This window comes from Melanotaenia boesemani, chromosome 7, assembly GCF_017639745.1.
Source record: "Melanotaenia boesemani isolate fMelBoe1 chromosome 7, fMelBoe1.pri, whole genome shotgun sequence".
Lineage (NCBI taxonomy): Eukaryota > Metazoa > Chordata > Actinopteri > Atheriniformes > Melanotaeniidae > Melanotaenia > Melanotaenia boesemani.
This window is the reverse complement of record NC_055688.1, coordinates 19,781,603-19,903,498: the sequence shown is the minus strand read 5'-3', so window position 1 is coordinate 19,903,498 and position 121,896 is coordinate 19,781,603. Positions and strand designations below refer to the sequence as shown.

The 121,896-nt window shown below is 38.2% G+C and overlaps 1 protein-coding gene and 1 long non-coding RNA gene across 2 annotated transcripts; both read right to left on the bottom strand.

Moving 5' to 3' along the window:
- Positions 1 to 221: 221 nt before the first annotated feature.
- Positions 222 to 70,938, bottom strand: tnmd (tenomodulin). Its single transcript, XM_041990239.1, has 7 exons — positions 70,807 to 70,938; positions 67,666 to 67,800; positions 27,634 to 27,774; positions 18,665 to 18,772; positions 9,360 to 9,513; positions 5,830 to 5,924; positions 222 to 1,783 (listed from the first exon to the last, which is right to left on the bottom strand). Exons 1-7 carry the CDS (start codon positions 70,852 to 70,854, stop codon positions 1,574 to 1,576), a joined length of 891 nt encoding a protein of 296 aa, XP_041846173.1. The 5' UTR covers positions 70,855 to 70,938; the 3' UTR covers positions 222 to 1,573.
- An 11,886-nt stretch (positions 70,939 to 82,824) lies between these two features.
- Positions 82,825 to 84,064, bottom strand: LOC121643274. The gene is made up of 3 exons (XR_006011078.1): positions 84,019 to 84,064; positions 83,032 to 83,103; positions 82,825 to 82,917 (listed from the first exon to the last, which is right to left on the bottom strand). It is a non-coding gene; the product is annotated as an uncharacterized LOC121643274 (long non-coding RNA).
- Positions 84,065 to 121,896: the final 37,832 nt, after the last annotated feature.

The following is a 121,896-nucleotide window of genomic DNA, read 5'->3' as shown; positions in this document are numbered from 1 at the left end:
GAATGACTTGGTGCAGAACTTCAACTCACAAGTTCAAGTTCTTCCTCTGTGGCTGAATGACATGTTAAATTAATTATTGATTTATTTAATTTGGTCATTTTAACATTTCCATTTTATGTCTCTCTGTTTATTTTAACTTCTTAAATGCTTTTGTATGACCAAAACAAGTTTGTCCATTGTGTTAGTGGTAATATTTTAGGCATCATGTGCTGTGTTTGTACATGGAGGCACTAATGGTTGGCATAATTGCTGTCATGCATGCGTTTGTAGGTTTTTTTTTCTGGTTGCTTGTGTTGTCTTGTTTGTGTTTTGATTTTTATTACAAGTCTGGATTTGGAGCATGCTTCTCTTCCAGTTGGTTCTTTCACACAGTTGTGTTTTGTCCTTAGGGGCTATGGGAAGGATTTTTATCTGGTGGTTATGTAAGCAGTAAGAAAAAGGAAGAAGAAAGAAAAAAGACATGACAAAAACAGATAATCTCACAGAGCCCTTTGCTGGGATTACCTGTGCAATCTCATGTAACCCAAATGAACAGCTATGCTGTAAATTCTGTTTACAAGCTTCAATATGTTTTAGTAGAAATTGTGAGACAGGTGATCATTTATATTTACAACTGATGTTGCAACGGGCAGCAGAGGTGTGCAGGACTGATACCATGTTAAAAATGGTCCTAATGTATAAGATTTCATGCATGTTAATGGTTGGGCTAGGAATAACAGCAGCACCTTTCTGAATAATTCAGTCCAATAAATCATCTCCAACAACTGGCATAGGCTTTACAATTTATAGCAGGGCTTTTTTTATTTTATTAGTTTGCACTTGAGCTCCTATAGCACTTCAAGAGTGTCAGTCTCACAAAAAACTGGAATCTTTGTCTACATATCTGTTTTCATTTACCATTCATAAAATAATTTTCAGAATAGAATAGAAATAGAATAGAATAGAAGGAGCAGTGTTGACGTTAAGATGAGGGGTAGTCTCTTTTTTTAGGGTCTTCTTTTCTTCATTTTACCCATCCACTGCTATGGTTGCACTTATGTGGGAGTTCAGATAGCATGGGACTGCTTTATGAACTCATGATTTTTGTCAACTCAGGCTAACATGTTTCTGGCAGCATACACTTAACCCTAGTTTGGCTAAATATATATTGTGATTGCACCACTCAGATAATTACATGGATGTTGCATGCACTGTAAATCTGCATATATTAGAGCATTAAAAAAAACAATTACATAAAACTTGTGAGATAAAAATGCATGCACAACAAAGAAAGGATGGAAACTGGTGAAATATTGTCCTCAAGAAGATTATCTTGCAATGTTTTTTTTTTTTTAACCAAACTGTTCTCACTTCATCATATAGGGGAACAAAAGGAGAAAAATGAAACATTGAAACAAATCAAAATATTTTAAATGCCTGGTTTAGACTGCCTCATATTCCACGGGAGAGCAAACTAAAATATGTGTGCACAGACTGCTTTGGTCTCAAAAGCGGCCTGGAATATTTATGAGAGAAGAGAATTTTCACCAAAAACAACATAAACAATTTAAATCCCAGACAGCACACACCCGTCTCAGATCCTCCCCAGCATACGAGCGATCCACCAGTTGCATGGCATGACAACCTGACAGATGACCCGGCCTCCTTGGTAGTAGTATGGCCAGGGGTTGAAACCACCCAGTGGCTCGAAGTAGCGGCGGCAGAAGCGGTAACCACGACGACAGTGCTGGCAGCAGAAGCCGCGGTCATCCAAACGGTTATCCAGCTCGATTCCAACATCCCTCTGCAGAGGACACAGGAGTGGGCAGGGTTACAATCACACACATGACAAATGCCAGTCCTCCAGAGGCAAGGGCAGGAGAGGAGGAAGAGGGGGTGACGTGGATTGATGATGCTGCCTTGGTTGTTGGCCAGCAGAATACATGTAAAAACTAAACGAGTGAAAAGATTACAACTGTCTGCGAAAAATGCTAAATTGTGTCATGGTTGATGACTGTGAAAAAGAGATCAATATCACTGTGAGAGGGAGCAGGCTTGACTCAAACTTCAGTAGCATAAAATATGATTATACCCTTGAACTTTCTATTATACCCAAGGTAGCATGCTTGGCAGGTGCACAGTAAATCCAGCCTTCTCAACCTCTCTACAAGCATTATCCTCAGTCAAAGGAACTCTAACTTTCTAGTTACCAACATAATTGCATTATTTCTTCATCTCTGACCTTTTAACTCTGCCAAACGAAGCACACATACTACACTAAAACGGCTGTCCCTCCTCCAATAGAGCATTCAAATTAGAGCTCCTCTGTGCCCTCCCCCTGACCTTGACTTTAAGTGCATGGCACATTCCTGAAGCAATTAGCAGAGTAATGATCGCCTAAGAGGGATTCTTTCATTTGCTCTTGCTGGCTGCCTCTGAATTTATAGAGGGGCCAAATGAAACCCAAACGAAAGGTAAATTGGGTAGAATTAATGGCCCTTGGACTTTTTCATTGTGCTGGTTGGTTCATGCCCCCATTGACTCATGAGGACTGAAAGCCATGCCTTTGATCAAGAACAACTCTGAGAAGTACGACTTAACTCGCAGTGCAGGTTGACGTGGAAACTGCCCTCAGTATACATTTGACCACATTTCAATCTCTTTTAGCAAAATGAATCCTCTGAGACAATCTGGCACTGTCTTGTTAAACTGCTCAGATCCAGGATGGCCTGCGCAGAGAAACTAGTGCGGGAATGCGAACAATGACTCAGCTACATGCAGTCATGTAGAACAAAACACAGCCACTGTTGGGAAGAGAAAATGTGTGGGCTGTGTTTAAGAGGAGAAGACCCTCAGGGAAACATGGCTGAGTCCTTTCAGTCCCTACCACCTTAAGTAAGGGAATTAGTTTTTTTTTTTTTTTTGCATCTACTCTACAAGTCACTGAGCAGTCAGCCACAGTGGCTTTACATACTTTGCTTTCCTTTGTAGCAGATACAATTAGTTTACAAGAAGCATGACCAATAAGAAAGCGTGCCACACATTTGATAAAGAGAGTTACCTTACACACTTGTGAGACATATTTAAAACACAAAGAAAGGGTGCAACAGATGCTATCAAGGATAGCTGAATTTGATTTATTACTATGACTGGCACAGGTAGACTTTTAATGATTTATTGTTTCAACCAGGCTTCAGGTCATCAGCTTCCAGGCAACAATCTGTTATAGAAGCACGACAAAAACTGTCAATGGACCAGTGATAATCTTATCTGCTCCCCACAGCCTTAACTGGGATGTTAGGTAGTCTGGAGCTCCAGCTTGGAAAATGAAGGAAATATTTTATTCAAATGATGTTTGTCAAAACAAACAGCCAATCGGCAGCATTGTACCTTAAAGACAATTAATCAGAGCAATCCTTTTAAAATGGAGGGTACGTATTAATCACTCTGGCTTTGAGTTGCCGTCTGTAGTGGGAAACTGTGGTGATAAGAATGGTTCACCTTGGGAAATCTGAGACAGTCACTCACAAACAAGCAACATTAATGAAGAGTAAAAGCCATTACCCCCCTTCCTGCATCTGATTTCATCACACACTCAGGCTCACATGCAAACACATCCTGACACACACACAGGCATCCCTGTGCATAATATGAGTTGCTGGATGCGAATGAGTTGGCAGAGTAGAAAACTGTGTCAGTCATTCAATAAGATGTAACGAATCAAAGCATGACTCCTAATCTCCGCACTTGTTGGTAGTATTTCGCACGGTGATCACTGCTCTTCATGAGTTTGAAGCACATGCCTGGATGTGTTATTAAATCTCATTGCAGAGCTCATGACATTCATTCTGCGATCAAAACAGTAGAGATAACATTTTTGTTTCACAGTCTGCTTTGTATTCAAAAAGGCCTTTTTATGTAGATACATAGGACGATGCAACATAAGAAAATCTCTGCAGTAAATCTTGACCTCAGATTTTTATCTCACTGTGCTCTACAGTCAGGTGGAATGACAATGCAATTCAAAGACAGCAACAATAGCACATAGTCATGTATTTTAGTATAGTGCAGTGATAAGAGGCTTTAGCTTCAGCGTAAAGATTCCTCTGGAGGCACAAATAACTGCTGCATTTATAGATTTGAATTCCAGGTTTCTAAAGCTCTGCTGTACATGAGGATGAATGTGACACCCAGAGGTTGGAAAGGATTTAACAGCTTTAGCAGGCAACATGAAACCTTGGACACAAACAGGAAAGCACCGCAAACAAGTTTATATCTGCATTTGTGTGGTTGATTCTTATTAGAAGCTCATTTTTTGCTATATAGGTCAAGGACAGCAGCACAATCCCTTCAGGCTTGTCAAAGGGTAGTTATTCAGTTTGAAATTTCTAGGGCCACCTCTGAGACTCACTGCACTCTGACATGGCAGCCATGGCAAAGTTCACCAACATATATCTGTCAGCCTCTGTCACAAGGACTCAGATGATTATTCTGCTTCATGAGTATGTGCTGTGGACAGACATGGTGCTGAATTTCAGGCTTATGAAATGCAGATGAACGGAATGCACGTTTTTTATGTGTCTACTTCTGTGACAGGAAAAAAAGGATGTGGAGAAAGTGAAACAGTGTGAGCAGCAGACTGTGTGTGTGTGTGTGTGTGTGTACTGGCTTGGTTATTCTGTGAGTGTGTGCACATTTACATGAGTTCTGGATGAAAAATAATAAATAAAAACGAACAAGGCTTGGCTCACACATGTGGCATCCCACCGGCATGAGCGAGAGTTGAGACGCCCAATTACAGACTGCTGCCTGCCCTCTGCTTGGCCACAAAGGCCTTTGTTATCACCAGACCCACAAACAGCGCTTGGACGTGCTGCTGGAATGGATTGCAATGGTATGCATTACTCAGCTGATAGTGGCAGAACGTTTCAAAAGTAGAGCCGAGTTTTTCATCCCCTGGTATGTTTTAATTGCATAGCACTGCATCTCCTGACACAGACAATGAGGGAGAAGATGGAGAGGCTGAGGGGAAAATGAAGAGTTGAGCAGGAGGTGTTTCTGGGACGGACCTGATAAATGTCAACATTATAGGACATCTCATTTCTCTGCATGTCTCTCACCGTTTCTCCCAGCTCCAAGGAGGAGGCCAAAGCTGACTCATTATCCTTGAAGTAAGCTTTAGTGACAGTTCACCTGTAAGTGCTTAGTATGTGGGTCTGTGTGCATATCCTTGCTCTTGTGTATGCTACTGTTATCTTTAGTGTGCAACAGCAGCTTTCATGTGTGACTTTGAGAACATTGTTCTGGTGTAATACAGTATACGATGCAGTGTAAATTTCCCTCAGTCTTCAATAATTATTCATGCAGTGCTGAGTGCTTTACATGCAGCAAGCCCAAATATGCCACACGGCCTCTCCGTTTATTGTATGTGCTTTGATAATTAAAGCATTATTAATAAGTGCAACTTATCTGAGCAGCAGTGAATGACCTTGAGAGTGCTTCTTTGTACAGTGCTTTCCACTGCCTGAGAAAAAAGGAAGTGGAAAAAAAAGAAAGAAAAAAATGGCACTAACGGGTGCTGTAAGGCACAAGTTGCTGCCTTTGAAAGGCAGGATATTCCTCTCAATTAATGGAGAGACATTAAGGGAGTCTTCAATGAACTGGCCTTACTTAAACAGATATATAGAGCAATTGCTATGCCCTCTGGTGCACAAAGTCAGTTTTAGCATCAATTAGTGAGCGATTTATATGCAGAGAGACTAGGCAGAGCTGGAGCTGATTGAAGTAACTCTACTGTATCTCATGGTGTGGTCCCTGGGTGACGTGGCAGAGTAGGAGGGCTTCACTTACATAGTCATTTACAGGACTGTGGTCCAGGACGTCACGGGTGAAACGTTGACCTGTGACCTCTGCACCGGGTGTGTCCTCATCCTGAGTATCAGCTTCTGAATGCAGAGAGAAAAAGAATGCAAGAAGATGTTATGCACTTGAACCATTTTTTTTTTGTTGTTGTTCTGAGGTAAAATTAGAAAGCTCTTAGATTCTGTTTGGCTTTCACAAAGTTTCCCTGCAGCTTTATGTTTCCTATATTCAAGTAAAATATGGTGGAATCCATCTTACGTTTTCTCTTTTTTCCACCTGTCAAACAATCACATTCTTGTTGTTGTGATAATAACATACATATTCTTCTTTGCAGAACAGCTGCATGTACAAGAGAAAATCCCAGCTAGCCAAATGAAGAGGTCTAAAATAACAGATAATATTTATGCAGCTGCATTTAAGGTATATTGTACTTAACTTGAGAGTGAGTAGAGAGTGAGTAGAGAAATATTAAATGTATCTGAATGCTTTGTGTGTAATTAGGATTAGGTAATTAGGAGAATCTTCATGTTAACATGACATTTTTGTCTATAACTGAGTCATGAAACTACCATCGTCACGAGATGATTTCACCTGACTTAATTAGGTTTCATGAATTTTCAAGCATAAGCTGCAGATTTTCTTCCATTATTCTTTAGGTCTTTGAAGAAGCAATGACTGACACCTGACATCACTTTTTAAGTTAATAAGGCAAACTTGTCAGAAAATGCTTGTTTACGCATCCTGCAGTTTCTGGTGTCCTGGTGAATATTCACTCTTTTAACTTTGTTCTTTTTATAAACAGAAGCCTCCTAGTTGCAAAGGTTTCCACCATGTGCTGCTGCTTGTTGTTAACTGTGTCCATCTGCTGTTTCACGCTGAGCCGGTGGCATGACTTTTTAGATGATTTGAGGGAGATGAGAGAGCAGCAAAACTGACAGCTACACAATGAGCTAAAAAAGATAAAAAAAAGTCCACAAAGCTGAGGGAAGCTGCAGATCTGTGTTCATTGCTACAGAGGTCCTCTTTTACTTTATCATGTTGTTTTGCAGTTGCTTTTTGGCTCATAGTTAAATTAGTAACAGCTGCATTAAATGTGCTATGTTTTTCAATTTTAAACCCATTCTACTTCTGCTTTCACCCTTCAACCTGGCAGACCACTTACAACTCTCTGCTGACTTAATTCCTCTGCACACCCTGTGATTCTCCGACATCTCACATGAAAGACGAACAATGTGAAAGAATCTTTGTGATATGTTTGATTGTGGTAAAAAACGGTGGTTTTCATCATGTAATGGGAGAGGATCAGACTTGAGTGTTAACATTATTACAACCCAGAAAGTCCGGACAAAATATCTTCCTGAACTGTTACTTTCCTATCATGCTAATAAGATCATGATATGGAAGGCTATGTTGATTAAAGCAATGCTGTCACCACTTAGTAAATAAGCCACACTATTTACCTGCAGGCACCCAAAACAAATGGACTACAAGTAGAAACTGGACAGCTTTTGGTTTTCTATAGATCTATGGAAAACACAAACAGTAAAGCCACAAATAGTTCTACAACACAATGCTGTTACCTCACACTGTTAAGCTCATTAATTTACCTGAGGATAACAGGGTTTATTACCACCACCAAATCAGAGGTTATGTTTTCAGTGGTGCACGTTTGACTATCTGTTTGTTAGCAACATAACTCAAAAAAATAAAGGATGGGTTTTGATAAAAAAAAAAAAAAAAAAAAAAAAAATCTGGAAATCTCCAAAATGAAATAAGAAACAACTGAAAAGATTTTGGGGGGTGATCCAAATCCCTGCCTGGATCCAGGAATTTTTTTTAACACTAGAACCACCAGAGGGGGTCATTTTGACACCCTACCGATGCAGCAAAACATGATAAAGGTGGTGTTTACATAGGCTTTTTTTCCCTTTGAATCCTTATTGTCATTTGGAACTAGACAAAGCTTCAAAAAATAAATAATTAACTGATTAGAATGAGGATTTTTTTTTCAAATAAAAAAATGTCAAATACTTACTATTTACAACATTTGCTTATCAGCTAACATATAACAAAATTAAATAATATTTTTAATGTATTAATATTTTTATCAATTATTTGAGGGGGAACAATTAGAAAAAAAACACCATAAAATACTAAAGTAACGAAACAGAGCGTTGGATGTTAGCTGATATTGATTTATTGTATTGTACATCGACAATCACACACATGACAAATGCCAGTCCTCCAGAGGCAAGGGCAGGAGAGGAGGAAGAGGGGGTGACGCATGTATTCAATCCAGCGATGTCCAAAATGTTATAAAACATCACAACATACCATCTTCTAGTCGTAGCTCCAGATAAATTCTGCCTTGGCACCATGTCAAGGTTGTCTACTCCTAACTCGGTCCTATTGTATGAAGAGAAGCTGACTATTTCACCCACATCTGAGTCTTCTTCATCTTTTCCTTCTGCAGGAAACACTGTTGGCTGTAACAACTGCTGCACACATTTAGACCTTGACTTCCTCTATATATGGATCCTCCAGCAATCATAAAACCTTTAGAAACAAACTAGGTATGTTCTCTGGTGATGAGTTGCTGCATCTGATATAAAGAAAACAAATGATGAAGTGAAAGAGATAAATTAACATGATGGATAAATTACAAGACATTGCTTTTTGTTATAGCGTGATTGTGAGGTAATGGATTGAACATAAGCACTTGCAGGTATGCTTGTTTAGCCTTTGATATGCATTTGTAGAGTATGTCTTTCTTTTAATAAGTTTTGTTTTTTTTATCTGCAGCTTTGGAAACTTTCTTGGCAGCTTTCACCACAATCCCAAATGCTTTGGCCTTCTTCATTTTGCTCACTGACTGCTCACCTCTTTAGATTTAGCTGGGCTTCATCACCACTGTGTGAACTCATTTGGCAAGGTATTTTAAAGTATCTGACATTTACATGTAAAAGTCTCACATTTCAACTTGCAGTTCCTCACACTTTATTCTAAAAGTGCTTCCAGCAGGTGAAAATAAATGCTTATTTGCAGAAAAAAAGACTTTTAGAACAAAATATTGATTAATTCACAAGTTTGCAGTACAAAATGAAAAATGATTGCAACATCAGGTTCAGTAGTTAAAATCAGCTCCAGCTAAACCAGCTTAAGGAGGTAATAATAATCTGTTATGTGCTAAAGCACTAATAATGCATGTGTACAAGTCATGTGTTTTACTAAATTGAATCTGCTGACATTCTGTAACTCATAGTAAGACTTTTAATGGCTTTATCTTGTAATATTTTTCTATTATAGACAAGATAGTTTGCAGGAGTAAAGGATCTGAACTCTCCCTCCACCCTTCAGTCTCTAAACTTTCCTGACAAATGGAGAGCAGTCTGGGCCAGCTGCTCATATGGCTGGTAAATCATGCTGTCTCTATGGACCTGCACATGGCCTGTGGGGATGCCCTCCAGCGAGAGTGTTAATAGTCTACATTTAGAGGCAGAGCTGCCCCCTGCTCTCACCGGTCAGGGGGGAGGGATGGATCCAGTGGATGGGCAGCTGCTGGCAAATCTCCCAGATCTTGGAGTCAAGGAGGAAGTCTGGGTTAACGATGGGCTCCTCAGCAGGAATCCACACTTGGGAGTCTTCCACCTTCACATCTACAGTCTCATCCCCCTGTTAGAAGAACAGCACACACACACGTAAATTGCACACATCACATGGCACGTCAGAGCCTGGAAATATGTCTGGGATCCCACACAAAAAGCACTTCTGCATCTGCACTCTTCTCTCCTGAGTCATGCAGCAGTTTTCTTGTAGTTTCATCTATCACCTTTCTGTCTGCTCAAAGGACAGCAACTTTCTGACTCCTGACTCCCACTGCCCCTACTCCCCCCTCTTTCTAAGTCTCACCCTCTTCTCAAGCCTCTGGCATGCTCTTTCTATTATACATCATTGAAATTCACGGACAGTGATGATTTGACTTTTAAATGACTTTAGAAGTGGTCTTCATTACTCCAAGAGGGGCTGCAATATCGTTTAATGTGACAGACACAATAAAGGCTTGCATTCTCCTATTGCCCCCCTCCCCGCCTCCCCCCACACCACCCCCACCACACTGCTTCACTTGGCACCCAGCACTATCAGTGGACTTAATTTGTTGATACTGTAGTTCATGAGCTGTAAAGTAAACTATTATTGCTTAATGATAGAGACTACATGTCAGTTTGTCTAATAGAGACATATGAAGGGGATTTGGTAATGCTCTCCCCTAACAGTGTGGATATTTATTTTCTTCATGTATATGTAAATACACACACAAACAAACCCCTCTTCCCATTCCCTTGTTAATTAGCAGCCCAGAACAGAAAAACAGTTCACTTGACAAATGTTTTTACAAGGTGATTTTCTTCCAGTCTACAGCTTAATTGCACATTAGTTAAGCTTGATGTAGTATCCTGGGGCTATTGTAGGAGCAAGAATCATTTATATTGGGTCATGCCCCCTCCCTCATGCTCACCCTGTCACTCTCACATGTATTAAAATGCTGTTTATTGTTTGTTATCCAGTGACATGGTTGTGACCTGGAGGGATAAAAAAAAACAAACAAAACAACAAAAAACAAACTAACAATCAAACAAAAACAACAACAACAAAAGAATTTGAACTATCACATCAGAGATTGTGTTTGGGTGCGAGAGGCCAAGCTTTGGACACGCTTACTTTTAAGTGTCGGCCAGCAGACTAATGATGACTCGGAGGACTGATGTTGCGGGGTGCTGGTGGTACAGCAGAGGGTGTGCTCTGGTAGTAAGCCAGTGTGTACACCGTTCCCACAGCTACAGAAATTAAAATCAAACTCAAGGAACACAAACAGCACCCTCTAATTGGACATCTTAACCGCTGAAGCCAAGTGAGTCTTCTCTGGAAAGTAAATGGAGGTCATGACACAGGGCTCTCAACATGACTTTGACTTCACAGTTGAGCAACAACTCCAATAACTTGCAGGGGAGAGTGCCTGGAGGGGAAGTGGTAAAGGTCAACATTTTAGCATGGGGCATGGATTTCTAAATGCCAGTTGACAAGCACAAAGACAACATGATTACAGTCTGCCAGTTTATACACACTTTTGAAAGCTTTTCTGTTTTGCTATTGAAAAATGATGTATTATTAGGACACAAGCAACTTTTTATCACGTATTGGGCCATGGGAATGATGGTAATTTGTTTTCTGCTGCCTGCTCCTGGTGTATGTATGCTTTTCGCCTACAGTGCACAACTTAATTATACACTAGTTGTTCTGTAGTTAACGAATTTACCCTTTCCTGCCACTGTGTCCCAAAGGGGAAAAAACTGTCGACGTGACGCATTGTTTAAGAGGTGTTATGTTTGCCAGAGATCAAGAAAGATTTTCACACCATACCCAGGAGCTTTCACATGCTACGTCTAACACAAGGCAGGCTTTTGGTGTAATTGACCAGGTGGTGAATTTTAGTTGACAACCCACTAAGCAGCTGGAAAGTAACGAGACCTAGGCATTAAATGTTGCTCCACATCAGCAGTTAAACTGTGTATTTATTTATCTATTTATTTTTTCACATGGGTGGGGTGGCAAAAAAAATCTTTACCTTGTGTACACTTGGCACCCTCTTAACTGGCTGAGCTAGCCACTGCCCTGTCAAGTTTCATAGTAAAAAGAATTCATCTTACAGATTGAATGTATTTGCTCACTGGATCAACAACTTTCCTCAACTATGATCTTTTTGTTTGCTTTCACAGTACCTTGTGGGATCAGAAAACCTTGAAAGTCTAAAAGATAGCATTGTGTCTCGATCTGTTAGCTGAGTTGATTCCTGCAATCTTTCTGGTGTGCCTTTGGTCAGAGAATGAACAGATGTGAGATAGAAGTAGCTAGTAAAGAAAAGATCAACAAAGTCCCCATGATGTCACAAATTGAGTTGTGAATGGATGTTCTGTTTCAAGGCCTTGAGTTTGGCATGCAGCTATAGTCATGTTTGTATCTTTTTAGCCAGCTGTTACCAAATTTGTACTAGAAAACAAAGCTGATAGAGCTGAACAGCGGTACTTACAAGGTGTTTGTATGTGAATCAGCTATAAGATCATTCTTATGAGAGTCATAATAATATCTCCGATTTCCATTTTTTAATCCCTTCTGGATTTTACTTTGTGTAGAACTAAATATTTAAAGTTTACAGTGGATGTCGGAGTGTGTGCCAGTAAGTTTGTTAAAAAAAGTAGTGATCAGTCTAACAAACAACTAACTTTGCAGTAAAACTGAAGAGTCACTGAAGATAGGTGCCATTAAGCTGTGACTATAGACCTAGAATACTGATTCTGGTCAGATATCAGTCCTGGTCCTGCAGGATCTCAGCACTGCTTTTGATACTGTAGATCACAGAATCCTGTTGCAGAAGCTTGAATTTTGTTTGGGCTTTCTGGAGCGGTTCTTAATTTATTTGGGTTCTTTTTAGAAGGCCAGAGTATTTTTTTATTTTTTAAATTGTTTTTACGATTGGCAGCTATAAATCTGAGCAAATGGCTATGACTTGTGGAATCCCCGACAGGTCAGTTCTGATCCCTCTTCTGTTCAACTTGTATATTACAGAACTTTAACATTAATTATCACAGTTATGCAAACGATAACTTTATGTGTTTATGTCACCAGATGACTGCAGCCTAATAGACTTATTGTGACAGGAGCAAAAAAACACCTGGATGAAAGAGAATTTTATGAGGGCAAGATCTGACTTTAAACAGCCACATCCAAGATGTCACCAAGGCAGCTTTTTAGCTACTCAAAAATCTAATTAAAAGTTTTGTCTCTCAAAAAGAGCAGGGTAAACTCATCCATGTGTTAATCTCCAGTAGACTGGATTACTGTAATGATCTCTCAACTGGACTTCCCAAAAAGAACATTAAACCGTTGCAGCTCATGCAGATTGCTGCTGCTACAATTTTAATTCCGACTAAGAGATCCTAAAACATCACACCAATTTTTAAATCTTTACAATGGTTCCATTCACATCAACTAGTCCAGACCAGAGTCTAGACTTAACATGGAGAAGCAGCATTTAGCTGTTATGCTACAAACAAGGGGAACAAACTGCCAGTGGAGATAAAACTTTCACCAAATGTACACACTTTTAAACCTAGGTTAAAAATTTTTTTTTTTCATTTCTTAATGAAATCTGGCCTGTATTATATGTATTTCTCTTTTTATGTCCTTGCTTTTATGCAAAGCACATTCAATTGCTTTTATGCATGAATAGTGCTATATAATCTTACTTTGTTCTATCACAGTAGTTCAATGTGCATATTCCATAAAACTGGACAAAAAAGTGCTAATATTTGAAATATATGCATTTCTTTACATCAAACACCATGGGGCATAAGCTGTATATATGGACAAAACACATTCACTTGGGAAAAGATAATGACATGGATTTATCCCAAAATTTAATGAGTTGTTTCTTTAACACTGGGCTGCGTGTTGTAGTTTTTTTTTTTTTTTTTTTTGTCAAAACTAGCTAACAAGCAATGTCCTGGTAGAAACAAGACGACTTTGCTTTTTTTCTTTTTGCTACTGCAACTTTGTATACCTTTCCAACTTCAGTAACTCTTTGATAAACCAAATTATAAGAGCATACAGTAAATAATCACAGAGCTCTTGTGTCAGACCAGCATGAACCAGCATGTTTTGGCTGTGTAACATTAATACAAATTAATTTTTTGTCCTGTTTTATGTGTGGCCAGACCTCATTACTGAACTAATCAGGACAGGTAGTGAACTTCATTGTTACAGACTCACTGGCCACCCTGCCATTTACTGAGCTCAGTCATATAAATGAAGCAATTCACACTGTGCACTGCAGGACTTTGGTGTATTCACATCATCTGCAGCAGTGTTGTTTCTTCATTTTGCTGTTTGCAGTTGTTCTCTGAATGGGAGGTTTAGGTTGCTGAGAGCGTTGGTCATCCATATTAAGTGGCTGTTTAATGGAGCAAGCAGCATCCACTGACAATGTTAAAGGGTGTGAGGGAGGTGGATGGCAATTTCTGTCAGGCTGGGGGAACTGGAATGAAGCTCAGGGATTACTCCCTCAGACATTTCATTGAGAAGGCAAATTGAAAAGGGAAGAAAAATCCTGGCAAACAATTCATGTTTGTCACCTGTTTCTCCCTCGCAGGGGTTGCGTTTCCTTATCAGCTGCTTGCAGTTTTTCAGCATTTTATTCTTTGTTTTTCACCTCAGCTCTAAAGCCTGCTGCTGCTGTTCTGAGCCCTTCCTCCTAAAAGCCTGTGGCGGGGTTAAGCTAGGAACCATAAGTGCTTGGCTTTAAACCCTGTGAGCTTCATGTGTTTTACCACTTGGAGGAACTTGTGCTGATCTTTTCTAGGGTCACATGTGGGTGGATGCTCACAGGGACCCCTGTGTTAGTAAGGACAGAATTAGGTCACTTAAATCTAACCTCTACCCCATCTCACATAGCTTTTTTGTTTTGTTTTGTTTCATTTTTAACAAGGAATTGTTCCCTTGCAGTATATTAGTAGCTGTATAAAACACATTTACAAATAATAACAGCAGAAAAAAAGGGCGATAGCAAAAATTGAGACCTAAAAGAAAATGGACATATGATATTTATCAAAATAGCAATATATAAATAAAATAACTTTTTTATTTTTGGCTAAAATAATTAGATAAAAAGATAGCTCTGTCTCTATAATCATTCATGGTTTCTTGATGGAAGTGACATTAGCATTTCAGTTCATCCATATCAAATATGTTTGTATTATTTTTATCTCCACCAAGGCGGAGCTTATGTTTTTGGCAGTGTTGGTTTGTCTGTCTGTGTAACTGTTAGCAACATAACTCAAAAAGACGGACGGAGTTTGATTAAATTTTTTTAAGGAAATTAATAAGGAGCAAATAATTTTATTTTAGGGGTTATCAGGATCACCACCTGGATCCAGGAATTTATTTAAAAGGATTCTTTATAGGTGCAGGGCAGCCACAAACATCCAGGAACATCAGGAACTTTGTCACATCTGGGTCTTTTATCGGGAAGAACAAAAGGTTGCTAGATGTGACACCATTGGATTATTAGCGATGATCCTCAAAGATTTTTCTTTCATTTTTGTAGAGATTCCTTTAAATATGCTGAAAAGTTGTGTTGTGGTTGGCTGTCATAAAAAATTGTTGTTCCACATACAATAAGAGATCAAACTTCTAAAAAGACACAAAAGCCCAGAAAGGTGTGATAAAAGTCGATGCTGATGGTACACCTTGTAATCCTTTGAAATATTTGAAAATTTGTTAAAATCATTTTGTGACTGGTGAGTGAAACAGTTATTATGATTTTACTGTTTAAAAATGATGGTTGTTTTTGTATAGATACCAAAAAAACAAGAAAAAACAAAACAGCAACACATGACTGATTACAGTAAAAATTATAACGGTCTATTGGTGGTTTTTGTGAAGTTCTCAATGTTGCTAGTTAGCAGTTCCTTCACAATGTGATGGTGGAAAGACATGAGGGCATTCGCTTTGCCTCATATTTTTCTAGTCTTGACACTGAGGGTATTGACATAACTGTATGGCATTATGGGTAATTCTCTATTAAAAACAGATGGAGAAAACTTTAAAAATTTGAGAAAAAGTTACATACTTTAACTCGGACGCTGATACGATTCAGGGTTTGGTCTCATAATTTCATATTTCATAATATCTGACCCGTCCAACTTTGTTGGTACCCTTCTGTTGTGGTACCAATCTAACTGACTTGACCCAAAAGGGTGGAATTGACACACTGCAATCTGCTGATTTGTTGCAGAAAAAAATCACTTCTCGTGCAACCTGGCATAAAACAAAGCAGGAACGGTTCCTTATTGAGAGCAATATCTTTTCTTTTGGTTGATTAAATCTCCATTTAAAATAATGTTATGAAGCACTACCAAGAAGAAAGAACACAAACTGTTAGATGACAGCCATTTTTTCCCCTTGTTTCTGTATTGTGTTTTGGTTATGGAAAGCGTTGTGCTGTGATTGCGTCAAGCTATTCCAGCTGAGGCATCTATCGCTATCCGGATGATACTGTGCCTGTCAGGTAAGATTACGGTTGGCTGTGGAAACGCAACCAGATTACAGTTTATAAACCATATCTGCACCCTAACCACCCATCCCGACCCACACCTGTTTCTGGAAACAAGGCCTTAGAGGCCACCACAGAGCCACCTGAGTCATACCTGAAGCTCAGTTTGTGACTTTATAGGTGTGCATCAAAAGTCAGATACTATATGTTCAGATGGGTTCTGTTTACATGATTCTGATTTACTGGTGTTACATCCCACATTTGGTCCCAACACAAAGAGAAAACTGAGATAATTCTTTTGAAAATGGTTGAAAGAAAAGGTAACACATGTTTAAAATCTAAAGCGAGGAATGTAAATAAGCAAACATGTATGGTTTACTGCAGCAGCAATACTGGTGAACTGGCTAAAAGTTTTTTTAGACATGCCTTTACACGGTACCTATAGCCACAATTTCGTAAACAACTGAAACCATGAAAACAGAAATCCATGCAACACTGAGAGGACAAATCGTAGGAAATGATCATAATTTGAAGCAAATAGCAGAAGTTAATATTTGATTATGCTAAATGGAAAAAAAATAAAAATAAAATCATTGTGACATTAGGTTGACTTTATAAGATAAAACAAGCAGTGGATATGAATTTGAGTTTCTCTCAATGTTTCAATGAGGTTGAGCTGTTACTCGAGCTGTTACCAGTTCTCTCTTTGACACAGAGCCATTTGTGTCGAGGAGCAGCTGTGATTGGTTTAACAAAGTTTCACTGCTCAAGGTTCCAAAGTGTCACACAAATGCTAAATAGAGAGGGTAGGAAACCCAAATACAAAACAAATTTAAAAATGCACATGGAAAAAAAAAGTCTTTTTAAATGAATGAAATTGAAAATTATTGATCACCAGATTTATGAATTGTGTTTTTTTTTCTCTCTTTTTGGAAATATCATTTGAAAACACATTTACAAAGCACAGTATTTAATAGTGAATTATGAGTCTTTCAATATGGAATTCCTCTTTAATATTTAAATTAAGAATTTGTTATTACAAAATACTTTGCAATTTGATTAATATTTGTATAAATTAATTGTTTAATTTGAAATTATACTTAGCAATTTATATATATCTTTTATTTCAATTAATTATTGTCATCAAAATGCTGTATAGCTTTCTAACCACCAGGCTAGACTGTCACTGTTTTCCCGATCAAAACCACAGAGTGAAATTTATCTTAATAGGGAAATGCAAGTCTGTCTTGAATTAGTCTGGATTAAATAAGCTGAGCTGCGGAACAACCTAATTAGGAGCTGGGATATGAGTCTAACTTTTTCAGGTAAGTCTTTCTTTCTTAAGCGACTTTCATGGAATACTCCTCTGGATTGTATACATCATGGCCAGGCTTTCAAGATTACTTCTGCGGACTTGTTCACCAGCACAAGTTACCATGGTAACTCAGCTGGGACTCGTTTAAGCCATAATGATGACGTCTGATAAGCTTAATGTACCACAGCTATTTTTTGGTATTAGACCAAGCTGACATCTGCATGGCAAAAATGTACATTTAAATACAAGCAAGGCAGTTATTTTGTTTAAAAAAATTATAGCCAATTAGTTATTAAAGTAATGATGACCCCCTCTAGGCTATTATGCTATGTCTTGGCAGCCTGTTCGTGGATATTTATTAAATATCAAAACAAGTTTGTAAAAGTGAATCCCTTGATGTAAAAACACAACTTCAAAACACCTTTTAAATAATATTTATTAAATACGAAGGCCTCCATCAAAACTAGTATGAGCCCCATTCATATTCTGGCCTTACATGATTCACTTTGGGGCTGCGAATAGAGCCAATTAAGCTTCACAGAGCACAAAAGACAGAGATGGCATGGACATATGGTGCTGCCTAGGCAATTAGAAACTCTAAACGTGGATCAGACATTTTGAAAAATAACAAAATAAACCAAACAGTGTTTGGTTTATTTTTTGGGTGAAACACCTTGTGTTCTTAAAGTTAAAACTCAGGCTGGGCTGACAATTGACAATTGACTTTTTCTGTTTGTAAAATGAGTCAGTAAGTGGGGAGAGTCAGAGAGACAGTCACTTCTTCTCAGCTCCAATGTGAAATGGAAATGAGAGCAGTCTAGCAGTTAAGATGTTTGAGAGAAGGATTTTTCTCTTTGAAACATGAATTGTACTGTGACACTAGAAAAAATGGGAATTTTGATTGAATTTTTTCCATTTCTTGTTCTGAAGTTTAAATTCAACTATAAGAACCAAAAGAAGTAAAATAAATCACCTTAAACTTGCGGAGGGCACCTCGTGAATTTTACAAAGAAAACAACTCTTAAAAATACCATTTTAATGGTTTACCTCTCACTCAGTACGCTCTTGCACCCTTCCCCCTTTAGGCTATTTGGGTAAAGCCTTTGGAAGAGATGATTAAAAATTAATATTGGCTCAAGATTGACAGCAAACCCCATTTGATGTGAGCCACAAAGAGGCTACAGGGCTTGTGGTTAGCTTTCTGGCAGTTTCACAGGCACCACAAACCCTAGTTTATTCCTCAGTGAGAGCGGTGGGGAGATAGGATGAAATGGACAGGCTGAGGATTTGTGTGTTGCTCACAGAGCTCTACTCTGGTTATCTCCTGACAATATGCATGACAGCCTGTGCAGGACTACAGAGAGCCCAACGTACATATAGCAGAGTGTGGAGGCATACTGTACCAGCAATCCTCTGTCCTCAGTTTGCACCTCTGCCAGTGTGGGTAGCTTCTTCGTTTGGGTCCTGATGTAGCACCTCTGATGTTCGGCAAACCGTATCCCAGTGATCCCCTGTTAAAAAAGAAAAAGAAATGAAGGGAAACTCAGAAATTCAGATATATGTATCATTCATTAGATGCCTGTGATGTGGTTATCCCATAAGAACTTGGACGTTCGTTTTAAAACGCTCAGCTTTTTGCTGATAATCAAAGCTGTTAAAAAAGTTAAAACCTAATGAGTGAGAAAGGGTGTGTTTTGATCTTTTTTTTCCCTTTTATCATGCTATAAAATTGATGGCAGCTTGGCCCTTGCAACACTGCTCTTGCTTTAAAGCTGAATGAAGTGAAAAGGTGGGGGTGTTCCACTGTGACTGTATAATGCTTCATGGCAGGGTATATGGCACAGGAGAGCCAAGTGACATTGTCAAGAATGAAGTGTTTTCTACAGAGAGTGCCCCCATTGAATTAGCCAGTCATAGGTCCCTGTCACTCTCTTAATCTGTGCAGTCAAGTGTGGAGATGCTCTCTTCAGCTCCACTGATGATCCTCCAGCATCTGGACTGTATCTCCATTCAGTCTGACACACAGAGCCTCAACAGGCAAGAAAGATCTGTTAATTCTCTTGCTGCTATTCTGTGTTAATCTAAGATATTCAGCCAGAATAAGTTTGAAAGACTTTCACTGGAACAGACTGTATCCAGTTAATTTTCTGCAGAGCTCATTGAGCTACTGTATAAAACAGACGACTGGATCTACATCTGATACTGCTGCTTTAAAAGTGTATCAAGTGAAATTTGTATGAGCCACAGCATGAAAATGGACTTCATTCAATCAATATTTAATTACAGTAACACAGTGATTGTTATGACATCTCCTGTGGATCAGCTAACGTGACCATGTGGGTGTGATTTCCACATTTTCCGTGACACTGTCACTCTAGGAACCAGATACCAGCTGCACAAGATAACGTACAAAGTGATGGCTGTCATAATCTGCCGCATGTAATTTCATCTGTGTGGAAAAAGGATGGGGTAATAATGGTCTCAAGCAAAAAAAGCATGATGTTTATGCCGGGCTTTATTGTGATGAGTCTTTGTTTAATTTGGGTAGGCATGTTGGTGAGCTGCAGCTGAAGAGAAGAGGGCAGTGCTGTGATGAGACACAATGATTACCGGGCTTGGTCAACCAGAAAATGAAGAAAGATGCATTAACATAAGGAAGAGAAATGGAAAAGCAATGTCATTTTAATAGATAATACTAAAATGTGCAAGCTGTGAGCCTCAGAGAGCATGTAACTGAATCTTTCAGTTCATTCAGAGCTACAGTTGTCAGCTGGTATTAAGCTGGTCCCTACCTTGATAGCACTGATAGACTGGTCTGTATTTAGTAGGTGTCACATAACTATTAGCATCATACTTTTTTTCTTTTATTTATATTTTTGCTATATGTTCACAGAAAAAATATCCATCTGCATCTGATTTTACATAGTTGTAACAATTTACATTAAATACAGCAAATGCATTGTATCAGTCATCACTGCATGAGTTTATTACCATCAATAAACTTGTTAATATATTTAAACAATAGTCCTACTTTTGATGTTATTGATAATCCTTCTCACACGATCTGGACATCACAGTCCATCACAGACATCCAAGCAGGGCATGGTGTTACCATGGGCTATTCTCTGCATCATCAGTGGTTTTCCTGCAGTCATGAATTAAAAACATGCTCCAAAGAAATTTTAGATGGATGAACGCTGGAGGCGAGTTTTGATGTTTCAGCTTCATTTGCTGTGGGGCGTGTAGTCAGTAGAGCGCATAGCAGCAGAAAAGAAAGGTTAGATCTTTTTTCTTCACAAATTCCCCTTTGACCAAAATATCCTCACAGCTAAAAGCAATGTTAAAGAAAGACAGGACTATAAACCTACAAACAGCATTTTATATGCTTTTGCATTTACTTTATTTGTAGATGTTCAGGCCATGATTTCCTGGTTTTACTATCTAGCTGATGGTAAACAGTTGTGAAAGTAAGGAAAGAAAATAGTTAAGTTAAGTTATAGTCTATATGTTTTATTTAAAACAAATAGGCCCTGCTCAACAGCTGTTTCTCATAGTATCTTTGTTGATTTATGGATGCTGGCTACTTCAAGCTTCAGGCCAGATGCCATTTGAAGGTAAGAAGCCAAAACTGATTACTGATAACTTCGCCAGAATACACAGTAAAATCTCCCAATACCTGTGCTGAGAAGCCGGAGGCAGCTAAGGGTCTGGGGGCTACCTCTGATCAAAAAGGCCAGGCGGTAAATGAAAGAAAACTTTATCCATTCTTATTTAACGTACCACTGCAGTGGTTATCTTCAAAGAAAGAAAAAAATTAATCCTCTGGTTTTATCTCACAACCCACTGATATACAAGTTAGGCCACCTGCAACTCTATAGCTGGCAGTAGATATAATTGAGTGTGTGAACGTGTTCTCCAGAATGTCTCTGTTATATTAGCCCTGTGACGGACATGTTGAGGCTTTCTGGCCTGGAGGTGAGTTGTGGACCTCCCTAAGGAAATTTATTTTATGTACATAATTTATGGTTTCAAAGTAACTCAAGTTGAAAAGGATCTGAAGTAAAAGTCAAGCCACATGGTCAGTATTACTGTTTAAAGGCATTTTCTAAGTCAGCTACCACTTATTGAACACCTAAATATGGATTGTGAGCTTCCCAGTCCATGTAACAAGCAAAAATAAATACTAATTTGGAAGCACATAAGTTTTACAGGATGCTGCTCCTTTCTGTTTTTTCTTTCCCACTCTAATATTGTATAAAATAACCATAATAAAATAATTCTGTTTTAAACTTTAAAAAAGGATGGTAAATGGCCTGTATTTTACATAGCACTTTTACCCAAAGTGCTTTACAATATACATCACATTCACCCATTCACCCATTCACACACTGATGGCGGAAGCTGCCTTGCAAGGCGCCCAACCACGACCCATCAGGAGCAACTTGGGGTTTGGTGTCTTGCTCAGTGACACCTTGACATGAGCTTGACAGGCCGTGGATTGAACGGGCAATCTTCAAGCTACAAGGCGACCACTCTACCCGTTGAGCCATCTTCAACTTTATGTCTTTTGCAGGTTATTTCATCTTCTGTTCACTATTCACAGTACCACAAATGTTACGCTGGATGCCCAAATGTCATTGCCTTTGTTTAATGTCACCCTGTGTAGTGAAAAAAACTTTTCAACTTCACCATGTAAAAGTATTTTTATGCAATAAGGGGTCAAACTGGGATCAGAGGTCAAACTTATAGTCCAAATTACTAGTAAAAGCACAAGATTGTTGCAGAGACCTGTAGCGAGATCCATGTGACGCATAATAGAATGTGTTGGTTCACAGCATAAGGTCTCCTCACTTAGGAGGATAGGATATTCATTCACAAACACAATGTTTTCAAGTCTTGTCAGTATCCCTAGTGTCTAGTTTTATGGCCTTGTAAGGAAAAGCTGTTTTCAGAAATATATTGTGCATTCCATGCTTGCTGTATCTACAATTCTCTCCACTCACACAATTCCTGCATGTTTCTTTTTTCTCCTTTCATCTCATCTGACACCTTACGTTTGTTCATGTGTCATGGCTTCAAAAATTCAATAACAAGTCTAAGAAAGATACCTACACACCATGTACAAATAAAGCAGTCATCCATGAAAAGTACCAAAAAAGAATTAAAGTTTGTGAAATTGTCAAAAACATTTTTTTTATTGATTAAGCTTCTACAGTGACACAGAATTTGTGTAAAATCACAGGATATTTAGCCAAGAAAAGTCTGTTTTCCACATTTATAAGGCAAAGGGAATTGCTATTTGTAGGTTGCAAGGTTTGGGTGGTTGAGTTGCATTTGATTCAAGCAGGAAACAGAGTTCATCTCCTGTTTGACCCTGTACTTAAAGCAATTTTAGTAAGAAGGATGTTTTATCTTGCTATGTGATTAGTTTTAGACAGTAAATAAATTGGTAGGATTGTTTTCTTGTAGCAAACTTAATTTGTTTTGTTATTCAAGTAATCAATAACTATTAATTGATTCAAATAGTCAATTACTTTTTAAAAATCAGTTAGTGTTGACACTGAAACAGAAACATATCTACACATGCACATGTTACTAAGGCTATGTCCACAGGGCACTGAAGCTGGTTCAGGTGTGAAAACGGTGGCGAAAACTAGGAGAAAGGCTTCAACATCCCCAAGAAACCGCTGTAGTACTGTGGGGGGCGCTATGATGATTAAAGAGTAACACTCCAGAGCTAGAACAAGACATAGTGCATGTGCAGACAATGACATATCTGATGCTCCCGTTGTTGTCTGGTACAGTAGCGCAATACTGCGTTGTAAAAGCAGTACATTTTGGTGCTAAAGCTGTACATAAGCCAGGACTGTCTGGAGCAGCACCACAACACAGTTGGTCATTGATGCCATTATTGTTGTTGTGTTTGGCGTGCGTTCATCACACTGACGTCATATCCTCTAGTGGTGCGGTTACGCTGTCCTCACAATACCACAGACGGTAGAGATCTCAATCCTAACCACCTTGGTACCTGGTTTCAGACATGATCAGTTTCATGGAGGCTAATCCCTGGTTTGGTGGGGATGAAAGGGTGGATTGCTAAAATACTTTTGCGGTTTTACTGCAATTCGGTGTCATGGGGACGATCCCTAAGGCAGCAAGTCCTGCACATCAATACACACACGAAGCTCACCCAGCAACTGAGCTGGCCATTTACAAAACAAAACAAGAACATCACAATAAAATGCATATTGTGCCTTGGTGATTATAAGTATCTATCAGCTGCAAAGAACTCCGCTTCAGATATGAAGCAGCACCTGCAGGCTGAGCACAGCTCTGTAACACAGGTGATGGTAAAGCCTCAACATCTAGCTTTCACCTAAGTTCAAACTGCCACTTTGAGAGAAATTAATAAACATGTTGTTGTATACGATGCTGCAATACGTACTGTACAGTCACCATATTTTCACAAGATCTTCAGTAAAATCCTACTCTCTTAATAGGCTTTATGCGTTGTTTATTAGAAAAGGATAGTCATAGATCTTTGTAAAAAAGATATTTCTTTTATCACTGTTATTGGCCTTCTTAGTTTCAGATTAAAAATGATAAGTTATGCAATGGAGAGTCATATTTACAAGGTTTCGAATGTGCACTAGAAATTGCAGAAAGGTGTTTATATTTGGCAACTCAAAAACACTCTTTAAATAGTTACTCTAAAAAGAATTTAGTTACTACTTTTAATAGTCAACGATCCTGTAACTTAATCCGCTAACATTACTTAAAAATAACATCATTCAAAAGTAGATATCTTACTTTGAAAGTTGTACTAGGTATCATAAAAAATAGTCTCGAGGGGACCATGTTTTAAATCTGCCCCCTCCTGTGGTTCAAAGGGAGGGCCCTTAAGCCCCTCCAGAACCACAGCCAGATCCCATGGGGGTACCAGCGATCTGGACACAGGAAGAAGCCAGCATGCACCCTTCATAAAATGGCAGACCAGCAGGTGCTGGCTCAGAGTTTGCTTTCCAAACCCCAAGGGGTTGGCTGCAATAGCCGGCAAGTATACTTTAACCATTGAAAAGGCTTTATTTTTGTTAATCAGATCCTGCATGAATGACAAAATCACCCCTGCCGGGCACTGAAAAAGAACGTGGCCGTGTCTATGACACCACTTCTCGAACACCCCCCACTTAGAGTCATACAGTGCTCTAGTGGAGGGAGCTCGAGCAGTCTGTATACTGGAAATCACCCGCTGTGGGAGTCCCACAGCTGACAGAATGAGCCACTCAGGGGCCAAGGCCACAGTGCCAGGCATTCTGGGTGTGGGTGGAAGACCGTCCCCCTCCCTTGCAGTAGTAAGTCCCTGCACAGTGGGAGCTGCCAGGGCTGAACGCACAGCAACGATATATTTCTGCCAGCCAGTGCATGGCAGGCCAAAGTGGAGCTATTAATATCAGTGCGTGGCTGTGCTCCCTCACTCTGGCCAGAGTGGGGGATATCAACACCAGGGGAGGAAATGCATAAAGAAGCCTGAGTGGTAAGGTGTGCGCTTGTGCATCTATACAGAGAATAAAACAGAGCACCCTGCATGTTTCCCCAAACAGATCCACCATGGACCGACTGTAATGGGCCCATATCTGTCCTACAATCTCTGGGTGCAGAGTCCATTCCCGGTATACTGGCGCGCCCCTGGACAACAGATCGGTGCCCGTATTCAGGACTCCCGGGATGGGTGTCGCCCTCAAGGAGAGGAGATGACCGCTGCCCCAGAGGATCAACCTGCATGCTAGCATGTGGAACTGACAGGAGCGCAATCCCCCTTGACGGTTGATATATGCCACTGTCGTTGTATTGTCCATCCTCACCAGGACAAGATGGCCCACAAGGGATGGGTGGTAAAGCTTCAGGGAGAGGAACACCACCGAAAGCTCCAGAAAATTTATGAGACCGCTTGAGACCCATACTCCATCAACCCCTCACAGATTGGTCCTCGTAGATCCCACCCCAGCCTGTCAGGTTTGCATCCATAGTGACCACCTTCCTTGACAAGACGGGGCCCAAAGGAAGCTCCTAAGGTCAGGACGCAGTGTCTCACCACATGTAGCAAAGAGCAGCACTCCTTGTGCACCATGACACACGGAGTCTAGCCTGCAAGAGGCCACCTAAAGCTGAAAATCCCTCATGTTGTGTGACGTCCAGGGTAGTGCTAACCAAACTGTGGAGGGATTAGGAAGCACTGTGGTCTGGAATGACCGACGGAACAAAAGAGTCCAAAGCTAGGTAGTGCCTGACGACTGATCCCAAAAGATCGGTCTGTGGACAGTTTAGCTAGCCAGCTGTGGACGCAAGATATGCCCCGAGAGGGAAGAGGTTTTTCAATGAGTTGGTGCTGTTTGCATGAGCTCTTTTAGGTAGATGGCACTACCTGATGCAGATGGACACGTTCACCAGCCAATCAGGATTGGTATAATGAGATTAATGCTTCTGTGGGCTGCAGAGAGGCTTGCATCCCATAGTTAGACATCAAGTGGAATATTATGAAAGAGAACTTGCGTTAATATGTGATAAAATAATTAACAGCATTAATTAATTAACTAACGCATTAATGCTATAACACGTTAACGTGCCCAGCCCTACTATTTATAAAACCTATACTAGCATTATCCACATTACCATTGTAACATGTCCTGCATTGAAAAACAATAAGCAAAGCTCCCAGTATCAGTGTGTGATGAGCCGGGGTGAGGACAGATTCAAAATACTGCAAGACTAATAATGTGCACAAAAAGAAAGGGCAAACATACGAGTGGACCATCATAAGATATATTACTACTCTGAGGGTTTGTAATCCTCACTACAACAAAGAAAACCTTTAGCCAAAATATTTCTAAGCTAACAATTACTTTTAAACATAGGCCTTAAAAACCAAATAAAATGTTTTTTGTTGCTTTATTCTTAATTAGATTCTTTTTGTTGTTGCGGCTTTCATGTAGTTCACACTCATTTTTTTCTTTATCTTTGAAACTTTAAACAGAAGCAAATGTCTTAACAATGTCAAGGTCAAATTTACATTTTTTCCCAGTCTTTCAGATTGACTGACTCAAGATCAAAGTTATAAAAAAAATATGTTTTTTTTCTTCTCAGAATGTCTCCTTTTAAAAGGAGTTCTGTTGTCCACAGACCAGGTGGCTTCATTCTCTTATTTTCTAGTTTCACACAGCCCTCAGGCTCATTGGAGATTGTTTAAAGAGATGCTTTGTTTTTTGTAGTTGCATAAGACATTCCCTAATTATACTAAAAATATTCATTCTAACAGAACACATTTTTACACTTAGTGTAATTTAACACAAATTTTGTCAGAATTTTTGTCACAATGAGTTTTGAATTACTCTGCTCAGTCGGTTGTTACTGCAGTTTTTCACGGTAGAGCACTGAATCAAACAAATCCAGGGATGTGCTTCACCAAAAGTACGTGGAAGACACAACAACAACAACCACATGTGTTCATGCATTTATGTGACACACACACTCACACTCACACATTTACTTGGCTGAGGAATGGAGTCATAGACAGATTTCTGAGGTTAAAGTTTTCCCATCTTGCACTGGTTTTCATCATTGATTCATTTTAGATTCACAACGACCATTGTAGCAAAAACAATGACCGCTCAGTCCAGATTTTTGTTTGGGATAAAGTGTATCCTGTAACATTCAGCCTTGCAACCCAACATTTCACAGTAAATAATGGTGTAAGAGTAAGAGCATTCATTACCCAGTCAAGCAGCACGCTCCCTTCTTCGAGGTGCAGCATGTGTAACCTCCTGCTCTTGAGCAGGATTTAGGAATGAAAGGTAAGTTAATGAGTTCTGCTGGAAACAAAATTGCAACTGAAAAAGGTGCAAGAAACAAATCGAAAAGGGTTCTTAATGGTGTTTGTCTCTGTACTGTGAAGACGTTGCTGTACAGAATTAGTGGAGAAGAGTAATTCTTTTCTATCTTTCTCTCTTCTCTTTTTTAGGAAGACTGATCATTTTCTCTGGGCTTTTGTGTTCACATAAATCTCCACTTGTTCTGCTGTTTTACTAGCACAAAGTTACTTCGTTAAAAATAGCATGATATGTGTGAACCCCTCAGTGAATATGATTCCCAGTACAGTTGAAAGGATTCAAAGGGTTTATCAAACTTTTTTGTGGTTAGAGAAAAGCCATAATGGTGAAATTATGACATCAAGCATGGATAAATTACGTAAATTGGTTCTCTGAAAAGATCAGGATGTGAACATCATAATCCTTTCCCTCCTGAGGACAAGACAGAACCTTTAAATATTTTTTTTTTATCAAAAGGAGAAATAGCCTACACGTCAATGTTTACTTACATTTTTGAAGTCGTGCACTTCAAGAACCTCGTGACTCCCGTTTCCCATTCTAAAGATCTCAACGCGGTTTTCTGGGTCAATCTCCATCACACTGTCTGTCTCCACACCGTCCACCACGGCTTTGTACTGATGACCATACACCTGCAATGACATAAGCAACCACATATGTCATGTACTGCATGGTCATTTTTCTGTAAATGAAAAGGGTATAAATCAATAAACAAATGAAAGAAAAAGACTAATTCCTAATTTTCTCAGCCCAGATCAAAGGCTAATTAAAAAAACTTGACAATTCTACTACTACTTTCAAAATCTCCAATTTTTCCTATCTGTTTAAACAAGTTTGCTTGTGTTAACAACTGTTTTCATCAATGTAAAACAGTTTTCTTCATGAGAGGATAGCATTCCAGATAAAAAATTTCAATGCTATTTCTCTTTGCCAAAGCCAGAAAAATCACTACAAGCATCAAAAACAGCAACAAAGCAATTGTCAGACAAATGGCAACAAGTCAGGGTGAACTAAACTTAACAGGTTGTTGAAACTCAGAGAAATATTTGCATTCTGCTTCTAAATGATTCAGTCAAAATGATCCATTAAAACAAGATTTTATCACAATGTCTGACTAATGACATTGAATGAAATACAAATGGAAAAAAAAACTAAATGTAAAAAGCAATAGTTTAAAATTCCTACTGTAGATGGATCATTTTGAAAAACTGGATTGATTATTATTATTTTTTTTTTTTTACGTGACGTTGCTTATATACACAAGTGTATCCACAAGTTAAGTGCTTATACACACAAGTTTTGTGTCGTAAGGTAAGTGTAGAAAGTTTCTTATAGTAAATGCAGCATGGACTCAGTTCACTTTTTGTCTACGTACATTTAACTTTTCACAATAACAAGGCTTTCTATTCTGCCAACCACTGGCTATTGGTACAGTGTGAACAAGGACTCCAGTCTTCAATTACACAGTTTTGCTTTGCAATTGCATGTGCAGTATGGCAGTGTTTTCAAACTTCTTCAATGATGGAGACTACCGATTTTTTTGGGTATCTTGTCAAATGCTATAGACATGTTTCCACTCTTCCAGAATTTGTCCAAAATAAACTGAGCCAAAACCCAAAGTGAAACATAATTGGGAGCCCCTTTGACCATAACACTTTAGATAAACCATGTCACACAGACATGTGAATTTTACTTTACATGGGTTATTTTAATCTCTATCAATCTGGCCCTATCGTATAACAAATTTTGTGCCCAGGATGTTGTTGTTGACAGCAGATTAAGTTTAGATTTTCCAAGCTGAACATATCTTTGACTCAGTTTCACAAAAGCGGTCACACATGGGACAACATGGAGATTTAGTCTACACAGCTAGCCTGCTAGATCACACTAACAGGATCAGTTATGCTGTACCTGATATGTCTTCTTCTTCTCATCTTAACCACCTAATCCTTACGTTTTATTTAATCTTCTATACTTTGTTTTTTTAATATTGATTATCTTAAATTCCCATATGGTTTTTACATTGCAATTCAACTTTTCAACTGCGGTAATCATTACTGTCATTAAAATAATGATCACAGTTAAATTGAATCATTAAAGTGATTGTTACTGCCCCAGTGACAGCTAACGTAGTTATGAAAACATGACAGCTCATATTTATGTCAAGTATATGCAGATAGGCTTGGCGGGTATCACTGTGGTTGTTGAGATGATTGATATTAGATAATAAACATGCAAAGTTGTTTTCAATGAGGTTAGTGATGAGATCAACATGAAGTCTCCAAACACACTTGTGTTCTCCATTCACAATAGCATGTCTAATAGGTTATGTGATGGATAACTCATACTGAGCAGGAATTTCTGAGGTAATACTGGCTTTTTATGACAGACACCTGTATGCAGGGTACCAGTTTTCAGGACCACTGTATGGAGCAGAGCCTTTATCATCCCATTAATGGTCTGTATTAGACAGATTTTCTTCTTTGGATAGTTGCATGCTCTTGTATAAAGTAGAAGATGCGATGAGTAGATGATGTTTTGAGTGTGCGCTTCATAGGATGACCTACAGCTGGCTTGACTAAGTAACTTCCTCAGCCTGGCAAATGCGCAAACACTTAAAGCCAGGATATTCTGACAAGTCTTGGTCAAGCCCCACTTTATTCTCTTATCCTGGATTACTGAATTTTGTTTTTCTTTGACAACTCTCTGGTGCTTTGCATTGGACACAAGGCGCAGCTTTATCAATCAGTGGTAAAGTCCAATTAAGCAGGAGCATTCCTACATGACTCCCATATTAAGTTTAGTGAACAAAAGGGATTGGCTTGAGTTTAAAGGTCCACTACATGACTTTTGAAAACAGATGTTGCATAAGAGCATCAGAATCTGTCCAAAATAAACTGAGCCAAAACCCAAAGTGAAACATAATTGACCATAACACTTTTTAGATAAACCAAAATGAACATGAGTCTGGGCTCATCCTTTTCTTTGTAAGAGGCTTTTTCACCTGAGGATGTGCTATATTTAACTGAAAAAAAAAAATCTCAAAGTTTCCTTGAACTGTATAGCATAGACTCGCATGCACTAACTGACTGGCTTCCACAGCACAAAACACATGAGGGTTATTACAAAGTTATGAACAAAGGTGAAAAATGATAGAGCAACATAACATTACTGTATCATTATATACAAAGATTTGCTGCAGGATTAACCCTTTAAAACCTAGGTTTGTCTAAAAATAAGAATAGTATTAACATGACACTTTCCTTTTAAATTCTCAGCATGTACAGAAACTAGAAACATCAGGTTAAACCTTCAGCTTTTAATATTAATTAATAACTTTCCTAATATGCTTATCAATATTAAAAACTTGTGTATAAGCACCTCATCATGGCTATGTTGCATTAGGTTTGCTTGGATTGAAATTCAAAGGGTTGTTTTCTGATTTCAAACTACATACTTTGACAATGCTTCCTCAGCATGTTGCAAAGCAACTTTCAAGGCTACACACTGCTTTACATCCAGACCACAGAGGAGCAGCTGTGTGGGATGCGTTTGGGTTGTTTGTCTGCTATGTGGTTGTGTGAAGCAAGAGTAAAATGCAGCCTGCTGAGTCTGGAACCGCAGTTGATTAAAACAATAAGAGTCGACTAAATCAGCAGAAAATGCTGCAAACGGTAAAAGCCAAAACACTACAATGAAGGAGGCGAAACAGAAAAAAAAGCTCAGAGGAAAGCTGGAGTTGATTAATAATCTGTATTTTTGTCTTAAACAGTGGTCCCCTTTACATTCAGCCCAATCATTATTAATCCATGAATATAAATCTGTTTATTTTAGTGGCTTTAAACAACATTTACTCCTCACTAAGTCACATCTTTCATCAGTAAAACAACAGCAGGGGCATACATTTTCAGGAAAAGTAGAAAAACAAGCTGCCCTTAAAAGCAACATCTTACTGGGGAAGTTAAAATGACAGTTTCTTGAATTTCTTTAAACATAAACAAACGGTAATAACAGTCGCTTGCTGAATTAAAATGTTTGTGTTGAGAAATTGAAAGGTCAAACGTGAAATTTTATTGACAGAAATTTGCCTGAGGAAAGCAAAATAAAGACATTTTAAATCTCTTGTACAGTTTGGGCTTCCTCTTCAGTATGTTGCCTTAAAGGGCTGTTGTTTATCACAACTGCTCGCTTATGTACTGTTCTTGGACACGCATGGATAGCTCTTAAAATTCCCTGTCTGAAAAATGATTCATGCCCACCAGCTGAAAATATGCTATTAATATTTATGTGAGGGTTGTGTTATGATGAGAAATATATTGCTGAGTTCATCTTCATCTGTCTCAGTGGCAAATCAGAGCCTCGCCAATGAGACACATGATTAATGAATACACTCAGATAGGAGTCCATCAGGATTTATATCCTCCATCAGAACCAGCCGAATGTCCTCTAACACTCTAACAAAATTAGCTTTCACTTTAAACTCTTTTCATGTTCAGTATTTAACATGTTCTGCATCTGCTTGCTTATTCAAAGACTCATTTTAGACTCACATTTTAAACATGCTGCGGTACATACAGTGATTCCCTTTTTCTTCTTGTGGGGGAGAACTGAGTGATAATAATCAAATGGGATATAATTCTTAATAGAAGATCACTGTTAGAATGGTACTAACCTATAAATCTCCATTAACACGGGTCACTGTAGCCTTGGCTCCGAAGAGAAGTCGAACTTAAAATTGTCAGGAAAAGGCAAATTAAGATGGGCTTAAAATTTAAGTGTCAATTGAGCAGTTATGGATTAAATTGGGGCCATTAAACAGTCTCAAACTCCGTGTGGTGAATTAAAGATCTATTTCAGAATTTCTTTTACATTAACATAAAGGTGGGGATGAGGGAGTAGATTCTTGAGGCTTATTGATTTATACTAAAACAGTGAATTACATTTTCAGCAGGCTATCTCTTTTGATGAAAATCCAGCAGTGAGAACCTCCCCACTGCACTAGGTTGAAATAGACCATAATGTATTACAACAGTTTGACTTAAAATGGTTCAATAGCCAAAGCTGCTGCTGTGCACAATAATTGGCATTCTGGAAATAGATATGAATAGCCTCTTTAAATGCTCAAGTACATTACAAAACTTCCAGTTTGATTTATGCTGCAATAAGAGGAAGATTTTGGAATGCAACAATATTTTACTTTAGTATAACAATGGTGATTAGTTTTTATTCTTATTACTGATTTCTAAAAATATGCAAAGGATATTTTAAAAAGACACTTGCCACTTTCTGTGGAGAAGATAAAAGACTGAAAGTGAATTAGCTTCAAGTATGACAGTGAAGAGGCAGATCAAATGTGGGCAGGTAGGAACAGCTTTAAGTCGTGTTAGATTCCCTGTACAAGGACACTGAGAGGCTACAATACGACTACTTTGGCCACAAACACATTCAACACATTTTAAAGTTTGTCTGTAATACCCCCGTGCAGCCGAAGGGCAAGACTTTAGTTTAAAAACAGTTTAATAAATTCGCAAAGAAAACATATATGCACAGACACCAAGTTGAAAATATGGCACAAAAGCAGGAGGTGCTTCAGCAAACAAGACTTTTTCTGATAGTAACTGCACATTTCTACTTACTATTCAGCTGTGAATGAGATGATGATTATTGTGACCAGCTGATGCAAATCCACTAATACAAACATGACTGCTGTGCTCTGCCCGAATTAACTCTATGCTTCACTCTCCTGTATTCAGCCACATCTTGCAGGCTATAATCTAAACTAACTCCATTTGAAATGCTTGGGAAAACACTTGGATAATCAGTGTATCTTGAGTTAAGAAGTTTTTATTATCCCGATCCTTCTCTTCTATAACAACTAACACTTATCAGAAAATCTGCTGAACATTAGTTTTCTTAGTTTATTTGATCTACCAGGTAACATGTATATATACTACACAAAATAATCAGCCTGTATTATTTTTCTTTCACTCGTTTTGGTTTTGTGGGAAAACACAACACACAAAAAACACAATAATTAGAAATTTCCAATTTCCTGCACACATTTGCTTACTAGAACATCGAGAAGACGATGGGCAACATTAGCTTTATTTATTTATTTATTTATTTATTATTTATTTATTTTTTTTAGATCTCCATCAGCTCCTGAGGGAAATATCTGTCTCTTTAGCCATTCAATGTAACAATACTATACACCTAATTGCCCCTGTGGGGAAATTATCACGGAGTCAGTTGTTTTCTAATTGTTGCTGCCATGATAGAGAGTATAAGCTAAATTGCTAAACCAGCAGAAACCCAGTTACATATTCTGCATATATCAAAAAGTCATTGTAACTGCCATACAGGCCATTTATTCATATTCTTAAAATACTCTGATGGCATCCTTTAAATTACTGCTATCTAAATACTTTCAGCACCCTATGATAATAATTAAAGATGCAAGTTAAAGACCATTCTGGCCCTTGATAAGAAGACTGTTTGCCCAACTTTACTGTGTTTTGCAGAACAGACACAGTAAATTTGGACAGTCTTCTCAGTAAGGGCCACAAACTGCTGGGATAGTAGTTTAGTAATAGCCTAGTAATAGTAATAGTAATAATAGTCTTCCCAGTGAATTAAGAAAAAGCCCCAGCTACTCAATTTTTAAAGCCAAACTTAAGAAATGGATTAAAAATAATCAAACTTGCACTCGTGAATAATAAGTCTACCATATCTTTATCCATACCTTAATAAACTGTTTTAATAGTACCAAGTACTTTGACATTGCATTTATTTTTTCTATTATAAAGTTTGGACATGTTGTTGTGTTGACCTGCAAAGGGCGTACAAATAAAAATGATCTCATTTGCTAACTCTGTCACACTTACATTGTAAATCAAAAGTGAAATGTTGACTAATGCACAATGTTTTTTTTTAATCAAGTGAATCTGAAAATAAATACATAACAAAGACTTTTTCCCACTTCTTTCCAGTAATAACACAAAATTACTTTACTACACACATTTGCTTCTCAACTGGTCAGAAATCAGTTATCTTGGTTAAGGTTAGAAAGCTGTCATGGTTAAAAAATGATCGTCACCCCAGCAAACACCATTTTTATAATGTTGCAAGCAGTTCAAGGCATTACCTGCTTTGCCTGGCATGAACAAGCACCACATGTGGGTACATTTGAATGAGTGATGGTTCTCCATTTGCTCCAAACCCTGTTGTTGCACAGTTGGTTTATTAATGCAAACAACTGACATGCAAGACCACATTAAGCTTAACTGTAAGATGTTAAACTACATGTAGGCCGCTAAGTCTATGTTAATTAATCACTGCAAACATACTGGAAACATGTACAAAATGCTACTGTTATTTGGTTATCCATAAATATGTTTTGTAAGTTTAAATTTTATAAACCAAGCGTTCCATAGTGCACAACCATTTCCATTACAGAATAATTTGTTATAGCCTCAAGAAAAATTATTAGGATGCATAATTAAACTATGAAATATTCAACTGTCATGACGGTAAATGAACAGAGTATTTTAATTTACATTTGACTGTAAGAATGTCTTCCTCAATCTGTGCCATTTAGGACAGTTCTCTGCTGTTTTCAGTTATTAAGCAATAAATGGAGGCTCATAAAGTCTAATGAGATTAAGCCCAAAACAGTTACTGCACAGGCAAAAGATGCATTTCTTCTTCTTAAGGTGTTGTAGGGTTGATTTGGGCAGTTATTGTGATGTCTTAAATACCAGAAATTGGGAGAGGAAATAGGCTGAAGACAATAAGGTCACCTGGAGACAAATCTCTTTAGTGGAAAATTTCTTTTAATGTTGTGTACACAAGGTCTTACAATGTGCATGCTGAAGATGTAATAGAAAGAACAAAGAAGTCAATGGCCTTTTTGTATGGAAGAATACATGCAGAACCACAACGCTGTGTAGCTGGACCCCTGCAAAACATGAAGCCCTCATAAGATTCTGTCAGACTTTCTTAAACTTTCGATAAACACACCTATAGCTTAAGTGAATATTTGTGTTATACAAGCCTATTGTTACACAAAACATTAATAACATTGTTTTCTAAAAATCAGTAGACGTAGGATTTTTCCTACAAAGGTGTATCCTCTGCAAAAGCTTTTTTTTAAAGACAAAAATATCTCTGTTAATGCATCTGACCAGTCTTTGAAACACTGCACAACTTTGAAACGCTCTGATTTCCGGGGATTGACTTTTTCAAAATTTTAAAAGGATTTCCTCAACTTGCAAAGCTTCTACTGCAGCCATAAGCAACGGCCTCAAATCTGACGTTCAGTGTCGACTCCCTGTTGTCTCACCAGCATTCCAACTTCTAAGAGCATGCTGAAGTGCAAAAAGAGTTACAGAGTTGGCTTATAAGAAAGCAAAGTGGAGCCAACAATGCAGTAATATGTTTGGATTATATTTTTCTAAAACTGAGAAGTGTACTTCAACTCTGAAAGGCTGTTCAGCAAGCAACCCATGACACAAGAGTGAAACACACATGGGCAGCAGGAGGGATATAACTCAGAATAAACCTTGTTATTTATTAGAAAACCTGGCTTCCACTATAAATGATGGCCTTCTAATAACAACTGGTCTGTACTCGCATGACAAGATGCCTCAGACTTTTACAAACTACAAGATAAAGAATTCACATCTCCACAGCTAGAAAAACATTCAAGCACAGGAGCAAAAGGCAATCTGTGTGGAAGCCTTAGCAGACAATGCCTTGTTTATTTCCTCAGTTCAAGGTTTGTGTCTGAAGTGGTTGTTAACAACCCCCACCTAGATGGTTTCAAACACACACTCACAGGGAAAAGAGTGAATGAGAAGCGGCAGGCACAGCCAGACCTGCGGGCTGTTTGTGCGAATGGGTTTTGGTGTGGCACCTGAGGACATTAAGCAAAGGTCACATAGATGTTGTTACAGGTGAGTGGGTCGCAGTTGGCTATGTGGGTGTGGGAAGCGAGAGTGTGTGCATATGTGCATCTATGGAGGAGGCAGTCGTGGGAATGAGAGAGATGAGCTGATGACAATATGTCCTCTTAGTTGTCCTTGAGGGTTCGAAGATAGAGGCTCAAGTCAGGCGGAACTGGAAGCCTGTCACTCATGAGGGGTGGTAATGCGGAGGAGGAGGGGGAAGGAGGGTCAGGAGACTGTGTGTGTGTGCGTGTGTGTGTGTGGGGGGGGGTGGGGGGGTGGCGGCAGCAAGGTGGTGAGGAGGCTGCACAGTGCATGGGGCCTCCTGGGAGCCATAGGCAGCCCTGTGATAGATCAAGGTGGGCAGCAACTAAGACAGTTACAGCACTGAACACTGTGTCCTTTTTGGTTTTAGCCCTTTGAAAGTCTGGTTTGGAAACACCAGGTGGTGCTGGATTTTAAACTGTGATCAACACAAGTGAGCCATATTGAACTGCATATCAATAACAAACAGTTGAAAACAGTAAAATTTACATTGGTCACTATGACCACTAATGGATAACAAAATGCAGTAATAGTAGACAAACTACATCTTTCAAGCAATGAACTGTTGCCAAGATCATTATTAATTAATGAAAAAACAAAATAGACTTTTTCTTTTTTTAACATTAATTTTTAATTTTCTTTTCTCTGCATATTTAGAAATTGAAATGTAAAATAACCTAAAAGGAAAAAAATGGATCACAATAGAATCCTCAAGCTGAACACAGTTCATGGTTCAGGGCTAAGAAAAGATCATGTTATTGGTTAAATATTTCTAAGATGTGTTGCTGACCTTTTGACCAGGTTGCCCTTGAAAAAAAGATTTTAAACCTGGTTAAATAAAGATTTTAAAAAGTATGTAAAGTCAGTATTAGCCTTGTTATGATGACTTAGCCTCTGCTGGGGAACTGGCAATGCTTCAAACCTTCAGGTGTTGCAAATAGAATCCAGACTGAAACTTCTGGTACCTGTTTTCTTCTGCATTAATTACAGCATTGTCAGATGTTAGCTGATGGTTTTGGATAGTGCAATCTGTCTTCGCGTTAACTGTTTACCTTGATATAACCAATTCCTTCTCATCCTTTGCCCATAGATTCTGAATGCCCAATGCAAATTTCTGTTTGTAGAGACATCATCTTTGATTTAGTTGTTTAAAATCTAATTATGTAAGTAAAAATCTAAACCTTGAAGGCATTTAACTCTTTACAGAGGTATCTGTTTGCAGTGCTCTCAGCTCCCTCAGACTGACTTTTTTTTCCGAACAGATAGATGAGCAGTCCTTCAAAAACCTAACAACACATCGCCATCTGAGTTGACACTGTACATGTAGTGAATCCTAGCTAAAAGGCTCACGCTCAAAAAGAATCAGCTAGTAACAAACAGTTTTATAACAAAAAGGACAAAATGGCAAAAAGAATAAAGTCACACAGATGAGTAACAGTTGGATTGGATCTTCATTAGATAATGCGTATTTTCACTCCAACACAAAGCAGATCTTTATATTCTACGGCAGAACACAGCTAAAGCACAGATAACAGCACTGACACAATCTAGAACTGTTCCACATATTTCTGATACTGCGGGAGCTTTGAGCTTTGGTGGTGGAGGGAAAGAGAGTTCCTGAGTCTGGATGTCTTGCACTTTAGACTCCTATACCCATCCTGAGGGGAGGAGGGTGAACAGTCTGTGTTGCGGGCAGTGGGGTTCTTGATGATGGAAGCAGCCCACCTGTGGACTCTGCGTCAGTAGATACTCTGCAGAGAGGGCAAGGGAGTCCTGTTCATTATGGACGCAGTCTTCACCACTCTATGCAGGAGTTTGCAGTCCATAAGTGGAGCTGCTGTACCATACAGTGATGCAGCTGTAGAAGTTGTTCAGGATTTTTTGAGACATGCCAAACCTCCTCAGTCTCTGCAGAAATTACAGCCTGTTCATAATATGGATCAAACAAAGGCAGCTCAGTGTTCCATCACTGTTTCCATAGAGCATGCAGATTCCGTTGTGTGACAGCAATTTGGTTGGTGCAACACCTTGTGCAACACAGATGTGCCTCCCAATACAAATTATTGCCAATGTAGTGTAGTGAACACCTCTGCTGTAGACTCATAGGCAAATGATGGCACTTCCATTCTGACTCTCACGTTCCACCTTTATACTCAAATGGGTCAGAAAATGCAAAACACAGGCCTTACAGTTTTGGTTTCAACTGCTACCATTTCATGCCCCAAGGCTGGATTGGTTTACTGGAGTCATTAGCGATGTTTACATGGAGCATTTTTAATCGGATCAAACGTCCAGTCAGAACAAAAATGTGCCATGTAAACATATCAGCTGATCCAATCGGTTTTGACCTGCAAGAATTTTCAATTCGATTGAGAGGGGTGGATTAAACCTTTTCACGATTGGATAAGCAGGAAAAAATAACCATGTATACACTCATGCTGATCGTTTTGCGGTGTATGTTGTTTCTGTGCATGCTTGAACCACGTGGGGGTTACGGAATGTAATGAGTTTCAGGGAAAAATTGGAAAATGGTGGCAGCAAAACAAGCTGTGGCTGATACATTTTTGTTAGAAACTGAAAGAGTAAAGGATTATCAAGCATTTTGATGGTCAGAGGGCTCAAAATTAAAAAACGAAAAATACACTTCTTGTGTACTAGTTGGCACTGCGCATGTCAATACGAATGTATTAAATCTGTCCATCATGTAAATACATCTGACCGAATCACTTTATCTAGCGTTCATGTAAACATGTCCGCTGGAATCTCTGATTAGATTGATTTCAATCGGATAGATTAAATATTTGTCCATGTAAATGCAACCAGTGTTTGCTTGGTTAAATCTACTGCTTTTACTGGTTTGATTTAGGCGTACATATGATTGTTTGCACAGCATTGCATTGGTCAGTTGGCCTTTTTCATGAGACATTTTGACATGTTAAGCAAAACATTAACCCTTCACGTCCTAATGTGTCGGCGGCGATGTAAGATGACAGTCATTATTACAGTACTTAAAGGGTTAATTACTATTAGGAACCATTCATGGCTTGCATTAGATGTTTATTTAGGGCCAATTTTATAAAATACCTTTAAATGATACACAGTATTTTTTAAAATGTTGGTTAAATGAGTGATTTGATAATATTTAGAGGTTGTGCCGTATGAGCACAAATGGTAATTCTTATAACTTCCTTTGGGGGATTAATAAAGTTATTCTTTATTTCACATCTTTTTAAGTTAATTTTATTTTAAAAAATGATTAAGTATGAGATCTTTATGTCATCATAGTTTTGCCCTTGTTCGTTCGTAGTGACAGAAAAAAGGTAATAAGACAGCATATCAGCATGTGCTTTTAAGCCACAAGCATGTATCAGAGTAGCAGCAACATGCTTAATCCTGCTTATACACAGATATAGTGTTTGCAAAGTGCATCATCTTAGAAGGAGCAGTGAACATGTAACAATCCCTCCTCTTCTTACACAGGCAGTACCTGTTTAACAATGACTGTATTTCCCACTTGAGACGGTGAATGGAACACTTAAACATATTCATGCAGAGGAAAGAGGCATTTTTAAAACATACTTGACGAAACTCCTGAACCGTGCTCTCAATGAGCTGCAGATAGGCATGCTGTCTGGGTGCTGAGTCATACAGAATTTGACTTCTCTTGGCCTTTCCTGTTGTAGACAGATTAATTGTTTGTGTAATGTCGAGCTATTGTGAGTTCAGATATTTATTTACTGCAGTTTATGCAGCTATTATTTGTAATCTGTTGTCCAGAATTTCTATCTGAGAAGTAATATTTTTGGCCAATATGTTGACGGAAATTCTGGAAATACTGAAGCACAAGCATCAAGTGTCTTATAAATGATTTAAGGGAGTAAATTCTAGTTGTCTGCCAGGTATGAAGAAACATTCTTAGAGCTTAAACTTAAGAACTAGTAAGTGGAACACCTCAGCCTTCTTGTCAATGCTGCAGAAGAAGCTTTCTTCTTCACTCTTTTTTTGTTTTAACTTCAGGCTCTTTGTCCTCCAGCAACTATATTTTTCAGTCTCCTCACATGGGCGCTCATATGAAAACTACTAATGTTTCCCATGTCCTCTGGTTGGGATTTATTTTCCCTTTATTTTCCCAAGAGTTTCTCATTTTCTCAGAAGTAAAGATGGAACATCTCTGTCAAGATATATTGAAAATTGCTCCTGGAGGAGTGAAATCTTTTACAAAAGAGTAAACAATGGCTGCCAGAAAAATTAATGCTTTTCTAGAAAACTGGCAATGGAAGACACACACACACACACACATACACACCGAAGTTTCACCTGAAACACAAGAAAATTACACATATTAAGGCAGAATTGGAGAATTTGCTGCAACAGACCACATTAAGCTGAGAGAAAAGTAGGAGCAGGTTCCAGTGGAAACATTACTTGAAAATGAGGATCCACAAAGGAGGTAATTACAGCTGGCATAGATCCCCCACCCAGAAACAGCAGTGCAGATGGCCTTCTCACATGTGAACACATGCTTCCAGACATTGTCTACCGTGCATATTTATGGTTGTTTTCTCATGTGAGCTAATTTTCTAAAAACAGAAATAAAAAAATGTATATATAAAATTGAAAAAAGAAGGTGGAACGATTTGATAATGTAGTGTCTTGAGACCAAGGAGATTATGCTTGTGGACACTGATTACCAAGCCTGTCAAGTCTCAAGGTCTGGTGAATTTGGATAAATGAAGTAGGAATGTTTTCAAGCTGCCAAACACATGCACACTGCTGTTTAGGGGTGCGTGCTGAATACAGGCAGCAGGTTCTGGACAGGTGCCAGCACAGAAAATTCAATTTAGAAAATACTGGTCATTCACTAATGCATCATCAACTTAGTCAGTATGGGGTAAAATAAGCCCACTGGCAGAGCATGGCATTAATCTCACTGAAGACAGCCTGACAGTGAGAACAATACAACACGCTGTAACATCTGTCTAACAGTAGAAATACAATATACAGATGTAACGCAAGCATTTCATTGTCCTTTTTGTATATATATTCGCATCTGTAGGTCCTAATAAATGAAAAGTACACAGGTTATTTCATTACATCAAATATTTGCAGTTGAATGAAAACTATGTACGATGCTGATGAGATGTACTCCCATCGTAAAGATAGATTTTCCAGTGATACCACTTTGTGTCACTAGATGGGTCATGATCAAGAGATGAGTTGAAAAAGGTAAAATCAAAATAATTACAGCATTATAACTTGATTATAATGGTTAAAACTAGCTATGTTTTCTTATTATGATTAAGGGGCAACAGAGCTGATAATTTTTCCTCTCTCACTGTCCAGTTCTCTGAGGGGAAAATGAAAAGAAAAATGCAAACCATTAAATAAATAAATAATCTTGAAAAGGAATGGAAACATATTAATTCTGACAAAACCCTGACATCTTGAGGTGATAATTTTTTAAAAAAAACCTATAAACAAACAAAAGAAAGAATAACTAAAGTAGCAGCTTCCTGCAGTCGCCATGTAATACAAACATAATGTTTTTTGTCTTCTTCTAATTAGCATTTTGAAACATTTCTACTAACTAACTAGTTACTATGACAGCTACAATTAAAGTGACAGCCTGTGCAGGTGAACAGATCTGATTAATTTAAGGTATATTCATCACAGGCAGTATTAGTCAGACTACAGTGAAAGGATTTCCTCAGTTTTTCTTAAGCTTTATCAATACATTACACCACAAATTGCAATATAAAACCTGTCATTTAAGCACACAAATATCACTTTTAACATCACTCTTTCAGGATAAAAACATAGTGTATATAGTTAGCTTTTTGCTATGATAAAAGACTTAGTCATCAGGATTGACCTTGCATTGATATCCATATTTTATCTGATGTATGTTTTGCAAACTTCTGCAACATTAATCAGTGGCATCTCCAGCTGAGCTCACACTCCTCTTCACTTTATCCCCAAAAGAGAATTACCAAGTATTCAAACAAAATACACAAAACAAGGTCTACCTAAAAAAATCAATTAGACACCTGCAGCTTAGTCAGAACTCTGCTTCTCGAGTCCTCACTAAGACCAAGAGAGTGGACCACATCAGCCCAGCTCTGAGGTCTTTACACTGGCTGCCTGTTCGTCAGAGAATAGATTTTAAAGTTCTGCTGCTGGTCTATAAAGCTCTGAACGGTTGAGGACCAAAATACATCAGTGACCTCTTGATCCAGTATGACCCTCCCAGAACCCTCAGGTCATCTAATTCTAGTTTCTTATCAGTTCCCAGAGTCAGAACCAGACATGGAGAAGCTGCATTCAGCTTCTATGCTCCACATGTCTGGAACAAACTCCCAGAAAGGCTCAGACCAGCTGAAACACTTAAATCCAGGTTAAAGACCCACCTGTTCTCTGCTGCATTTCAATAGTTTTTATTTAGAAGTTAAAATCTACATCTGGTTCTTTTAAGCTGGAATTATTTTTTAATATTGTCTTTCCCCACACTGGAACTTTATTTCTTGCATTGTATCTATTTTATTTTAGAATCTTCATTCTGTTTTTATTTCATTAATTGCATTTCTTTTAATCTTTGTTTTTTTTTTTTAATAAACTTGTATTGCTTTCTGCAACCTGCTGAAATGTTTTATGTAAACCACTTTGAATTGTGTTGTACATGAAATGTGCTATACAAATAAATTTGCCTTGCCTTGCCACAGGGATGATTTTGGACAGCATGTAGTACATTTCCTAGTTGATGGGAGAGTAAAATTTCAAGTTATTCAGCATAAGAATAAGAGTGCTAGTTACCACACATTAAAAGTCGGAAACATACGGGAATTACTCCACTCAAACTTGAATTGGCTGGGATCTTTGACTGCAGTGTATGATTTGTTGTAAATGTAAGGAGCAGCGACGGAAATAGTCTAAGCTGCTAAAGAAGTAATTTGAGAATTTAAAAAGTCATACAGTTGCCTGGTACTTGTATTCAAGCTTTCTGTGCAGTCATTAAAAAGTTTTGTTGGATTAGTTTTCAAAACCCACTTAAAAAAACTACAAAAAAACAAATAAAAACAAAACAAAACAAAAAACACTAACATATAAATAAAGGTAGAATTCAGTGATTTACAAATCTCACAAATAAAGTTTTTTTTTTATTTTTAATCTAAAGTGGAATATAGAAAACATATTAAATTTTGGAATTGAAACATATTCTTAAAAAGTTGGAACATCATTACATCAACAAAAGGTTGGTGTAAAAAAGATAAACTGCTGCAAAACTATCAATACAGTTTGATAGCAATTAAATGTCCAGCTGACATTTTTAACTAAAAACTTTCTATTTTTCTGCTTTAGTCTTTTTCTATACATTTCTTACAGTCAACTGAATTCCACACATACTATACTGTGTATCCTTGTTTATATGTAGGACTGTAAATGAATGAAATGTGGTTTGTATTTGTCAAGATGTAAGAAAAATTATGAGCTGATTCTTCTGAAACGCTGCATGTGGCTTCAAAATCAGAAGATGCTGATTTTGTACTAAAGCTTTCTTCTGTGTTCTCGGAAAATTTTGGTTTATAATATTTCCATTACTGGTTTATTTCACTATTATGGCAAATGGTATAGACTCTGGATTCAGCATAGCATTTGCTTGTAAAATTTGATAAGTTGTTGATGTGTTGCTTTCAAAGTGCAGTGCTCTACCTCACTTTACCTCACAGCATTATGCATTATCACTGTCTGCTTTTAGGTGTGCAAGATCTCATGTCCCTGTACTATTTTTGGTTACAACTCTTTGGTTTTGACAACTCTTGGTTGTCTGTAAAATACTGTAAAAAGCAGAAAATTAAATAACAAGAAGGTAATTTCAAACACAGTGTACCACATCTTTTCAAGTCACTTTTCTTATTCTCTTGTGTTCTTGTGCATTTGTTAAACTTCAGCAATCGCAGCACTAGCAGTGTGCATTAGACCTTATTTGTCCTTGTTCTGCCCTTATTGACGATTTCTTTTAGATGAAAAAATAACAATTTATATTTCAAATGTGCGCTGAGTGTGTCATTGACATTTTTGTTTTAGATGCAAGGACCAACCTCCCTGGTGAGACATGATGGTGAGCTGTCTCCTGAGATATCAATAGCTGTCATCTTTAAGACAACTTTTCTGATATCAGTCAAAATTGTCATCCAGTTACACTCTGTGTACAGCTTTGATGGAAATTTCTCCTTCAACATCAGATGACTGCAAGAGCCTACGGCATAACAGCATCTACTGTCTTATAGTCTAAGCCGTAACCTCAAGTTCACCTACCCAGAAATGCAAATATATGTTGCAGCCAAGCAGAGTGCAACAGCTCTGATTAACCCAATTGGTATGCTATATTTGCTCATGGCTTTGCTCAGATAATAGCTTTGCTCAGATAATGCCCCTGTGGAACAAGAAAGTAAGATGTAATAGACTGTAATTGTATCAGCATTGTTTATAATGCTAACAGAACAACCAACATTCTGCCTGCAATTATTTTATTTTATTTAGAAATATCTTTCTGTGTAAAGTCTCAATTTAGCAGCCTTACATGCCACCTCCTGATGCCTTCCTTGTTGTCTGTATTGCTGTGACTTTAGCAAAAAGTGATTGCTGTTCACCATGTATTAGCTCCCCACACACTCAATTTTCAACCAGAGTTACTATACAGTACATCCAGTGATGTTCATAGTCGCTATTGTTTGAAGCAGCATTGTTAGAAATACTGCTGGCAGCCAGGGTTTTGGGGATCTGACAGCAGACCAGCACAGACACACTATCACGCAGGCACAAACCAAGCTTCAGTCCAACAAAGCTTCCAATCATGTATTTGGAGGTTATATTTTCACTAATCAATCACAAGAGACCAACATTGAAAAATTGGTATTTCAAGGCAGCACAAATGCATAGCCATGCCAACATATCTTTTTTGTTGCCAGGTTTTAGGACCAAAACAAAGTAAAAACAGTTGAGGAAGCCCCCCATTATGCCCAATTGGGGAAAGAAGAGAGAGTAGCACCCCATGTCCCTCTCCCACCCAATATTCCTCTATTAAATTGCAAATTATTCTTGAAAAACAGCAAACACAGCAGGCTGTGTCTGTCTGTCGCTGCAGAGGCATGGCATGTTTCCACAAATCATCTCAACTTACTGAATTTTCAACTAGTTTTGAAACAGTTTGGTTTTTTAGGGAGTATCTATGATACAGACACCTTAGTTTGATTAAATATGTGATTTTATACCAAAAACCTGCAAGAATTTTCCTCATTCCATATTTTGAGTTTTTGGACTTTTACACAATGACTTATAATAATAGAGATCTGCTGCATTGGGAAAATGACACCTCATTTTTTTTTCATAAGGCATGAGGCAAAGGGGCAAAGAGTCTCAGGGAACTTTTGTTTTCCTGTACAGTATTTTGCTCATGTATTGAGTAGTGTGTTTGTAGTTTTGTGTATGGACAACACTTTAAGTCTGCTCTGAGGCGCACTGTTCAGAGTCAGTTAAGGAGTCAGCTTGAGACTTACGACAACACAAGGAGCATTTTCACATTGAATGATAACAGTACAGCCTGCACTAGTGTTCCCCTGAAGATTTGCTCCTGAGAAATTTTGTCATCAGTTATTTTTTTCCCAGGTGAAATGACAAACAGAAACATACAAATCGTCTAAAATTGATAAAAATACAAGGTAAATAACTTAGAAATTTGTCAGGACACTGTTACAGCTTACGCCAACCTACTCTTCAGTGCCGTTCACAGCATGGTCGGCCATTACACACACACACACACACACACACACACACACACACACACACACACACACACACACACACACACACACACACACACACACACACAAAGAGTTAAACTACACAAATGTGTCATTATTTGTTTCTTTTCGCAACAGATGTGTTTAGTGAAACTAGGTCATAAAAAACTAAAGTTGCACAGGGACTTGTGCACTGGAACAAATGCTTATCTAACATAATTCTTAGTCCGTTTATAGGCTATATTTATTCACTAAATTATGCCTAACATTCAAAACAGTAACCACACTTAGCTTTTTGGAAGCAAATCCAGAAAAAATGCCATCCAATTATAAAAACAAGACAAGTAGTTGGGACTTTTGTCTGGAAGCCGTATGCATGTGCCCAGTCAGTGTGTAATGAAAGGACACAAAATAAGAGTCCTGGTCCAAATATAAACATTTGTAAGGCACTGAAACATTCCTGCATTGTAATTAGCCCAAGCTTATGTGTGGTTTTGTTATATGGTGTTAAATAGCTGGATGTGAGTCATTTACAAACTGTTTCCAAGTTTGCCTTTTTATCCTCAGAAAGTTCAACCAGTAGCACCAACAAACACAACATGAAAGTTTAAACTAGAAGCACTGAAATACTCAGTTGTCTGACAGCTTTTTTTGATCTTGCATGCAACACCATCAGAATGATGGTGTTCAGTTTGAACTCCTATTTTGGATGGCATACAGAAATCTCAATCTGCTTATGTGGCGTATGTAGCATTAAATACAGAGCTAAAACTGGGTTGGCGTGAGGTTAAAGTGCTTTGGGAATACACCCAAGCAATTACTTTAAGCATCAATTATTTATTAAACAGTTTGACAGCTACTAGTGCCAAAGGCCATTTAAGGAAAACGCTGAGGTCATTAGCCTTTCAAAGAATAATCTACATGTCAAGATGCAAAAATTTAATGGCGCTATCCTTCAAAAGCACACTAAGACTGTTACAAACAAACAGCTACTGGCAATGTGCCTCACATGTACCTCCATTCTGAGCCAATTTTGCTGTTTGATAAGTTTTTATTTTTTTTCACTTCAGCAGAAAACTTGCAAACACAGACAGGGTGATGCCACTCTAAGATATTTCCAGCTGCGCTGTTCTGGTTTAATCACAGAAACTTGTTTAATCATCTCAAACATATAGTAAGTCATATAGGACCCAAAAGCTTCTTTCTAGTCTATCATTTTGCATTGATATTTAATAATCACTCAACTCCACTGAAAAGGGAGGAAAGGTGTAAAATCCTTTGCGGACAGAAACACAAATTGACCAGAATGTGAATAATTTAGCCTGTAAACAGCATTTATGGTCTATGAATGTGTACTGTACGTAAGGGTGTAACTCAGCAATACATGAAAAACATTTTTTCTTTCTATGTTTTACATAGTCATTTTACCATACCACTTTTATGCATTTATAATTTTAGATTTGGTACTGACCCACCCATTACCCCTCCCATCACTGTAACTGCTCTGACATTTTTAAAATGTTGTCTGAGAGAGAGAGAGAGAGAGAGAGAAATTGTTTTCTGAGATCACAAAACCTTACTTTTTTGTGGCCCTGCACTGGATAACTCTTAGCTTTACCCCCGTGTTCCTACCTGTTTCTCAGATCTGACTGCAACATTATGTATCCCATGCAGAAAAAAAAAAAAAAAAAAGACTTTGTCAGCATCTTAGTGGGTAGGATTTCAAATTGAAATCACAAATACACCACCAAATGGGTAACACATCTGTGGAGTGAGAAGGATAAGCTGCTGTTTTTGGATATAAATCACTTCTAATAAGGCAATCAAAACTCTAATGTAAACAGTCAAAATATAACATTCCACTGATTGATATTTAGGGCACATTAAGTTCCAGTTTATTATGTTTAGAGCAACTTTTTTGCAGGGTTGCAATCAGTGGAATACTGAGAAACCTCGTAGGAAATCCTGGTAGGAATTTGTAGTGCTACAGTTTGTTTTATACTCTATAGGTTTCCTTTTAATATGTATTTAGAACAACAAAACACTTTGTACAGTATTATAAGGTTTTTTATGTTTCCAACTAAGTAAAAGGATAATTTGGAGACTAGCAACATTCCAGGGTGAAACAACTCTAGTTTCAAGCTGGTTTGAGCTGCACATCAAGAACAGTTTGTAAGAAAGAAATTGATAGTTCACCTTCCAGGTTTTACAGAAAATTTAGTATCATTAATATAAGCAAGGGATGGCAACTTTTTTTCTCAAAGTTCTATGTTGTGGTAAATTAAGTAACTGACCACTGATGAGACCAACTAATGATTGAGCACTGATGAAAGGGAGAATTTCAGTTCTTTGTATGCTGAAGGTGTGCAATAAAAGTGATAATAAACTGAAGTAATGGGCCACACACTGGTCAGTTGAACTGAAACACAGATCTTTTCTCTGGCTGTGTATGTGCCACGTTATGGCTGCACCACGGCCTCGACTGCTATTCGCAGCCCCTTTCGGTTGGTTCCCACAGGGTGCGCCACAACATCATGCACCGTGTCTATTTTTGACGGAGCACGCACCCAGAACACGTCAAAATCAGCTGTTTAAAATGATTTTCTAAATAAAAGCCCCTGTGCGAAATGCTCTCACTGAACCATGTAAACTTTACATCCTTAATCGGTCAGGGTGTCTCAGTGTTTTTTTTTCCATCATGGATGATGAGCTTATCAGATTCTCCATTTCTCCTGTAATTTCATGATCTCGCAGATCCAGCTAGGTGGACTGCATTTGCGTGTGCTCTGCACCTGATGCGCTCCCAGTGTGGATTACTCCTGGTGTTATGTCTGGTAGTTTTTCAAACATTCAGAAAGCGCTGTGCTTTTTTTGTAAACTTATGCAACAGCTTGCATCGTCACGTTTGTTGACAGTTTGTGGATTTTTGAATGCCTTACAAAGGTTTTGAAGAAGAAAGTTTGTTTTAATTTGTTCTTACTTTTCTTCCAATGATAGGTTTGTACCATAGTTAGCATTGCTCATCTAAAACAAACTAAGAAGAAAACATATGTCTCCTGATGTTTTACTCTGAGCATTAAGGGGCATGATAATGTCTTGGCATATAAAGCATTCTGCCATTTGTGAAGAAAAATGTTTATGCCCATTCTTGGTTAAAAACTCCATATACAAAGTCTGCCTTTCATCTTTTTGAAACCTTATTAACCCTTACAATGGCACTATTTTAACCTAGTTTAATTAGAGGTTTCTCTGCTAGAATGAAGATGGTATGGCCCAAATGAATCGGTGGAAGTCAAGGTAACATTAAACCAGATCTTATTAATGGAGCAGTAAGGAATTTAATTATTTTGTGATGTAAATAAAGTGTGGCTTAATAAAGTTGAGGCTTGAGGGTATTAACAAAAAAGTGAAATTAGCTAAACAAAAATGGATATTAGCCATTAGAATACATGGTCCTGGTCTAAAAACAAGATAAATAAAAGACTGCGCTACCTACCCAGACATAAGAATTTAAGTTAACAAGATGGTCCTGTTCAGTCTAGCAGCAAGAAAGTGGCTCTGTTCTTGAAACTGTAAATGTAGAATATACAGAAAACAAAACAAAAATTCAGAGTACTAAAACAAGTACTAGCCTTCAAGGCTTACATCATCTCCAATGTGGCAGAATGGATACATTACAAATTACACATAATAAAGACATACCAATAGCTAGTTCAGCTTACAACGTCCATCATATAAACAATACAGTTACAGCCTGGTATCTTTAAAATGTAACAAATGAGATAAAGAGACAAACAGACAAACCAGAGGAACTGTAGAACGTTGTTAACATTAAATCATAGCTGCCTGCAGGCAGAAAGGGTTTAAAAAGTAGGCGGAGTCCTTATATTGGGAGCGCAGAGCCTAGAAAGTGTTCTTCTTTTCAGGACAGAATACTGCTTGAGTCTGCATGTTTAAAATGATCAAACCTCTTAATACACAGAAGAGGCACTGCTGAAAATGGTCAAGATTCATTTAAAAAATTCATTCACTCACCAAGTGCTAGTTTTCACAGATTTGGGGGGATTATGTTTTGTTTTTTGTTTTTCTATTTTCATGAATGCCAGAAATTGAATTGTGGTGGTCACTCCTGGCCCTTGGAATAATTTAATTACTTATTCTGTCCTCCCAGGCATGCTGTTTCCGCTTATCCACTGTATATTTCTAATGCCTCCCATTCAGCTCTATACTTAATTCACTAGCTAAAAAGATAAATGAAAAAAAATATATATATTAATAAAATAAAAAATAAAAGTGAGATCAATATTTTTGAATTCGTAGCAGATAAAAAATATATAGAACAAATCCTTCAAATAGACTCATAGAAATATAAATCAGTTCTTGACTTGGTGGATTTAACAAAAATTCAGCAACCAATAATGTTTTAGGCTAAAAGAAGAAGAAAGAGGAAATTAACCCCCTCTCAAAAGATTGTGAAAATGGAGATAAAAATAAAATGGAACTCTCAGGTACATTTTTTGGTAGGACTAATGGAGCAGGCAGATATTTGAGGGTTTGTGAAGTAAATGGAGCATATTTGGACAGTAACTTGAGTGGAATTTTGGCAGAATTCTCAAGCTATCATTCCCTTTGGCTTTATTTTCATCAACACAGTCAGTTCAGAGACTCTGAATCTTGAACGGAGCCTACCCCTTACTTCTATCAGCCTACTCATACCTGAAAGGAGTGTAATGACCCACTTTCTCCCCTCGTCCCTCTGCGACTCTGACGCTTACCACGTTTGACCACCTCTCCATGGTCGACTATAGTCTGCAGCTGTTGTTAATTTAGAGGAGCGCTCTGCACCGCCTTTTCAGCTCTGAAGCATATATGACTAATCACACCAGTCATTTTAAACAACTTGAGCTCTCTTTGGCTATAAATCACCATGATGCGGGCTACTGTGCCTATAATAGAGCTGCATTCAGGAGGGAGGAGGGCCAGGGGAGGGGGGCTTTGGGAACTGTTCAGTACTGTTGGTCAACACACTTTTGTAAAACAAACTCGAGGGTTGGGACATATTGTTGTTGCATGATTTGTTGTTTTTGTGATCTCAATAAAAGCCAAGGTGAATTCAACAAAGGGTTGTCTTTTCTTTGTACAAAACTCCCAGAAGTATGATCTTTTCCTGGCCTTTATCCTTAGAAAGTGCATCTCTTCCTTCCTCTTTTTTATGTCTCTTTTTTGTTTTTAAAATCTTTTTTACTGTCACAACCTCTACAAAACCCAAAAGGCTTAATTGGACCTCTATTATTATGCAGAAGAGGTTTCTTGGATAACAAACTTACTTTATACATTTAAACAAATGTGACGAAGATACTATACAGGCTAGAGAAAAAAGGTATCTAACTTACATTCAACCGATGTTTGATCTGTGTTGAACAGGCTTTTTAAAGATGAAGCCAAACCCTTGGTACACCAGAAAGAGAAAATACTGCTTTCTTTTTTCTTTAACTCAATAACATGAAGAAAAAAAACCTGTTTACAAACTGTCCAAGAGTAGATTTCTTTTTCTTTTTTTATCTGAGCCTGCCAACTGAGTGAGGAAACATAGGGGACTTCACTCATCCTTTAAAGATGGTCTCAATCCACCTTTTTGAGATGAGAGAAATGATGTAACATTTCCCAAATTCCTCAAGCCAACAAGAGATAGATGCACTTTAGACAGTATCAACAACCAGGAAAAAGTAGTAAAACATAAATGAAGCTCAACAACACAACACGCCTGAGCTATGACTGTGCTGTTCCATTTTTTTTTTTTTTCTCTCAGTCCTGTCACTACTCGGTGTTGCATCTTCGCTTTATGCTTTTCCCTGCCAAGTAGCCACTGTGCCAAGCTGAAGAACAATCTGCTCCTTGTCAGTAGCACTGAATGAATCCTGTTGCTTATTGTTGATGTGAGCACGTTATTTGAATACGACCAATCTCCTGTAATAACAGGGCTGTTGCGGTTTATGAAATATTCATCAACGGCATCCCCTGGAGGCTCAGATGCATTCAGACGCATATCTCAGAATCTGAAACAGACCAGCAGACAAAAGATTGGAAGCAGTGATTGGAAGCCTCTGAACTATGAGGCTGACAGTCGGGAGGGGAGTGACCTCTATTGTGGATGCATCTCCTTGTCGCTCTGCTGGTTTTCAGCCATTCTACCTCATAATAAATCAACAGGAGCACACTCTGGGATCCAGCAGCTAAGTGGCATTTAAGAAACAGCTTGTGCGACTGGTAAGGCTGCAATTTGGATCATTTAGATGCAAGGCAATAATTTAGCCAGATGAACAGCATTAACAGCAACCGGAAAGTTTGTAAGCCACTTAAGATCTTAAGGGAGAGGGGACCCAACCGAAAAACAAAAAAAGGCAATGAAGGCCAAACATTCTCTTGTTTTGAAGGGCAAAAATTATTTTTATTTTCTTGGGTTTGTGTGTGTGTGTGTGTGTGTGTGTGTGTGGTGTTGGAGAGTTATTTGTTTAATCTTTTTTTTATCATTATTATTATTAATTTGCTTTACATATTTTATTTAGATTTTTTTTACATTGTTTTTGTGTGGTGCACCCAAATTGCATTGTCATGCACCATGAAAATAAAGATCACTCTGATGTGTTGATTATGTGTTGATGCCTTTCACTATTCTAAATATCTTCTTTGTTTTATGTAAAGCACTTTGAATTGTCCTGTACATGAAATGTGCTATATAAATAAACTGCCTTGCCTTGCCTTGCCTTAACTCTTAGGTCTAACCCCATCCTCTGTCCCTTGCTTGAGTTTTCAAATCGGGTTTGTTTGGATCCGCCACATTTATATTGAAATATCAGAATCAACCTCATCATGTTACATTACAGTTATTTAGCAGACGCTTTTATCCAAATCCACTTACAGTGGTTAGGCAGTAGCATTAAGGGTCTTGCTTAAAGACCCAACTGGAGGGTGTTAATATTGGTCCCCTGGGGGAATCAAGCTTCGGTCTCCCGCATGGGAGACAGATGCTCTGCCAACTGAACTATCTAGCCTTTCATGTGAAAGGATTTTTTGTTAAAAAAATACTGAATTTTCTATAACCTCTTTTGTAGCTGCCATTTTCTTCTCAGGTTCTGCTCATATTAGTCTTGCTTGCGAATTCGGACACCGGTGTGTGGTTTTGATTGACAGGTGTAAAATCCATCCCATTGGATAAATGAAGAACCTACAACAGTTGTGACTGGTCAGGGGTGTAGCTAAAGGTTCATCCAAGGGAGCATCTTGACAAAACCAATGACAAAGCAGCCTCAAGTCATTGTTTGCACCTCACATAAGGTACTTTGCCACTGTAGGAACTTCTGAAGTTCCTATAACCTTTTAAAGAACCAGGCAGTTTTTTTCACGCATTTGGACAGATAGGAACTAGGGGTAACAACCCTCATTTTCTAAAACCATTTTAGCTCCAACTCCAAAGCAGGGTCTTTTCGGGGTTCCATAGGAACCCACATGACGTAAGTGTTTGGTGATTGATAGCTATGCCCCTTGCCAGATTTCCGCTTCTTGTGTCCCCGCCATTTTTAAAAACCACTGTTGCAGCTACGAGCAACAACAACAGAGCATGTGATAAATGGACTGACGAAGAGGTCAAAGCTCTTACACACACATTTGGCTGGCACCCCTCAGCCAAGAAACTGATGTATTTATATGAGAAGTTATTAACCAGATGCAGCTAATTCAAAATCAGTACTGACAGACCACCTACCAGACACAAGCAGGTACATTCTATCAGTAATCAATTTTAATGTAGGCCTACTTCATAAAATTGTAAATCTAATTAATTTATGTTTAAGGGAGGTAGCTTTCTTGGTATGGACGGTGCCTCAGAGTCCTTTATTAACAAGCCACCACTTGTGACACATTTGAGGTCAGTTTACTTGCTGTTTATACATTTTTGTGCATTTATCTCTGCACCATCTTATGTAGGACCCGACCGATTGATTGGGTGGCTGATTAAATCTGCCGATTATAGCCCTTTTCAAAAATAATCATCATCTGGAGTTTTGCTGAATAAATGACAATATATTCTTAATTCTTAAAGTACTTCACTTCTCAGTCCTCACTTCTCAGTGAAGTACTGGAGTAAGATATAGCCAGACAACCTTGCAAAAGTGGGCTGATAGGAGTTTGCCAACAGGTACGTTTATAACAACGTGAAATTATGAAAGGCTCAAGATGATAGCCGTGATAGTGACTCATGCTTCGTTGCACAGGTCATGCTTTTAATTTATGTTGCATTGCTAACGTGCTAACCTAGCTTAAGTTACTTTTTGTTTGTTTATGTTTGCAATAACACCGCTGTATTTATTTCAACCTAGCATAATGTTTGCTAAGGGCCATTAAGTAAATGCAGAAATAACATAATTGTATAAAATGTTTGAGAGTACAGAATGACCATTAATCCCTCTGTCAGCTGCATGTTGATTTAAATAGGAGTGATCTGAACCCAGAGGCAAGAGGGTTTATTCGTTGCACACCCATAAAGCTAAAATGATTAACATTGCAGTTTTCAGCAACCGTCATGTCATGTCACTCTTAGTCTTACTTTGTCAGAAAATACTATAACATGACCCAGGCTGTAACAGCAACTCCCTGTGTGTGTTGTTGTGAATACATTAGTGTTGAACTATTTGTGACCATTATATGTTTAAGATGACATGTTTTGACATCTGACAAAAGACATTTATGGTTTTTATTTTGGTTCATATAAGTCATGACATAATGGCAAAGAAAATAATGGTATATAATATTTATAATTATTATTATATAAAATTATACAATTTCCCAGAGGTCTAACCCCCAATTTTGACCGGGCGCGTGTGCTCCGCGTTACGGCTATGCCGCGGCCTCCGCAGCTGTTCGCAGCCATTTTAGTTGGTTCATAGTGGGCATGCCATGGTGCATGTCCGAAGCATCCCAGAAACGCCTTGTTGCGGCTATCTGCTAAACAGAAGTGTCAAGTCTATCTTTGATTGAGCACGTGTCCAAAACTCAGAAGTTCAGATTGGTGCAGACAGGAAATCAGACACGGGAGCAGTGTAAAAGCTTCCTGTAATTTTCTAAATAACAGCCCCTGTGCAGATTTGTACTCACTAAACCATATAAAAAATGTATCTTTAATCGGTCAGGGTGTTTCAGTGTTTTTTTTTTCATCATGGACGATGAAACGTTTATCCTGAAAAATGGAGAATCACTAGATTCTCCAACTCTCCTGTAATTTTGTAATATTGCTGATCCAGCTAGGTGGACCGGACTCACTGCCGCTCTGCACCTGACGGCACATCAATCTGGTTTGGACTGATGCGCAATGGAATTAATCAGCCAATTAATTTGGTTATCAGATTGTTTTTATGCCAAATATTGGAATCAACCATCGGCCTCTAAAAAATCCATAGGCACTTATCTAATGCATTAAAATACTGAATGGAAAGCATCTTTCTGGAAAAATGCAGAGATACAGTCTCAACATAAACTACAACAGTTAAGCCAGGATGATCAAGGCTGGAACATCAGCCACAAAAGCACAACTCCCTCTCTCTTTTTTATGATCACAACACAGCTGATTTACCCAGAAACCCCCCACCTCTAACCCATTGTTGCTTTATAACACACAGAGCCAGCCAGCTATGCCTGTATATTTGCAATATTGCCCAGCCCTATTTTATAAAATTAGCAAACCTACCATTCTGTGAATGCACACACCCATAACGGACCTGATTAGGGGAGGGAGGGGTGTGCGTTTCTGGTGCTACAATAGCAACATAGTGTAACATGGCACCCAGTAGTCAGTGCGTGCATGTGTGCGTGGGGCAGAAGTCCCAGGAAAATCGGCTGGCAATAACACTAGCCATGGCCCTGTGTGGGCTTGCATGTTCAGTGCTGGTTTTTAATAATACTGAAAAAAAAAAAAAAAAAAAACTTTGAAGACCCACAGGGGTAACACAGCACATTAGGCAAGGCAAGTTTATTTGTATAGCACAGTTTAGCGACAGGGTGATTCAAAGTGCTTTACAGAGACCTTGAAACATAAAAAAATAAGAAGCATAATTTAACATTAAAAACAAGAGACAAAGGCAAAAGAAAGAACATTGAAAAAAAATCAGTATTAAAAACATTATCAAGTTTAAAAATTCCAGCTTAAAAGACACAGATGCAAATTTGGAGATTTAAATAGAAACTATTGAAATGCAGCAGAGAACAAGTGGGTCATTAACCTGGGTTTAAATAAACTGAGTGTTTCAGCTGATCTGAGCCTTTCTGGGAGTTTGTTCCAGACATGTGAAGCATAGAAGCTGAATGCAGCTTCTCCATGTCTGGTTCTGACTCTGGGAACTGATAAGAAACTAGATCCAGATGACCTGAGGGTTCTGGGAGGTTCATACAGGGTCAAGAGGTCACTAAAGTATTTTGGTCCTAAACCAAAGCTTTATAGACCAGCAGCAGAACGTTAAAGTATATTCTCTGACGGACAGGCAGTCAGTGTACAGACCTCAGCGCTCCCAATGGCATGACTCTATTTATACAGCTTAACATTGTCTGCCAATATAAGCCTTTCAATCACTTAATTTTTCCAGCAAAACCTATAGGTAACGAGTTTCACTAGGAAAACAGCTAATGGGATCTTTTTCTGAGGTAAATGACCAGGATTTCTTTTTGTGTTTTATAGAATAAAGGGGCTGTGTTTAACAGGACTACATTTAACACCCATATTGACAAGTGATCAATGTCCTTTCCATTACCCACCCATTTATGCCAAGTTTAGGTCAAGTATTGGAAAGTGAAGACCATTAACTTTGAGCCCGATTAAATAGTTTTTGCAATGATTAGAGTTGACAACTAATTAATCACAAACAGATTAATTGCGTTTTTGTAATGGGGTAGCTAGAGAGTGGGCCTTGGATTGGAAGATCTGCTTCCAAACAGGTCATTTTCATAGCTGAAAACACTTAAGACTCAGTACTGAAAAACTTGAACACAAAACTATGATTTAGAAAGAATACTGGATTGTGAAAGAAATGTAATGAGTTGACGATCAACCAGCCCTCTAAATGAAATAATATGTTTTATTATTAGCTCTGCTAACTTGAAAGACTTGATAGGTCACGATTTGAATGAAATGTTCTAAAATGGTCATACCCAGGCTTTGAAATAAAGGTAACGCAGGTGGTTTAAACTGAAAAGCATATAGTGGTCTCCCATCCTAAAGATTATTGACTTGTTCATGCACTCCAACCTCCTCCCCTTGGAGACTTTGTTTCTCTGTAATTACATCCCCCTCATTTCCTCCCTTGATCCCATCATAATAACTAAGGCCACTTGGGGCACTTCCTTTAAAAATATTCATGTACTAATTTTGTGTCTTGATTCTAAAATTACACCCTATCACTTGAGATCCAAGATTTGGACAATAGCAACTGCAGAAATCCCCCAGAAATGTTCCTGAGGAGCTTTAAGCAAGAATGTAAAGTTCTGCTGCAACTTCTGACTTTTTTGGACATTAACAAGCCAAATATATCATCAATAATTGCACTAGTGTATGGATACAGCAGTAAATAACCTATAGAATTTACTGTTCTATACCCAGCCACCACTTTATAATATTCACAGCTTTGCATGGCATAAAAAAGGTTTTACACCAAGAGCAGTGGCAAATGGTATTTTTAAAAGCACAGGTATATATGATAAAACAGACTAATTAAATCCCTACAAGGAGACAAGCCTTCAACTCTATAACGACATGAAGTAATGGCCTTACATTGTATCCTCCAGGCTGTTTTGGACAATAATTTCTCTTAAGCATGACTTTCTCAGATAATTATAGTTTATTATTTATTTTTTTAATTGGACTGTGGAAATCCAATCCAATCACTTTGCTCCAGTGGTAATGAAAGTGAGCTGCCAGCTAGAAGTATTGCAGGCAGATAAAATCAATTAAAGGTCTTCAGTTTGAGAGCCTCTACAGTATAAGAGATGTTGCAGTTAATTTTTTGTCTGTCCCCTCATGTGGTAGCCCCGACACCAGGATTCTCAGTGGAAACTGGTGCACCCAGGAGTTGTGTTCCCATCAGTGCTGTGCTTAGCTAAAGCTGTAAAGCTTGTGTGCACTGCAGAATCATCCTATGCAGGACTGAAGGGCCACTTCACTTTAGAAGACAGGTTTTGGTAGGTTTAAGTGACATTCTTCTTGTCAGCACATTCCCCATAAAGCTCCATTTGTTCATGTATAAGCTGCTCTAATGTTTATTTAAGTTAAAAAAATCAAACAAAATGTCTACAACTCATAACATCCCCAGCATTTTAATTTTTTGTGATACCAAAGGTACAGTATATCCATTTAAATAGTGACAAAACAGGTGTTTAAATCAAATGTTGTGACAGAGAATGCTGCCTGTAGAGCAAAATTAACATATTTGCAAGAAAAGCAAACATAGCTGTTTGTGGAAATGATAGATTTAGGAACCGATCTTGCCTGGGAGAAAGCTAACATTGGTAAGATATCAGGGATACAGAACCTTTTAAAAAGTCGGGATGGAGGGAGGAGGTTTAAACCAACAAAAACATAGTGATAAGCTCAGATATAAAAAGCAATAAAGCCTGAAAAATTTGAACTATAAGGCAAATTACATTTCACAACAATTAACAACAAAGGAGGTAATGTAAATCTCATTCCAACAAAACGCCACCTACATTAAATGTGCATTTTGATCATCATTTTTTGAACAGTAGATGTGGAAAAGGGTTAAAAAACAAATACAAACCACTTTTCCAGAAAACTTGTTTATTCCTTTACTCAACATACGATTAGTATCTTCACAAATCAACTTCATTGTGTTCAAAAGTTAGATAAAGACTTACCTTTACAAATAATGTCTATGAATGACTTTAATGAACTTCAAAACTACATCACCACTAAAATGTGTGTTGAGTCTAGGTATTTACTATGGTTTAAATCACTAGACTGTAATAAGGAGAATAATTTAGGTGAAAGGACACTGAATACTTCGTTACAGCATCAGTGACCTTTGGATTCATCTTCCATGCACAGGTCTAAATGACAGACAGGACATGCTTTCCATTATTAATGAATGCTGCTTGCAGGTTCATCTACAATCACGTCTCTGCACATTGTGCTCCATGTGAAATATTTAACTTGTAATTTTTACGCTTTCAAACTTCTGTGATCTCATTAAAATGACAATACAACAATACAATTTAGAAATGTTAAATCAGAAAGTCCCATTTAACCTCATGTGCTTGGATGCTGAAACCCCAGCGCTGATAGGCGGCATGAAAATCTGTTTCACAGCAGGAATGAATTTTGATATTAATATTAAGTGTACTACGGCAGTGTTGTTAATTAAACCCTGCAACATTTCACCCAGGCTATTATTTGTTCCTGCCAGACAGCTAATGAGCCCCACATTATCTCAGCAAGAGACAAAAGCCCAGAGGACACACTGTTCTTTAAGGAGTCTCAGACCCCTAGTGTAGTTGCTAAGAAGACAACAACACGTCTGGACTCTTGCTCAGGAGAGCAACAGAAAAATCAAAACAACCACCCTCCTTTTCCAGTATTTAACAGAAATTAGTCACCTTCCATTTCATCAGTTCATGTCGTGCCTGCTCATGCAGGTCAGTGGGTTAGTCTCACTGCCACCAGGAAACGGAATTTGACAAGTGTTATCACCGTCAGCTGACAGAGAGGTACAGTTTCTGGGAAAATGAGACACAGCAGCAGAGCAGCAGCTGACATCCATCATACTTGTGGTGATGATTGCTGGATAACTAACCATCCAGTCGGGAGCAAAAATCAAAAACACATCAGAGCATTTAGTGCTTTGAAATATAATTGATGTTGTATTTTAAGTGGCTGTTTGGACAACTGAGCCATCAAAAATGACCAAATACTTTATGTCAGACGCAGACACTAAGTCAAATTGGAACTAACAAGGTGGGAATGCATGTGCATACTGTGTAATGAGTATTTATCATTACTGCTGACCATGAAATGCAGTGGTTCTCAGATCATGTACATTAAACTCTCTATCAGAAAAAGATTTCATGCCATTTGATATGGAAATATACAATTTTTAATTAAATAAATAATTTAACAATATAAAAAGCAGAACAAAAATGACAAATTTAATTCACTAAAATGATATTTTCAAGATCAAGAACTGTTTCCTTTCATGCATTTGTCCTCAACTTTTTGATTGATAAATGAAAAATACATGTTAAACTTTTCTGAAACTGTCACAGTTTGGATTCACCAAAGACCGTACACATTGACAATGTGCTGACAGTGAACTTAAGATTAGGATTGGCACCTTCATCCTCTGGATTTGACTGACATCCTTGCTTAATGAGCTTCACAAGTTTTATTTTTCTTCACTGCCAAAGATCTGCTCCGCTCATATTTTACATGTCATTTTGGTTTCTGCATAAATGTTGCCAACCTAAATTTTCATAGTAATACTCTCAGAAAAAGACACTTGTCTCTAGACTGATATGAAATAAAACTGAGTTTTTTCTAAGAGGTTTTTCCTTTTTGTCCATAGATAAGTAGAGGCATTACTGATAATGATGATTGCTACATTAAATAATGTATTGTAATGCAACACAGAAAAGAAGTCAAACAAAAAAAAATTAAAGATTGTCCTAGAAAATGTATTACCATGGTGATCATGAGCAGAATTTGGTTGGTGGAAGATGTCATTTCGAAACACAGAATCATTTCGACTCTATAAGACTGACCCAGTTTTGCCATGGGCAGCACAGTTTGTGTCCCCATGTGCGTCCCATGTAACACTGGAGTTTTTGCACCTGGTTCAGTTGAGGGGGGGGATACTTGTTTAGGCTGATAAAAAAAATGGCTTGGTTAGGGGTTATGAAAATCCTTGCCCTCTCAGAATCTTTGATGTAAAAAAGAAGAAGAAGAAAAAAAAAAAGCATACATCTTATATCTAATAATGGCTCAGCAGTACAAGATCAGTTTGAACCAGATTGGAGTCCTGAGCAACATGGAAGGTGTCCATAGACCTGATGTTGCAGTACAACACTTCATAAACCAAAAGACATCCACTTGTTATAGAACTTAATGTAGTAAAATTTTCTACAAAATTTTGACTGCTGACCTGTTGTACTCCACTGTACCATGCTTTGGAGGATTTTTTGTAACTCACTGTTGAAACACCATTTATTGTTCACATCCCCTTTGGTTATGCAATGTCCTAAACTGCCTAAAGCTGTGATTATGCTCATCGTCTTGACTGTTCTGAGGAACACACAACGACTGCTTTATACTGTCACTTGACATATTTTGCATCCTTTTCTTACAGTGATATAAAAACAATCCTGAAAAGGTTGAAATGCCACAATGAAAATCAAAGTGGTAACTGTATAATGTCACTATATGTTTTCTCAACAGCCCCTTAATGGTTTTATTTTTGATTGTGTGACATATGGCTCAGTATAATGTGGAATAAATATCTTCTTATTAATAAAGTTCATTGCGGTCTGAAAAACGAGGTTGTCTGGTTTGGTTTGCTCATTTCCTGTTCATTACACTTGGACTAGTGGTAGATGTGAGATCTTCCTTTAAAACTGTTTTTTTTTCACTGATTATACACATTTACTGCAGCAATCTTAAAAAAAAAAAAAAAAAAAAAAAAAAACAAGTCTCATGGGTCTGGATGCATATCATTAAACTGAGTAAGCAAACCAACTTTTAGAGCTGCCAGAAGCTCTCATATTCTCACATTAAAAAAGGCTAATCAGATGAGGTTATTTAACATGAAGACTGAGCACAGACAGAGAATTATGGAGATAATTAAGATGCTGCAGCTTTCCTCACATATTGAGCATGGTGACTAATAGGGCAAACTTATAAAAAGTCAGTGCAACCTTTAATTGCTGACCAATAGCAGTGCACACTGACATTTGTGAGACTAACTCAATTCTGAAATCATGATTCATTAGGAAAAATTACAACATATTGACAAACGCTTTGATCTGTGGTTGTGAATATGTTAAAGAAGGACAAATAAACAATATTTCCAGTTTCCTGTTCCCTCCTTTGCATCAGTATTGTGGCACATCGAGGCTGTGAGTGGTGCAGACTTAGTGGGAGAGCAAAAGTGGATGTGAAAGCTCAATCACATTCTAAATTGTACAACAGAGCAGAGAGTCTACTTGGCAGTCACACTAGTAAGACAGGGAGGAGGGAGACACTGAGTCTGGAATGCATTTATGTCTGTTTACCCTGTGTGTACCGTGCATACAACATGCTGCTGGTGGATTGGCAAAATAAAGCACTGGCAATTAAGAGACTGATTTTACTCCTTATATCTACTCATTACACTCATATTATACAAGCTTCTAAAATAAGAATCACAAACACACTGAAATGCTGTATGTTACACTAGTTTTTGTAGCTATTCTGAAAGAAGCAAATGTGCCGCACCCGCCATGAAGTCGTCCTACCTCAGGCACTTCACTGGCAACAATTTCAAACAATTCTCTTTTGTTTTTCCCAGACTGCAATTCTTTCCACCTCCTGACTGTTCCCTGAGCAGAAAGCATAATGCATCATCTTAGGAGGGAGCCTGTAGTGGCCTAATTTAACAGCCAGGGAGAAACACCAGTGGACATTGGCTTGCTAATGAATGAATGAGCCTGACAAGTAAACTCAGAAAAGATTACAGACTGAGGGGCGAGCCTCCCACAAGGTCTAGCTGTTTAGATAAGGCCTGTTGCTTCCTCAGAATAATAATTCCCCCCACACCAGACTGAGGAAACAAGCTCATGACACTCCTGAGCGTAAGAAGCTTGGATTGTCTCACTTTATTTTTGCAGAAGGGCAGAGGCAAAAAAAATCCACATGACAGGAAGATAGAATCATATCATGATCAAATCTAGTGTCTTCCTCCCCTGTTGGATGTTGACATCTGGACACTGAGGGGAGTGTTGGGTATACACAGTCAGTGAGCAATAAATAAACAAAGGCAAACTTGGCCTTGAAAAGCTTTACACCTGTGACCAGCAGAAAAGCAGCAGGCGCAGCAGTGTTCATTAAAGAAGCTGGTCCTGACAGTGAGGCCTTTAAGAGGCCATCAGGAGCGACAACTCGGCAGCTACCTTGGGACCAAAGAGGGGAAGGCATCAAGGTGAGCAATGCAATTTCAGCTTGAATAATGGAGCACTTTCCTCGGGTTTGACATTCATGAATTTCTGAGGCAGTTTTCCATACAGAGCAACAGCACCTGCAAGCTATTCAAGGTTCCCCAGGAAAAACTGGTTTTACACCATCTACGGGTTCACAATTACTCTGTGCATGACTGCTGGTCTGTAGATAATCTCACTTAAAGTGGTTCATGAATTAAAAATAGCATCAAATATGTGAATTCTAATGTGATAATGTAGTTTGAACATGTACATTTTAGAAATAAATGCTTCAGATATTACACATGGCAAACATCAACAGCTAGATCTAATTCTTGTTTTTTCTAGGGAATAATTTATAAAAATAATTTCATTAAGGGAAATCATTTTCACTTTTCTCTTGGATTCACCGGCCAGATTTCATTTTCACAGAGTTGCTGATGTGAACTGGTAATAACAGAGGATTAATTTACAAGGAGGCAGATATCCCAAAGAGACCTGTGGCCCAGAACAATAATGAGAGCAAAGTAAACATAAATTTATCGTGAGCCAAAAGAGAATGCAGAGAAATGTAATCTACACACCGGAACACATGAGACATATTGATGCTTAAAAAGAAAAGACATGCATATGGAAGCACAACAACCACCTCTCTTTGTTTCACACGCAAACCCAGACAGAGAGAGAGAAGATGATGGCAAATAATAATCTTCATGCCTCCATAACAACATATGTTTGCAGGTAATTAAAAGAAGTACCCAAGTGGCTATCATGTCATATTGAAATATAATACTCAGAGCAAATTACCTTTCTGTGGTTATCTATACAAAGCCGTGTGCATGGGGTCACGTTGCTTTGGTGAACTGCAATAACACAGTGTTTGCAGCCATAGTTGTGGTTCTGTTTTCTAATTGCACTGCTAATTTCACATGACTATAGAATGCTTCTGATGTATACTAGAGAGTAGTAAATGTGTGTGTGTGTGTGTGTGTGTTGGTAGGCTTTTGGTGACTCTTATCATTGATTCAGTATAACTGAAACTATTAAATGATTACAAAATACATAAATGAATTACACAACCTTTCCTCAGAACGTAAAACAGATTTTTAAAGACATACATTTGTTTTAAAAATACATCACCCAGCCTTTAAAAGAGCTTTTTCTGTGGAAGCAGAGGTTATTCAGATATACCAGTTTTATTTTCTATCATTCTATCATATCAGCTTAGAAAAGAATAGCAAAAAAGTAGCAGGTAAGGTTAGAATATCTCCTAGAGTGCAACTCTGTCTTCTCTATTAAGACTTTAAATGACGTGATTCTAACATCTAGTTTGCACTTCTCTCATTCTGAATCTGTCAGAACAGCTGGAGGAAACTAAGATCAGACACCAAATTGAAAGGAGACCACATTAGGAATTTTCTCTACCAGTTATTTATTTGTATTACAATCTTCTACTGCAGACTTTCAAAGCTTTTACTTTTCAAACTTGAATTGCTGTTGACGCACAAGGTTGCATTAAATCCACTGTTAAAGACCAGAATTCATTGTAATATATATTTTGTTATTCTGTAAATTTTCTACATTTTCCTCTCTCATTTTTTTTTCTAATTTTTTCAATTTCTGAAGTACATATCTGGCACTTTAGCTGCCGACTACTTTAGTTTGTTTACTAGTTCCTCTAGCTGTTTCCTTAGTGATTTAATACGGTGGCATGAAGGACAGTGGTCAGCACTGTTGCCTCACACCAAAACATTTTAGGTTTAATTACTGATTCTCAACTAGCTTATGGTTGACTGTCTCTGTGATGCACTGGCGATCAGTTTAGGGTGTCCCCCGCCTCTAAGCTCAGACAGACTGCAGCAACTTGTGACCTTGCAGGAGACAGAGAGGGAATGGAGAATGGATGGATTAAAGCTACTCAATCTTTATTATTTTGTACCACAGCTTTCAGTATTTTGATCATGTACCACTGGAGAAGCAGGAGACAATTTCAAATGAACTGTCCTAATATTTTCTACACATTATATAATAATTGCTCATTACAACCAAATATACTTGCAAACACTACAATCAATGTACGAGTCATTAGACTAGACTAGATATGATTGGGGACTCGGTTTAGTTGGGGGGTGCAACATTCTTTCGGACCGAGTTTGCTTTGCTCATTTGAGGTAGTGTTGCATCAGGAATTACTGAATGAGAGGACAAGACACACAACAAAGAAGAAAAATGGCTCATCTATTGGTTAATGCATGACAACTTATGCTTCCACCACCTAAGAGCAAAACATAGAGCTATATCAGATCTTAGCAGTCTTGGGTTGAACATTTTTCTATCAGAATTTTCACCACGTTCTTCCACATTTGACCCGGAGCCACTTCTCCCGGCCACAACCGCCTCTCGTCCCACACACATGTATGTTTCAGTTGTGTTTACGCACAATGATTTTTACTTTTGTTGGACCTGAGACCCACATGTGTAGGCGGACCAGGGTTTGCTTCTTTAATCTTTTCGTTGGTTGTGTGTAGTTACTGTGGGCGAGAAACTACAACACGACACCGCAACCACATGCTTGAGTGCGAGAGTGCATTTCACCAGCATCAGCTGGGCTGGCCCCACCGTTTGCAGACATTGTGCAAGTATAAATCCAGCTTTAGTTTTACAATACAGACTACAGAAGGATTTAAAAAGCCGTAATACAGATACTGATCATTACAACTTTAAAGAAAGTTTGAATAAGAGGGCAAATTCTTTAAGATATACATGGAGACAGGGTGTCCGCAGTTTATTTTAACATGTTTCCAAGCAGCTAGGAGATGCAGCAAAAAACAAAAACAAAAAACTTTAGGACCATAGCAACAAACAGCATGTCTGTGTTACTATTGCATCAAAACAGATCCAGCATGATTTAAGATTCTTACAGATGTGTAGTTAAGTTGAATTTAAGTTATTTAGTACTCTACCCACCTAACACACACACAACCTATACACCCCAATTGCTTCATGTACAGTGCTGTCCTAAGTTTATGTAACAACTAGATGCTGCTCAGGCTTAGCTTGAGGATCCAAGTGTCTTTGTGTGTAACACCTCACAGCTTCAAACAAGGTACTGGCTGCCACATTTCTGCAGGGAAACTAATCAACCATCAATCCACAGTATTAATTAATCTCTTTACCCTCAGAGCAGCCATTTCACTGAGGACACACACCCTAGTTTCACCATGTTTGAGGGAGTTTTTCTCCCATCTGACAAGCAGGTGATTCTCTTTTGAAGTGGCTCCATCTTACTCCCTGATGCAGAGGCCAGACAACGAGCCTCCCCCTCAAGGCCCCATTAAAGCAAAACCCAATGTCCATAGGTTTGATATTCATCGCCTGGGCAACCTCTGCCATCAACACATTTTTGAGCCACGTGAGAATGATCACAGCTTATTAAAGTGGAAATAATGACTGCTCTGCCTCCGGCATGAAATATTTAACAAGGACAAAGGAGATGGCTCAAAGGTGATTCATATCTATGTTGAAAGGAGTGAGCGTGGACAAAGCCATCTATGCAGGAAGTGCAGATGACCCTTGGTTAACCTGAGCTTAGAAGGAACTGTCTACATTTGAATTTTTTTACCTCAGTGAAAGAAGAAAGAGAGGAGTACAGGCAGAAATGTCCTAAATGAATGTTTATTATTTTTAAAAATGATGTTTGTGAACAGCAACATCACAATACATTCCTCTTTTTATCTTATGGCATTTACAGCGCACACAAAGCAGACTTATGAGTTCAGGTTTGAGATATATGTGTTCATTTTAAGCATAATTTCAGTTGAATCATTTTCTCTCATTCCTAACCCAGCTCAGAACATACAGAGCATCCAATTTCTGGATGTGAAATTATTGATGTATTTCTCCTTCTGGCTTGTGTAAATTAGCTTTTTTTTTGGCCCCTTGGGGAACTCAGGGGAGAACAGGAGGGTGAAACTGTTCTCCATCAAGTGTGACTGAATTGGATTTTACAAGATGAATTGCCAGGACAAGAGTTTATCCCAATTATGTGTCCAAGAGGTTTCAGTCCTTCTGCAGCCACTCTGCTCAACAGCAATTAGCGTCAGTTTTTAGTTATCAGGATCCGTCATTGTGAAAAGATGTTTACACTCTTAGCAGAAAGTAGATAAATTCAAAAGTCGGGCATTTGGAGCAGTAAAAAGTGGTTTGTGGTCTGGGCCAAGAATTCATAAAATTACAGATCTGATGGCCAAAACAAGCACTGAGGAAAACACAGCTGTCTCTTCTACAGCCCACACATCTTTTAATCAACTGGAATACAATACGGACTGCAGAGACTGCCTCTCTTTTTTTATATCCATTTCCCTCTCTCGCATAGTTCTCTCTTTGATGTAACCTGTATGATTTTCAGATGTGAAAACTTGGGGTGTCTTTCATCTATCTCACACAAGGACCACATTTACCACAGACGGTAGCAATAAGCCTGATGACTGGCAAGAAGAGCGATGATACTTAGTCTTACCTTCCCCAGACTGGGGCCCCACAGATACATCAGACTGAAAATACATAGAGCCAAAACCAGGAACACCAGGGTCAGGACCAGAGCCACCAGCTGGTAGGTGTGGTATTTGGTTTTCTTCTCTTTTACGGCTTCAACCTGCAAACAGTAAGTTCGAAATTTATGTAAGTGGTGCATAAAATATTCCTTTTTATTTTTTCCACAAACTCTTTCTTTTTTGTTTTTTACTTGCACTGCATTTCTATGTGTCTTCTAGCCTGATTGAACAGTGTTTGTGTAACCTGCTAAGCCCAGAAGTGTAATAATAGTGTCAAAACCCCGTGTGCACTTGGAAAATGATCTGTGTGTAAATGCGGTTTTGTCCACGTGCACCAGGTGATTCGTGCACACCTATTTAATGCTTTGTGTAGGAGCCTTTTTTTAAATCTAGTAACTATTAGATTGATGAGGTTAAAGGTAAAGTTTGTGAGCAAAATAATATTGTTTGTAATTTGTGCTACATGTCTACATTTATTTTGGGTGGTTAATTTCCAGATATTTGTGTGTGTATTTGAACATACATTTGCAAGTACCCAAAGGATTTACACAGTTTGCAAACCATGTATTACACACACACACACACACACACACACAATGAAACTGAGTCGATTTTCTCTACATAGATCTTGGTCTCATGTTCATTTGTGGAAAAGACACATAACAAAAGAAATTATTCAAGCAAATGGAGAAAAAATGGAGAGCGATACATAGATCACACAAGAGACTATTACGCAATGAGTCAGTCTGTGTGGGGAGTCTATATAGGTAGACGACCAGGTGCAGACTGATGATGAAGACGATGAGATGCAGATGAGATCCAAGAGGGATTCTGGGTAATGTAGTGCTGGGACCGGTGGTTAGAACTCAGGAGAAGTGGAGTTCACCAGAGAGGCGGGTGTGGGCATGACAGAGAGCATCTATTTTGTGGCTCAGTATTAATGCCACTGACCATCCCGTTCTACCCCAGTGTCATGCCTACCTCTTTGAAACTAAAAAGAATATTTCCTTGCATTAGTTTTCTGGTTTATCAACATTGTGTAGGTAAAAGAGAAACCATTTGACTTGGCCACTTAATAAAATGTTTCCACCACTGAGACCATTTTTGGCACACAAGTGGACATGACTGCACATACAGCCAGGTGCAGGAAAGAACACACAACTACATGTGTCAAACAGAAAGGTTAAATTTATTAAACTTCTCTTCAAATGAAAACTCTGTCCACTGTAGCCAATTCCCCAAGCTTAAGGCCACAAATTAATAGACTGTCTTTTGTTCCACCAGAGCTCCAGCAGAGAGAAAATGAAAGCTCCTTATTCACAGTGGACCACATTTTAAGGTCTCAAAGGACAACAGAAAAGCAGATATGTAGAAGAAAAAATTTAACTGACTTCAATTAGCAAAATTGTGGTTGCTTATCTTTGTGTCTTTTAAATTGATGATAAAGCAGCTTTGGTTTTCTATTGTAGCTGAAGTTGCTACAGTTATTAAGCACTGGTAGATTGACCAGCACTTTCCTGTACTAACTTTTCTGATATATGTGAGAGTTATTTTTAAATTTATAATCATGCACAATTTTTTTCAACATTTTAGGCTTGTATGCTGCTTAAATGATAAGCTCTAATATTCTCTAATAATATACTCTATGAAGGCTTTTTTATCGTATTTTAGAAATACATTATGTAGGTGGCATGACTAAAGGGCAGGAATATGATTGTGCATTAATGGCATACAGATAGAATGAATATGATTTGTACTTGGTAAGTACATTAGCAGTGCAACACAGAAGCAGGACAGAGTATGTATTATTCAAGACTTTAAAAACTTTAACCATTGCTTTGCCATTTAATGAAAGCTATCTGCAGAATTCCTTATTTGGCATATATGAGACAGTAGCCACATAAGAATGAGACACATCAAAGTACTGTACATCTCTTAAGTATAATGAAAACCAGACATCTACAGTAGGAGCCAAAAAATGTCATCCTGTCTGAATTTCTCATACTGATGAGAGGAAAAAAAGGTGGATGAAATCCATTCTCCCGTGGCAGGTTGCATAAGCAGTGGAAACTTAACTCGAGGACAAACCTCTCCCTGCCTGTGCTTTGAATATGGAATACTCAGAGGAAGAAGGTGGGCTAGAAAGACAGACAGACAGACAGACAGACATAAATAAAGGCAGGGATGGAGACAGAGTGAGCAGTCTGAGTGCACAACATCCGCCAACTAGTTTTTAAAGGTTTAGGAGTTCAGAATCTGCCAGGCAATTTCTCCTGAGCTCTCTGAAGAAGAGTGCCCGGAGCCCCCCCTGCTGTTATCAAGCCAAGAATGAGCACTTTCTTGAGAAAACAACATATAAAAAAAACAAAGCAGGTAGCCTACATAAACAACAAGTGGAGGCTGTGGTTTATCACACCGGCCACACTCATACAGGCATTTAATGTCCTGTGAAAGCAAAAAGTCTACAGGTGATTTTTATTCATAATAATACTGCATCATTTAACTGAGTATTCAGCATGTGTATCAGCTGGAGAAATTACCTCTTCTTTGATATACAGGGACAGAGTTAACTTTTTAACAAACTGCTTTATATATCAATAATAATAATAATTTAGCTGTAAAGGTTGCTTCATTGTTAGCAAGTTCTACAACAAAAATAAGAATGAAGAGGATAGAAACCAAAACTCATTCAACCCATTGTCCTCAATAATAAAGAAATAGTTTTTCATCATTTCCCTGTATTTAAAGAAGGAAAAAGATTGTGAAGTACATGAAAAGGTCCAGCAGAGGCTACATGCAAGGGTGGATATACAGGTAAAAAATAAATAAATAAGTGAAAAGATTTATGTGAGCTCTGTCATTTTTATTTTGTAGCCAGATTTTGCTTAAATCTTGAATCTTTTGCTGTAATTTAATATTATTTTCTCATTTTCAAACCATGTGAGATTCCACCTGCTGATAGTTTAATGATAATATGAAAAGGGCTGAAGCTCCTTGAGATGGAGATTCTATAAAGCATACATAAAAGATTTATCATAGACCATATTTGCAGTTGATTAATCAACTACAATAAAGCAACAGAAAAATAAAGAGGAAATGGAACTCACATCTTTCCACAGAATTTGCTGACTGCTGGATTTAATGCTAGCCTCCATGATGCAAGCCCACAGGAGGAATCTTTCCGATCCTCTTAGCTGGGGAAAATACTAACCCTCTGCAAGGCAAAGAGTCCCCAGTTTCATTCCAATGCTGTAATTTGGGAGTGTGCTAAAGGGGAGGGCAGTTTCAGATGGAGTGGAATAACTGAAACATTTGTGATACCCATTAAAAGCAAAGCAGATGTCCCTCCTGCTGGTCCCGTCCCATTGCATAGGTGGAAAAACCACAAATGATTTCAGGCTGACAGACAAGTCCTCTGTTGAATAAATTACCTACTATGCTTGGATGATAAAACTTTAGCTACATACCCACATGTCTGCCTTGGAGGACACAAAAATTGAACAATGAATAATTATTTATGTTACTGATGTGTGCTGATGCATTATGAGAGTGTAACATAATTTAACTTTTTTAAGTAGGTATTTTAGGTGACATCTTTCTGTTTTTGTTCTCCAGTTGAATCTGTACATTTAAAAAACAGACTACGTAAACAAGATCTGACATGATTAAATAACAGCATGATAAAATAACCAACATTATAAAGGAAAATTTGCACTTCTCCAAATATTGAAAGAAAAAGAGGCACAAAGCTGAGTGAGACTCATTTCCGAGGACAAAAGTTCATAGGTCAGCTCCAGGAATGTTTTAAGGCACAATAACATACTATTAAATCCCTTCAACATCAATAAGAAACCCTGTCTTTAAAAAAGCAAATGTGTTTCTTATCAGGAAAGTAGCTACTGGATACAATCTCTCCTACCTCACTGCATATTACACTTGCGAAGAGCTAAAATTAAACCTCTCATACAAATCCTAATGTAGATTTAAGGGGAGCACAGTGTAATTTTCTTACAGCGCCAAACGTTGCACATACATCATGAAGCACAAACATCCACTGAGTGCAATTAGTAGTAAACTGGTTTTAAGAGCTCACAAGGGAGGGGTTAAAAAACACATGCAGCAACTGGAACTACTCAGACAAAAACAGCCTCAAAGCTGTGAAGGGGTCTTTGCAGGCTTTATAATCCTGTATATAAGACCCACAGTAATTTCCCTTAACTATACAGTGTGCAGTACCCTAAAAAGTTTGTTGAAAATGCCACTGTGACTTAGGGTGTGATTGACCTGCAGCTCTGTTTTTCCCCTGGTCAGAACAGTGATGGAAAACTGAACCTTTTTACGTTCCTGTTTGTTTTGTTGGGGACACAATATTCAGTTTATTTGAACTATGACTTTTACACAACAGTGGAGTCTGAAATAGCTTTTTCATCTTTTTGGTAACCTGACATTTATGTCAAGGTTTGTCTCTAACCTTACGTCATTTAGCTACAAATGCACTAAACTCTGCTGTGTCTCAGCTGCACGGAGAGTCAGAAAAGTGTGATTATGAATCTGACATAGGCAGAATCAGACCCCTGATGTACTTTAGCGGTGGCGTGGCACATCATGATGCTGTTTTCTGCAATATTACCTTCTCAGGGGTTGATATTTGAAAGCAAACAAATAAAAGAAGTAATAATAAATATTTATTTATTTATTTACAAAACGTTGAGATATCAGTTAATAATAACACTAGTAACTGGTCAGAACAAGTGGTAGGTGGCCTGGTAGGTTTACTTCCATTTATTTATTTTTTTAATTTTATTTTATCTATTTTCCTGACAATATAAAGAAATGAGGAGTGGCTTAAGACCATTGCACTGTACACTTATAGGAGGCAGACTCATTTATATGCATGTCATTGTATATTTTCCTCTTGTTTGTCTCTGGTCTGCTCATGAGCTACTGTATGCAAACAATACCATGACAAACTTTCAAATGTTGTTATTTGGCCAATCAAACTCCTATCATTAGACTCCAGCATGTTTTCATTGTGAATTGGTTATTTGAAGGCAGTGATGTTCAGATAACCAATGCTAAATTATCTCACATGGACATGTTTTCAGGTCTATGACCATATAAAATAGATATGTTAGTGCATATTTAGAGAAGTGTTCTTTGTATGTGATGCCATGGCCAATGAGAGCCATAGTAACCTATTACAATATGAATAATTTTTCTGCATATTTTTCTCACTTTGCAGCATTTCTTTTGGATGGAGGTGTCTTCTCTGTTTGTGCTACGTCTATTTTCATGTGTTTTATATCATACGGTCATCATATGTATTCATATTGAAATATAATTATTCACTCAGCACTGCGTTTACATTATACAGCTGTCTTGAGTTTTTCATCATGGTGCCATTATAAGAGCATCTTCACTGGTGTACAACCTGTTACCCTGTTGTAACTGCAATATTAGTTGTATTTACACACATAAAAGTGAAGGATTCAGAATAAAAAAAACACCTACTTTCAAGGTACAGAGTGAAAATCTTACTTAAATCTATTGGTAAAGATAAGCATAGAATTTACCTTAAATGCCCAGTACTGTTGTGAATGGACGGTGGCTGTTAGTGGCCAAAGTTCTTCCTTGTCCAGTTGTTTCAGGTGCAGTGTACATGTGTACTGTCTTCTTCTACGCGCCTTTTGAGGCATTACTTATTTCAAACAGCGCATCTCTCAAACAAAGCTGGCAATGCAGTTTTAAAGTTCAGAGGGTTCTCACTTCACACAGAGAGTTGTTTTGCCCCTTCAGAGACGTAGTAAAAATGGTTGCACAAATATGGCAGCTGGCATGTATGTGAACCCATGACAAGTAGGTCTCAATGACAGATTAAAAGAAAAAACAAATATATTAGTTGTTTTAATAAAGTGGTTTGATACCCATAGAAACACATTTTCCAATGACATAATAGATCTTTAATTTTGTTAAACCTTAAAGTTTGCCTGTTCATACAAACCACCACACAAACCTGTCAGTTTTATGTAATTTGAGACAGCATACAAAGCAAAATAAAAAATGTGTGGTAAAATGTTTTGAAGTAATTCCAGTTTATTATAAACGCAATTTCACAACCTAAAGGTTCCACTTCACACTCGATTTACAGAAGTGAAAAACGGTGGCTCGGTCAATACCAGCTGAGGTGGAACATTCCGGGTAAAATTGGTCAACCTGCAAGCCTTTAGTGTGGCAGGCAACATTTGAGCACATATTAAGTCTGTCAGATCTGATAGCCATGGGACCTTGTCAGCTCTTTCCCATTGATATAAATCTTCACAATTACTGTGGCATTTTGCTTGGGTAAATCAAGTGGTGGGTCTTTCAGAAATAGTGTTGTGTCAGCAGCAGTGTTGAGCATCCTGGGACCCTCATTCCCCTGATAGCATTCAGCACCAGGCTGGGGTTTTGATATCCACAAAATAGAATAAACAGCAATTTAGTTTCGAGTGTATACCAGATACTCACAGATTAGAGTGGAAGTTGATGGAAGCAGCTTTAGTAAACCAGGAAGAATAAATATTTACTCTTTTCTCAGTTCAGTCTCAATAGTTTTGATAAGAATTTTTCTTTTTTGGATTTGTCATTTTTGCAAACATAGATGGAGCACTGTGACCAACAATGGTGAGACCCATTGCAAATCCAGTAGACCATGATGGAATCTATGAGTTTTGTTGTCTATCATCAGGCAGTAGTTTTGCTCAAATTGACTTGTAGTACTTTAAGCAGGCACTGCCTCTAGTAGCCTTTTTTTTTTGTTTTACCATGACCATTTGGAAAAAGAGGCTCCTTGTTTTCTTTTCTTTTCTTTCTTTATTTTTTAAACTATAAGCCCTCCTCTAAAGCAGGGCTACTCGATTTGGTCCCATGAGGCTGCAGTCATTTGAGTCAGGTGTGTTGGAGCCAAGATACATTGAAAACCTGCAGGACTGGGGCCGTCATAGGACCGAAATGAGTGGCCTTGCTCAAAAGTCTCGTTGAGCTTTTGTCACTCAGAGGGAGGGAAAGTTCTGTTGGTAACCCACACCTTTACCACATGAACATCTGCATTCCTCAACAGCCCCTCACATGAAAGGAGACAGTCCCAGCTATGGATTGAAAAAAAATACAGGAAAAAATTGTGCAAGAGAGATAAAAAAAAATGAAATAGAAAAGTAAACACAATTAAGATTTTTTTTTGTTTTTTCATACAGTCAGAAACACTTCTGTGAACTAAATGTCACCTTTGAGCCCAGGAACTGGATCTGTACATGTCAAATGTGACATGGTATCCTATGTGATTTGATTTTCTACCTCCTGCCTTGATGCTTCTACCCCCTTAGTTTGTCATTACAGAAGAACAAGAGGTTGTGCACAGTAAGTTCATTGTGAAAAGGCAGTAAGGGACTAAAATCTAAGAGCCTCCATCCATCATCTTTCAGGATTCTCCTCTTACTTCAGCGACTCTGGGAAGGAAGTGTACCTCTGCACAGGAAGTTTCAAAAGTGCTTTGTTTCCCAGGAGTCTCTAGGATCTTCAACAGACTGTAGCAGAGCTCTGACACATTGTGCTGATATACTGCTGCAAATTCCTACATGCAAAGTGCTCAGTGAGGCCCAACAAGGAAGCAACAATAACACTACTAGATTAGATGCTTCTCTCCTCTGAATATATCAGCTTTCTCCAAAAATGGGAATACAAAAAATTAAACAAAACTTTAAAAAATACTTGTTGACCAAAAAGCAATCATTTTCAGCAATTGTACATTTGACAGTGTTCTGTTAAAGAACTACTGAACTTTGGCAGATTTTTGCACTTTGCAACCTGCAACAAAAGCTAATTCGGCATCCGTCTCCAATCACATCTCTTCTGTGAGCTCTCTTTGGCCATCCAGTGTTGACTCCAGTCTAATTGCGTGCTCTGTTACTTTCTCTTTCTTTTTTTCACTTCCTCTGACAATGTCCTCTTGGGTTTCTTTGCTGAAGCCATCATGATGTGCGTTTAACACAACCAGTGTGTTGATTTCCAGTTGCTGGGAATCATGACATGATGTCATAAAGCTGTCATGTCATGCGCCTGTAATATGACCTCTCCAAATTAGAATTACTGCTGTTATTGAACCCTCTGGATTGTAAGTACAGGCTTGGGCTCTATGTAAAGGTAACACTCTCTAGTTTCACCCACAGCAATCAGAATCACTGTAAGTATTGCTGATAAATAGTTATACACTTTAGAACACACAGAAAAAACTTTTTTTGTCCCCTTCTAACCTGTACGGACAGAATGAGACCAATCTTGATGGGAAATATTGATGTTTGACCTATAGAGAGCCCTTAAAGGTAAGGAAAGTCAACATTTAAACTTTCTGCTTTTCTGTAAAAAAGGCTTTATTGTTAGTGCTGTGGTTGTTACGTGTCAAAATGGTGTATATCATTGGAAAGACGAGACTTTGAGCATTCATTTGATGTGTAAATTGTGGGCATGATGGAGGGGCTTGCACACATGGCTGCAATGTTGTTGATTAGTAGTCGTGTACCGGGACCGGCACGTCTGCATCGTAAGGGGTTAATGTGAATTCACCATGTAGAGGGTTAAAGTTCCTATAATACTTACAGCAGAGCTCTATTTTCTACTGTACATTCAAACATAAGTTAGAGAAACTGTCCACTAAACCCCAAATCTGCATGTGTTACCAACTAGTTGGATTTGTTGCCATAGCTGCTTATTTTTTAGACAGATTTTTTCTTCTCTGTACATGTATTGTGAAGGAGTGTATAAATGTAGGAAAATGAAGCATGAATTAAACTGTGGTGTTTATTAATAAATGTTCCAGAGTATGAAGACAGCATTTCTGAATCTAACAAAGCTAAATTTTTTTGGGCTATTTAAGAGGTAGGCCTATATTAAAGGGGTAGTGCACCCAAAAATGTGTTTTTTGAGCTTAAACAACATGGTATTACTTTACTGTGATGAAAATTACAAATACTGTTGATAAAATTAGTATTTTTTTAGTTTATTTTAAAAACAATAAATTAATTTGATAGTAATTTCATAAGTTTATAAGGACAAACACAGTATTCACTTGGCCCAAACATCATTATGTTTGTTGTTGTAAACTAACAGGCCACCAATTTACTCCACTAATACATTCATACAGTCACAGAAATTAATTTAACGAGTGCCGAGAAATAAATTAGAGTAAAATCTTTGTAAATCAAGATAAACTTTTCGGTTAATTTAAGCAAAATTATGGTGCTTACCTGTCGAGGAGAAACTTTGCCAGCTCAGACTTCTCCACCTTTCAAAAGATTCTCCAATATTGATCCTCATTTTATTCCGTTTTTGGTCGTTGCTTTCTTAGCAGGATGCCGAGGCTTTTAAGTTTTTCTGAAACTTAAGGGCAGTGAAACTTTTACTTGCTTCCATACCAGCACGCTGCTGCTCTTTTGCCGACATAAAATACCAAACGCTGCCTTGTTGTTCTTAGGCAACCGTGGGGAGTCGCATATGATTTGTTAAGGAACAAGGAAGTTGGAAAGAGCAACACAGTCCACCCAAATTATTCCGGCACGGAACTCTTATTTTGAAGGAGAAAAACTTGACAAAGCCATTGTTGATGTAGGAGATAGATTATTTATAGGGAAGTTTCCTTTTATCCCTCGCAGCAAATGAGAACATTTTAAATTATTTTTAAGGAAAAAATGCTAATTATTCAGCCTTAAAACAGAAGATACGTACTGGAACTGAAGTGAACCATCAAAAAAACTCCGACCTGGTGAGTTTACCGGCTGATACCACCCCTGCTGCCACCTTGAGATTAGGAGGAGAAACTGCAACACAACACCAAAATGACTTGCACAACCTACGCTCGAGTGTAAGAGCAAACTCACCAGCGTCAGCTACATGTAACCGATTGCACGCAGATGCCACACAAGTATAAATCCAGCTAATTGCCCCGAATTATTTTTACTGCCTAAATTCAGTTAACACTTAACACAACTAACACATATAGTATTACACTGTACCCTGTAGCTGTTTTCATCTGACTGGAGGCTTAGGCAGAGAAACAACTACATAACTGATGATGACTGACTAATGAACAGTAATGACAAACTTGGGTAAGTCAGTGTGCGCAGCAAAACACACACGCACACAACCACACTCATAAACAACCAGGAGATGCAGCAACGGTGAAAGAAAAGAAAACAAAGGAAGAGTTTTAAACTCAAATCACTGACATTGTCGTGAGAAATGTTCATTATGACCAGAAACAAAGATTTTCTTCATGTTTGCTGTAAGCAGTTCAAATCACGTAAAGCACCTCTCACGAGAAGGAGAGGGACATACGACATCCGGAAGCCTGAGATTAGTGTAGATTATGTTTATGTTAGTAATTTATTCTGTTAATTTCCGTTTCATTCATTAGTCAGATCTAATATTAAGTTTTATTATGAATTGTCAGGGCTTGTGGGGAGAATGAGGACCCAAATGCTGGCAGATGACAAGGCAGGAGGCAGACTGGTGCAGGAACAAGATTTTAATGAAAACAGAACCAAATGACTTACAAAGACTAAACATTATGGAAACAAGAAGGATACATGACATGATAACAACAGACTGGCCAGGTGAAAAGGAAACCAAGGGGTATATATACAGAAGGACTTAGAAGAACAGGTGAAATGAATGAACAAATCAAACCAAGTGAACTAACGAACAGGAAACAGAAAGTAAAACAGAATACACGGGGAAGGAAGTACAAAAATAAAACAGGAACACAGAAAAAAACATGACAGGACTACAAAAAACTAAATCAAAACCCACAGATCATGACATGAATAAATGAACATGCAGCTGGGGAACATATTTAACCCTCTGGTGCACAAATTATTACAAAACAGTACCACATTTTTTCAAATAAAATATTTTACTTCTATGAACATGCACATTGATGTTTTTCTGTATTTTAGTCTTATTTTAACCTGTCTGGTCAGTGGTGATATTGAGGCAGGGCAAAGCAAGTTTATTTGTACAGCACATTGCATGTCCAAGACAAATCAAAGTGCTTCACATAAAACATTAAAAGCATTACAGATGATGCAAAGAAAGCATTAAAAAGTAGTAAAAGGCAGCAACAATGAAAATGAAATTAAATGAAAATTATTAAAAGCAAGATGAGTTAAAAGTTACTGTACAGATTTCATGCATAGGTGCAAGAGAAAAGAAATGTTTGTAACCTGGATTTAAAAATGTCTACATTTGGTGAAAGTTTAATCTCCACTGATAGTTTGTTTAACTTGTTTGCAGCATAACAGCTAAATGCTGCTTCTCCATGTTTAGTCTGGACTCTGGTTTGGACTAGTTGACCAGAGTCTTTGGATCTAAGAGCTCTGCTAGGTTTATATTCTCTGAACATATCACAGATGTATTCTGGGTCTAAACCGTTCTGGGATTTGTAAACAATCAGAAGGGCTTTTACATCTATTCTGTAACTGACTGGAAGCCAGTGTAAAGATTTTAAAACTGGTATGATGCGTTCAGATCTCTTAGTCCTGGTTAAAACTCTAGCAGCAGCGTTTTGGATGAGCTGCAGATTTTCAATGCTCTTTTTAGGAAGTCCTGTTAAAAGACCATTACGGTAATCCATCCTACTGCATGACTTTTTGATGGTCTTTTGGGAGACTAAACTTTTAATTCTGTTGATGTTTCTGAGCTGGTAAAAAGCTGTCTTAGTGACAGCTTTGATGTGGCTCTGAAAGTCAGATCTGAGTCTATCAACACTCCAAGGTTAAAAATCAGGTTTTAAGAGCCCAAGTCTCCAGGTGTTTACCAGTGCTGACCTTCTTCTATTTGCCACCAAACAGAATAATCTCAGTTCTGTCTTCATTTAATTGTAGAAAATTCTCTCTCATCCAGGTGTTTATTTGCTCTACACACTGACACAGTAAGTTTATTGGGCTGCAGTCACAGCAAAGTTGTGGGTCATTTGCATAACTGTGATAATTGATGGTAAAGTTCTGTAACATTTTACCCAAAGAGAGCATGTACAAGTTGAACAGAAGAGGTCCAAGGACTGACCTGTGGGCGACTCCACAAGTCATGGCCATTTGCTCAGATTCATAGCTGCCAATTTAAAGTCCTATGAAAGTCCGGGCTGACTGGCTTGTAATTTGTTCTGTTAGTGGACTTGTCACTGAAATGGTAAACAACCACTTGCTTCCATCTTGTGTTGAAACATGAATGCACATAAATTTGATGCATGCCCAGGCCATGTCACATCCCCAGAAAGTTTCCCTGTTCCTCAGTGCATCTCCATGCTTTATATGATTGCCTTCTCATCCAGTTAGTACACATTCCCTCTCCATCTCTGTGAGACTGTAGAATAAAATTATATTGTATAATAAAATGCTCTAATTGTATAATTTTTGGTTGAAATTTGTGTTTTTTTCAGATCTGATTAACTAATTTTATCATTCAATATTGTATTAACCAGGAAATGTTATATTTAGATAATTTTAAAATATTTCATTAATATTTTAGAATAAATTTCCAACTAGAACCACAATGGGCAGAGTTTGAGATGTATTTATTCAGTTCACATAACAAAAAGTAAAATATGATAAATATAATTTAGTAATATATGAATAGTGTCTTAGTGTCTTATAGTGTGTTATAGTGTCTTCCAAAATCCAAAATTATCATTTAAAACATCTACAGTCACTATTTTCCTTCAAGTAATTTAAAACTTCCTCAAAAGTAATTTATTGAGATCAGCTCTGCCATTGAGCTCATTTTCCATCTGACACCAAGCAGAGAAAACAGACTGAATGGCATCTTCCACAGCTGGAGTGCTTGGGACAATGGGAATAAATCATGGGAACAGACAGTTATATCACAGGCTTTGTTGAAGGATGCAGATCAAAAGGTAAGCTCAAGCAAGGCTTGTAACCTCTGACACACTGTAGGAGGACGAGGTGTAGCATTTGCATGCTAGCATGTAGAGACAAACAGTGACAGCTTTAAAATTAATGTTTTACCTCCAGTGTTTTTTCCATTGTAGATAATGTTATTATAGTCCACTACAGACACTCTTATATTGATCAGTGCATTGCATTAACTGATATTTATTTTTCATCACTAAATATAATCTGTAAATGTATTCAGTGATGTGTAAAAGTCTCGATTCTCTCGAAAAATTTAAATTGTGAAACAAGTGGCATCTCTGCTTCTCCCAAAAATAAAGCTTTGATTAAATACCTGGTGCAGCAATAAATACACATTATTGGTCAATATTTGGGGAAAAATGCAAGGAAAATGGACATTTTTGAGCTGCCTCCTGCCAGAACCTGCTTGGCAACGCTGAACTTTCGGAACTTTTGAGGGCTGCATAAACTAATTTCAAAGTGGGTTAAATGGCACTGGGTAAAAGATCAGACACATCTAGGATTTCAATTTGAATATCAATGTTTGACTTAATGTTACAAATTACAAATTCATTCCTTTTTCTCGGAATATCAGATTTAGACATTTGTGAACACATCTGTAAATGTTGTTGAAATCATTAACAGTGATGGACATGTAAAACACTGATCAATGAAGACGAACAACAACAAAAATATGGGATTATAAAGCAAAGCTACAAGGTATAATAAAAAGGAAAAAAAATGTGCTACATAAGCAAATAAACTAAATTGAACAAACATTTTGTAAATCCTGACAATTTGAGCTTTTTTGCTTCCAACATATATAGGCTATAGGTATTAGAAGTAATACAGACTGTAGCCTGAGGGTTGCTGGTTCGATCCTCCGCCTGTTGAGCTCATGTCGAGGCAAGACACCGAACCCCAAATTGCTCCTGATGGGTCGTGGTTGAGCGTCTTGCATGGCAGCTTCCGCCATCAGTGTGTAAATGTGTGTGAATGGGTGAATGTGATGTATGATGTAAAGCGCTTTGGGTATCATCCCAGGTACAGAAAAGTACTATATAAATATGGACCATTTACCATTTAAATATAGAAAACAAACATATTAACATAAAAGTGGATTAATAGACTACTCCCTGAGCTGCCACCTTATCGTGGAGGAGGAGTTTGTGCGTCCTGATGATCCTAGCGGCTATGTTGTCGGGGGCTCATGCCCCTGGTAGGGTCACCTATGACAAACAGGTGTCTAGAGGAGGGACCAGACGAAGTGCGGCTCAAATCACTCCTATGATGATGTCAAAGCAAGGACCAGGGTTTCCTTTGCCCTGACGTGGGTCACCAGGGCCCCCCTCTGAAGCCAGGCCTGGAGGTGGGGCACGGAGGCGAGCGCTTGGTGGCCGGGCCTTTGCCCATGGGGCCCGGTCAGGCTCAGCAGGGATGCCTACAGAGATTTTTTTTAGGGGTGGCCATATGGTGGCCAGAGAAAATAGCAGGGTGGCCAAAGGTTATTAAGTCTATGATGAGTAACTACACAAGTCCATGTAGTCTACTGAAAAAAAAAAAACATGAAGTGGGTCAGTTTGAGCTTATGGTACACAAGAACTCCTGATCAGAAGTGTTCCTAGAAAAAGACTAAATTAAATTATCTGCCATTATATAGGGAAGGCTGCTTTGATTTATTACAGCCTTGGTTGTGTGGGTGGGGGACCAAATTCAGCTAGGGGGTCTGGGGGCATGCCATACAGGGTAATATAATAATATTATAATATTATATTATCCCATAATGGCATTTTGGGAGGGACATTTTGGGCATATCTGAACAGACTTGTTCCTCTCAATGTATATGGAGACTACAGCGTTGACCTACTCAAACAACCTTAATGAACATCAGCACACTGACTATTCTCTCCATTAGATTGCACATTTATTATCAATTTGCATTTATTTACATTCTCATGTGTTTATTTCATCGATATTTGTGACCAAAGACAAAATTACAGGGGCAAATGGCAAAGAGAGGGCAAAAATTCACTCACTCACTCACTCACTCACTCACTCACTCACTCACTCACTCACTCACTCACTCACTCACTCACTCACTCACTCACTCACTCACTTGTGTGACCAACAAGCAGTAAACATGGAAATTATTATACTCCAGCCACTTATGAATAGAGAACCACTTGTAGTTGAAGCCCTGTCTCCTGTCATTGTACACGGTCCAAGGGTAAACCTTTAGATATGGCTGTTTTGGTCCATCTGCTCGTGACTGGGACATGTCTAGAATGACAGAAAAAAGCAGTCATTATTATAAAAAAAATATAATGACAAGACCTTCTTTCAGAACTGATCTGCTAAACATCAATTCTACCACCAGGAAAACATCATCCTCACCTGCTGGTCCATGAGCAGGTCCACTACCTGGAGGCCTGGGCTGGTCAGGATCCAGCTGTTCTGAGCCCTCTACTGTAAAAGATATTGATCATCATATGCAAATAAACAGAGCCTGCTGTTTCTATAAGATGATTTAGTCTCTGAGTGTTACTACAGCCCCCTGATTACAACAACAGGATATCATTTTTAACTATTACTATTCATCCCCAAAGGGGAAATTCTTGTCAACACAGCACTACACTCTCAACATTACACTATAGCTAAAGCTGGAGTAATAAACAAACAGTTATCGAAGAAGCACAAGGACGATAATATTATACTCTAAGAAAAGGTCTAGGATTCGATCAACACTGTGATATTGTTCTGAGAAATAAATCTAGTATAACTAACGTCCGCAGAAGTCAGGGAAACATTTGCGGTTGGCTTAAGTTGCCTTCAGCTGTAGCCACAATGTTATTCTCTGTCTGATTCTTTCTCTGGCTGACTAGCATTTGCCCTGTGCTGCTATCCTGTAACTGTCTGTCTCTTAGAGAAGAAGAAGGCAATATCTTTGGAAGACTTTCTCTTCATTGTCTACAAAATGACATAACGTTAGCACACAGTGACTAATTAAATCATGACGCTATTATAGCAAATTCTTTATAATGTTAGCTGCCTGGCATTCAGACAGCTAACGTTAACTATCATTAAAGACAAGTTGACAAGGTTGTTAGAAATGTTCTCCATCTAACGAAGATGAGGTTAATAATGTTATTAACTACCTAACCTGCGCAAACGTTAATTTATGAATGGCTTGATTTGCTGAACATTGGCTAACGTTAGCTTCGTAGCATTAGCGCATGTAACGATAACCATATTGCCATTCATTCCAGGTCATCTACATCCAGATGTTAGTGCTAGCCATCATCACCGTAATTATTTAAACCCCACCAACAGTTGGCAGAAAACCATCAAACTGAAGTACTTGTAGTTTTATCATATACTTACTGACAAGTCTTTTGTAGAGCTGATTGTTAGAATCCATTCTATTACCCCTGGCCACCACTTGGGGGCGTCCTTGGGGCTCAGCCCAAAAGGGTCACATGGGCCTCCCCTCCCGTGGGCTCACCACCTGCAGGAGGGGCCATAGGGGTCAGGTGCAGGGTGAGCTGGGCGGCTGCCGGAGGAGGGGACCCTGGTGGTTTGATCCTCTGCTGCAAAAGCTAGCTCTAGGGAATTGAGCCTGAGCCTGAGCTGGTGCGTGAGGTTGAACGGTTCCAGCAAACTATGTTGGGGTTTACCCCGGTGGACGAAAGGGTAGCCTCCCTCCGCCTTCAGGTGGGGGGACGGGTCCTGACTGTAGTTCAGAGTACCCACCCTTTTTGGAGTCCTTGGTGAAGGTGTTGGAGAGCACTCCTTCCGCGGACTCCCTCGTCCTGCTGGGGGACTTCAACGCTCACATGGGCAATGACAGCGAGACCTGGAGGGGCATGATTGGGAGGAATGGCACCCCTGTTCTGAATCTGATGGGTGTTTTGTTGCTGGACTTCTGTGCTTGTCATGGATTGTCCATAACAAACACCTTGTTCAGACATAAGGGTGCCCGCATGTGCACTTGGCACCAGGACACTGTAGGCTGCAGTTTGATGATCGACTTTGTAGTTGTATCGTTGGACTAGCGGCCGCATGTTCTGGACAATCGGGTGAAGAGAGGGGTGGAGCTGTCAAGTGATCACCACCAGGTGGTGAGTTGGCTGAGATGGTGGGGGAGGATGCCGGTCAGGCCTAGCAGACCCAAGCGTGTTGGGTCTGCCAGGTGCGCTGGGAATGTCTGGCAGAGTCCCCTGTCAGAAAGAGTTTCAGTTCCCATCTCCGGCAGAGCTTCAAACCGTGCCCCGGGTGAGGCGGGGGATATTGAGTCTGAGTGGGCTGTGTTCTGTGCCTCTATTGTTGAGGCGGCCAGCTACAGCTGTGGCCGAAAGGTTGTCGGTGCCTGTCATGGCGGTAACCCCTGAACTTGCTGGTGGACACCGGCAGTAAGGGATGCTGTCAAGCTGAAGAACGAGTCCTATCGGGCCTTTTTGGCCTGTGGGACTCCAGAGGCAGCTGATGGGTATCGGCGGGCTAAGCGGAGAGCAGCTTAGGCGGTCGCTAAGGCAAAAACTTATGCATGGGAGGAGTTTGGAGAGGCCATGGAGAATGACTTCTGGACAGCTTCGAGGAGATTCTGGTCCACCGTCTGGGGGCTCAGGAGGGGAAAGCAGTGCTCCTTCAACACTGTGACAAAACAGTGTATCTTTGAGCTCCTTGCTATTTTTTTCCAATGTGGTTTCCTTCTGCAAATGGCAAATAAACTAAACTTGAAACTTGAAACTGTGTACAGTAGGTATGGGAGGCTGCTGACCTCGACTCGGGACATTGTGAGGGGGTGGAGGGAATACTTTGAAGATCTTCTCAATCCCACCAACACGTCTTCCGATGAGGAAGCAGAGTCTGGGGTAGCTGGTGCTGGCTCTCCCATCTCTGGGGCTGAGGTCTCTGAGATGGTTAAAAACCTCCTCAGTGGCAAGGCCCAGGGGGTGGATGAGGTCCGCCCAGAGTTCCTTAAGGCTCTGGATGCTGTAGGGCTGTCTTGGCTGACACGCCTTGCAGCATCCCTTGGACCTCGGGGACAGTTCCCCTGGACTGGCACACTGGGGTGGTGGTCCCCCACTTCAAAAATGGGGACTGCAGGGTGTACTCCAACTACAGGGGGATCACACTCCTCAGCCTCCCTGGTAAGGTCTATTCAGAGGTGCTGGAGCGGAGGGTCCGTCGGATAGTCAAACCTCGGACTGAGGAGGAGCAGTGTGGTTTTTGTCCCGGTCATGGAACAGTGGACCAGCTCTACACACTCTGCAGGGTCTTAAGGGGTCATGGGAGTTTGCCCAACCAATCTACATGTGCTTTGTGGACTTGGAGAAGGCATTCAACCGTTTCCCCCGGGGACTCCTGTGGGGGCTACTCCGGGAGTATGGAGTGCCGGACCCAGTTGTACGAGCTGTCAGGTCCCTGTACAACCGGTGTCAGAGCTTGGTCCGCATTGCCAGCAGTAAATCAGAATCATTTCCAGTTCGGGTTGGACTCCATCAAGGCTGCCCTTTGTCACCGATTCTGTTCATAACTTTTTGGACAGAATTTCTAGGCGCAGCCGAGGTGTTGAGGGGATCCGGTTCAGTGGCCTCAGAATTGGGTCTCTGCTCTTTGCAGATGATGTGGTTCTATTTGCTTCATCGGGCTGTGATCTTCAGCTCTCACTGGAGCGATTCACAGCCGAGTGTGAAGCAGCTGGGATGAGAATCAGCACCTCCAAGTCTGAGACCATGGTCCTCAGCCAGAAAAGGGTGGAGTGCTCTCTCCGGGTCTGCAATAGGGTCCTGCCCCAAGTGGAGGAGTTCACGTATCTCGGGGCTTTGTTCACGAGTGAGGGAAGGATGGAGCGTGTGATCGACAGGGGGATCGGTGCGGCGTCTGCAGTGATACGGACTTTGCATTGGTCTGTCGTAGTGAAGAAGGAGCTGAGCCAAAAGGCAAAGCTCTCGATTTACCAGTCGATCTACGTTCCTACCCTCTATGGTCACGAGCTGTGGGTAGTGACCGAAAGAACAAGATAGCGAATACAAGGGGCTGAAATGAGTTTTCTCCGCAGGGTGGTCGGGCTCTCCCTTAGAGATAGGGTGAGAAGCTTGGTGAGCCAGGAGGGGCTCAGAGTAGAGTCGCTGCTCCTCCGCATCGAGAGGAGCCAGATGAGGTGGCTCCGGCATCTGGTTAGGATGCCTCCTGGACGCCTCCCTGGTGAGGTGTTCCAGGCACGTCCCACTGGAAAGAGGCCCCGGGGAAAACCTAGGACACGCTGGACGGACTACATCTCTCGGCTGGCTTGGGAACGCCTCGGGATCCCTCCGGATGAGCTGGTGAATGTGGCCGGGGAGAGGGAAGTCTGGGTTTCTTTGCTTAGGCAGCTGCTCCCGCAACCCGACTCTGGATAAGTGGCAGAAAATGGATGGATGTATGGATGGATTAATAGAAAAGAAAGACATCTGTCTCATATCTAATCTGCAGATCTGATCAATAGACAGCAATGTGAGTTTAGGGATCATCTATATTTTAATCTCATCATTACTGATCTTAGAACTTTGTGAGTCATATCAAATAAAAGGTCTCATTGAAAAGATTAACATTAGCTCACCCTTTTCAGCATTTTAAAGCACATCATAAATACTTGTTAAAGAGACTGGTTTTGTAAGAAGATGGGGCCAGGACTGTAAAGGGGTGATCTGGCTAACATCACTGTCAACAAATTGGGAGAAGACCAGAAATGGGGAGCTCATGCTGTGAGGGGGTCTGAGTCTCACAGTTGGTTTGCAACCTCCACCATATTTCAGGGGTTTGTTGACTCCTTAGGTGATAAGACACAGTTTGTTTTGAGTTGATCAGCTTGTGAATGGCTCCACTGGCAGATTTTAAGGTAAGGAGTGTTTGTCAGAGCTATTTTCTCCTATGCTGGGTGTAAGAAAGTAACAGCCAGACTTGCAATGCGCATGCAGCTGCAGTGCCACTGACACAACAAAGCAGCCCAGCCGAAGTAGCAGCCTCTGCATTGCAGTGGACAGATGAATAACTCTTTGTTTGGGATATTTTTCTGGTTTCTTACTTTGTTGGTTGTCTCACTTGTTGACAAAATCACTGCACAGACATAGTCTTGGACTCAAGTGGATGGTGGTTTTTTTCAAATGACATTCTACTTGGAAAATCACAATCTTATTAGATCAGAACAGAAGCCTTGCAGTGCTTTAAAAAAAGAGTTGAATGTTAACTCTTAATGGGCTACTTTTCTTTCACAGATTCAGACTTTTCACCTGTTTACAAGAGAGACAAATGAATATGAGAATGTGAACATGACTTAACTTGTAATGTCAAATGCTTTGGTAATCTGACCCCAATACCACTGCATAAAACGTTACAATTACTTTTATGGGTTTACAGGTAAATGTTGAATCAGTTCAACATTCACTTTCCTAGTTTTATCCAGAAACTTTGGCTCATTAGCTACCAAATGCTCCACTTTGTTCACAGCTAACTTGCAGCTAGCAGGTACAACAATTTTTTGAGTATATGAAAAATAATATTGCTCAGAGCTTTGAGATTTGTCAAAAGAAAAAAAAACAGTTGAAACTGTGGTCTGCAAACTAAAATAATGAGCACTTAGTAGCATTGAAGCTCTGTCATGCATTGCAATAGCTGAGAACCTGCATTGAAGCTGATCTCTTTGCTCTGTGTGCCTTCTCAAAACCAGAAATGAGGTAATCAGAAAACATTTTACCATGAATCTCAGTGTTGTTCAACTTTGAATTATAAAATGTAAATTGCAATTATACTTATTTGACCGTTTGAATCACCATATAATCACTCAAGCGTTTACATCTACTGTCCATAAATGATGCAAAAGAGGAGAACTATAAACAAGAGTTCAAGGGATCACTATGCACCATCAGTAAGGAGTTCATTTGACATACTGAGAGACTGAATAGGAATGTGGATTATGCTGGTGTAAATCTTCCTCAGGTTGATTCATTCATTTCCCAAATCTCACCTTGAGAGAAAAGCTACTTCCTGGGGATTTTCTCAATTTCTTGCTTGATGGGACAGGTGTATTTACTTACATAATTATATTTCTCATCCAATTTATAAAGTGATTAAATATTAATACAAATCTGAGTTTGTAGAGAGTCACATCTCATAAAATTATCTTGAGCAAAATTGTGAAATTGTTATTTTTGCCTTGCAACTTTTTCAGTCACCCATAAATGGAAAGAGAGGCAGCGAAAGGGAAAATATTCAGCTTAGGATTCATTGGAAATGGTATTTCAACAAATGAAGCCCTCTGAGTGAAAGACAAAAATAGGTTCAGGTATTTTTCAATGTGACAATCTTTACTCATCTTGGCTGAGCATTGTTTAGTTAGTAGCAGAGCACTCCAGGGGAATACTGAGTGGTGTAGTCAAAGTGGAACTCTCCAGAATGAGCTTTGAGCATCAAGTCCCCAATATCCCAGCATGTGTGTCGCAGAGTCAGACAATGGAGCCAAACACAAGTCATAGCCAAATCATAATTACCTCTGCACCCTGCAGAAGCAGACCAATTGACTCCTCTAGATGAATGACAACAGGTAAAGGGCAGTGATTAGCTGCAGGCCGCAGAAGCTCTGTTTCTTTCAGAGGGAGAGAAAATTCTCAATATAGGGCAGAAGATATGCTTCACTTATTACGCTTTTATTTTGCAGACTTGTTATGTGCACAGTTCTTCTCAAGTCCTGGAGAGTTGATTTTTTCACTGTTGGCTGCTTGTGCACAGAAACGGCACATCCAAATACTGGATCAGAAGTTGTTCAAAGCCTGTGTAGCACCATGACCAACCACATGTTAGTTGAATAATTAGTATATTGTGAAATCTTACAACTAATCAGATACCATAACAAATTTCTGTTTTCTAGACTTTATTTGGTCTTTTATATTTAGGAAATTCATACAATACATTTTAAATGATTGTTTAACTTTTTTGCAGTTTTTGGGAAAAAAAGGAAAAATCAGTTAGATAATAGTCAATGAAACCATGTTTGCATAGAGTTCAACGCATTTATGATGTTAAACCCTTTAAACTGAAACTTTTTTTCCACTTATATTTTCCCAACACGAAGACGAGTGAAACAAGTTTCTCGTCTGTCATTAAATATCAATAAAATTAATTACGATCAAAGGGGTGTAATGATTCATTCAGTGCAAAGCTCCATTAATTATAAATTATGCTGACTCAACAGCATCCATCTGCTAAAATAAAGAAACAGAATAAATCCCTTCAGCAACAATCAATAGGAAATTATCTGAATTCAGCCATTCATGACTCTTTTTAACACTTCTTTGATATTTTTTTTATGAAATGCAACACAGCCAGTGAGCCAGTTGATTAATTTCTAATGACCTTGATATAAATTGTAGAATGCTGGCAGTGAGTGTGGCTATTGTTTCCATAAGAAATTGAAAAAGCTATAGGTTTTCTTTTTGCCCAACAATTCTCAGACAGCAGCATTGTTCAGTAATAAAAATAAATATTATAGATTTTCCCACCTTGGATGTATTGTATTTATCTAAAGAGAAACCGTTTTGCTCATATATTCTGGGAATCCAGACTATATGCTTTGCATGATTTATAGTTCAGATAAATCTTTATTTATCTAACACATTGGTCTCTATGCAGCCTTGTTTGAAGCAAGTTGTTTTAGTACCTGACCCATTATCCCATAAAAGCCCTTTTTTCTTCTCACTGGTAGGATCTGAGAAAGACTGCAAATGTGAGTATCAGCTCTTTCTTTCTCTCAGTATTCAAGTTATTACAGCAAGACCCTGCACTGTAAAAGTATGTAAGTATTATGATTTCTTTAAATTAATTTGAACAGTAAATGTTAAAGTTAAGTTTGTTATAGTGTACAGCATGAACATCTGCTTGAACAGAATGATAATTAGAGCATGATTAAGAAAATAATAATAAAAAAGCTGCTATTGAATCATGAGTCTACATTAAATTAAGTGGTATCTAGTTTGACCCCATTATCATGATTATGTTGAGTCTATAAGCCCTGTAGACTTAATGCATTTTTGATTCAGTTTTTTCTGGGTGATAGAAATGGAGGTTGCGGTATAAACTGATGGGTTAAATTAAGATTTATTAAACTATTTTGCAATATCATTGGCTTAGGTAAATGTTCTGGAAAAAAAAAATTTAGCTGACAAAAATAAATTAGAAGATAAAAACCAACAAAGAAACTAAATTATTGAGGCGCGAAAACGCAATTAAATGTTGTTAAAAATAATAAAGAGAGTTACCATGAATGCTTGAAAAGAAAAGGTGCAAATTAACTGCAAAGGACTTGAGAAAATCTTAACATGCAGAGATTGTTAACCCATTATCCTTCAGCAACATATTCCAGCCCTGTAACCTTCTTTATGTGGAACTACAAGACGTCAAGTGCTTAGAAATACAGTCAAGGTTAAAGAGGACTGAAAAAAACAGTCCCAACTTGTCTTGGCAAAGAAATAGGACAGATAAGGACAGATTTTTCAGATGTTTTATGGACATAAAAAAAAAGTAAATTTTGACTGGACAGATAGATGGTGCTGTGGCTGGATTGCTTGTGGCCTCAATCAGGCCCCAGCCATTGGGAGAATGAGTTCTCTATGGCCTGCAGTCAGTAAGGCTGGGCTTGCTGGACCTTTTCAGATTTAGGATGGCCTGAAAATAAACTGCAAAACTGCTGCCAATTTTTTGGGGAATCTTCTTGGAAGATTTTTTTCATGTTATTGTGTATGAAGACATTTACAGTATTGAATATTGCCATGACTTTTTATATAAGACATTACATGCTATTAAGTACTTCACTGCTTGACTGGCCAACAGAGGTCTCAAAGATGAGAAGTAGTGACCGGGTCCCCATCCTCACCTGTCTAAAATGAGATTTACAAACAAACATGAGAAATAAACATGAGATTTACAGTGAGGGAAGACAATATACTTATATGAACAGCATGTGAGAGAAGGGCTGATGGTAAACAAATTACAAGACTGATGGTTTCATGGTAGTTATTGAAAAGATGAGGACTGAGTCTGGTCACTGAATATCCCAGAGACTAGCCAATGTTGGTAGTCTTTTTTTCTTCCTAAATATGTTTCTTCCCATAAAATTCTAACTACAAGAATGAGAAAGATTTTCATTTTGTCTTAATTAAGCTGTCTAATAACTGCACATAATTCTACTTAGAAATACAAAAGTCATTTTGTCTTTGTTAAACATTAAGGTTTGAAATGGGTTATTAATTTGGACTGACTGGGAGCATAGCATTTGTTAAAAAAAAAAAAAATCAATCCAGAAGAGCTTGCTCTACCATGGTTTGCTCCGTGTTTTGTGGTTAGGAAAAAAAAAAAAAAATAATACAATCGAGCATCCTAAATTATCCACTTTAGTAGCTGCATACAGTCAACAGAGGTGCAACAATTTTCATCCATTGAAATTCTCAGAAAATATAATGTGTGAAATTTGGCAAAAGTGAATTTTTTAGGCCTAAACCAATGTGACACAGCTGGTATGAGGTGTGAAAATGAACACTGCGCCACTGAAGTGAATGAGGATTAAATGATCATCATCTGCTGTGATATCACCATTATACTTGTTGGGCTGTGACAGCAGGCGTGCAAACCGTCTCTCAAACTGTGATCCTACATCTAGTATTCAGGCCAAGAAGTAATAACTGTGTTAATGTGATTTATCTTAGATCTAACCAGATAATACGATATAATGAATGTAGACAAACTGATGCCAGTCTGTTATCATTTGTTTTAAACAAAAGGCTCATCAATGAGGTAAAGCAGGCAGGGTGTAAACACATGATGCTCTAATTGGATAATAGCATGAATCTATCAATACCTGTAATCTTAATCCCCTACAGAGGACCCATCTGGATTTCCAGCAATGAAAGTAAACAATTGTTAACTAAATGATGCAAATAATCTCCTGAAAAACAAACAGGATGAGGTGAAGAGAACACAGAACATTGAACACTGCAGGGTTTAAAAAAGCAGGATAAGTAGCAACAGCGCGGAAAGCTCATACAAAGGGGCTCCATGGGTGGAGTAACAGCAGTGCTCGTAGTTAAAGCTGGACTGTCAAGAGAATTAACCTTCACAATCTCCAAAATGCTCTGTCTCATGCAGTTAAATATGCATTACCAGACACAGACAAAAATGGCGGGATAGAGTAAGGCTGCTAGCAAGTTAAATTGCTAAAAAAAACAAACAAAAAAAAATCCAATGTGCCAGAAACTACTGCTTCTTTGTAGTGCCCTCCAATGAAAGCTGCATAAAAACAACAATTCACCAGCAAAGTCGGAAGAAACAAACTAGGAATTCTGAAGTAGCATGCCCTTTAAATTGATCCGTCTTTAACAACTTGAATGTTGAATCAGGTTCCTTGAGGTGATGCAAGTGAGACCAGGCAGAACAGTAAACAGCAGTGGCAGGGATGGATTAACGTTGGCTCTGTTGATGAAGATGTGTCTTTGAATTCTGCAGAATTCAAGGGTAAACACATGAGGGGAATCAACAGCTACAAGTGGAGCATAGCTTATCAGAAATGTCTTGTGTAAGCGTAAACGCACGCAATAGTTATGTTTAAGGTTTGAAGAGAAGTTTTGAAAAGAAGTTAATAGATGCATGATTTGCACAATGTTAAAGAAATTATCTAAATTTGTTGCTTTAAATGATTTTTTTAAAGTTAATAAAGTAGAGTCAGTCTTGTTATTTTGGTAAATGCTCCAGACTGAAATACCACCTTTTAAACTTGCTCAGATTTTACAAACATGCTTTCAGCGTTTCTTAATATTTATGCAGTCCATATTTGCAGGGCTTTTTGTCTCCACAACCACATACCAATGGGCACATCAAGAGCAGTTGTGAGGTCTTATTCAAGGGCACTTCCACACATAGAGGGGGCTGGGGATCAGCTGCCCTGTAACACTATCTATTCATCTTTTCATCCATACCTTATAAAGCCTATCAATTTTTCACTTGACCCTGAGAAAATCAGGTGTGATGTACACTTACATTGCAGTATATAGAAGTTTTAGTTTTAGGGAGACAGAAGGGAATTTGTGGAACATCTGCAGTTGGTCTGAACATATTCTGCATATGCTGGTAACTGCTCCAAAGTGGCATCTGTGTAGTGCGGAAAGTGTTGCAAATGGCAAATCAGGGTCCTAAGTTACTATTTTTGTTCTAATGTCAATATCACATTTATTTGGATGTATTCACAGTTTTGATGAGGGAGGGGAAATAAAATACGGATCAGCAAAAATGTGTATGAAGCTACAACTCTTATTTGCAAACTTACTTGATCAAAAAGCATGGGCCAGAGCATTTGCTGTTATTTTCATGCACTTTATTGGGGACTAATTTTAATGCAATTAACGCATGCGCGGCATGACAAGCCACATACATTAGTCACTGCTCTGTTATGATGGTGGGATGTAAAGAACCACGATGGAAATTATCAGCCGGGTGGTGCTATGGATGGACTTGAGAAGAAACACAGCAATAATGGAGCAACCCATGTTGCCTACATGGAATATGAAGGTTTTTAATGCACACTCTTTTCCCGGTGCACTTTTTGCAAATACTTTTTAAAACTTGCTACAGCTCAGCTGCATTTTGCACCAACGTGTCTGTTCTAGTGGCTGTCTGGTCATCTCTGTTTGTTTCGGTGATCAGCTGATCTGCTTTTGTTACATTAGTTTATCGTATGTGAGAAGGAGGAAACTAGTGGTTCATGGTTCACATTGTCACATATTTAATTCAAAGTATTGTTTTTGGTGAGTCCCTTCTCTAACCCAGTAGCTGATAGGTGGTGCAAAGGATTTATATTTCAGCTATGCAGGGGTGGGTCCAGAATAGTTCTGATGGGGGTCAGGCAGGAGCACTAATCAGGAAAAGGGGGGTACAAATGAAACATTTTCAGAAATGAAATGAATATGAAAACAAGTAGAAAAATGAACCTTGTGAATATTTGTCATAAACAGATTTTTTTTTGTTTATTTCTAACAAGAGCTTAATCTTTCGGCACCCTTACAATTGTGGAATGAACCACTGACATAATATCAAATCCGTCTGTATCCTGCCCATGGAGGGCAATAAACACAATATTTTGACATGGTGAGGCCAGTAAAAACATACAAAACAACCATGAAAATGTGGAGTAACAAGGTATTACAATGTTGGAGCCTAATAAACATAAAAAAACATGTTTTATGAAACAATATGTGTGACAAAAATGGTTAAAGAAACTAATTAAAGTGTTATAGCTTTGTTTGCTCTTTCTAATCTACATTTTTAAGCATGTTGAATGAGATAGATATGTGGCATAAATACATGTGCGTCATGATTCACATTGTATATACTGTATATACTACAAAAATGCAATGAACCTTGTAAAAGGGTGCAAACTTCTAAGACTTTAGTATGAACTTTGCTGAAACTGATAAAACCTTGTTACATGAAAAGAACTTGTTAACCTGAATTGGGACTGAGGTGGTGGATTCAGACTTTGCCTTTAGGCAGAGATGTCAATAATACGATTACATACACATCCAAATCCTTGAAGGATAATTTAAGAGGGATGAACATGCTGCTATTTAAATATGTTATTTTTGAGCCATGACATGGATCATTAAAGAACATAAACATGTTTCAAAAGTCTTAATTTATGAATCAACCACAGCCTCAATTCATTCTGATTTACAACCTATGCAGAGCAGAAAAAGAAATTATGATCATATTCTTTTCATAATTATAAACTCACACATCAGGACATTTACTGACAGAGCTAAGCAAAACAAAAACAACACAGAATTAGAGAACCAATCAGTTAATACTGATAACAACAACACAACCGACTGCATCTGTCTGTCTCCATGTTTTTTCTCTGTGCTCTCTTCAGCAGTAAAATCTAATATGATCTTTATTTTTGTGTGGTATGCTTGTGTCTGTGGAATATGGTTTTTCAGCTTCTGGGCACTCCGAAGAGGTGTGCAACAAAGGTTAAGGTACTTCAAAATGGGTTGGTAGCATATACTTTTAAGGCAACAGTACATATGTTTCCAGTCTTAAACGTCCATGCCTCTGACTTGTTTTAATTGCACACTGACATTTGTTCTGCACATTCCAGGAGCCATTGTTGCCCTGCAGCATCCAGAGCCTGACAAACTGCATTTCACAACTTTGTGTTCCAGCCCAGAGCATCAAGTGAGCTGCGTTTTGCTTTATGTCACATCACAAGCCAGCAACCGGATGTCAACGCACTGACCGTTTTGAATGTGTGTCAAGGTGTGGAATAATGGCAGAACCATATTCAGACTTTTCCTGTGGTTTGTTTTTTATGTATTGAGACTATTGCTACTTTAAGTTTACTGTGGGTTTTAAATTTCTTGTTTTTATTTGTTTTTGATTAATTGGGACAAGTCTGATAGGCTAACTGACAGCCACTGCCACTTTCAGCCAGTGCAAAAATCATGATGACGATTATTTAAGAGCAATTATTGTAATGATCTTCAGCTACTGTAATGTTATTTGGACACAGAGCTGTGTGGGACATGGAGGGGGTGGGGAGGCATGACCTTATACTCCTGTTGAATTTTCCTGGATATAATGATATAATTTGGCAGATTAGTAAAATAGTAAGATAATTTAAAACACCTGTGGTAGACAGAGGATGGGGAGACAGAATGGAAAAGAGTGGCTGAGGACAACAGTGGCTGAGGAGGGGGAATTCACCGCTTGGTGCCACAGGGAGCAGCGACAGCAGGAGAACCCATCTGGGGGTTTGGCATACCTTGTCAGAACATCATACCAGAAGTTATACATGTAGCCTGGTCTGTTTTTAATTGAATTTCCCTCTAGCTTTAGTAATAAAAGTTGAGCTGTGTGCAATTATAATGTAATATAATACACATAAACTAACTGCTAGTGGCTTCACAGTCGACTGTATGCCAATGCAACTTGTTTGTATGTCGAGGTGAAGAACTGATCATTTGCGGTTTTCTGTGCGACGCATATAAATTTACCAGGGGTATGCCATTCTGATTTGTATGCTAAACTGTTTTTTCTAAACAGATTTTGGTGACCCACTAATGGAAATAACTACTTCAGAATGAGCATATGATGTATAAATTCCAGTGATTATGCATATTCTCTGATCCGTCCGTCCATCCATCCATCAGGCCGGCCAGCCAGCTGAGCATCTGTCTCATGCAGGACAGCGGAGTTTGATTCCATTGGGGATAAATATTAACACCTTCCAGTTGGGTCCTTAGGCAAGACCCTTAACGCTACTGCCTAACTACTTTAAGTCACTTTGGATAAAAGTGACTTACAGACATGGATGTTATCAGCCTGTGGCACTGCTGGAGTATAATAGAAGACCAGGATGTTTCAATAGCGGCCTTCTGCATTGCTCAGGTCTCATCTTTCTCTTGGCACTGCCCCATTGATTTTCTATGGAGTTCAGGTCAGGAGAGTTTGCTGGCCAATCAAGCACAGTTATCTCTTGGTCATTGAACCAGGTTTTGGTTCTTTAGGCAGTTTCGGCAGGTACTAAGACCTGCCGGAAAATAACGTCAGCATCTCCACAAAGCTTTTCTGCTGAAGGAAGCATGAAGTGCTCTAAAATCTCCTGGTAGACGGCTGTGTTGACTCTGGACTTTGGACTCTGGACCAACACAGACAGATGACATGGCTCCTCAAATCAACACAGACTGTGGAAACGTCAAGCTGCACTTAAGTGTCTTGGATTGTTGCCTCTCCATTCTTCCCCCAGACTCTGGGACCTTGATTTCCAAATGAGATGCAAAATTTGCTCCCATCAGAAAAGAGCACTTTGGACCACTGTTCATTTTTTCTTTAGCCCAGGTAAGCCGCTTCCAACGTGTTTTATTTGGGAGCGGCTTGACTAGAGGAATACCACATTTGAAGCCCATGTCTAGGATCTGTTTGTGTGTGGTGGCTCTCGAGGCACTAACTCCAGCCTCAGTCCACTCCTTGTGAAGCTCCCCCACATTTTTGAATGGCATTTTCCTGATGATCCTCTCCAGGCTGCGGTCATTGTGTGTGTGTGTGAGAGAGAAACAGCAGGATTTGCCTGTAATGAAAGCTATGGACAGCTTTTGGCAGCTGACTACAGTGCTCCAGTGAAAATTTATGAGCGCATCTGTTGGAAAATTCCCAGGTACACTGAAGAATACCTTTGAAAAATAGCTGATAAGGCAACTGTATAAGCCAAAACCAGACCTCAGTCAGTACCTTTAAGTTACATTTATCGGTAAATTTAATAACAATTTAGTGTGCTCTACTTATATAAATATCCATTTTGATTTTCTGAAACAGCATTTATAAGTTATTTCAAATACAAGGTAATATAAATGCTTGACAATATAAGGACCTTGTGTCTCTATTATCACTTCAATGACAATATTGTCAGTGGGGTTACATTAAAAAGATTATGCGAGCCAGTTTATGTAGGGCACACTTTTAAAATGAAACTTGAAGCAGCTCAAGATAAATATATGACAAACTTATCATATTTCTGCTCATAAGCATGAGGATAAAATAGAACTATTCATCACTGATTAATTATCCTGATTTACTTCTACAGCAAATGTATTTTGGAGGCCACATACTATTAAAACAGACCTTTTCTTTCTGAGAACTTTAATTCAAAGAGGAGCTTTAAATTATTTTAGTGTTATTTTTCTCTTTTTTCCAATCAGACAAGGCCATGGATGACATGCAACTACATTTAAATTTTTCAAGAGGACAATTCACCTCACTTTAAATTGTACATATACACTTTTATACTGAATAATGGCACTTTCCATATTTATATTCAGACATCCAAGGTTGGTGATGGCACTTAAATGTGACACGATCATGAAAAGGCAAAAACCTCATCTAATTAAAATTATTTAAGACATTGTTTTCAACTGACCCTGTATTATTTGCCTAATACTCTCTAACAGAAACAATGATAGTTAAGCACGTCCCAGTCTTGTGGTACAGAGGAAATTTGATTTAAGAGTTTCTTTAAATTAGTCTACCATGGCATGTCACCTCATGTTTTATTATCGATTTGTATTAACTGAATAATTTGATTTAAATTACCTTACAGCTTTTTAAAGATTTATGTAATGGATGTATTTTGCTAACCGTGACTGCAGCCAGCTAGCAAAAGTTCTTTCAGACCTTAACCCTTGCTGCTCTAAGCGATGTTTGGAAATGATCAACTAAAATCTCTTAACATTTCATTCATAAGAGCACCATAGCAGCAAGGTCGAACTGAGCAACCTTGGGACAACCACTGGCTCAGTGGATAGAAGGTGCTTGCGAGAATTTCTTAACACATCCAGCATCTTTCTCCTCGTCACCAGAACAGTGCAACGCGTGACTGTGAGGACCCGGAAATTTAGCCACACACACACACACACACACACACACACACACACACACACACACACACACACACACACACACACACACACACACACACACACACACACACACACACACACACACACACACACACACACACACACACACACACACACACACAGCAGTTGGAATGTAAAAAAAAAAACAGATTTATTCAGCAAAGGGGCAAGAGTCCAGCAAGGCTGGAAGAAGCGGTCTAGTCCTGGAGGGGGGAAGGAGGAATACTGAAAAAGTCCAAAATCCGGGTCCGAAGGCAGGCAATGGTCAGAACACAGAGACAGATGGGGCACTTATCCAAGACATCAGGTGAAGCTCGGGATCCAAAAACAAAGCATGGGTCAGAATCCACAAATCCAAGAAACCAGGCAAGAGGTATCCAGCAAGGGCAAGGCAAGAGGGGTAATCCAAAGGAAAAAGTAGTAGGTAGGCAATCTGAAAACAACTGAATGCTGGATATTCACATGGCGAGGTGCTGGCGATGATAATCTAGTAGAGAAGGAAAGACTGAAGAGGGATTAAGTAGTGCAGAGAAACCAAGCAGCAATCAGGGTAAAACCAGGTGGGCTGAATTAGGCTGGTAACCTGTCAGAGCAGGAACAAAGGCAGAGGCAGTGTAGCAATTAAGCCCAGGTGATCTAAATCAGCTGATGAGCCCAGGCAGGGCAGAGAACATGACAGAACAGAATAACACTTCCATGCCATTGATACAATACAATATACTTTGCTGTGTCTACAGGGAAATTTGTCTTGGGCTTGATGCTGTGCCCTTTACAGCCTTCATAATAAGACAACAACAATGGGGTGTCACACAGTTAACATGTGAACAAGAAGTCATTTTCTTGAAGTGACCAGTGCTTAATCTTATACATATGTTACACACATACTCTCACCCCTGATAATAATAATAATAATAATAATAATAATAATAATAATAATAATAATAATAATAATGGATTAGCTTAACATAGCACTTTTTCAAGGCACTCAAAGTGCTTTATGTTGTGTGTACATTATATAGTCAGTCACTATCCTCTGGCGCTGCCTACAAACAGACTGCTAATAGATGCGCTGAAGTGCCTCTTCCCCATCACCTTCATAGCAGTGTGTACCAGCCTGCTGAGCTTAGTCTTCAGCTGTACAGTCAGGTTGTCATACCATGCTGATATCCTATATCTGACCATGTTCTCCAATACTGCCTGATAAAAAAGAAACATAATCTCCTGGCTGGCAGCATACACTCTCATTCTACGTAAAATAGAGTCTCTGCTGTAGATGAGTACAAAAGCTCTCATTGGCTTCATGGGATAGTCCTTCATTAGTCCACCATCAATCAAGCAGGTAAAAGGTCTGGAGTTGATTCTAGGTGTGGCATTTACATTTGGAAGCTGTTACTTTGAACCCACAACATGCAAAAGAGTTCTCAACAGATCTGAAACAGACCATTTTTTGGCTTAAAAAAATCCTCCACAGGGACAGTAGAAATGTTAGGAGTGACAAAATGACCAGTTTAGTACACTCTGAGAGAAAAAGAGTGCAATGGTAAACTTGGGAACTCAAAAAGGTCTGGATGTCCATGGAGGAGAACAGAGGTGGATGTTTGCAGGATCCTTTCCATGGTGATGAAAAACCCCTTCACAACATCCACCCAAGTGAAGAACACTCTCCAGAAAGTAGGCAAACCAGTATCTACATCTAACATTAAGAGAAGACTTCATGAGGACAAACAGGATCAGTGTTTGGCAATGTTTACTGGTTCTAGACTTCAGGCAGTCATTGTCAAGATTCTTGACAAAGTATTAAATATAAACATTTTATTTGCAGTAATATTGATTGTCCAATTACTTTTGAGCCACCTAAATAAGGAGACTTTGTCATCACTTCAATTACATGTTAGTTGTTTAATTTCAAATCCAATGTGGTGGCATGCAGAGCCCAAATCATAAAACTGGTGTTATTGTCCAAATATTTCTGGGCCTAACTGTTTTTGACTACCAGTTCCACAAAAGCAATTTTTTTTGTTAATATTTTCCATTAGTACCATTGTTGCACCCAGAGAGCCATTTTTGGCTTAGTGCCATCCAAGCTGACTGGATTGATTTAAAATGGTAAAACCAATTCATGCATTTTTTGCCTCTAGCAGTAATTATAAGTGCAACAATATCATTACCCAGCACTGACACAGTATGCCATCTATGGCAACAGAGATTAATCGCATAATTTGACTTCATGAGGAGTAAAAAATAAACCAAACACTTTATCAGATATCAGATATTTGTTGGTGTTCACTTGGACAAATGATTGTACAAGAAAATGCAACATTGCCATGTTTACATAGACACATGTATTTGGATTAAAAGCAATGATGAATAAAAATGCTTCAGATAGACAGACAGACAGACAGACAGATAGATAGATAGATAGATAGATAGATAGATAGATAGATAGATAGATAGATAGATAGATAGATAGATAGATGTAGTGGACGATAAGGCAGAACTGAAACAGAACTGCTTGATATGTGATACAGGTACATTGCTGGATATTTTAAAAGAATTTAAAATTAGTGCAGAAACCACAATCTCCCTCAGCGCAGCTACAATAAAAAATAAAAACAAATGGTCATTTCTTTTGTCTGCACCTTTGAATTCACCATCTGTCACACTGAGGAGGTCCTTCAACATAAATAGTTTTATGTTTAGGTGAAGAATAAAATGTTTAATTAAGACTGTAACTACATTAGAAATGGAGAGTTTATAATTCAACTTTACCACCCCCCCACCACCACCAAAAAAAAAAAAAAAATGAAATACCAAACATGAATTTGTTCCATTATCACAAAGATAAGGACTTACTGCTTTTCTTATACATGATTGTGCAACCCTGCCTCATTTCAAACATGAAATAGTCACAACAACTTATCAGTAATCCTAATGATTCATTCAAGTCATTAATTTTGCAACTCCTAGGGAACAGTGTCAAACCCAAATCTTTTTTCTTCTTTTTCAAGGTCAGGATTTGAAACTTTAGATTAAGGATCCTTAATCCTGGTCCTTGAGGGCTGGTGTCCTGCAGGTTTGAAAAGCTTCCCTGCTGCAACACACCTGACTCAAATCAATGGGTAATTAGCAGACTTGTGCAGAGCTTGGTATCAAGCTCTGCACAATTATGTGTCTAAATCAGATGTGTTGCTGCAGGGATACTTCCAAAACCTGCAGGACACTGGCCCTCAAGGACCAGGATTAAGGATCCCTGCTTTAGATGGTTAAGGTTAGGCAAACATGATGGCTTGCATTAAAACAGACACTGCAATAAGTTTTCATTTTACATTTTACTTGGTTTTTGGGAAGGTCATATTTACAGGACAACCATTAACCTCTCTCCCATTGTAATGAAAACAGCTGCTGCCCTAAGTACTGCTTATAAATGCTTGTTAGTGGTTTTAAAACAAAACATCTGGTTGTACAGAAATCAAACATGTTGCCTTGAATTATGAAGTGCATTTTTAGTATTTCCCTCCAGCTGGTTGGTCATGTGTCTGCCTGATAATCTTATATATAGGCCGTCCTGCTCTGTGTTCTTGAAGTAAACCCTTGACAGAAAAAAGAGAAAAAAAACAAATGCACTTGTTTAACATGTAAAAACAAAAACAAAAAATAACAAACCTGAGAAACCAACTCTGTGTCTACTTTTATTGTGCAGAAAGACTCACAAAAAGTTTAATTGTAAATTTATTTCAGAGAGAACCAAATAATTAAACTACATTTAATGCAAAGGAACAAAAAGATTAGCCCAAAACCCACATCCTCTTTCAATCACCTACCATATAATTTTAATCAACTCCTATGTATTGTCACTTTTTAATGACCTCATTCAGACGCAATGATTACTGTGTAATTACTTTGTGATATAATGAATGAAATGAAATGAATGAATGAAAAATACTTTATTAATCCCAAAGGGAAATTCAATAATTAGACCATTGTAATATTGGTGATATTTATTTAAGCTTCTATGTCATCTTCACCATTGTCTTTTTAAACATCACCAGTGTTTAAACATCAAAAGTGAAGCCAATTAAAGCTGAGCCCATCTTCTTTTCTCGCTGTTGTCGTTTCCAAACCAAAGAGCTGTAGGCTGAACTTTCTGCCTGTTAATAGCAGACCAGCAAAAAAGCTAAAATACTTGTGAAGGTGAAAAATTACTCTAAAGCACAATCATTTAGACACCATTATGAAAAAAAAAAAAAAAAAAACTAATGAGAAGAAGTCTTTCTGAAGGACTCTTGATGTCTTTGTGGACTAAAAGTTAACTTTCTATACTGGTAAGAGAGATTGTGAAGAACTTGAGACAGCTTTTCCAACACATCTAGAATGATCTCCTCGTACACAGTCCTTGCACCTCACGCTGGCACAATAATGAAGACAACAGTTTTTTAAATTATGAGACACAAATCAGAAAGTCTTGAGGTTGTTTTTTTTTTTTTTTTTAAGTGAACATTTCTTTTAAATTTATGGGCATTAATTGTGATGCAATAAACATAGCAAAGTTACAATTAAAACATGTTATTTAGCAGTGTTTCCTGAAAATTAAGGGAATAAAAGTAAGTGAGCATAAAAAAATTATATGGCACGAATACAGATACGTTTCATTTAGCATTTGACATTTCAACAGGCTGGAGAGTTAAAATTGAAATCACAGTGCTGCTGATAACTTTAACACAAGCCTGCATGTTTTCTCTGAGGACACTTGTAAATCTCTCTTAGCTCAAATGTTAAAGCCCAGGCCAACAAAATAATGATGAAAATTTAAGCAAGTATTGAGCAGTGAAAAAAAAAATAATATTGCTAAAAGAACCATCATTAGTTGTTATACTTTTTACTCAGTGTTTACTCTCATGGGTAAAGCTGCAACAAATTACAGTAATTGATTGGATGCACAGAGGTGGATGGAGCACAGAGCTGTCCACTTAACTGACTGATCCCTTTGTTATGGTACCACTCCCTCCTCCCACTCTCTCTGCACATTTCTGTCTCTCAGCTTCACAGAGGTCATCCTAATGTATGACCATTGTGTAGAGGTCACTGATGATGTCCGAGTCATGCCGAGGTAGATCGTCATGCAGAGCGCTGCATGCTTCAGGGAGTAATCATAAGCCTCCAGCTTTTCCCCATCAACATTCTGCTGCCCTTAGGCCAACAAACCAGATTTTTCATGTCAGCTGGCATGCATCTTCAGCTCATAAGTAGCTGTTTGACTTTCACAAGTCTCGCATCATTTGAGCGTACACACTCCCAGGCAAGGTTGCTATATCCTTGGTCCATAATTATATGCCAGTTATAAGTGTCCACTTGTGCATGCAGATGGGCTGGGCTCCTTAAAAATCCACGTAGCAGGTTGAACCTATCAACAGAGATTGTTTATTATTCCCTAAGGGGCTAACCCTCACATCATAATAATAATTACAGTTATTTCTTATTACTTATGTTCTCACTTTCACACTGTTTCAAATACACAAGCATCACATTTCCGTTTGAAAAATTTCAGGACTATTATCTTTGACTTTCCATCTTTCAGTGTTTTGTATAAGGTGCTTCAAAATGTTGCTGTAGTGACAGCACATGCATGATCAAAGTTGAATTGTCATAGAAAGGAAAGAGAAACAGCTTTTACATATGAAATAAATGTTGGTTTCCAGAGGACATTAACACAAGGCACATATACATTCCAGCATCATTTGCCATCTCATCCAAGAAAAAATAGCCTGTGATTTGAAACAAAAATAGCACATTCAAGCAAACGATCCTTCAAAATACTGACTGATTTCATCATCTCCTGATTGTAGAGCATTACCAAGTACCAAGTACTTCATCTAAAGTGACAGTGATTCTGATTTAAAATGAATGACACATGGTAAACTCATTTCTAGTAGGCACAGAATGTTACTTTATGCTATAATAAATTTGGCTCTGTTAAACTGGCTATATGGAAAAGAAGGTCAGTTGATTGTGGAGTTAAACTTGATGATTAAAGTATGTTTTTCACCATTCTACACTGTCTGCCTTTTAATGGGCTCAAACAACAAACTGCAGAAGATGGGAAGGTATTTTGCCTTGTTAGCATCAGCCTTGAAAACTGACAAAGGAGCAGGTAAACACAACTGTAACAAAGCAGTTGAATCACAAAAAATCATCTGTAGTTATTTCCTAGAGACATTGCATGGCCTGTAAATATTACCATTGTACTCTAATTTTTGCTTTTTAATCCTGCCCCTTTTTTGGTGATGTATTGTTTACAAGCTGTAAATGCATTTGGAAAGTCAAAGTAGCTTTCATGGTCTGTGATTAACTGTCTTTGTGGTAAGAAAGTTGGAAGAGGTAGAGACAGAGCTGTCTTTCAGCATTACAAAGTCTGAGACACAGCTGCAGACACAGCTGTGACACACGTTGACACCTGCCAACAAAGGGACAGGAAATATCACTCTGCACTCACTCAATTTGATGTTAATCTTTGCTCTGAACCAAATTTTATGTTGTTAACTTCAGTGACACAGTTTAGAAACATACAAACTAATGGCAACAGGTTTAACACCATGGAATGACTGTTACACTAATTTTAAGTGAAAATATGCTCCTTTGGTAAGATTGGCAGCTGTATGTAGGTCTCACGTCACCAGTAGTATTGCAGACCAGACTCTGGCTACAAGAAGCAGTTTTTGTCAGGATCCAGTTAGATTTCTTCCAGTGGGACAGGCCAGCATACAACACTCACACTCAGAAGCCACACAAAATAGTTCTAACAAAGTTAAACAGACTCAGCAGATTTCGGCAGAACTTGAGAGCTCTGTGTCATGTTGGCAGCAGGTTGATACTCCGAGGAGGTTAGTTATTGGCTTTCCTTCCAAACACAAAAATGTGGAGAGTTGAGACCTCTGCCCTTACGATTCAGGATCTTTATTGTCATTATGCAAGCATAGCAAAGTTTTGAGGAGTCTCTCGGCTTAAGCACACATAAATAAGATAACAGAAATATAACAGGCACACGTAAATAAGTAAAAAAGTAAAGATATAAAAGATATATACCACTTCTTATATGGGAAATTTGGGAACAATAAAGTTGCCTCACTTGAGCTTGAAGTCAATTGACTTGGCAATGGAAATGCTAAGAAAGAGGGGTAAAACATGTATGTAATGCAATGGGATCAGCAATGTTTGATGTTTCTGTTGTCAAAAAATCTTTGTACATTTCATCCTTGCAATATGCTTTAAATCAGGTAAAATGTACAAGATTAACTTTAGTTTAATGTCTAATACAGTAGTAGTGTCATTTTTAGCATTTCTATTTGAAGCAACTATAGCTGCGGTTAATAATGCATTGTGTTGGAGGCTACTGCAAACAGCAGATGGTACTGTATGTGATTGAGAGTGAGATTAACTGAAGATAAGAGAACTGTAGTTCAGAATAACACTGGCTGTTATTGCTTATTTGCAGTACCTATTAGCTGTCATTGTGAATGTTTAAGTTCAACAAGATAAATGCACCAGAGAAGATTATCAAGCGTTATCTTCAAACCACAAGTCACCAGGACTCTAAGAGTAGTTCTTAAAATAAGAATGTGTATGTTATTGTTATTATAACAAATGTAACCCATATATAGAAGATCCCAATTATCTGTTCAGGTGTCACAATAATGTGGTTTTTTGCGAAAGCAATTATGTCTGAGAGGAAAAAGCTCTTAGAATATGGAACAGGGGCGCATGACATTAATCATGGCCATCCCTTGGGTTTTCTGGGTCATGCTGGTTGTGACTAGGATAACGAAATATTTTCCTTTAAGTGAAGCTGAGTTTAATAGGAACAGAGAGGCCCAGTAGCTGAAGTGGGGCAGACGCCCCCCCTATGTTTGCTGCATCAGAGTCTTTATTGACCATCTAAAGGGCATTTTAAAACCCAACACTTGTTATCTGGAGAAATTTCTTTCTAGTTGCATCATTCTGGACCTCAGTTTCGAGCAGGACTAAAAACACCTTGCATTTTGACATACCTACACCCTATCTTGACAGTTCGCACCTTTTTCATCCAACATAATGACTGGAAGTAAAGCTGGACATGTTTGAAATGAGGATTTGTTCTCTAAAAGTAATTAGGAGGTGATGTCCATGGAACTCATAAAAGGTATTGGTACAATGGTGGTAACCATGGAAACCTTGTGGCTGGAGTGGTCTTCTGGGAGGCATGCTTTAATAACATATTGGCCAAGAAGAGAGGGCAAATATAATATCTCTCTATAGAAATGCCAGTGCAGGAATATGACTTCCTTTTAGGGGACAAATGCTAATGAAAATGAAATCCCAACTGGGGTTTAAAAGGAAAATACCCCAAGCTGAAAGGTATGTTAACAATAAGATGATTGTTTTAAGACGATTTTGAAGATTATCAGCCCATTCATGAAATGACATTTAAAATCATAGTCCAATTCTTATTGGTGTGGTTGCAAACAGTAGAGTGTGCAAAAATATGGTAGATGCAGCACAAGAATTAGTATTCATCAGCATTGAGCAATATCTGTTACTTGTCTTTTAATCAATTTGCACATATTTTTAATATGTAAACTCATTTTAAAACCATTAACCCTTTCACAGTGGGGTTGAGAAAAAACTGATTCAGGTACCATTAAACAGTAGGGCACTTGACAGAAAAAAAGGAGAGAAATTATGTTGTAGTGTACCATTTGGCATATGCCTTTATCTTTATGAATATTTCAACATAAATAAATGTGTGTCTTTTTAACACCTACCACTGTTTGAGAGTCATACGTGTTATTAGCTGGATTTGAAGGAGAGAGGCAGACTTTTTCACCCACTTTTGAAAGGGGTTCTCTGTTGACCATTTGTTCTGTAAACTGAAAAATATGACTGGAAACTTTCCTTCTATAGTCAGATTACATGTTTTTGAGATCAACAGTATGTTCCAAAGGCTATGACTTATAAAAATTCTCCAACACCAAACAGCTTCTTATTAGAGACACCTATTATTTCTATATATCTGCTTTACTAGAAAATACACGTCCAAGGATATGTCCTGCATTTATGTCCAGTTACCTTTTTTTGTGCTTATGGCAAATAATTGCTTTCTTGACTTAATTTCTTCAATCTTTCACATCTGACAGTCGAGCCTCCCCTTTAACTTTGGTCTCCAACTGTTAACCAATAAATGTCCTGCTCTTCTGTTTGGTGGAGCACATTTTCATCTTAAGCATCAGTTTGGGTTCCTGAGCAAGGTGTTTTTTTAAATGATATTTATATATATATTTATGTATCAAGTTTACAGAGTACAACTCAGCTCCTGATTTCTGATTTTTAGCCTACAGCTCATTTTGTCATTTATAATTATGTGACATATGTCACTTATTTTTCCTTGTATACATTAAACAAAGGCAACTCAACAATCACTGAATCTGTGAGCGAGGTAACAGAGAAGCAGTATCCAAGCTATCCTATGTATAATATTAACATGGTACAAGATTCTACATTCAACACTATTACAGAACAATTACTGTTTCATATTCAGAAACCACTGCAGTGTTACTATTAGTGTAATAAAGCCTGTCACAAACACTTTGGTAAAATATTTTGGTACATTTTAATTATTTTTAAAATACTAAAACATCCAACTGAAGAAAGAAATGTGGAAATAAAGTTGATAATATACAACCAATGAATCTTGATAAAGGATTTCTATTTGTTAACAGGGTTTTGAGGCAGTACATAGAAAAAAGGCACATATTGAATTATTTCAGCTACAGCCCTCTCTTTGATTTGAATTTGAAAGCAGCTCCGTGTCATTTTTTTGCTCTGAAATTGATTGTCATTACATGTCTTTGTCCATAGTAACATTCACTTCTCTGCATAACTCTTGGGTGCAGGCACTCCAAGTTGTTACACAATTAGCCTTCAAGTAGTTCAATTTTATCCTGACACTATAAGAAGCACTGAGCCGGGTAAAAAGACACTTCAATTTGTCCAATTCCACACTTCTGTGGATTTGAGTAATCATCCAGCTACACTTGCTGATTGGCTGTGAAAAGCGGCTGGTATTCAACAGCAACACCCTGCAAAAGATATGCTTTTGTGTAACGTGTTTTTATCCCCACTCAAGTAAAGCGAATTTACATTCAAAATTACCAAAAAGAAAAACAGGCACCAAGAATATAAAGGAAAAAGCTAAGACAAAGTCAGATGTAGTGCTCATCAATGTTTTACCTGCTGAACTGGTGCATCATGAATAAGCATTAGTCTACAAGATCCCAATGGATCTGAGCCACTGATGTGTAAAACTGATCAAAACTGGAACATTTTCTCAGCTCACTGGTACAAAAGCAAACCATCATTAACACTTTAAGACTGATGGTCTTAAAGGAGCTCCTGGGATTGCTAGTGTGCACGATGTTGAGAACAATGGCAATCGCATTGAGAGCGCTGTTGCTCCTGAAGGGTTAACTTAGATTTGAATTCCCTGAACTTTTGAAACAATGAAACCTTTAAACTTTTTGTACTCTTTCAAGATGTTAATGATTCTCTATTAGCCAAACCTTGAATTACTATGGGGAGCTAAACGGTTTCTTTTCTTTCTGTGTTGTCTTGTTACTTGGATGTCACTGTGGTGGATAGTTCTCAAACATCAAGCAGCTAATGCTTTCTATTCACCTGTGAAGGTTGTAGCAGAGGGATTAACTTTGGTCCACTTCCAATCTGTTATAACTCATGTTTTCATTAGATTTTTTTATCTTTAATTAGAAAGCTATGACAGCATTCCACAAAACAGCAAATCATTATACATTAGAGTCCATTTAGTGTGATTCATTTACATTAGTGTAAAACTGATAATAAAAACGGCTAAATAAAATGCTTGATCAAAATTTTACAGATTTAATTCCACAGATTAATAGTTGGCTGACTGCCTTCAAATCCAAGCAGCATTACATTGGTGCTGCTCTTGTAGTTGAAAGGCAGCCAAAGGTGAAATGTTCTTCACAGCTAAGAAAGGTTTTACTTCAGATCGCAGACATAGCAAACACACAATGAGAAAAACAGGAAAATTGACATAATGCATTTTACCTTTTATTGAGTCAATACTGCCATAGCTCTCGCAGCACAGGTCAAAGTGACTGTCAACCCATTTACAGAGATGGGAAGTAGTATAGACACTACACAACATCTTGTGGTTTATAACCTCATATATAACTCATTTAGGGTAGATTGCTGTTAAACTGGGATGTCTGTTCTCAGAGATGGTTGCTGTAATGTTTAATATCTGTCTCTGTGAAGTTAAATGGTGCAGGCTACTTGCTACACACAGAAAAAGGCTTTGAACAGTGAGCTGGACCCGTGCTGACACAATTTATTTAGGAACATTAGTCAAATTTCTGATGAATAACCCGGAGTGGCATCTTTTTTGAGAGTCAATTTAATGTCGGTCATTGTCAACTAGAGGATTTTTTTTTCTTTTTTTAATTTTTCACTTATTTGTCACATACAAAACTTTGTACAGCAGCACAAAACAAAAAGACTCCAAATGAAAACAGTTCCTTCTCACATGTACCCAACTACTTACAGTCACACACTACTGTTCAAAAGTCTGGGGTCACTTCCCTATTGAATCCAGTGGCAAAGTGACCCCAAACTTTTGAACAATAGTGTATACACAATGTCCATGAATGCAAGTTGCAGTTTAGTTCCAGAGCTTCCAAAGAGTTCATCCATTTCCTTCCATTAATATAATATTCTGGCTTCACTGATGTCAAAACTTCCAAAATAACTGAGTTGCATAAAGAGAGGATTGTCTCCAACCCACTTTACTATGATAATTTTCCTTGCCCATATTAAATGAGTTTGAGTAACTTCTTCATGTTGTTTCAAAGAGTCAGAAAAATTTCCAGGAAAACTTTGTTTACCTGTTTCCGATGTTTGCGCATACTACTTTCCAGAAAGTCTGACTGATGTTGCATTCCCATAAACACTGGAGATTTGTACCAAATTGAATTTTACATTTAGGGCAGTGTGGTGAAATTCCTGTTTTATACTTACAATAAATGTAAATATTTGTAAATATGTAAATATTGTACAATATGGGAACACTTTCAATCTATTGCATATTAAGATTCTTGGTCCCAAACATAATTTTGTATTGCACTTTTAAGCAGAGTACACCAAGATTTTCTTAACCATGCAAGTTTATCTAAGCTCAAACTATATATCTCGGAGTAGAACACTGATATAAAGTTTGTGCCTTATGTGCCATGGTCTGTATGACTTTGGTTTAGTTTTACTGTCTTATTGGTTCATTGTCTTGTCTAGTTTCCTGTTTTATTTTGTTGAGGTTTTCCCCTTGTGTAATATGTTTGACTTTCTGCTTCTTGTTTGTTTGTACACCTGGTTAAATTAGCTAATTTGCTTAGGTTCCTAGTTAGTTCACCTCAGTGTATTTATACCCCTTGGTTTCAGTTGCCCTTTGACAGATCATCCATTGTGTTTCCCATCGTGTCTCTTGTTTGGTCTCTATAAGTTCTTTGTGTAATTTTGGATTAAAACCTTCATTCCTGCATTCCGTTTGCCTCCTGCCTCTTCATCCTGCTTTAAGGTCCTCACATCCTGCAATCCGTGACACTATGGCTCAGAAAAAATTTAATAGCAGCAGAGATTCTTCTGTAAAATCTAGAGAGTTTACTTTCCTATAAACATAATATCTAATCTGCAAGTATTTGTAGAAATCCTTATTGGAAATGTGATATTGGGTTTTCAGGATGCCAAATGATTTAAATCTTCCTTTAATAGATTCTTTTCATGCCTGCCCTTTGACAATGTGTAAAATTGAACCCTACATTTTATGATGAAATTTCTGGCATTTAGCTTGGCTTGAAAGACATTTTTCAGTCAAGGTGCACTGGTGCAGATGGCAAAGAGATTACTTGGACCAAAAATAATTTTGGTGCATCACCCAAATGTATGAAATATTAATCTTAAATTTAATCTCATAAAATCTTATAAAAATCTAACAAAAACTGAAACACATGAGTGTTTTTTAGTTTCAAGATGCACTACAGAACTTGTGCAATTTTCTGATTGCCGATTAGCTCCCTATCAACGGCTAACTTAGCATCCATCTTGCATCCTACCTGTACTGTGAGTTCTCTCCAGCTAGTAAAAGACAGTCTTCTCTTGACTCTTATAGCTTGATCAGTCTCTTTCTCTTTCTTTTCCTCTCCTCTTCTGATAATGTCTTCTTGTTTCTTTGCTGAATCAGCCACGGTGCATGTTCAAAACAGCCTGTGTGTCTATATCCATCTGCTAGCATGTGATTCAGTGCATAAAGTGAAACTAATTGTGTTTCGGTAAACTTGTAAAAGTGTTTCACTTGTAAAAGTGTTTTAGGTGTGGTGTGTGTTTTCCAACTTCTGGTCTAGGATTAAACCTACAAATTTTATTTCTAAAATACTTTCAAATTAGACTCCATCTATATCAGCCAGTCTTTGTGCATTTGATCTGTAATTTTCAAATAGCATTACTTTAGTTTTATTTAAATTTAAGGATAATTTATTACTTTCCAACCATGTTTTAATTTTACTTGGTTCATTATTTATAGTGTTAAGTCAGTCAAAACTGTCATGGCTCTAGAATCTATTTGTGTTGTCAGCAAAGAATATACATTTAACTAATTGAGAAACACTAACATATTGGAGAATTGGAGAAGAAGTGAAGTGAGTCTGTAGTTTGGGAAAATATGCTTATATCCATTTTTATACACTGGTATGACCTTAGCAATTTTAATTATCCTTTGAACATAACCATTTCAAAGCAAGAGGTCACAAATATTGGTATTTTTGCTGCTAATTCAGGGCCTACATTAACAAAAGAATTATTGAAGTTATTGACTATCTTATTCATGTTGTGACTTTCACCATATTAGTCAACAAAAAGATCTGGGTATGTATTTTTATTTATTTTTTTTTCCTCACTTGATTTTTACTATTTAATACTTTCAATGTTCTTTTTGTATTGAATTTATTATCAAATAAAATTTTCTCATTGTGGCTGTCAACTTATTTGTATACAACTTTCATCTGTCCTCAGCTTATTTAGTTTTCAGGTTAAGGAACAATTTATAAAGATTATTTTTCTTCTTACAAGCCTTTTGTAGGCATTTAGAAATCCAAGAACATTTAGAGTATTTTTTATTTAATCTGATGGGACAGTGCTGACTTATTATGCAGAGAAGTAAATATTTCTATAAAGTTATTGTGAACTTTTTCTCTCTCCGTTTCTTTGCAAATAGTGGTCAGGTCTTGTAACCTTAAATTGTCACTAAATGCATTTATTGCTTCTTCAGTTGGTACTCATCTATAACTTATATTAAAAATTACCTGAATTTTAAGAACATTACATTACAATACAATTTCTTCATCCTTTCATTGAAAGTTTCTACAGTTGATTCAGGTGATCTACAAACACAGCTGATGATGATCTTTGTTTGCGTTTCATGTGCTATGACACAAAAAGGCTGTTTAAATTTTTGTAAATAGTCTTGTATTTAATTGTAACTGGTGTACATACTACTTGAAATTAATTATAGATAGTTTACAGGTCAAAATAAATTTAGGGTTTTACTGTTTATTGGCATAATACTCACAATTAATGTTAGCAGAATAAAGGAAATTATTGTCCAGGTCAGTCTCTGTCTCTGATCATTGTATTCCATAAACAGTGGTCCCTCACCATATCGAGGTTCATCTTCGGTCTCGTTAGGCAGATTTTTTTGTATGCAGCACTGCATATTTAGGTAAATGTCAATCCTATTTTAACCCTTCTATGTCCAAATTTTACTGTAGGAATCAGCCCGCTGTGCTTTGTTTCTTGATCGGGTCAGTAAACATCAATGCGCTGTGTTTTGTATCTTGAATGGCCAAAGGACTCTGTCCAGAGTCAATCTACTTCGTGTCCTGCTGTCTTCTTCTGAAAAAGACAGCAACACCTGGGCCTTCTGTGAAAAACGACGTTACAGATAAGGGTGGGGATGCAGCGCCAGCAGGGAAGCTGTAATATACTGTATTTTACAGGATGAGTAATTATTAAGAAATTCACATTGTTAAATATATGTAGGTTTCTTGAGAATGTATAAAGTGTGCGAGAATGTTGAAAATGTTCATTATAGTTTGGGAAAGGTCTATAAACACTCCCAGGAGGGCTAATTAATTGAGAAAAATTAAAAAGGTCGTCATTTTGCGGATTTCATTTATCGCAGGGTGATTTCAGAACATAACCCTTGCAATAAACGAGGGACCACTGTATTGAAATGGATTCAGGTCCAGCTGTTGGGAGTAGTTGGATACTCTGCATTAGATCAGTTTTAGTGGTCCTTTTTGTTGAGACAAGTTCCGTTAGACAACAGACCAGACTGGATATACAACACAGACAAGTCTACAAGAAAGGACAGAGCAGACTCTACATTGAGATCATTCAATGTCTCCACCAAGGTGTTGCACATCTTTCCTGAAGTCTGTTGTGGAAAGTGCCATTAGCTTTGCAGCCTAGAAGGGTTAATCTACAACTCTGTTTATGTAGTAGGTCAAAATAAAAGCCACAGCCCCAAACTAACAAATATGATTGGTGCTATCAAAGACTTTTTAAGCCATTAATGTATGTATGAGGAAACCAGTTCCACATTACTTTGAGCTTTCATAGATTTATGCCCAAATGTACATTATTTTTATTACAAACTCTGAATGTTGGCTTGGTTTTAGAAAAAAAAAAAAAAAAAAAAATTGACTACTAAGCCATTTGATGACTTTCCTTTAGGCAATTACCAAAATCCGACATGAGACACAGAATGTGCATGTGAGGCTGTACAGTGTTCAGCTATTACACTGACTATAAAATTGCAACATCAAACTCTGACTACATACCTTCTATCAGAAAGTGTTTGCTAGTTAGTGAGGTCAGATGGGGTTACATTTAATTGGAAAGGAAACGTGCAGACCTGTGGGTGTTGACAGCACAGGAAAAAAATCCACTGAGCAGCAGAGTCTTTAAAAGTGTTGACATAATTTCATCGTGTGTGTTAACCAGAGAAAACATATACTGAAAGCAGATGGAAACAGGAAAACACTTATGGCACAAAGAAATGACTATACAACATATCTCCTGTTCCATATGCAGAAATAATGATGTGATACCATCAACTTTTATCCCCTTTCTTACAAATGACTTATTATTCTCTGCATGTTGGAATTAATTTGTTGAAACCTTTCTTGGATTCTCTGAATTGAATTTGACATCACTATCTGCTTTTCATTTATTTAATGTGTCTGAACAGACTCAGATTTTAACGGTTCTTGAAGAAGAATAGTGGATATTTTTTGACAAAAGACATCTTATGTCAGTCCATCGCTTTATTAAACACATTAGCACAACACCTATTTTATGGCACTATGCTCAGTTGTTTATTAAGACATTTAAAAAATAAATAAATAAAAAATTGTATTTTGTAGTTTTGCCAAATTGTCAAATAATCTGTAATTGTATTGATGGTGCAGCCACAGTAGAATCCTGTGGCACGTTGATTTTTGGCTTTTCATTGCTTTTGGTTGACAAGAGACTTTTAATGATTCTATAGAGTTTTAAAATGCTTTTAATGACTCAAGTTGGTGAGGCAGAGTGATGCATAATTTATCATTTTACCATTTACCATAATGGACCTAGAAAACAGGTGTGAGGCAAAGCAAGTTAGTTTGAATACAACACACCAAGTTTTCTGCTGTTTGGCAGTCCAAACTGTGCTCAGTGTCATGGCTGTTTTCTTTCTGAACCCAAGGAGCAGAAAAATGCAGCACCAAATAAACGTAAACCAAGAATTATTCATAAAAAATAATGAACTGGAGAACTCAGGTGTGTGGCTAAATTGGAACAGAAGACTAGAATTAATCAGTGGAGGGGAAGAGACACAATGAGAGCAAGCACAGTAGAATAATGTCAAATGACAACAGGAGCTAGAAAAAAAAAACTGCTTACTGAAGGTTTGGGGAGTGAGGCTGTACTGGGAATAGGTCAACAGCGGGGAGAGTTTCAGGCATACGTGGCATATGGCAGGGAGATCCAGGAGGTAAACGGGTAACTGTGTCTTATGAAGTTGCTTTCCCAACAGGAAGGAGAGTGCCTTGGTATTTCATGTCGGTCCATTTTATGGTTCTGTTTCTTTTTCTGTTGTCCTGCTTCTAACTCTTGTTACATGACAAAGTGAACATATTACATTCTGTTGAACTGCCCACTTATAGAGAGGACATCAGACCAGATCCCCTCCAAGGCATAACTGGACTAAGTGCCTGCTTATGGCCCCTGTGACCACTAGGGGGCACCCCCAAGTGCAATTAATGTTTTGAATTTTTTTTTTTATATTAAGATAATTTTAAAATTTGTATTATTAATGATATTTTTTACATGTGAGTGATTGTTAATATATTATCAAATGTATATTATTTTACATAATTACAACATTATATAAAGAGAGCTCCTCTGTGATTCTTGCCACCTCTCTGCTTTAAGCTCAGTGCTATGCTGCTAATGTGTGAAACCAGGTGCACTGTGCCCAATGTGCATCCATAGAGGTGGCTAAATACTTAAACAATGAGCTTGTTTACATGGCTGTCAAAATACAGAATCTGGGAGAAATCACACAATTGTAATAATCTGATTTGACCCACATGTACCTCTGAAATGTGATTTTTCTAAAACCCATGTCTACATTTACCAGTCCACTTTTGGATTTATTTACGAGTACATCTGTGCATAGTGTTGCAACTTCTTATTTTCAAAACATCCAGTCTTTGTTGAACATGGTGGTTTTAGTATTAACTGCTAACGTGGTAACTAATAAGCAGCAAAATAGTCTACAGTGAATGCTTTACTTCATGTATTATCAGACTTCCTGCTGCTGCATGCCATTGTGTTTTTCTTTGTGTTCCGTTCATGTGACTGCAATATGGCCATCTTTTTAACAGAAGATGCTGAAAACATGCAGTCTTTTGTACATGTACAGATCTCTAAAGGTTAAATCATAAATATGGGTCTACATGCACAAAGACATCAGAAGATGTGTCTTCATCACAGTTTTTGGCAAAATAAAAGCAATATTTCTAAAACTTTGACAAAGTACACTGCTCAAAAAAATAAAGGGAACACATTAAAATAACAGGTCCTAGATCTGAATGAATGAAATATTCTTATTAAACACTGACTGTGCTTTCAAGAAAATCACACAAAAATGATCAATGGAAATGAAATGTATTAACCCATGGAGGTCTGGATTTGGAGTCACACTCAAAATTAAAGTGGGAAAACACACTACAGGCTGGTTCAACTTTGATGTAATGTCCTTAAAACAAGTCAAAATGTGGCTCAGTAGTGTGTGTGGCATCCACATGCCTGTATGACCTCCCTACAACGCCTGGGTATGCTCCTGATGAGGTGGCAGATGGTCTCCTGAGGGATCTCCTCCCAGACCTGGACTAAAGCATCCACCAGCTTCTGGACAGTCTGTGGTGCAACGTGGCGTTGGTGGATGGAGTGAGACATGATGTCCCAGATGTGCTCATTTGGATTCAGGTCTAGGGAGCAGGCGGGCTAGTCCATAGCATCAATGCCTTCATATCGCAGGAACTGTTGACACACTCCAGCCACATGAAGTCTAGCATTGTCTTGCATTAGGAGGAACCCAGGCCCAACCGCACCAGCATGTGGTCTCACAAGGGGCCTGAGGATCTCATCATCCATCCTCATGGAGTCTGTTTCTGACCGTTTGGCAAGACACATGCACATTTGTGGCCTGCTGGAGGTCATTTTGCAGGGCTCTGGCAGTGCTCCTCCTGTTTCTCCTTGCACAAAGGAGGAGGTCCTGCTGCTGGGTTGTTGCCCTCATATGGTCTCCTCCACGTCTCCCGATGTACTGGTCTGTCTCCTGGTAGCGCCTCCATGCTCTGGACACTACGCTGACAGACACATCAAACCTTTTTGCCACAGTTCGCATTGATGTGCCATCCGTCTCGTGCTACCACTAGAGTGAAATCACCGCCAGCATTCAAGAGTGACCAAAACATCAGCCAGATCAGACTCAAAAAGGCCTGATCAGGTATCCAGAGGGACATTGCATATAAAGGAGGGTTTCACATTCCCTTAAAGGCAAAAGTTTCCACTACCACTTTACCTACAAAGATTTTGTCAATGGGGAAAAAAGAGAAGCTGATGCATTTCTGCACATTTACTTAACATTTAAATATTTGGCAGATTTTTTTTTTTTTATATTTAATACTGTCTGTTTTTGTAGATTTTCCATTTATTTTAATTTAGAGAATATATTAATTATAGTTAAGTGATTTGAATTGTAAATTTAGTTTTTGTTGTAGGCCTACTTTATTATTGCACATTGCTGTTAGTTTATTTGAAACCAACAATAAAAAAGCAATTGACATGTTTACACTAAAGGCATTTTTTGTTGGTTTATTTTATTACTTTTAGTAGATCAATAGCTGCATTTCCATTAGTTTTTCACAAAATAAAAGCAATATTTCTCAAATTTCAACAAAGTGCAATGGCATTTTGCAGGTGTTTCTATTGAATGGTGTTTAGCGCCGTAGCTGTTATTCTCGGAAAAAAATCTCATCCTGTGAGACTCCACTTTAAGGAGATGGAGATTCATAATTCTTTGTAAAACTCTGCATTTTGCTGTTCTTTGCTTTCAAGGATGGTGGTTATATATCTTTTTTTAATTATTTGTAAAAAGATTTCTGACGTCTACTCATACCGCGCCATCTTTATTTGAAATGAACTGGTAACCTGTCCCTTTAAGTCACGTCCAGCGAAGTGTAAATGTGAAAGAAGTGTTTCCATTACACTTTTGCAACACGTCTGAAAAACAACCTCATGACATTTTAGTGATTTTTGATTTTTTTTTTTTTAAATTTAGGTGTTTCCATTACCATTTTTTTTTTTTTTTTTTATAGCAATATTTAGTGTTTGCCCAGTTCTAGAGGTAATGGAAACACACCTTATGACATTCAGTATCACAGTTAGTACTATATTATGTTTACTCTAAATCAATCCCAAGGCTATACTTCTAGCTGGATTTACTATAATTTTGGATCAAAAACCATAGATGGGCGAAAAAATATATGTTTAATAATTATGTAAACAACACTGCTGCAACTGTGCGCTCTTTGAGGTTTTATGTATTGCTTTTCTATGTGGTCTGTAGGGAAAGTTGCTGACTTTGCCAAACATTAAGAAATAGGTTTATTGTAGTGTGAATGATCAATAATCTGCATTATTGACAGTAATAGAAGGCCCCAAAATCAAGTTTTCCTTAGGGCCCCATGTCTTAGGCTGGCCCTACATCAAACAACAGGATCAAAATGTTTCTGACACATTTCCAGCAGTCATTTCATGTTTCTACTTCACTCTTACTCACAGATGTTTAGGGTTGGGAGTTAAACAGATTATTAAAATGATCAAATATGGTTATAATTGGATTTTACTTGCGACATAGTAATACATCACCTTTTATGTGGTGTTATGCAGATGTTTACACATCATCACAATTTCCATTCCAGACTTTTGCTGACTTTTTTTTTCCCAGAGACCATTTGCACCACCATGTCCCTCCTCCTCTCAGCTGTTCTGCCAGCATTAGCCTATTAGTAACAATGGAAAAGAACCAATAGTTTTGTCTGAGGTTGGATGCTTGTCAATCAGCCTTACCAATGTACAGCACTGTGACTTTTTTTTCCTTTCTTTTTTACAAACATGGGCCCAGGCACCGTCTTGAATTATCATGCTCCTCTTGTGGGCTTCTATGGGCCTGGATCTGGGGATAAGTCCTTCTTTTATTTTTTTTACAATGATAGCTGTCACCACTCAACAATAAATACTATTTTTTATTTGGAAAGAACCTACCTCTGTCTGAAGTGTGCCTGATGGAAAAGGGTAGATCTTTTCCACTATATTTTCATGTCAGTCATAAAGGTGGTATTTGGAGAGGCTGATATCTATTAAGGTGGTGCTCAATGTAAAAAAAATGTTTTGTACGTTGATTTGACATTGATTTCACAACAGACTGTAGCTGAATATTATTCTAGATATAACTTAAACACACAGCATTATTAAAATAATGGATACCTTGTACCCATCCCAGTCATAGTCAAAAGCAGACAATGAGAAGAAGTTTCTCATAGAGACACCCCATTGGTACCAAGCTTTAACACTTTTAGCACATATTCTAGAGGCACAACCCTGCTTAATTTTATTAAAAAGGCCAAAATTTTCTTATAAATACTATTTAAATATTCGCCTATATCTGGTTACACTTTTATACTTTGAAGGGAAATTAGCAAGCAGGAAGTTGCACAGTAGTAGCATGGGTTTGAAGAGCCATACAATGACAATGTCTGAAGCATCATTAAAAGTTCCTTGAACATGAATGTAGCAGCAATAGCCAGTATTTTTTTAAGGGGTTTGTTTATGGAAAAAAAATTTATATATTTTTTAATGTGACTGAGGTGAAACCTGCAAAGGAATATGTGAAACATGGTTTTAGCAATCTCTAAACTGGAGTAGGCAATTGTGTGAGGAATTTTTAGCCTTTTACTGAAGTGCTGCCATACGGGTGTGGCTATGGTAGCTCAACCCCAGCAGGAATGTGGTATGCTATGTACACATGCACCAGTCATGCACAGAAAACAATCCTTTGGCTGCAAAGTCTTGAACAGTCTACGTTTTTGTCAGGAATCTAGCTAAATAAGCTCTAAAACAACAACATGGTGAAGATGGTTTTAAGATATTGAAATTATTCTTACAGCCGTCATCATGGTGATTCCAGCCATGCCAAGGTGATGGGGCAGATGTGCTGTTGACATATTTAGCTCAGTTGCTTTGGGGCTGTAAATATGGAGCCCGTTCCAAAACTGATAAACTCTGTCCACTGGTAGTGTTTACACCAGACTTAAGCCTTGACATATGTTTTGGAAATGAACATCTGCAGAGGCTTGCGATAATCCTATAGGCAACCCATTAAACACCCGAGGTTCACAGATAAGATATGCAGTATCCCTATATTCCCACTCAGCCATTATCATCTTGACACTGATTTCCATCAACATGCAAGGGTCTGAACTCTTAAGCTGTCTAAGGATAATGCTGCTTATCAGGTCTAAAACATTAAGCAAGGACTTTTTATAGGTTAAATTCACAACAACTGCCCCAATAACAGCTTTAATCAATTCACTAAATCTGCTAGACAACTCCTTCGTTTATCTGCAAAATCCAGCTGATGGTTTTTGGGGCGACACAAGCAGATATTGTAGGTACAGTTTGAACTAAATCATGTATCTCAGCTCTGGATGTTCACAGACGGATAATATCACTCATGTTTTTTATCCTGTCTTGTTTTATGTGCTTTCACCCTGTAAAGCTGCCACTAACTATGTGATAACGACTGCATGTATAATCACACTGAAACTGAATGAAAATGATCTCATATCGTTTATATGTTGACATAAAGATACCAGCTGCCATGGGGTCTGATAAAGATGAAGAACCCAAGGAGTCTTTATATGTGGATTTTCTTGTTAAAACGTGAGCATAATAAAATGACAGGAATGAAATAGTCTCAGGTTATGAGGTTGGTGTTTTGATAAACTGTCCTTTATATTAACATTTTTAAATACACAGT

Bases quoted from the DNA above. Each gene is read 5' to 3' on its own strand.
- tnmd (XM_041990239.1), bottom strand. From the start codon at position 70,854: ATGGAGGCTAGCATTAAATCCAGCAGTCAGCAAATTCTGTGGAAAGAT. The intron at 27,775-67,665 runs GTAAGACTAAGT...ATGTCATTGCAG, and splicing joins GGGGCCCCAGTCTGGGGAAG to GTGTATGGTCATCAGTACAA. The intron at 1,784-5,829 runs GTAAGTGAAGCC...TGTCCTCTGCAG, and splicing joins ACAGTCCTGTAAATGACTAT to AGGGATGTTGGAATCGAGCT.